This window comes from Archocentrus centrarchus, chromosome 8, assembly GCF_007364275.1.
Source record: "Archocentrus centrarchus isolate MPI-CPG fArcCen1 chromosome 8, fArcCen1, whole genome shotgun sequence".
NCBI classification, from domain to species: domain Eukaryota; kingdom Metazoa; phylum Chordata; class Actinopteri; order Cichliformes; family Cichlidae; genus Archocentrus; species Archocentrus centrarchus.
Window position 1 is genome coordinate 21,654,754 of NC_044353.1, and position 144,179 is coordinate 21,798,932.

The 144,179-nt window shown below is 40.6% G+C and overlaps 6 protein-coding genes, 1 pseudogene and 2 gene segments (V, D, J or C); 4 read left to right on the forward strand and 5 right to left on the reverse strand.

The window, feature by feature from the left end:
* Positions 1 to 5,771: 5,771 nt before the first annotated feature.
* On the reverse strand, positions 5,772 to 8,331 carry socs3a (suppressor of cytokine signaling 3a). Its single transcript, XM_030736146.1, has 2 exons — positions 8,156 to 8,331; positions 5,772 to 7,688 (listed from the first exon to the last, which is right to left on the reverse strand). Exon 2 carries the CDS (start codon positions 7,553 to 7,555, stop codon positions 7,013 to 7,015), a length of 543 nt encoding a protein of 180 aa, XP_030592006.1. The 5' UTR covers positions 7,556 to 7,688; positions 8,156 to 8,331; the 3' UTR covers positions 5,772 to 7,012.
* A 13,593-nt stretch (positions 8,332 to 21,924) lies between these two features.
* cyth1a (cytohesin 1a) lies at positions 21,925 to 56,716 on the reverse strand. 3 transcript variants are annotated; one of them, XM_030735056.1, is made up of 13 exons: positions 56,652 to 56,716; positions 33,742 to 33,824; positions 31,709 to 31,773; positions 30,037 to 30,103; positions 29,824 to 29,942; positions 28,599 to 28,679; positions 28,259 to 28,371; positions 27,371 to 27,519; positions 27,170 to 27,281; positions 23,587 to 23,663; positions 23,433 to 23,501; positions 23,137 to 23,291; positions 21,925 to 22,432 (listed from the first exon to the last, which is right to left on the reverse strand). In XM_030735056.1, exons 4-13 carry the CDS (start codon positions 30,094 to 30,096, stop codon positions 22,354 to 22,356), a joined length of 1,014 nt encoding a protein of 337 aa, XP_030590916.1. In that variant the 5' UTR covers positions 30,097 to 30,103; positions 31,709 to 31,773; positions 33,742 to 33,824; positions 56,652 to 56,716; the 3' UTR covers positions 21,925 to 22,353. The 3 variants fall into 3 exon arrangements, with proteins under 3 accessions (XP_030590916.1, XP_030590917.1, XP_030590918.1); XM_030735057.1 differs by lacking the exon at positions 56,652 to 56,716 and adding an exon at positions 46,181 to 46,455 and having other exon boundaries at positions 23,587 to 23,665; positions 27,169 to 27,281; XM_030735058.1 differs by lacking the exon at positions 56,652 to 56,716 and adding an exon at positions 40,191 to 40,428 and having other exon boundaries at positions 23,587 to 23,665; positions 27,169 to 27,281.
* An 8,956-nt stretch (positions 56,717 to 65,672) lies between these two features.
* usp36 (ubiquitin specific peptidase 36) lies at positions 65,673 to 82,913 on the reverse strand. Of its 3 annotated transcripts, none has more exons than XM_030736198.1 (20): positions 82,763 to 82,913; positions 78,584 to 78,849; positions 78,211 to 78,432; positions 77,362 to 77,472; positions 74,775 to 74,877; positions 74,605 to 74,672; positions 73,856 to 73,926; positions 73,058 to 73,140; positions 72,203 to 72,314; positions 71,953 to 72,093; positions 71,562 to 71,662; positions 71,338 to 71,467; positions 70,832 to 71,194; positions 70,378 to 70,602; positions 69,797 to 69,912; positions 68,937 to 69,617; positions 68,458 to 68,666; positions 68,016 to 68,201; positions 67,797 to 67,912; positions 65,673 to 66,330 (listed from the first exon to the last, which is right to left on the reverse strand). In XM_030736198.1, the coding sequence occupies exons 2-20, from the start codon at positions 78,834 to 78,836 to the stop codon at positions 66,199 to 66,201; spliced, it is 3,423 nt and encodes a 1,140-aa protein (XP_030592058.1). In that variant the 5' UTR covers positions 78,837 to 78,849; positions 82,763 to 82,913; the 3' UTR covers positions 65,673 to 66,198. The 3 variants fall into 3 exon arrangements, with proteins under 3 accessions (XP_030592058.1, XP_030592057.1, XP_030592056.1); XM_030736197.1 differs by having other exon boundaries at positions 68,458 to 68,663; positions 71,329 to 71,467; XM_030736196.1 differs by having other exon boundaries at positions 71,329 to 71,467.
* A 655-nt stretch (positions 82,914 to 83,568) lies between these two features.
* LOC115784464 (metalloproteinase inhibitor 2-like) lies at positions 83,569 to 91,178 on the reverse strand. The gene is made up of 5 exons (XM_030735686.1): positions 90,828 to 91,178; positions 85,709 to 85,809; positions 85,512 to 85,620; positions 85,282 to 85,406; positions 83,569 to 85,133 (listed from the first exon to the last, which is right to left on the reverse strand). Exons 1-5 carry the CDS (start codon positions 90,955 to 90,957, stop codon positions 84,936 to 84,938), a joined length of 663 nt encoding a protein of 220 aa, XP_030591546.1. The 5' UTR covers positions 90,958 to 91,178; the 3' UTR covers positions 83,569 to 84,935.
* A 9,053-nt stretch (positions 91,179 to 100,231) lies between these two features.
* On the reverse strand, positions 100,232 to 103,433 carry LOC115784543 (galectin-3-binding protein A-like). The gene is made up of 6 exons (XM_030735807.1): positions 103,186 to 103,433; positions 102,891 to 102,995; positions 102,454 to 102,657; positions 102,143 to 102,277; positions 101,731 to 102,022; positions 100,232 to 101,589 (listed from the first exon to the last, which is right to left on the reverse strand). The coding sequence occupies exons 2-6, from the start codon at positions 102,973 to 102,975 to the stop codon at positions 100,473 to 100,475; spliced, it is 1,833 nt and encodes a 610-aa protein (XP_030591667.1). The 5' UTR covers positions 102,976 to 102,995; positions 103,186 to 103,433; the 3' UTR covers positions 100,232 to 100,472.
* Positions 103,434 to 120,517: 17,084 nt separating this feature from the next.
* On the forward strand, positions 120,518 to 123,072 carry LOC115784914 (immunoglobulin lambda-1 light chain-like). The gene is made up of 4 exons (XM_030736321.1): positions 120,518 to 120,585; positions 120,676 to 120,995; positions 121,691 to 121,724; positions 122,596 to 123,072. Exons 1-4 carry the CDS (start codon positions 120,546 to 120,548, stop codon positions 122,916 to 122,918), a joined length of 717 nt encoding a protein of 238 aa, XP_030592181.1. The 5' UTR covers positions 120,518 to 120,545; the 3' UTR covers positions 122,919 to 123,072.
* A 2,998-nt stretch (positions 123,073 to 126,070) lies between these two features.
* Positions 126,071 to 134,041, forward strand: LOC115784915 (immunoglobulin lambda-1 light chain-like; annotated as a pseudogene).
* A 1,234-nt stretch (positions 134,042 to 135,275) lies between these two features.
* On the forward strand, positions 135,276 to 136,097 carry LOC115785171 (immunoglobulin lambda-1 light chain-like; the record flags this gene model as incomplete). The annotated part of the segment is given in 3 exon segments: positions 135,276 to 135,300; positions 135,382 to 135,690; positions 135,868 to 136,097. Coding segments are annotated over 3 exon segments (564 nt in total), but the record flags the coding sequence as incomplete, so codon positions are not given.
* Positions 136,098 to 139,000: 2,903 nt separating this feature from the next.
* Positions 139,001 to 139,574, forward strand: LOC115784918 (immunoglobulin lambda variable 3-21-like). The segment is given in 2 exon segments: positions 139,001 to 139,092; positions 139,176 to 139,574. Coding segments are annotated over 2 exon segments (375 nt in total).
* Positions 139,575 to 144,179: the final 4,605 nt, after the last annotated feature.

A 144,179-nucleotide genomic window follows, 5' to 3' on the forward strand; every position in this document is an offset into this window, starting at 1 on the left:
AGGTGAGGCCTCCGTGGACTGGACTTGTTTGTCCAGTACATCCCACAGATGCTCGATTGCATTGAGATCTGGGAAATTTGGAGCCCACTTCCACACCTCAAACTTCTTGTTGTGTTCTCCAAACCACTGCTGAACCATTTTTGCTTTTTGGCAGTGCACATTATCCTGCTGAAACAGGCCACAGTCATCAGGGAATACAATTTCCATGAAATCCAATTCAATTCAATTTTATTTCTATAGCACCAAGTCACACCAAGTCACAACAGTCGCCTCAAGGTGCTTTAAATTGTAAGGTAAAGTGTGCATGGTCTGCAGCATTGCTTAGGTAGGATGTAGATGTCAAAGTAACACAAGGACCCAAGGTTTCCTTTGCTGGCTTGCCTTCTTCCCATAATGCATCCTCCAGCTCTGATGCTCACGTGCCCATTGTTGGTGCTTCTGGCTGGTAACACTCTGACTGGTCTGCAGCTATGAAGCCCCATATGCAACAGACTGTGATGCACTTCATTTTTCTTACACCTTTCTACCAGTATCAGCATCAGCTTGCTCCTTCATATATCCCACCCACTAACAGGTGTCAGAACGATAATCAGTGCTGTTCACTTCACCTGTCAGTGGTGATAATGTTATGCCTGATCAGTGTGTGTCTGGATGTTATGTTCATTTGGTTGCACCTGTCAATAATAATTAAAAAAGACTTGGTGTTTATGAGGTTTGGTGACATGGATGGATTGTATTGCATTTCCAGCATTGAATTAAAAGTTAAATATCTGCCCCGATCAATATGTGCTGGGCCTGTGCTACACAGAGTATAACCCTAAACTAATTTTAGTGGACTCCATGGCCATCTAACCACTGACATTCACCATCTTTTTTGGGTCATTTTTTTAATGTACTTTCTCATTAATACATGGTCAAATTTCAAGGCAGCCACCCTATGAGTGCCATCATTTTGACCATTTATATCATACTGAAAAAGTGGATAAATCAGATTAAAACTATATCCAAGTAAGTGGGAAAATCTAACTTTTAAAATGTGACCATTTTTGGAATTTTATACAGTCATGCTTACTTTCCAGAAAATCCAGATACGGTGGCTTGCAAAAGTATTCATACACCTTGATCTTTTCCATATTTTGTCACATTACAACCACAAACAAATATATTTCATTGGAATTTAATGTGAAAGACCAACACAAAGTGATATACAATTGTGAAGTGGAAAGAAAATTGTACATGATTCAAAACATTTTTTACAAATAAAAAACTGAAAAGTGCAGTGTGCAAAAGTATTGAGCCCCCCTGAGTCAATACTTTGTGAAACCACCTTTTGCTGCAATTACAGCTGCAAGTCTTTTAGGGTATGTCTCCACCAGCTTTGCACATCTAGTGACTGAAATTTTTGCCCATTCTTCTTTGCAAAACAGCTCAAGCTCAGTCAGATTAGATGGAGAGCGTTTGTGAACAGCAGTTTTCAGATCTTGCCACAAATTCTCGATCGGGTTTAGGTCTGGACTTTGACTGGGCCGTTCTAACACATGAATATGTTTGGTTTTAAACTGTTCCATTGTAGCCCTGGCTTTATGTTTAGGGTCGTTGTCCTGCTGGAAGGTGAACCTCTGCCCCAGCCTCAAGTCTTTTGCAGACTCCAACAGGTTTTCTTCCAAGATTGGCCTGTATTTGGCTCCATCCATCTTCCCATCACCTCTGACCAACTTCCCTGTCCCTGCTGAAGAGAAGCAGCCCCAGAGCATGATGCTGCCACCACCATATTTGACAGTGGGGATGGTGTGTTCAGAGCATGTGCAGTGTTAATTCTCCGCCACACATAGCCTTTTGCATTTTGGCCAAAAAGTTCAATTTTGGTCTCATCTGACCAAAGCACCTTGTTCCACATGTTTGCTGTGTCCCCAACATGGCTTCTGGCAAACTGCAAATGGGACTTTTTATGGTTTTCTTTTAACAATGGCTTTATTCTTGGCACTCTTCCATAAAGACCACATTTGTGCAGTGCACGACTAATAGTTGGTCTGTGGACAGATTCCCCCACCTGAGCTGTGGATCTCTGCATTTGGTCCAGAGTCACCATGGGCCTCTTGGCTGCATCTCTGATCAGTGCTCTCCTTGTTCGGCCTGTGAGTTTAGGTGGACGGCCTTGTCTTGGTAGGTTTACAGTTGTGCCATACTCTTTCTGGATAATGGATTGAACAGTGCTCCGTGAGATGTTCAAAGCTTGGGAAATCTTTTTATAGCCTAAGCCTGCTTTAAACTTCTCCACAACCTTATTCCTGACCTCTCTGCTGTGTTCTTTGGACTTCATGATGCTGTTTCATCCCCAATATTCTCTTAACCAACCTCTGAGGCCGTCACAGAGCAGCTGTATTTGTACTGAGATTAGATTACACACAGGTGGACTCTTTTTAGTCATTAGCAGTCATCAGGCAACTTCTGAATGCAATTGGTTGCACTCACAGAAAAGGGGGCTGAATACTTTTGCACACCGCACTTTTTAGTTTTTTATTTGTAAAAAATGTTTTGAATCATGTATAATTTTCTTTCCACTTCACAATTGTATACCACTTTGTGTTGGTCTTTCACATTAAACTCCAGTGAAATATATTTATGTTTGTGGTTGTAATGTGACAAAATATGGAAAAGTTCAAGGGGTACGAATACTTTTGCAAGCCACTGTACTTCTAGAATCTGTTGGTATCCGGAAACATGAGATAAAAAAATGCTTTTACTATGGCCAGTGAACTTCAACAGACAAAGGAGTCCCTGTGTAGTAAGGAGTTAGCGTAGATCGTGTTTGGAGCATCACGTGTATACATTGTAAGTGGAAAGGAATTTCAGTGAATACATCACCTGTCGAATTGATTACATTTCTGTGGAACTGCAGCTGAACAATAACTCTAAGCTAAAGTATGCAGAATTCCTTCTCCAAATGATGTGGAGTGTGTTCCCAGACAACTGCTGATATTCATCATCCAGTACACATCACTGATCTGAGATAAGTCAGTCAGCATCAACTCTGGGACATTGAGTTCAGTGAAGTAATTTTCTCATTAACTAGTCATTTACCAAAGTAAAACACCATAATAGGGCAACATTCAAAAGACAGCAAAAAATAAAAACTATTTCCTGTTCAGCCAAACGTATTCAAACGACATGACACTTCTGCACATAGTGTCCTGACATTTTTATATTTTATATAGTTACCTAAGTGACATAAAACAGCCTCCATTTCAAGCAATACTGATGACCTTGTGTTATTATGTATTTGTTAGCCTTAAGCTGTTCTTTAATGCACAAGCCTTTTTTTTTAAAGAAATGCTATCCTCCCACTATCTGTTTTGTGTTTTGTGTCAACCGTATAACAGGTTTGAATACGTCTGCAGACAACATACGGGTACTTCCTGAGAAAGAAAAAAAAGCTCATGTGGGAGCGGTAATGGTTTCAGCTTGGTGCCTCAGACATACAGCAGTTGGTTGGGGGTGTTGCTACTATGACAAATTTATGACTGTGTAAGCAATGCCCTGACTCTTCAGAGCTGGTTCTCTAGAATCACATGACCAGACACTACCAGAGAATTTCTGCTGAGCAACACGCCAAGCCAGCATGCTTTTAATAGACCTCTGCAGAAGGTCAGGCTGGTTTCAGCTGTCACTAAGCCTTGAAATTTGTTATAGTCTTTTTACACAGAAATACATTTTAAAACATTAACCACTTCCCATTAATAGTGGATAATTACAACACTGCTGTGTTGTAATTATCAGATAATCACTGAGAGATATCAAACTGGAACTCAGGTTTATTTGGGAATTCTTTCATGGTCGTAACAAAGGTCATATTCCACACTCCCAGCAATGCATTAAAATGAATAAAACCAGATAATTCAATCATAGCATCTCCAATTCTTCCTTTTGGTCATTCCTGATTAGTTGAAGGATTAAAGCCAGCTTGGAATAGTTTATGTTTTACGATGAAAACAAAGCATTTCCAGTCCTGCACCTTTCTCTGAGATATTAAATTGCATTTATATAAAAAAAAAATGGATGAACAAAGACATACACATTTCTGCTTTGATATCACATTATTGTAAATAAAACATGCAGCTCTATACCTTTACAGAGCTCAAAGCATCTCAGTGGCCCTTCATCTCCCTGACATGTCTCCACTCAGCCCCAGAGGCAGCAAGAAAAGAGCAAAGTGCTGTTGAAGCAAGTAAAGTAGGAGCTGTAATTATGCTGCTGGTTATTGCACATTCCTGTTTATTTATCATTTAAGCGGCTGGCAGTAAATGTGTGTGTGTGTGTGTGTGTGTGTGTGTGTGTGTGTGTGTGTGTGTGTGTGTGTGTGTGTGTGTGTGTGTGTGTGTACACTGTAAAGATGGCCTGTCAATTTTCTTATATGTGTGGAAATATTGCCTGTTGGAATACGATCAATTTCTTTTTTTTTTTTCATAAGCATTTATGTAGTGGGGCTGGAGACTTTCCCAGCTGCCAGAGGCAATATTCCCCCCGATGCAGGGCGCCAGTCACAGACAGAGGGAAACAATAAGTGATAAATCAGAATCATCTGATGGGGATATATTTACATGTTACTTCCTCAATATTGTTGTTCCTACTGACTTTGTATTTTTTTTTCCTTCTGATCTGATTAAAATGCTACATTACAAAAAAATAGAGTTAATAAAATACAGAACTGATCATAAACCCCTGTTAATATGCCAAAATAGAAAACAGATGTGACTGTTGGTTATATACCATTAATGCTCATGTTTAGGGCCATTTAAATCCTTGGACAGCCAGAACAGCCTTACTTTACAAAGGAAGGATGTGCCTTGGAGCTCAGGATGTGTTGTCCCATAAATCAGAAACTTGATCCAATCTCTTGTGTAGAGTTTTGGAGCATATCTCACATCTTTCCTGTTTTGTTTTCAGTGTCCTTTAGTGTGTTTCGCTGACGTGAGACTGCCGTCTCAGAACAGAAAAAAAAAAATGTCAGATGTGTAACGATAAAACTGAAGAACTTAATGTTCCAGATGATTTGGCAGCTTTCCACATTAATTCATGATTTACTTCATTCGAAACAGCGAAGGCATGTTGACTTATTTTTACATTGGTGTATATTTGTACACAGGGTGTGGAGCATTTCTGAGAATCAGACGGAGAATATGAACACTCATCAGATACATTCACGCTATAAGCATCATTATGTCTGTGCATGTGCAAGCATGCTAAGTCACACTAACACCTACAAAGAATCCAGTGACTCACACAAGAAAAAAGGAGGCAGCGTGTAGTTCTCTAGAAGACTAGATTGTTATACACTTCTGGAGTATTTTGTGTGAGAAGGCTACTTAGTTAGAGGAAGAAATACTCTTGGGAAATAACACGCAGAAACATCTTTTCTGTTTGAAGCTAAAACAAAGCATGCAGTGTCTTCTGGAGAAGCTAATCTTTGAGGGTGTTTAAAGCCTTTTATGTCTTTGTGTTTAGTACATCAAAACAAAAAAAAAAAGGGCTGTCAGATATAGAACTGTGGTTTCCCATCTGGGTTAAAGGTGGTGCTTGGTAAACACTAAGGGGAAATCGTGAGCAGAAATCTTGTGACCTGACCTCTGTGGCAAGGCAACTAATTTACATGTAATTTAACCCTAACTTAAAGATGTGTGTAAATAAAGTCAACTTTGTGTCAGCCGCTAACCACCCCCACCCCCAAAACAGTTTAGAAGTCATTTCAAAGCGAATAAAACAATGAGATTTCATTTTGTAGAAAAAATATCACTCTTTATTATAAATTAATGAAAAGTTTGTACACGTATAAATAAGTGCAAAGTTGTATCAGTCCGCTTGCTTCGTCAAACTTCTCAATTATCTTCAAGCATCCCGAGCCAGTGTTTGGGCTGGCAAAAATACATCTTTATGAAAGACAGCACAAAAAAAAAGAAAAAAAAGAAAAGAAAAGGTTAACCATTTCATTTTAGCTCATATGAAAAACATGGTTTTAACGAAAATGATGTTGACATTCATTTGAATGCAGTAATGATCCTGCCTGCGCCACAAATACTAAGACACCACTTGTTACATATTTCCTCGCCACTTGGGCCAATGAAAGGGTGTCTTTTTATTTGCTTTACTCGGCAGTAGTATCCCTTTCTCAAGTAAAATCTCATTCAGCCTTGTTAGTCTTCCAACAAAAATTCGGTCTTGTTCTGGCAAATTTGACATGAAACATAATTTTTACATTTTCCATTCTGGATACATCTCACACTTAAATAAAAAAAAAAAACTTTTCCCAAACAAGCTGTTGCACAAATGCACCCAGAAGCCAATCAGTGTCCACTTATTTGTACTCTGACTTTCCATTGTCTGTGAATTTCCAGCGAACACTTGGCCGGAGGTCCCAGGATGCTAACACATCCAAGATTATCATCCAACAACAAAGCTAGCCTGATTGAAAAAAAAAAGTAAGTCAGTCCAGCTGTAATTGGTGGATAATTTTCTAAGGCTGATGTATGAGCTACACAGCCTCACAGTACACTGGTTAGCAGCAGCAGCAGAGGGAACCTATGTGTCATTGCACTGTAGACAGCTGACTCTGAGCCTCACTTCAGTTTTCACTAAGTTTTACGTCATCAGTGAGGCAGGGGAGATAGCGGTGTTATCTCTCTTTCATAACACCAGGTTAAAGCAGTGCTCTCATTCTCTTGGCCCTCTTTGTGGATTGGTCCTCAATCCAGTGTCTTTCTAGAAGTCTTTAGTAAGAACTACACGCATCATGTCAGTACAACTGTGGTCCTCTTCACAAGCTCAGTCCTGGGCTTGATTCTTGCATTATTACTCCTCAAATGCAGCTCACGACTTTGTATAGCTGCACTGAAACCAACCAGGTTTTTCATTACACTCTTTATATGAGGCTCAGTTAAACACCACTAGATAGGAGAGTCATACTCCTGAAGGAAGTCCTTCAAATTACGAGGAAGTTGTTCTCTTTTAGAAGAAATGCTCAAATGTCCATTAACTGTTTCCTGCACAGATGCTGCAAGGTGGACAAGCAGTAGGAGAGAGGTTTGATGAGCTCCAGAGGGATCTTCTGCCCACTGGAGTAAATGTAGTAGATATTCCCACTGTGGATGTTCCCTTTATTTTGACCCATGTAGAAATTAACCAGCTTGAGGACACAGTCAAAGTGGGGAACAGACTGAATGTTTTTAGGGTCAGTTTGCAGGTAAAAAGAGTTCATGTCACATTCGATACGAAGGTTCTTGGTGCCCGATGCTGTCTTGACACTGAGGGTGAACAGGTGTTGGTTGTCAGAGCTGTCACGGATCAGAAAAGTGCCAACCTTCTCATTCGCCAGCATGGTATTGGCATCCCTGCCAGTGATGGTGCTCCAGTAGAAGCCACTCTCCTGGAGCTTTTGAAGTGTGGACAGGACCATCTGATACTGGTTGTTGCAGGTGAACGTTTTGTAATGGTAAGACAGCCGCATGTTGGAGTCCAAGGGGCTGCAGCTCATCACGGAGTCAAACTTGCTGTGAGTTACCATGGCGCTGTGCCCGCTTTCTTGGCAGCCTGGGGAGCACCGGGTGCCGCGCAGACAAGAGACGTACAGGTGAGGTTCAGAGGGTTGTTTGAGTAGGCAAGAAGTGCTCAGCTCTCAGTCTGCCCGAGTGAAACACCTGAAGAAAAGAAAGAAGTAGTCTCCGTTAAAGCTCAGTGTGATTACACAAACATTAAAATTCTGATTTCAAGTTTAACTACAAATTAAACTGGAATCCGCTTAGACTCCCGAAGCACTACTGGAAACGATTTTTTTCCAGAACTGTGTGACATGTTTAAACCTTTGGGGCTCCCCAGCCTGACTCTGCTCTCCCTGTTTGACTAATGTGCCTTCAGCTAACTTCCAGCCGTTTCGGGGAAACTTTGCGTGTGTGCGTAATCTGCCCTCTGGATTGAGGCACTATGGTCAGTTCCAGTAAAGACAGCGTAATATTCGTTGCGCAATTTACATGCCACCACCGGCTTCTCTAAACAGTTTTTCTCAGTTAGTTAAACATACTTGACATGAATTATACACTCACACAGTCTGGTTATAAATGGCTAATAAGCATTTTGTCAGGGGGAAAAAAAAAAGACCGGTCCTTACCAGTGATGTTTCTCCAAAGTCGCTCTTTTAAGTTAAATCCAAATGCTTGACAGGATAGAGCGATGTTCACAGTTGTCCTGCCTCCTTTAAGTTTTTTTAAAAAAAGAGAAAACTTCAAAGTTCTTTTTTCTTTTTTTCTTTTGGCAGCTTAACAAAGAGTCTTCTCGGTGCGTAACAGGCTGAGTGCGCCTCTCTGGGAGAGCAGTCAGCTTTATACGCTGGGTGGCGATCAGCGCTCTTAGGGTGAGGAGACTCCGCCTCCTCTTTCCAGTAAAGCGGCTCTCCTGGCAGATTGTCAGGAAACGTGTGTTTATTTTTTTAAAGGATTCCTGCTATGAGAGACGCTCCACCCCCCCCCCCCCCCCCCCCCCCCCCTTCACTCGCTGTTCCTCCAAATGAAGTTAAGGAGTTCCAAGCAATACTTATGCCCCTTTGTGCCTCTTTTTTTTATTTATTACAAGACTTTATCTTAAATTCTAGATTTCGATTCTTGATGCTGATTGATGACGACCATGAAGCTATATTTGGGTATATGTTCTTTTCTTTTTTTTCTTTTTTTTGTAGTTCCTCTTTCAGTGATTAGTGTGAGGTAATGATTCAGCTGTGACAGTTTGTGTAATCGATTTCTGAGAAATTCAGAGCAACAGCAAGTTAAATGCTCATCATCAACCCTCCCCATAGAGGGCGATTTTTGGAAAGTTGATTTTATTTCCCAACCGGCAACAGCTGGTTTCAAACCGCGGCGGGTTATCGTTTACTCCTCGTCGTCAGGCTTTGAATCTGCTTTTATCTACATTTTATGACTCTAAGATATGTAAGCGCTCTCTCACAAACCTTAATATGAGACTGTGATCATTTGTGGGGTATTTATTGTCTCCTGAAGCTAAAACTGCCTAGTCGATATGGTTTAATTTGACGCCAAACATAACGTATTGCACATAAATGTCATTGCAAATAAGCAATTTAGCTCCTATGTTAGGCTTAATACACAAATTAATACCAATTAATCCACCCTTCCGTTTTCTTGACTACATATGCAGTTAGGGTCTGAGGCGGATACACTAATTAATCTAATCCATCACAAAATGCTTCTTTACAGAGATAGTACTGTTGTTTTTCAGCCCCCCCCCCCCCCCCCCCCCCCCCCCCCAAAGTAAATGGTAGCAAAAGTACCATTGCAAGTGTTTATTTGCCCTTTTTCTTTTCCTTTTTTGAGGGAATACAAGTAAAACAGATGTTAGCAGATAATAAAATACACAATTAAAATATATTGTAAGTGACATTATAAATATGTGTTATAAACCTTTTTTTTTTTAATTTAACTCATTAGAAATCAGTTTTTCAATTGTGGAAATGACTTTCTTTGGCAACATGTGACTGATAGAGTGCTCACACTATCCAACTCATTTTCCTCCCTGTTGACTCAGCTATGACCACCAGCTTCAGCTGGCTCTTCTGCTGCAGATTAACTCCAGGCTATGGTGTCATGTCAGGTTATGCCTTTCTGTAACCAGCTTACTCATTAATGCTGAGATCTGACAGGGAAAGCCATAAAATCCCAGAAGAATCTGAAATTTCTCAGCTCAAACTGGAATCCCCAGAAAGAAAGAACATTATATGTATAATTTTTTTTAACCAAACTTCAGGACAGAAGGAGGAGCTTGAGGGTAATAGACTGACGCCATGGTGCCTCATGGGCTTTGCCAAAGACCAGCTGTATCCACAGAGGTGAGTCAGGTGTTGTCTAATAAAGAAGAGCAGGATGGTGGGGAAGGAAATCACTAGGATAGCCCTGTAACAGTATGCTTGTTTCCAGAAAAACTGTGTTGTCATCAACGTGAGGCATTAATTTAGTATTCAAAGGCTCCCTGGGGTCTATATCAGGAGTCAGTGGAAGAAAATGAACCAGTAAGCTGACTGGAGCTGGAAATAAGAACCTCTCCCTCATGCTATGTTTTAGCTCCATGGGAACATCAATGCACACTATAACAGGATGCTGACTTGTCTATTTAATGTGTGTACTGTAATTTTATGGCTCAATTAAGCTTTAGATAGAGTTGAATAGAAGGAGTGGATATCCTAACATCTCAAGGCTTCAAAAACAACAAATAAAAAAATAAAATAAACTGAGGCAGTGCACACTTCGATTGGTCAAGGTGGCAGGTGAACCAAGTGACCTGTAGCTGACACAGCTTTCTTCTCTGTTGCTGTAGCACGCTGTGGGACTCTGGCCAAACATCTGTGGCTGTAAGGCTTGGCAATGGCACATTTGGCTTGTGTGTGCAAGTGCCATGCCCTATAGTAGTTTTAGTGAATGAAAGTAGTGCACCAAAAACAACCATTTGATCATATTTGTTCAAATGTATGAGTGTTGTCCACTGATACTCAGAGAAATACACTAACCACAGAGTTTTCAGTGTAGTCATTCTTATGATTTGTCAGTGGATGCTAGCTTGTAGTTCTAAACCACTGATTTTTTTTTTTTGGGGGGGGGGCACAGCTGTTTAGGTTTTCCCATACTGACTCAGACATTTGCCCTACCTCATGGTTCCCGTAAACCCGCTGGAGATGAGGACAAAATAGCAGACCTCTCAACTGGAAAGGGCGTTGGAAAGCAAAGAATTATTATTCAACAAAATATTTTGGAGCTGCTTGGTTTACCAGAGTTTCATTTAGAGAGATCTTTAAAGGCATTGCAATTCTTTTTGCCAATTTCGGGAATTATGTGTAGCATCAGCAGTTACAGAGGTGCCGCTGTTGTTTGCACAGCTGAATGCACAAGATCCTGAATTCCAATTGAGTCAACAATACTGGTAAATGTCCTTTTTGTTTTAACACCCTATTGTGCACAGATGAGCCAGAATAAAATCTTTATTTCCCAAAACTTTAACTTACAGAGACTTTTAAATGATATTTGATGAAAGGAAAGACTGTGGAAGTTCCTGTAGACCAGATACTGATGAGCTAAGATAATCTGGAAGATTAAAATGCATGCATGTCATTCTGAAATCCACTTGGTCTGTATGATGAGTACAATAGTATGTACAATAGCGCTTCTTGTCTCTACCTGTTTATTTCCCTGTTTCTATTTGTCCTCTTACTGCCATTTGAAGCTAGATTACTGTAAAACTTCCTTTTTGATTGGGCAAGGCAACTTCTGTGTTGTTACCGATCATTCAGTGAGAATTTCCTGGTATCTTTCTCAGTTTCTTTCTCACAGAGTCGCTGTCAATGTCAGCCTTTGTGTTTCTGTGAAAGTGTTCTGTGTGACCAGCACAGCTACAAAACCCAGTGGCAACACAAGCAGTTCTTCTTCAAATTCATGATATATTATGGTGTCAGTAAAAACAGATTCCTGTAATTTGTTTTGACTGGAACCATTGTGGAGTCGTCCTTCACGGCCTGTCGGGGAAATTCTGAGGGATACATTCTGTTCATTAATACAACAAATGCCATGCATCATTCTGATTGCGCAACTCTTCTATTGCAGAAGTGTTCCTGTATTTTGACGGGGAAGAGTCGCTTCTTATTAATGGTTACTTTTTCTGCTTAGTAGGAACTGATACATTATATGAGAAGTAGAAATTATTTTGTAAAAAATAAATAAATAAAAATGAGAAAAACGGGGCTGGCCCAGAAGGTCTGGGTTTGAATCCAACTTGGCCCGGGCCTTCCTGTGTGGAGTTTGCCTGTTCTCCCTGTGTTTGCGTGGGTTTCCTCTGGGTACTCCGGTTTCCTCCCACACCCCAAAGACATGCAGTTACTGGAGTCAGGTTAACTGTTGATTCTAACTTGCCGATAGCTGTGAATGTGAGCGTGAATAGTTGTCCGTCTCTCTGTGTTAGCCCTGTGACAGGCTGGCGACCAGTACAGGGTGCACCCTGCCTCTCACTCTGTGACAGCTGGGATAGGTTCCAGCCGCCCTGCGACCCTGAACAGGATAAATGGAAGAGAATGGATGGATGGATGACAAAAACATCTTCCCATAAGATGCATTCTGCACAGTCTGATTCTAAAAAAGTCAAAGCTCACAGAGAATCAGGCTGTACATAATACAATTTTTCTTATGTTATATTTAGTTTTTTTTTTAATATGCACAATGTGCCAGTACACAACCTAGCTCTGTCTGCACACCTGATTAAACTTGAAGGTTCCTTACAAATGGTAATTTCCCACTTGATGATCTGTAAAGTTGTGAAAGTTGCCACTGAAATCAGGTGTCACATTCTGGCACATGCAGCATTCCTACGTCAGTATCACATGATGTCTATTTATGAACATCACAGCTGTCTTCTGGGAAGAGCTAAAAGCAGAACAGAGAGCTATTAATTTACTCTTCAGACCATTAAAACCATCATTGCGATGTCTGAGAGTCACTACTATATTAGGTAAGCGTAAGCCTGTTACCTAAGACAGCCCCTCTTTGATATTTATTCACACATCCAGTGCATGGATTATTGTCCCTGGACAAAGTGTTAATTGTAACCTATTAAATTCCCAGGAATGCTTTGTGGATATATATATATATATATATATATATATACATTTTTTGTTTGTTTGTTTGTTTGTTTGTTTAATGACTGCAAGCAAATGAACAGCAAAGTTGTTTATTTCAAGCAGTGTTGTAATATTTACATTACCACACCGGTCCATTTATGGATTGATGCCAATTCTCCTTTTCCTCTTACTTGAGATGAGGAAGTGGAATGGGGAAAGAAAAGTGCTTAATTTGGCAGCAGGGTAGCTGTGATAAACTTGCACATTTTTGCTGTTGGCCTTATGACCCTTTTTCCAGAACCTGTTTTCTTAGCTGTTATCCCAACACAAAGGGAGGAATATCCAGTGCTGTGCTGATTAGTTGCGTCTGAAAGATGTGAAAGAGTATGTGCCATTTGCCCTTTTAGCCATGTTACAGTAAGCCTGGAGCTTCAGCTGGGGATGCAAGATTTCCGAGAGCCCTGCACTGAAAATTCAGAGCTTTTTCTTTCCAAATCATATAAATCTTAGACCCTGTGGCATTTCCTACTGGTACAAATTAATCTAGATCACGTCTGATCCACAGTGAATTACATTTCATTTTTCACTTCAAATACATACAGGGATGACAAAGCTACTTAAAAAAATTAAAAGTGGAGATTCTAATACATCCAAAGTGTATTTATTTTTAAAGAATAACTTTTACATTTGAGGAAACATCCTTATTTACTTTCTTGCCATGTGTTAGTTTGAATAGCAGGCCCTAAAATATGCCGCTACATAATGAAATTCCTGGTTCTGTCCAAAAGCAGCAAACTCTGTGTACCAGTGCCTCTAAAGTTTACTAATGAACCCATTATATTCTGTTTGCTTAATCCATCTATAAACCAAAGTATAACAAGACCAATTGCAGTTTTAGCGGCCTAATAATCCAGCACACAACCACACCATAAAAAAATGAATAATTTGTGTTTTTAGATATCAGTTTTTGTTAAAGGCTTTATGCATCATTGTGTTAGTGGTATTGAGTGGTATTAATCATCCAGCTCTCAGCTAAAAAGCATGTTTTCCACTGATTTCATTTAGATAATTTAATGTCTGAGTGATGCACAAACTGAAGTTGCAGGTAATATGCAACCTGAAAAAACATTACATCAAGGATTCAGTCTGCACCTTGTATATGAGGGCATACAACCATGCACATGAGCTGGTGTCAGAAGAATGCACACAGTGTCCAGATCATGATGGGTTGACTCAAACATTCAGATTGTATCAGTGCAGATAACATGACTGATGAGATGCTGTCCGCCTATCTAGGCTCATCTGCCTCTGCCGCCACCATTCTTTTATCAGTATCAAATGCTTGGGGACAGAGGGAGCTAATGACATAATCGGGATCTTCAAAATGGACTTTGATTCCCACAAATCCCAGAAATAGCTGGCTGATGTCATTCGGGCAGCTGGTAATAAATCTGTCTGCGCTATAATAGCAGGTTGGCTGAGGGATGCTGTTAACCGAGAACACCTTGTTTAAATGCACTCAACTGAGGGGACATGCTGCCAAAACATGTATGATCACTGAGTCTGTACCATGAACACACACACATACACATGCATGCAGACATTAGTCACATGCAGATGCTAGAATGATATAATGGTTATTCAAATGCATCAACAAATGCAAACACAGTAACACAAACTTCCTCTATAACACACTAGTAGTAATTTGATCCCATGCTTTGCCAGTAAGCCCGATATTTCCAGATAGATTTAGTGTGTATATGCAGAACAGTCACACACAGGTTTTGCGGTTACAGTTCAGATAAAAGTGCTGATGGTGGCTTGCGATACGAATCAGGGACGGGACAGGGAAATTTCTGTGGATCAGAGGGGATTAACCCGGAAGATATTCTGAAAGTGTACATCAACCTCATCTCAAATTAGGATTTTACACTCACTTGTACCATACCCTACAGTCTAAAAGGTCCAACTCAGTCACAGATGTCTGAGGAAACTTCCCAGGATATACAGAGGAAAGCTTTGATCCAAACTATTCTCTGAGTCTGTAAACATTTCCATATGTGTGTGACGGGAGCCTTCAGTGACCTTGGACTAGGTCTTTTCATTGCTGACACAATGAAGTCATATCAGGGGACTATAAACTGACTACAAGCCATTTGCTGCATTGAATTGAGCCTATTGTTCCTGGTGCAGGTGTGTTCCTGTTTGACTTTCTTCTAGAGTGAGGTAGAGGAGAGCTCTTTCATCTTCCTGCATCATCATCTGCTAGTGTTTGTTTCCTTGCTACTAATAAATCAGCAGCTGCATTATTAGCCAGCACCGACACGCTTCTACTTTTGCAGCTCTGTTTTCTCAATAATCCTGTTTTTTTCCCCCTCTCTGCCCTGCATCACAGAAATGCAACTCCTACACTTTGAGGTTTGTGGCCTCCGAAAACAGCAACTCCGTGTCTCCAAGAGGCCTAACAGAGGGATACCCAGTCCGCACGGCCTTTCCTAAATATTTCAGATGTTTTGTGATTACACATTTCACACCGAAGAACCAAAGAGAACTTTTTTTTCACCATCTCCAACCCTAAAATGCAGCAGAAGTTGACTCATTAACAAAAACATTAATTACAAAAAGAACAAGACTTAACTGGGCCTGGATTCGAGTTCAGAAAAGAGCTTTGCAACCCCTCTCTCATACTCTTTTTGCAAGGCATTTCCTTTTGTCCTCTTCTAGCCGGGCACTCCCTGTAGACAGGAAATTCTTCTGGACTTGTTCCAAACCACGGCCTCCTTTCCCCTCATTTTCCTATTCTTAACTAAAAAACTTGGAAGGAAGGTACAGACTGTGCCAAACACCAGCTTGCTTGTAAACAAACAATCTGCCAGTTCCAGAAATTATTCCAGCTTATCCTGCTTTCAGAAATTCTAATCTAGATTTCTTCGAAGTTGTGCGCCTGTAAACTGTACAATAAGCTTCAATCAACATGAGATAATCAACACGACGTTTCATTAGGACATAAGATAAAAACACAAGTCTCACAGGGGAAAAAATGTGTTTCTTTTCTGAACACATGCACAGACATACACACATAAATACTCAGTTTCCCAGAATGAGATCCACCCACAGTTGAGCAAATGTGCAGAAAAATCAAAAATTCCTGTTTTCCCACTGAAACAAACAACCGTCTGTCCTTTTTTTTTTCTTCTCGGTTACGCCGTTGCCGTGTGTTCGCAAGTTTACTACCAAGAAAAAAATGTAAACAAGAAAAAAAAAAAAAAAAAAAAGTTGATTCATCTTTCCTGTAAGTCTCAACAATGTGGTACTTAAAATGTGTCTACTATTAAATATGTTGAATTCAGTTTCTTGAACTGTTGAAATTTAGGAACAAATACTTGCATTATGGAACCAGCGTCTCACACTAACAGGTGTGTTACACAAGAGCCACAATAATAATGAGCAGCACAGTGCTGAGCACTGTCGCCTCACAGCAAGTCTGGATCCACTGGTCGGCTCGGGGCCTCTGCGTGTAGAGTGTACATGTTGGACTGGTACTTACACAGCACCTTTTTAGTCAGCTGAGCACTCAAAGCGCTTTCTACTGCAAGTCGCATTCACCCAATCTCCCAGCACTTTCTAACATTTGCACTCCTGTGGATGCACCAGGGGCAACTCTGGGTTCGCTATTTCACCCAAGGGTGCTTCAGGGATCGATCCGCTGGTCTTCCAATTGGTAGGCGACATACTCCGGATTCCTTGCACAACATTACAGTCCAAGCACATGCGTGTTAGGATAATTGGTGATTCTAAACTGGTTGTAGGTGTGAATGTGTCCAGGTGTGAAAACACACTCACAACCCTAAATTGGAGAAGCAGGTAAGAAAATGGATGGATGGCTGAATAGTAATAATCCAGCCATTAGCCCACGTTAACTCATACTGAGCCAAACTTTATGTTGAGAGCCTCTCATTCTGCTTTGCTGCTCTCCTCTGCTCTCTGTTTCACCTTGGTAGCATATGTGAAAGCTTTTGTTTTTTCTACTGGTTTTGCATTCACTTCAACTCTCTGTATGAATATACCTAGAGCCTCCAGCTACAGAGGGAAGAATTCACGAAACACAAGTCAGAGGCTTCTATTATAACGTGAACAGAAGGAGTGTAACGTCAATCACCATTTCTCCACAATATCACAATCTAGTATAAAGAAATGTCAAAGTGGCCGTGCCATTTGTCAGTTGTAATGTGACAATGCCGGTAACTGCAGTCAGCATACTATATTTCCTTACAGCTACAATCATCCTTTAATGACCTTTATAGCCAGCTCATAAATCTACCCATGTGTCACAATGTCAATTTGTTGACAGGAACTTGTTTGTGATACCTGCTTATTTCCTTGAATCTCTCATTACTAGGTCACTATGTCAGCAATAAAGAGGACATCCTTAAAATGAACAGGGAAAACCGGGGGAAACTGTCTGGGGAAACAGCTGTTAGGGAAGGAGAGGGGATCTCAGTCCAAACAAAAGCCGTTAAAGATTTTAGGCACAAATGCTTGCAGCTCCAAAAACAAGGTTTCTTCAGCTAGTGTTGATTAGTCAGTTTCCACAATTTTTTCCATGCAGGCAACTTTTCTATCTTGCACAGTTGCGTGCTTGTGATAAAAAATACTTTGAAATGAGATGAAGCAAATTGTTTTTTTGCTCCTTGCAAGCTAAGTTTTACTGCCATTGACTGTCACTCTTTTAAACGTTGCTCCCAGCAGCTACCCCGTGTACAACTCACTATACAGTAAATATGGTGTTTGCATGGTTATAGGAGTGCATGTCAGGCAGAGAGTGAGATATAAGAGGAGAGACAGTTGAAGGGGGGGAGGGGAGCCTTTGTTGTGGCTTCTTTTTTAACTCCCTTTCTCAGAAATCCTGCCCTGAGGTTGAATTCATTGTCCCTTACCAGAGAGGGAGATTGCTGAAGTGATCTGAGCAGGATCTGCTCTTCCAGTAAACCACCAACGCATGTGTCAGCACAGCACCTAAAGTGTATATGCACCTTGAACGCTGCATGATCCAGTATTTGAAAACATGCTTAATTACCACCTGCAAAAGGCTCCAGCCTGTCTCTGTGTAATTTATGTGTGTCTGTGTGTGTTTGCAGAGGCATGATTTTTGTGTTATTTAAGATCACCTTCTTCCTATTGTACAAAAGCAATGGCGGCTCACATGACTGACAGCTTTTAGCCTTAATACATCAGCTATAAAACAACAGCTTTCTTCAGTTTACTTGGTAATGTTATGCAAACCTGAGACCCAAAGCAAATGCAGTGCAGCTGTGAGAGAGTTTGGGTGAAAACATCCATAAGGCTATGTTGCCTTGCTCTTTGCCGTGACAGCGTTTTGCATGTGCATGCCTTTCTATGTGTAACATTCTTTGTCTGCATGAACCACGAGGAGAAAAGGCCCTTTTCATGCCAGCTGAGGTCAGGTCCGGACACCGTGGGGTGCACCCTTCTCCCACCGAGGTGGGCCGAGAGGCAGGGGGAGGATTCCAGCGCTTCTGGGAAACAGTCTGGGCCTAATTGGAGCCTTACTGGTCTCACATGTCTCCACTTACTTGTGGAGATGGAGGATCCTTCTGCCTGGCCTATAAGAGCTGCTGTAGGCCCAGACCTTCCCCCCTTCATCGGCGTAACCGCAGAGAAGTGAATCCACCAAGCAAGCCTGAAGTGACAGCACATGTTCATGGGTCATGTTGTTCCAAGGACCTTCTTTCAGTACAGTGTGTGCACTTTGCTCCTATTGTGCATTAGTAAAACCTCCACTCCTAATGAAGATAATATCACCTTTCCCTTGTCATGTACACTAACCACAAACTTAAAAAAAAAAAAAGACGCCCAAGTTCACTGTTTTTTCATGTTTCTGCTCAGCCAAGCTGCAGTGAGGAATACGAGAAACTGAGAACAGCGCAGATAATAAAAACAAAGACTTCCCTTTTTCTGCTGCCGCTTCACAACGACCACACGTTCACAGTTTTTCAGGTTGCTTTCTTTCTTTTTTTTCTTTTTTTTTCAGTGGCAGTGTGCCTCTCATTTCCCATCCGTCACAATCACCTCGTCACCCCAGCTCTGCAATTCTCAAAAATCAGTTTGCATCTGTGTTGTTTTACAGCACAGATGCAAAATATTAGTTGAATGCAGTTATGCAAAGATGATCAGGGTGCATTTACCATCCACTTTGAATTTTCAGTAACACTTAATGCAAAGATGCAATGCAGGAATCTTGGTCTATAAACTGTCATGTCTTTCAGTGCACATCTGGAACAAATTGTTGCATAATTTGTATCCGTGTTTTCACAAAACACTGCAGGCAATGGCCCAGAGGAAAATATCACAAAAATAAGCACAGTTTTATTTAGCCTTGATTTCAGGCATTGTTTGTTTAAAACTAAAAGAAACAGAGTTTTAATCTTTCACTGATCACAGGGCTTTTGGTTTTGAGGAATCTTCCTGCTCAGATAAACACGTCTCAACTTTAATTAATGTAGGTTCTCAAAATGTTTTAAAGCCCAAGAAGAAACAATTTAGATTCAACTTTATCAGATCATGTACTCTATGGCTGCAGTGCATTAAATTGTACTCTATGCATTAGGACAATTTAGCATTTGCTGCAAATATTTAGATGGGATTGATTTGTTTAACTTGTTTTTGCTGCTGAAATGTTTACCTAAACTACTTTGAAGCGTCTTGTTTGGAAATTAAACACAGACTGCTCAAGATGATGGAAAGAAAACTCATGTGAGAACAAAAAAAAAAAAACAACTAAAAAATATGCACTGTTTATGACAAAGGGATTTTCTGGAAACAGAAGCAACAGTTTTGTGATTTATTTTGCTTCCCGTTATTTACAGTTTTACAAAGTGATTGATAATAAGAATCACAGTCATTTTTCTCCATGTGTGAGACTGAAGTCATTTCTTTTCTGATTTTTTTTTTTTTTTAAGTGAAAAGCAGCATCAACACAAATCCACAGATGTATTTCCAGCTGTTTGTTAGCCTTCGCGACCACATATGTTCTCCCCCTGCACTGCATCCCAACAGTTACACCCTGCTGGATCCTGCATGCCTGCTCCAGTGAGAAAGCCATTTCTATTGATTGCCTTTCCAGGCATCATTTAATATGATGCATATTCACTTGTGAATATCGACCTTTCCCTGCTGCCCTGACATTTCTGCCATAAATACTTTGAAAACAAGCCAGTGAAATGATATGAAATGTTATAAGGGTAAATAAGGCCTGGGATCAAACAGTAACAGAAGGAGGAGGGAGTTTATAGAGGGCAAATGAGTGGGGCAGACTTTGGAAGTTCTGCACTCATTCAGAAGACACGGCATGATTCAAATTCAAGGCTGCCCTCAAGTGGAAATAATATCGACAGCGATATTTACAGCCGATTGGCCACTTTTAACACATAATTTAATTAGGGATCGATCTGGGGAAAATGAATTCATTAGCAACATAAAACTGCACACTAAATTTTTTGTGGTGCAAAAATAGTGTGGATTCTCTTTGCAGCACAATGCCAGGCGAGCCTTATTACATACTGCCACCTGCTGGAGACATTTTAAAACTGTGGGCTGAGCACCACCACTGTATTTAAAAAAAAAAAGAAACTAGAACAGTCAGCGTTGTGACAATTTTGTCTTTATTTCAGCTCGGTTAAATGGCATTGATAGAAACCTTAACTCAATCATTATAACAGAGTGCCAAAGGAAAATGGCAAAATGAAAAAGAAACAAAATTAGAAACACAATATCCACTATACATTTAAATATGTACAACTTTGATAAATAAACCAATACTGTCTAGAATTAGGATTGTTTTGCACTTTTGCTTATTCCTCTAGGAGTAGTGCGCTGAGAAGAGCGAAGAGGAGGGGGACCAGGAAACAGAACAGGCGTGGGGGGGGGGATTAGGGACAGCAGGCACAGATGAGAGGAGAGACAACTGTGGAGCAGACAACACAACAGCCTGATGTACAATTCAGACCATATTTGTAAAATTGTACCTCAAAAACATTTTTTGCTTTTTTTGGTGTATCGCTGATCAGCCGCTCTGCCCTCAGTACGTCCCTCGTTCTTGTTTCAGCTCAAACGCTGGATCCTGAGACCGGGATTGGGACTGGACCGTTTCTATGATCCAAACATTTATTTGTGCTTCTTTAAAGCGTCCAAACCAAGATGTCATAAACTACAGTGTGTCTTAAATATAACCTGCAGCATGCAGTGTTGTGCAGTGATAAATGAGGTTGGGGCTGAAGACTGAAAATGTGTGTTATAACAGTAAAAACAATAAACCTCTAGAAGAATGACAGGCAAGGATACACAAACCTCCAAGCTTGAATGGGAAAATGAAAAAAACAACAAAAACAAATATCTGAATTACTTTTGCTAACCAGCAGCATTTCTCATCACATTTCATCTAGAGCACCAGGCACTGTGCAGCAGTAAAGTAGGTTCTCTAACATTTCAATGACTTCTGTATGATACAGGAATATGAAGTGGTTTTAGAGTCAAAATAAGAGAAGGAGAGGAATGAAAAAAAGAATTAGAGGGAGCAAACAAAAAAGGGGCTGATTTTGCTTCTTTTTTTTTTCCCCGACCCTCAGACCACAGAAGCCTAAGGTGATAGACACGCTCTAATCCCCAGGATGCATCTCCTGGACCTTCAGGAAATGAACACAGAAAGTCAGATCCAATACAGATGCCCTGTCCAGACAAGCAGACGCCCTGTGTGCAGTTTCACATTTACAAAAACAGTTCAGCCTGGGACTGAGTCGAGCCTTTCATTCCTTTTGCATGGCTGTCATGTTGCTAATAGGATCCAAGTCAACCCGACGTGTAAAAGTCTGAACATTGTAACAATCTCCTGAGTGGCAACTTTTTTATAAAAAAAGTTTGTTTTCTTTTTTCTATAAAAAGGAAAAAAAAAAAAAGGAAAAAAAAAAAATCAATCACTAACAGTTGGCAAATTATAACCCACCCTCCCGCCAACAGCAGCCCCTTTGAAATTTCTGTCGCAACATTTTATTTTACACACACAAAAAAAAAAAAAAAGACTCGAGAGGACTTGACAGTAAAAGCTGTAAAAATACACACGTATTACCAAAACATATTAAAGCACATCAGAAAAGATCTCAGCTTTTCTTTCAGACAGTGAGGAATATTCTGGTTGGGGTGCCACACTCGGTCAGACCTGCTGAGTTAAAACAATGTGTGCGACTGGAGAAGGGGGGGGGGGGGGGGGGGGGGGGGGGGGGGGACTGCATGAGTGTATGCTTGTTGTGATGTTGCGTATGTATGCAATGCATATGAGAACTGTGTTGTTTGAAAGCGTCCTCAAAAGGGACTCTGCTAATTTGCACAGTAAGACTCCCTTCCGGTCTCATAGACAGAGAGCACATACAAAGCTGAGAAAGAGCAAGACATTCAAACAGGAGGTTAGAGGAGGCGTTAAGCCCTGACTCTTATCTAAAAACCCAGCATGCTTCCTGTTTTTCTGGCCTGCAGAGTCCAAAAGTCAGACCTGTTGTGTATCCTAAAGAAAACCCTTGGAGAGTTCAGAGGCAGACCTCAGTCGTGACCTCTGCAATGGCCCAGGAAGGGCAAGCACACACCCGACCCTCCTGTTCTGTCAAGTGCAATGTCTGGAGAGTCGAGCACCTCTAATGCCTCTTCATGGACGACACCTTCTTCTTCCTCGCAGCCAACATCTCGTAAAAGGGGTCCCTGCTGATAGCAGCTCTGTGGGCACAGAAGCAAAAGAAAATGTCAGCGTAACTGCATAAAATGTGCAAACTGATGCACTCATAAAATACTGTAGTCAAGGCTCAGCTGCATAAGTAGGTCAAATTTTCTATTTTTATTTGACAAAAAGTCTTTCAATGAGCGAGATAACAGCTTTCAAACGAACATGAAGAAAATAACATTTGGAAGGCAAAAACTTTCTTCTGTTTAATTTAGAGTTCATTAAATTAATTTAGAGGAACTACTCAGCATAACTGACTCAATGCACTGATCTGTACTTGTGGCAGAGTGAGGACATGAAAGCCCAAAACAGTGAAAACCGAAAAAGAAGACTTAACAAGTTAAAGTAGATATCAGAAGCAAACAGTGCATCAATAGTTTTTTGTACATTTTTGGGTACCTTAAAACTGACAAAGTGAAAACAAAATGAATGGGTGTGCATCAGCAGCTGGGTAATCTCTGCTTACACAGCTTATTAGGGCCACCCTAAAACCGGAACCTACTCTAATGGTTGTCAAACCACATCTTAACTGATATATAGAGGTGTCAAAACTCATCATTAGGAAGCAGGGGAGGTCTTTGTGGGGAAAAGACTTAAACACCCATGCACTACTACAGTGACATGCAAATATCATGCACTGTACCATACTGTGTAGAAAAGAAGTAGCGTAATAAAAATAAAAATAAAATAAACATTTTACTTGATGCTTTTTATCCATTCATCTTTCTCCTCAGCTGTCGGGGCAGAAATCCGGTAGAAGGTGTGGTTTCCCTCCACAACACGTCCGTCAGCCTCAGTCTTGCACGCTTTTATTACCTGGTCTTTGCTGTCAGGTATGTAAAGCTCAAAGCAGTTCTACAGAAGTGAAGTCGATTAGAAATGACAAATGCTTTTAAAATAACATTTTAAAAATAATCGCTGATCAAAAATGCTATTTCCAGTCTTTATCTGATTGTGGTAATTCAACAACAAACCACTAGAGGGAGCTGTACTTACAGGCTTCTTATCCTCCACCTCCTTGATACTCAGGTTCTCCAGTGGGATGATTCCTCTTGGCTCTTTGTCCTGCACAAATATAAAATTAGAGCACTGTGCAAAGGAGAGGCAACAGCAAGGGAGGGAGCTCTAACAACGAAACAGCTGTACTCACTGTGGTGTACTCAAAGTAGTACAGACAGTTGTCTGTGAGGATGAACCACCTCCTCTTCCAAGTTTTAACTCGTCCCCCTGCAGAGCAAACAGCAAGCATCAGAGAGGCTCAGCAAGAGAAAGATATGGAAAGAGAAACAAGCACCAAAGCACCGCGTCGAGCAGCAGACAGGCAGACAGATGTATGAGCAGACAGACAGATGATGGCTCCAGAGGACTCCCTTTATTTAGAGCACCCCACTATTCACCCTAATCCACCTTCACACTGTGTGCTCCCCATCACCACACCATTTGTTGACTCTGCAACTATTTTCTTCCTTTTATTTGTTGATTTAAGGGCCTTATTGCTATTTTCCCATTTTGACAGACTGTCCACAAGAAAATGAAACCTTTTATAAGTGATAAATACATATAAAGGCTACCTGGAGTTGATGTCTGAGGACTGAGTCGAAAGCCATTTGTCCCTTTAGATCATGTTTTGATGTGCCTGAAAACTGCAACTATTCTCACTTGGCTCTCTATCAGGGTTAGAAAGCCAGGATCCATAGGGAGCATCCAAATCTATGTACTACATCAACATCTACATTACTAGATAATGGTTACAAATGTGGAGAGAGGTAAAATCCACATACTGTCTGAGGGCTGAATGTAGAAAGTGAGGAGAGACTGTGGATTAAGTTCTCTTCTTTTCTTTTCTTTTTTTTTTTTTTTTTTTTAAGATCGGGGGGGGGGGGGGGTGCTCATTCTCTGCGCTTGCTGAACTCTTACCCCCTTTGTCATCCTGCTTCCTGTGAGGGGAAACATGATCACAGCACCAGATGGCAGCCACGCTCTGGGAGGATAGGATGCCAACAAAGAGAGGGGGCAGGAAACTCAGTGCCTGAAGTTATGTTTAGCCTCTCCTCAGGCATTGCAGACTTAACTAAGCCCAAATGGGATATTCAAGTATTTTTGCATAATATAAGTAGTATCCAGTCATTGGGGAGTGGTCTTTCTAATCATGACAGACATATGCCTACTAAGCCTTGTCTAGACTAGGTTTTCCCACCACCAATGTTAGTAAAAAGCTGCATTTTGAACCCATTTACCATAAGCAAAGGTTTAAAGATGTTTCTACAGACATGTAGAACACACTTGTATTATCATATAGCAGTATACATACTGTATATGATATCCCATCATATTATAGACATCATGACAGGCACAACACTTTAGTCTACATTTAGTATCTACAGAAACTGTCGACGAGCCTCAACTGACAGACAGAGATGGAGATCTGGGGCTCCTTGCCACACCTTGACTCATCAGCATGTTGCAACAGAAAAAAAAAGCAGACCGACAACACAGACGCGATGGCAGAATCACACAGCTGACGGCCTAGATGTTGATTGGGTTGGCTGAAAGTTGCGATTGGTCTGATGGTCATGTCAGTTCCTGTCACTCTGAGAAAAAGAGAGCTCACCAGCTCCTGTGCAAGAATTTCTGGGACGAGGCGGGACATCCCAGCGGATTGTTGCAGAGGGGCGTGTGGGCAGTGCTAGGCCGGAGTGGGACTGAGTAGAGGGAGTCACCCATGCAAGACGGGACTGTGGGAGGCTGGACGAGAGGAGGTTAAGAGGGGACTGATTTGTTTGGAAATGATTTTGCTCACTCTGATCAATTAGCAATTAATGATGCTCAACAAACCGAGAAGTTACATTTAGTTACCACTTGTTTTTTAAATATACAGTAACTATATTAAAAAGTGCATGAGTCATTCAAACAATGTCTGGCACTCTTTGAGCACACTCCTGTGCCCATCCTTTCCTCCCACAGTTTGGTCCAGTCCAGTCCAGCACCACACCAACCTGAGCCACAGTGTTAACCTTCAGATCCATGTATAGGAATTATATAGGGAGATAAGGAAAGCTGCATTGATGAAAAGGTGCAGTATTCCCTTTCCATTCAATCAGAGAGCAAACAGCAATGAGCTAATGGGTACACTGGTTCATGACCAATTTTCAAAACCAAGTCCTTTGTTGCGCTCACTGTATGGAAAAAAGGTATAATGCAGCTTCCAAAAAAAGTGAGATCAAAGATAGTGACCACCAGAGTGCGTAGAAGGAAACAAACAAACAAACAAACAAACAAAAAAAAAAACGGGGTCAAATTGCTCAGTAGCGTGGTCACTAAGCAACAGCTCCTGGAGTCGAGTCTACGGAGTGACAAATGCACCCAGCGACTGCCCAACAAAGATATAAGAGCGTGGACAAAACCACCAGCTCCATGAGAGACTGAACAGACAAACAAACATCTGAAGTTCACATGAGTCAATGAGGAGACCAAAAATAAAAATCTACAGACAAAATAACTCTGTATGAATGTAATAAAATAAACGAGGAAGAGAACGAAAGCATGGCAGGCCACCGAAAGCACCTGAGAGCTGAGAGATGGACTAGCGTTGGGGAAGAGCAGGTGTACATACCTCCTGAGGAAAGACAACAGCCAAAATCATGGAAACAAACAAACAAACGAAGAGGAAAAGAAAACAAAAATAATCAAATTAAATGATAAAGAAATATAGCACCACAGTCCTTTTAATCTGGTTCCAGTGAGGCTTTGATGCACTGCTTCACAGCTTTCATCATCAGCAAACTTTTCCATCTGCTGATATCATGTCAGTCCACAAGAGGGCGTCCTACTATACGTGGACTCATGAAAGCTACTGTGAAGCACTACATGAAACAGATCCTTCACTGTGGTCCCATTATGTTATATCAGGTAAGTAATTGACCTTCCACCCTGATTGTTTTCCTCAAATCTGTCAGTAAGGAGTAACAAGAAAAAAATGATTTCTGACTCCCTTGCTACGGCTGGTTGTAAAGATTCACAGTGACTAAAGAGCTTCATTCTACACATTTATGTATATTTTTGTGAATCTGTACAACAGAGAGAGAGGCGTCAGAGGAAAGAGATGTCGAAGAATTGTGGGAGCCAGGGTTGATACGAATGTGCCCACTGAAAGTTTAGTTATCCTGTGAAGCAGTCCTAATGATAGTTATGCCTTTGTTTATGTCAAAATACATGGGCGATTTACACATGAACAAAGGCTCAGGGTAAAGAGCCCCTAGAAATACTTTCACAGTGGGATAATCTGTGCATCTCAACTATCAAAGTCAGGTTTCTGAGAACAAAATGCTACACAGAAAAGGAAAACAGCCCTCTGAATATGTCTGAACTTCACATTGTTGCTTATGTATATGTGTCCACATGATTTACAAGTTTTGAAACTCAGTATTTATGTGCATGAGTGCGTGTCAGTGTATGAATAATTCAAAGGTCTCCACATGTGCTGGTCTGATCTCAAGACCACATTTATAATACATTAAAGCGAGCTGGGAGTGTACACACCTATTCACGTGTGCTCACAGGAACCTTTAACACCACCCACACGCATACACACTCAGAGGCTACTGACCTCAGGGGAGACACTGCTTATCAGCAATATATGCAGCTTCAATGACACAACAAAGTCACGTAACGGAGCAGTAGTGAGGGTGAAATTCCCCTCCGCTATGTTCCCACATAACTGTGTACACACTCACCCAGTTTTAGCAGCCAGCCCTCTCTGTCTGGGTTGAAGAAAGTGTGTGTGAGGTCGTTGCCGTCGTCTTCTGGTATTTTGAAAGGCTCATTCTTGATGCTCTCATACAAATTCTAAAAAAGAGTGAATACAAAAAAAAAATGTGTGAGATGAAGCAGAAAAGAGTGACTACAGGAAACAACGTTTGAGAAGGACTACCCACCCTGAGCAGATCTTCAGGCAAGTCCCCTCCATCATTTATGCCTCTGTTCATGGAGATAAACCGTTCCACAGTCGGCTTGTCCTTCACATTTGGATTGTGGAGGCTGGTGTTTAGCATGATGATGGCAAATGACAGAATGTAACAAGTGTCTGCAAAAAAACCCCCCAAAAAACAGGCGTTGCACTTTGAGAAAGGGGTGAGGTTTGAAACGCAGTGAAAGGTTGCCGTTTACCATAAAAATGGTGTGGGCGTTTAATGTTGTGTTTAAATATGAATGGAAATTAGCTGGGCTGAAAGGCCTGCACTTAGACTACTGCCGTCAAACTGGGAGGAAAAGGCAGATGCAGCTTCGTTAGGGAGGAGAGTGGGCAGCTAAGTATGCAAGTGTCTTTCTGCATGCGCTCTCTAATGTATGTGTGTGTGTGTGTGTAGGCGCACATAAGCTTAAAGACACTGAGACCAAGCACGTGGCTGACATGGCAGCACTTTATAAAACCTGTTAGGCAGTCCTGTGCATTATTTACATCCATCAGCATCCATATTGGAGACAGTCGGCTGTCTTTTAGTGTCATTATTTCCCAAAAGCCAGACACTCTTCCTGACATGGTTCACCACAACAGACTTTGCGTCTGCTAAATAAACCAGCTTAGACATTATTTCCACTGACATGTCATTGGATTGCAATCCAACATAAACAGCAACATGAAAATTTCTATTATATTATTTATATTTACCAACACTGCTGGCAGACAACTTTAAGCTCTAAATCTTCACAGCTGTATTAGATATTTTATTAGGAGAAGAGATGAACTGAACTAATTTTGCTCTGTTTCGCTGCTCTAACATTTACAGCACTGAAAGCTGGGCTGGATGACATGACAGCCATACCTGTAGACTGGAAAACACCAGGATTGCAATGGCAGTAGCGCTGAGCAAAGGTTTCCATCATGCGGTCGATTTTCTGGGCTTCTCCTGGCAGCCGAAAGCTCCACAGGAACTGTCTGTCAAGGGACACAACTCTGCAGTCAGCAACAGCCTCACTTTTTTTTTTTTTTTTTTCCCCCCAGTTCAGGCAAGAGACTGAAACTGACAGCTGCATCCTTACAAACTGCAAATGAGGCTGTTCTTGAAAGCTGACTTAATTACAGGTGATTTACATAAAATTAGAGGGAAGCTACAGGATGAGGAGTCAGCCATGTGTGTAACAGATGTTAGGAGGATATCTTACCTTAATGCCTGAACCAGGTTGAGGTCTGTGAACTCATGAAGCTCCACAAAGGCTTGGAGGACTTTGATATTGAAATCATCTCTAAAGGAGATAAAGGTAAATTATCCTGTCAGTGTCCTGGTATATTCTGCATAACCAAGAAATAACATATGCAAAATATCATATGATCGATTAACGGTTTCATCTTTTCAACAAGACCAAAGCACAAAAAAATTAAAATATTCAGTTTTCTGGAACAAATGACAAAGCAAGTTTTTTAAAAATAAATAAATAAAATAACATGCTGGAAATAATATAATGGTAGTATGGTAGTATCAAATTTGGCATATGTTGGGGGGGGGGATAAAATTGTTAACCTTCTGGGCAAATCTCTGAAAATATATTTTTTTGGTTTGTGTTTGGCCTCACTGGAAGTGCACATTTCAGAAGATCACCTGATTGTGTCCGAGGACACCTCAGGGTTGTGATTTGGATTACATGGGTGTGACGATACAATGGATACTCCCAACAAACCCCAGATGACAGAACACACACTTCCCACCCCTCCTTACTTATCTAAACTAAAGCATGACATCATCCCTGACCTACTATGCCCTTCAGAGTAAATGATCTGCCCTCTGGGATTACGAGAGGTCTTTAAGGAGCTCAGAGTCATATCCACTCAACACCACCTCAAGTGGACAAATGACCAACCGTGTCTCAAGTCTAGCATGCTGCTACAGCCCCTCCTTACAGAATCAGAGCGCTTGATGACATTCAAACAGAGATCATGCACTCCAGTCCACGGTCTGACCTTACAGACCACACCCTGACTGTAACACTGTGATCCCTACAGTCCCTGAACAGTGCATACCACACATTAAGCCCATCGATATTTCCTGTATTATGTGTTCACTCCAGCATGGATGATCTTTTCTCTCAAGTGAAATCTTTAATTGCTTTTAAACACATAAATTCCTGAGTTGTGAGTCTCTTGACCAAGTTACTAGTGAGTAAGATAATCAAACACAGATGGAGGCTTTAGAGTAACGATCATAGTCTTGAGAGGAAGGTCTAAATGTGGAACCAATAATCTATGTTTGGGAAAGGATGGGCGTGAGCCTGACCAAGAGGAAATACAGCAATAAGGAAACTATGTGTTCCGGATTTGATGCTTTTATCAACCACGTGGTCCACAAATGAGTGGAAGCTTGTTAGAGAGAGTGAACAAAATCTTCACTCTGACCTCTCTCCTAGGTAATCTCCGATGGCTGTTTTGTTGAGGCCCTCTCCTTTGTAGAGGAACTGAGCAATGTCATCACTGGTATTCTTCAGTAAGTCGTTCTCAATCAGGAACTGGATCCCCTGAGAAAGAGAATGAGCCCAAGGTTACATCCTGATTATGGGATCAAAAAGAACAAATGATATTTCTAATTGAGCCACAGTATTTTATACCTACCTTTTTGGGGTCCATGTTAAATTTCTTACGGCCCATGGCCACCTGTTTATTCCTCTGCATATTTTTCCTGTTAAGAGAGCGTGTACACTGTTAATAACACTGACACGGACATGGACCTTTTGCCACACATCATAATATGATGGCATAATGATAATGATGTATATAAATATGAATTACTTCATTATCAGTTATTTGTTACTATTTTTTTTTTTAAATCAGTCAATTAATGGTCTTGCCTGACCAATAGCAGTAATTAGATATTTGCTGATGTAGCGGTATCAGCATTTATAACAGCTTTATAACAGAAAAATTTAAAAAATATAGAAGAGACGAGAGAAACACCCTTCAACCATGTTATGAAAGTTGATGTTGCATAGCTTGTCCACCTAAGAGCACTCTGCAACTTCCCTGCTGGCAAAACACCACAAACAACACTCAGCTGATCCAATTAGAGTCAGGCAGAGCAGCAACAAGTAATCCATGACAATAAGGTTTAAAGATTAGTTTTAAACTGCATTGTAATATCTCAATGAAGACTCATAAATACACATAACAAATATCAGGGAAAATCTGTCTGTTTAATGTGTCTGAAAGAACAAAAAAAAAAAAAAGACTGATATATTGGATTTTTAAATCCCCAAATGTCGGTATAGGTCTTAAAAATCTGATATCTGCTGGGCTCTATCACCTATGTTAGAAAATGATGACAGATTCTTGTTTGAGGCTGGACCAATGAATAACAATCAACCAAGTATTTTGCAGCTATACTATATATGAAGTAGTAACGGTAATTTCAACTATGAAAAGTCAAATTAGTAATTACCTATTTAAAGATATAACATTTAAATGAATAAATATAAATTTACTGCCACGATATTGTAAAAACAAGTAAACATATCAATTTGAGAAGAATCAATCTGAGAGATTTGGCTTTTTTTTTTTGTTTTTTTTTTCCTTCAAACTATAAGTCACAATTAAAAAAAAAAAAAAAAAAAAAACTGTCTGTCTTCCACCTCAACAGTGATGACAAGTGCTGATTAGGCAGAGTCATTAAAGGTTAGTGTGGATGTGGGAATGTGTCATTTCTCTGCCTTTGAGTAATTCAGGGGTCAGAGTGCATTCCCTGAGTCCACTGTCACCATGGTTACATTTCCATCACCACGTCTTCCCACTGATTTACTCACACTAGCATTCCTTTGGCTTTTGTCAGCCAAAGTCCAGCACTCATCTGAACAGCAATAACACACACACACACTAACATGTGCCATGTTCGGTCAATGGATAACAGAAAAATCTGATCATAAGCACCACTAATGGGGTTTTAGGTACCAGTGAAAGAGTGTTTCAGAAATTTTCAGCAGCTGATGGAATCCCTATCCACTAGAGTAGACCAAACCCAAGCACTCCCTCCCCTGAGACCATCTATTGTCTGCTTCTGCCCATACACCCACTGCATTATTCAATGAAGCCTCCCATCATGAGGGTGTGCCTGTTGAAACATTTAAACGGCCTTAAAAGCATAGCCAATTTGGTGAGACGGGAGGCCTGACTTGGCCATCAAACATGAATAATTGACAGCTTCATTTGCTAAGTTAATAGAAGGCAAGCAATTTAGACACAACATAGAGGAAACATGTGTGCAGGGGAAGGGAGTCAGCTCCAGTTCTCTTACCTCTCCTCAGTGGAACCCAGGTTCTCAATTTCACTAGTAACTTCTGCTATCTCATCCTTCAGCCGCTGCAAAGTAAAAAAAAAAAAAAATATATATATATATATATATTAATCTTAAAATGCTGAGAGCAGGGAACAAGGTAACCATCAGTCCAACAATTTCCCATGGAAAGGGATGTCCAATGCAAACAACATGCAAAGCCTTCGTATTAAAAAAAACAAAACAAAAAAAAAACACGAGGGCTCTATTAAACAGTGCAGAGGGAGAGGCTGAATCATCTGTGTTTGTCTATAAGCCAGGTGGCCTTTTGTTCCATAAATACTCACATCAGAGCAAACAGTTTAACAAAGAGAGCAAAGTCACTTATCTGGCTCTACAGACAATGCTGCACATCCAACTCAGCGAATATTCCTTAAATTAAAAAGTGATAACAGCTCCCATATCAGAGAAAGTCTGCTTGCATGTGTCTGCTTTGCCAAACAATCCTCTCAATCTGAATTTCACTGGGTGGAGAACATTAGAGGATAACCTCAATACAAATGAAGTAAGCAAGCACTGAAGGGGATTAAAATTTGTGTGGTATTTTACTGATTAATGGCCTCAGAGGCAGATTTAGTTGATCAAGCCAGACCTGCTGGTGCCAGACTGGCACAGTAAAGGCAGAGGATGGAGAGGATGACATCAGCTGGATCAAAGTGTGGGAGAACAGACTGTAGCATAAGAGAAGTCAAATATAGAGAAAGTTGCTAACAGTAATCATTAAGCCTCTTCCTTTACCACACATGACAATGCATTATTTCTTATACACAATTCCAAGATACCAAGTGTGAAACCACAAAGAGAACATCTGTGTTTCCAAGGCCCTATGCAATCACAACACATTCCTCAGATGCTTGTCTGCACAAACAAAAGCTGTGCTCATACAGAAAGAGTGGGTGTGGTGTGGAGGCCTTGACATGCAGGGCCAGCCGAGGAGGGTGTGGGAGACAGTGAGGAGGAGAGCGGTCAGTGCGCAGACCACCGAGAAGGTGATGAGGACAGCACACGGCCAGCAGTTGGTGGCCATGGGGGGGGGGGGGGGGGGGGGGGGGGGGCAGTGACAGTGGCCTGGGCTCATAAAAGACAGGGTGACGGATCACGCCTCAAGTGTCCGTCAGGAGCCAACGGAAGCTGATTCACCCACTGGGACTTCTCTGGAAGGCATCATAATTCATGCCATTGCATGACAGTCTTTCACCCTTGTGAGCAATTTGCTTATTATTGTTGCTTATTGAGTGACAGGACTGACCTGAGCAGCAAACTAGAATCATCAGCTGTGCTCTAGGCTCAAGTTAGAAGCCAAAAAACATCATCATGGGCCATGGACAGGAATCAAATAAACCACTTTATGGAAATTCAGCAAAGCTGATTTGAATCCTGGCTCTGCTTGTAAATCAGGAGGGATATTCTACTGGCTTCCTGCACACATGCAGTCACAAGACCAAAATCACGTTTTATCCCAATGTAAAGTCATTTGCTTGTCTTATTGTTACATGTTATTCTCCAAACCACTCTAAATAAAACCACTAAAATAGATAAACACAAATACTGTAGATGTGTCTGTGGTCTCAGTAAACCTACAAAGAACAACTAGTGCAACCATAAACAGAAATGGTTTTTGCAGAAAGTTACTTAAGAGGAAATGCCTCATTTTCCCATTGTGTGTGTGTGTGTGTGTGTGTGTGTTTCTTTTGAAACAGGGAGTTTGTAGCAAGGCAGAAAAAACTGGATTTAAGGTGGATGTTTATTCAAAAAGTATTGAAGCTGCAGCCACAAAATATGAAGCCTTGTCAATTTAATGAAACTGCCACTTAAATATTTTAATACATAAAGATTTACTCCAATATCATTGGGGCGTAGTTTGTCTTGTTTAAGTGTACCACTTTTTAATATTGCACACGGATGAATGTCATAGTGCTACATGCTTGTTCTTTTTTTTGATATTTTAAAATCTGTACATGCAATTTTATGCCTATAACCTCCTCCAGGATTACCTGAATATCCTCCAGCAGTTCTTGCTTGCGCCGGCGGATATTCTCCAGCTCCTGCTGTTCCTCTGGGGTGAGGTCGTCCGGCACTAGGGAAAAATGGGAGAGAAGATGAAGGGTTGTTTACACCAATGTAATACTATCACTGTGCGTGAGGATTAGTGAGTGTCCACAAGGGTCAAAGTAACATAAAAGTCATGATCAAAGGGTGTATGTAAGGCTCTATGCAGACTGTGGCATACCACAGAAGTGTCTCCACAGATATTACAATACAAGGACCACAATAAGAACAACAAGTTGTCAGCGGTGTTCATAGCTGACAGTGTGCATAGGGAGCATAATACCTGCCCTCCTCTATACATAAATGTCTTTAAAGCACATCTCCAAATCAAAAGCCAGTGGTGTGAAGACATTTTTCAGCTGTAGGCGTTACACAAAAATAAGCATAAGAAAATAGAGGAGGTTTTTCTTTGTTCAAGTATTAGTGATGACTCAAAGATGCCTTTACATTACAAGCACTAGCTATTGTGTGGCTAAATAAAAAATGTCAGGTCAGCCAATCAGCACTGAGCATCAGTGCATAAGTAGCACAAATGTGACAGGTCTCAAAGTGCTGCCAGTCCTGCTGTCACTCACACTGCAGATAGTTATAATTAGTGCTGAGGAGCGAGGGATGGGGAGTGTGTCCTGGTTGATGGACAATGTGCTTGTGCATCCACGTGAGCGAAGACTTGATGTGCTTAGAACATGAAACTATGATGCTTAAATGCTGTCGTTTCAAAACAGTAAATGTTTCTTTATAAAACAATCAGGGAAGTCTTTCATCAGAACTACTTTATTAGCAGGTGTCTTAAGACCAAGCATAACCTTAAAATGTGGTAATAATGGCTTGGCTACATCTTATGTATGTATGTATGTATTTGTATATATATATATATATATATATATATATATAATTTAACACTGTTTATTTCTAAAAACAAGTTTCAATGCTTATAATTCTTCACTTGCTGAAGAAATGTATGTTATACCATGTAAAATAATGAAAACTAATGATGTCACCAACAATGCATGAATTTGCATTGTTAGTAAGGTGGGTTCAATGTGGGAAACAACACACCTGATGATATTTCAACATAAAACAAATAATATACTGATGCTGACATTGCTATTCAAATTGTTTCAATGTTTTTTTTTTTATTACTAAAACTTCCTAAGAAAAAGGCGTGTGCCCTCTGAGGTGTAAGCCACCAAAACTTTGTCTGCTCTACTGCAAAGCGTTGCTCAGTAAACAGCTGCATTTAAAGATTTGCATTATCACAAGATAAAAAAATACAATATTTGGCACGTGAGCCTCTTTCTCTGATTCCCCCAGTGGCCCCGCACCAGACCTGCTCTTTAACCTCCTCGCTTCATTTCCTCAGCAGAGTTTAAAGGTTACAGGGGTCAAAGGTTGGGTGACTCTCTGGATCTCAGTCAGCCCCCAGCAGTTAACAGGGTAATGGTTATAAAGTTGTTTGTTTTTTTTTAACCTCCCAAATAAAAACAGGAATTTAATATTGGTCTCATACATTATGACACTAATATGACTGCAGAGGTAAAATTCATGTCTAAATGAGACTGGCTAATACACAGTGTACCTGCTATAACAGTAACTGTGGAATGAAGGTTTCAAAAGGGAAGCAAGCAATCAAAGTGGCAGCCATCCAGAATTTATCTTAAGTGCATCATTTATGCATGGAGAGAGACACACAGACACAAACACAAATTCTCGATTAGCAAAATAAGACCTAACTTAAAACACATATCCAGCAGAAAAAAATCTGCATGATGGAGGACCCTTATTTTAATAACAGAAGTGTGTAAATAAAAACACATTGAAGCAAATAACCATGGCATTCCCTGGAATGTCTGCTAATATTTAACACAGGGATAATAGACAATGGAGGTTAAAAACAGGAGCTGGCCTATAGCAGTTTGTGGAGGAGCACCAAAACAATGCCATGTTGTCTTCCTGTCTTGTTTTCAGACAGCTGGGGGAAAATGGGAGTCCACGTGAGGCTGACCTTTCACGCATCAAACCTCGACGCCTAAAGTATCCCAGACAAACCGGCCACATCCATGCCGAGTGTTGATATATATAAAGTCACAGTGGGATCTGCATAAATTTTTCTTTTACAAGCATGAGCTATGACAAGATTATACTGAGGAAAGACAGAAAGCAAAATATGTGCATTTTCTTAAATTTGCTCACAGTTCCTTCAAAAGCATCTCAAGTGAGATGCACAAGAAGGCACCACCTAATACACAGACAAAGTGGTGATAGGTCTGAGAATATATGGCCCTCCATGCATTTAATCACCCTATCTCCTGATCGACTGGATGAGTTAGTGTCAGACTGATGAAAGCCAGAGTAGGGACTTGTGTTCAACGGTCTTTTTAAAAAAAAAAAAAAAAAAAAAAAAAAGAACTGGGTGGATTAAGTCAACGCAGGAAATCCAATTCTCTTTCTAGAAAATGACATCAGGTTGGGCGCCTGTCAGACCCTGAAGGAGGCCATGCTGCACAGCGCAGGACAGCAGGTCCCAATACGAAGCAACCACAGTGTTCCTGGCTTAGAAGAACTGACAGGCTGACAGAAGCGATGAGCTGCATAAAGGACTATAATTTGACTCTAAGGAGGAAATAGAAAAAAATAGCAAGTAATAATTTTACGATGGAAATTGTTTGTATACTTGTCTTTTTCAAGAGCACATAAAAATAGTTTGCACAAAATCCATAAGACAGATGCATGATGGCACCCCAGATCCTGCAATTGAAATGCACCCTGCATCAAGGGATGTCATCTGAACTCACTATGATCACTTACTTAAGAAGCTAAGTGGGTGAAACCATCAATGCCTTCCTTACTCCACCCAAAATAATCACAACCACAGCAAGACAGCGAAAGGTCCTAACCACGCTTATGCCAGAGGTGGGCACAGAGCAGGCGTGATTTCCCATAAACCAGCAGATGAAGCAGGAGTTCAACTTAAGAAAATGCTTGGAGCACTGCTTGGCTATGATTCAGCAAATCTCTGAACTGGCACAGCCAACAAAATGTGGCTATCATCAGAAATGGGATGTTAGAAAGAGAGATGGCAGAGAGGGCAGTGAGAGAAAGAATGAGTGAAAATAAATCTTATAAAAAGAAATTCTGTGATAACCGACTAGCATCTATATTTTGATGATGACATTACAACAGTATTGATGAAAAGTTATGGATAAATTAGGCATTTCCTTCTATATATTTACAGCACGAACATAAATGTCTAATTCTGATCCTCTCACACGCAAAAAGGCCCATACAGCAATTGGACTGAGTCAAGCCTGTATGAAGTGATTACCACAGACACGAAGTGAAACACACACCACCCACATCTTCACTCCTTTAAGGATTTGCAGTGCCCGAAAAATAAGTCATCCAGGGGAATTACAAGCAAACGCACACGGAGGCGTTTGCAGGGTGTTGTCACACACAGAGCCCAGAGAAAAGTCACATGTAATCGCATATGCACGCCCATGCTTAATACTCACGCACTAACTTATGGTCAGCACACCGGAACTTAATTTTTGTTTCATTTTTTCAGCACTGACATCATCTGACTGGAAATGGTCGGACTGGATTATTCAGATAGCATCATTTCTAGTATGTCATTATGAAACGGTCACTCTTAAGTCTGTTCATCTGTACTCAGAGGTCATTGAACCATTAGTAGAAGACAAAGCACTGAACTTAATTCAACAAAAACAGGCACTATTTTAAACATAAGAAAATACTTTACATACCTTAATGAAAAAGAAGACGGCATCAAATGATTTATTATGGTACTGGCACAAGTGCCCTTCTGCTAAATCTGGCATATTATAATCTGAGTTCTGTCCTGCAGTGGCCTGGCCCTCATTACTCCTGGGTGCAGTTCAACCCAAATTTATGACTTGAAACACTCAATATGCTCATCGAGAAAAATCATGGCACTTACTCCTGAACTGTTACATCCTGCTTTTTTTGTCAAATAAATTTTGTACTTTACATAAACTACTTAAGAAGTTTTTAAGTTTGCCCAAAGCTTCATCTGAACCCTAAACCCATCAGGTCTAAGAATAATACCTTGTCTGTGTATGTCCTTATCTTTTGATTCTAAGAGTGCAGACTTACTAGATGGGTGAAGCAGTTTTTAGTGAAGGCTGGGTCAGCAGAGCGCACCGGGGAGGTGGCATCAGGAGAGATACCAATTATAGATCGCTCTCCCAGAGCGGTGGAACCCACTAATACTCATCCTGATTGCCATCCTGGCAAAAGAAGCAGACGTCTCATTTCCACCCAGATCACTAAAGAACTCTCCTTGGAAAATACGGAAATTAGAATTCCAAGTGCTTGTAGGATCTTTCACCTCCCCCTCCCTGCTGATGTGACCCAATTTAGGGAGCTCCTCCAAGCACACAAGCACCAAAAGAAAAAAATATTAACTAGGTAATTTCCTTACCTAGGCTCCTCCTAGCAACAAAGGTACTAGACATACATACATACATACATACATACATACATACATAGGTGCACCTAAAAACAGACAAACAAAAAGCAAACAAACAACTAATGCTGAGTGATCTTTACGGTGAAATGACACAGTTTAGTACTGCTGTACATCTGATAAGTGTATGGTCTTGGTATTTTGCAGGAGCAGATGGAGACACCAATGAATACATTCACACCAGAAGACTCACCACAATTGGCTGAGTGAGGGAATATACAAAGGCACGCGCGCGCGCACACACACACACACACACACACACACACACACACACACACACACACACACACACACACACACACACACACACACACACACACACACCTGTTCACTGATTTCATCTTGATGAAATGCACACAGTGATGGAGGCAAATAAATGACACTGGTAGCAGCAATCATTCTTTGCACAAGGTTCCTCATCTGTTGTGTGTCTGCAGGTTTTCTCCTTCTGGCCTGACCAACTCCTATCTAGACTTTGCACTCCCTTCCCATTCCAGCCAATCTTATCTTAAATGAGAACATCAGTTTTCTCAAGCCCACATCTACCTGCTCCTCTCCCCCATTCCATCAGGCTTCTGCTGCTGCTGTTCAGCTTTTGACCTTAGATTTACATGAACAACCCCCCCCCCTCCCCTTAAAATCTGGCTACTGGCCTCAAGATCCACGTAGGCTCCAATCAATCAACCCCTAGCCAATACCAATAAGTGCACAAATAGTAACAAGAAGCAGTCTACTTCATGATAAGGTTTAATGAATTCAGCACATGACACACACAATCAATTATGGTGCTGGTTTTCAGTCTAATAAATAACTAAGCTTTCTGATTCTTGCTGCTGGCCGCTTAAACAGAAAGTGATTTAAAATGTGACCGTCTCATCCACATATCTCAGACTGAAAATCATTACTGTAGCAGATCTCAGGGGTACTCTCATATATATGAAACCACACACAAAGCAGAGCAAAGGCAGCAAAGCTATTCCTGTCTTTAATGTGGTCACCCAAAAAAAAAAAAAAAAATTAACCCCTGACCTCCTGATCTATGGCACACAACACACAAAGAAACAAACCCCACAAACTAGACTGAACAAGACCACCAGTTATAGATATAAAAAAAAGTCCAAAATCCATCCAACCTGAGCTGGCCTGTGGGTAGGAAGATGTGAGGGGGGACTGGCAATGGAGAGACAACAGGAGAAGGAGCCCTGTGTTTAGCCAGGGAAGCGTGGGACAGCAAATGGCAGGAGAACACAGAAACAGTGGGAAGAGTGGTGGGACGATCACAGCTCTCCCTTTGTGTCTGCAATGAGCTTCATTCCTTACCAAGGCCCAAACACATGGAATGATGATGATGAGGAGGCATCCCTTGCTTTTACTTTTCCCAGCTTGATATTTATTTGTATCCTGAAGATGTAATGGCCCCATCCAACTTCTACATCCATCATCACAAGTGCTTTATCTCTAGATATTAACGTCCTCCCCACTTAATACAGACAAACTCACCACTGCTGGCAGCACTCTGTCACACAGTTATTGGGCTGCTGCTCTAGTACACAATCATCTCAAGTGTCAGTCAGTACAGCTCCATTCACTACCTTTAATATCAACACAATAAGCCAGATAGGATATTTACAGCATAGACAAAAAAAAACCCAAATACCTTGTATGAATTGTCTCAGCTGTTTTTGATTTATAAAGCATGCATTATTTTCAGCTTCACTGATTTAATTCTCAACACTGTCAAAGTGCAGCTGCGTTAAGCACAGAGTTGATGAAATCTGACCAAATTCCTACATGACAGCAAGTTCCAAATACTATATACACAAAACAGCCTTGAGATTAATTAACCAACAAAACACAGAAGCATTATCAACATTTGGTGCTAACCTGAACAAGAAAATCCCCAAACAGTTACTTCGGTGCCTTTCTGGAAAGCTCCACTTTTTCACTCCACCTCGATGAATAAACACAGCAGTCCTGCTTTCTTTAAGATCCTACTGCTTACTGCTGGCAAATCAAAACATCCACACGTCAAGTGGCAGAAGGAAGAGTCCTGCTCCTCCGGGCAGGGAGAGAGATACTGCCGGGTTTTCTCAGCACAGATATCAGCTGCCAGCCAGCTCACAGCACACAGACACTGACACAGTCCATTTGGGAAGGAGCCCTACTCACTGCCTCCTCTCCCTCCCTTTCTCTCCACATGTGCTTTCCTATTTCCACGATGAACACGGAGGCTCCACCCAGTGGTCATTCCTTTAGCTGCTGCCTCTTCTCCCAAAAAATATGTTGCACACACACCTGTAGACATGTATTCTACCCTTGCTTTTTTTTTTTTTGTGATTTTTAGGATGGAAATCAGCCTTATTTATTTGTATTAAGATTGATTATACATCCCAGAACCACAAGGATTAAACAGGGGAAAAAAAAAAAGACAAATAACAGTTAAAATGAACAAATAACTACATGGTGACTTATTCCTCCTGTGCAGTCATCTTCCACAGAGACAGCGAGGACGTTATAAGTCCTACTATGAGCTGGTGTTATGAGTCAGCAATTCAGGCCAGTTCTTCACGCTCCTGATCAGTCACACGGCCAACATCACCAACTCCAAACTCCACTTTAACAACGGACTCTGTGCTGGAGACGACTGTGTGTTTATTATTAAGGCTACGGCATGAGCCTTATTTTGACTCTAATGATGTTTTAAGAGAATGGTTCTCAGCCCTCCTCTTCATTCTGTGTGTTTTAACAGCATGAGTGTACACTTGTCCTGGGTGCGTCTGCAGCACAGAGCAGACATCAGCGCTTGTCTGCTGTCTGTATAAAGATGAATGAGTCATCCTGGAGCCCTCTGCTGTGCTAACTGCACTCTGCAGCCCTCTACTTCTTCTGATAGTTGTCAGGATGGGATCCACATGTTAGTCAAGTTATACCCAGTTCTCACATAATCCCACCTTAGGCGGGATATTTATGTGAAATACAGCCATCTACTGAAGATCTCACAATGGAATGGCAACAGTAAATATACTTCCAGCAGGCCTCAGGATTACAATAATGTATGTTGGAGAGACGAAGGGTCTGGTTTCCTAAAATATGCTCCAATAGGCCATACTGTAATAAAGATGTAAAGTATTTTGATAAAGTAATGTGAGTAACAAAAAAAAAATTCCTTTCTTCTGCTTGTGCCGTCAGTGACAGGATAATTATAATTATTATTTTGGGAAAAACTACAAACAAAATAAAAACAGCCCTTTCATAAAAATCAGACACACTGTCTACATGCCACTGATTATTTTATGGGAAATCTAGAAAAGTGCAGGTTTATATGTCAGGGTATTATATATATATAATGCTTCTATTTATTATGTCAGGGGGCTTGCTAACTTTATAGCTTATAACCACAGGTTGTACACAAAAAAATGAATGCCTCTAGAACCTGACACATTTATTGGCACGCAGATATTAGTGCCCAATAGTAGCTATTTGCCGATCGATCAGTCTCTGACAATCAATGAAAATTTTAGACGTAGACACGGGAGAAACACCCTTTAACCACATGTTATAAGTGTATGTCCACCAGAGGGGACTCTGCAACTTCCCCGTCAGCAACACACATTTCTGGAATGCCATAAATAACAACCAGCTGACGTGAGCAGAGTCAGGCACAGCGTAAACGAGTAACTAAGTAATTACACACAGCAATATTTAGAGAAATTTGTCTGAAAGGAAAATTATACAGGCCAGATACAGAATATCAGACTTTTTAAACCCAATATTACTCTTAAAAATCCTATATTAGATTGGCTCTAGATGCCACTTATTGGTCACTGAAGTCCTGTCCAGACACACACTAATACAGCAGTGACTTAAAAAAAACAAAACAAAAATAAAAACAAAAGGTAGGTCACCCTAACACAAATCCTGTTTTATTGTCCTTAACACTAATGGGGACAAAAATTTATTAAAAACTGCCCTAACACTTAAAACTAGTGACTCCGACTATAAAAACATCAGGAAAGTGTTTAATGAGGTCACAGACAAGTGATCTGAGGAACCATCTTCCTTTGGACTTCTACCCATCTGGACATTATTTGGCTACTAGTGGATTTTCCCCCTGTAATTAACTGGAAGGAATGCCACTTTAAGAGGCAGCACTGGCTTCACTTTTCAGAGCCGGAAGCATGGCCACCTTTTATATACAGTTTATGCTTGAAACCCTTTCAAATACAGCTGCCTAATTATTTCAATTAAGTTACTGTTAATGTTAGTTAGTAGATTTTTCTTTCTCAGGTTGTCTAACTTAGTTATTTTACAGGGGTCTGAAGAGGTGAAAGTACACAGCATATTCATTAAAAAAAAAAAAAAAGCCAAATTAAAATTTATAGAGTTTCTGTGTTTACAATAGATGTTTTATAGCATTTCAAAAGGCACATTATAAAGTCAGTGGAGTCACAAAGGAAGGCTGGTCAAACAGAAATGACCCTGTCACTCCCCTGACAGCCCAGACACAGTTCACTGTGGGTCTGCTGCCTTTGTCAGTGCTGCTGTGCAGGAATGTAGAGACCCGAGGATGTGAGTGGGTGGGAACTGAGCCTGAAGAATGTATAGCAAGGCCTACACACACACACACACACACACACACACAGCTTCAGTGTAAGGCAAACATACAGACTGCCCAACAGCAGCACAGCAGCTGCAGACACACACATAATCTATCATTGTGAACACAAAAGATGAGCTTTTCACATAATCCCTGTTCTGTTTTATTGACATTAATTTGTTTTCAGAGGCCACCGAGGAGGCTACTCTGGGGTTTGCCTCAAAAACGGAAGTGCTATTTCTTCCCACAATACATGCCTTTGTCCTCTGACGCTGTTAGCCTTGATTCTTATCAGGGTTTTCCTACTGTCAACATCCTCCCTTTCCAGTAAAATACACACGTTCAGAAAAAACATATGGTGGGAAAGCTGGAAGAGCCACAAATCTTTATCTTTTAGCACCTTTATTTTTGTCTCAGCCTTGCTATATCTGCCGTACAGCACTGGAAAAAAATGTAACCATCACACAACTTGATGCCACTTCCTGCTGAGCATATTATCAAACCCTCAGTTTCCTGTTTGTGAGCTGTTCTCACAGATCAGTGGAGGAGCGCAAGCTGCGGCGAAACCCTCCCATCCTGTTGGGAAAGGCAATAAAACAGGCATTCTTTTCTCCTTCCTAACTTTCAGCTCAAAACGATGGTTAAACTGTACTCAGGACAGCGAAGAAAAACCAGGAGTAGACTAAGTAAGCACAGCTTGATCACAGCCAAACCCTGAGCTGCTACACAGTTGCTTGATTGGCAAATCAGCACACTCCTTTTTAAAAGGCTTCTGTTGCGGCGTTCCTCCCAGAAGCCATTTTACATTTTTTTCACCCTGCAAGTAAGAGTGATCAGAATTTCTTCCCGTATGAAGAGAGAAACTCCAGGCGTGTCTCTACCTGTTGCGGACAAACCTGAAAGTCACTAAGAATCAGTACTTTGAGCAAGGCGAGGGATAAAAAAACTGCTAAGCTGTGCGAGGAAGACGCAAAAAAGGCAGACGTAAGAGACGGGAGATTGTGGTGCAATTTCTATTCCTAGAGAAAGAATAAAGAAAAAAAGATGACACATTTCTTGCTGAGAAACTGAGAAAGAAGTGCTGTCAAACTCTTGCTACACTCTTATCGACACTCTGCCCTCACTTCACTGTACTTACAACCTCTGTTATTCTGATAGGCAGCATCCACAGAGACGCCACTAAATGTAGACTAGGACTACACTAACAACCATCTTTATTAACCTTTTGAGTAATCAATGAATATTTTAAAATGTGCCAAACTTATAATCAACAAATGCAAATTGTCATAACTGAAAAGCTTGGCCAGTTCTGCTACCAAAAGTTTAGACTTTAGATTTAGCTGTGATTATGTAGATGTAGATGTATTATATCTAGATTTATTTACACTTATTTGTGGCTTTGAACTTGACATACAGATGTAATCAATATTTAAATGTTTAAAACAATAAAATAACCTTCCTAAATGCTAGTAGCTGCTTCCCTCTTTTTCATGTTGTTATGTGAAATGAATACCATAACTTGGTGACTATGGTTTGCTTATCAGACTGGGTAAGATTTGCCAACAACTTGGCCGTGAGACATGACAGACCTCGCCAACCAGTCACAGCTTGCCATTTCATGACGTGTGTGGTGTCATCTTTAGACCCACCCCAACCCCACTGGAGAACCCGCTGTAGTTGCCTATAATAACAATGTAGGTAAACAACAATAGTGCTGAGGACCATTTTTGGTCCCAACTTCTCTACATCTTTCCTCAGGCTTTTCTGAGGCAAACACTTCCAATTTTCTCACTTTACTTGACAAATTAGGAAGAAAAAAAATGGAAAAGAGAAATTGAGCACAGTCTTAGGTCAGGCTATTGCAATATCCATGTGAGAAGTCATAGTTAAAAACCACCCTTAATTTTCTTCCTCTTTCGTTTCTCAGAACACCCTAACATCATCAGCAACACAGCTACCCAAGTGCTGCTGAGCTACCAAACACGAGACTTTCAACAACACCCCACTGTGCTCTGGTCTAAACTGATTTTCCGTTTTAACACCAACTACACAGAATGAACGATGGCCTGAATGGAAAGGAGGGCTGCAACTGATGCACAAAGAAAGCCGAAATATGATTATGGAGAGATGATTAGGATTATCAAACCACGAGGGCATTAGTGCCAGGGAGGGAACAATGTACCAGAGGGCCCATTAGAGCTCTCAGTGCCACTCATTAGGGAACCATTAGTGACAACTACTTTAACTTTCCAGACCACCCACCGCTAAGTGGCAGAGACAAATGGACTGAAGAGGAATCGAATGGATCGCTCTCTCTCATCTCTCTGCCTGTTAAAAACAATGCAGCTGTGTGCCAAGGCTATTTGGGGGGGGGGGGGGGGGGGGGGGGGGGGGGGGCTGCTGCTCCTTTATTGTTCCCAAGAACAATAAAGGAGCAGCAGCATATAACAGGATCAGTCACTGCTCTCTTAACAGGATTAATAGTGATGCAAGGCAGGGGTCCTGATTAATGCTGCCAGGCTACCCAAGTGAAAGAGAAAAGATGAAAGAATCACGCTCAGCAACAAAGGCTTTCTGTCTCCCTCCTGCTCATTATAACTGCACATTATTACACTTATGTAAAGGAATTACAGCCACATATGTAATGTGTAACAGAAGGGCTTCTATTCCATAATTTCAACTAATGTGGCCCATTCAGAGGCTGGTATGATTAAGAGTGACTCATGTAAAGCTTATTGCAGGAGTGGACTGTCTGCTCTCACACCTGTTGCTGAGTATTCACTGAAAAATGACACCGACGATGTGCAGTGTTAGGCATCTGCATCAAGCCAACAAAGTGTTACAACTTAAGTGCTTAAACATGTAGACAGCCAGCTCTTTCATTTAATATACAAATATGTGGCAATGTGTTGAGAGCAATAGAAAACGAATAGTCAACACAATATCCATACACCAAAGCAGACTAAAAATGACAGTTTACATTCAATTCTTGATATTTCCTTTCTTTTTGCTATATAAGAATGCGTAAAAAGAAACTAATGGGGTGTTTTTGGGGATGATATAATACCGCTAACACAAGCAGTAATGCTACAAATAGCAGAAAAAAACATTGTCAACAAGGCCGAAGAGTCCACTGAATTGTTACCTGAGACTTCCTAGTTTCATACCGTCGACTTATTATCTTAGATACACATATATTAACTAAAAGCGGTCCTATAGTGCCATTTAAATTACTTCTAGACGAAATAAAATGTCGCTCCTTCAGCATTTCACTCACCTACGCCGTCCTCTGATTTTAACACCATGCTGTTTTTTGTGCCTCTAGGGTCCGAGTCCAAAAAGTTTCTGGAGGTTTCCGAGAGTCCTAATTTTCACCGAATACAATTAACGATACCTTTATTGACCTTTTAACCCTCGACTGACGAGTTAAGAATTACTCCAAGGAATGATTTCTAAAGTAAACCAAGAGCGTTTCGGTTCACAACTCTAGGGAGTGGTTTGAAGAGACGGACTTTGACCGACCAGACGAGCCTTTCCTCCTGCGCGCGAGTCGCCGTCAAGTCACGCAGAGTGAAAATAAAAAGCTTCCGGTTATGCCTTTCAAAATACGACGTGTCTTTACTCGTCATAATTTATTTGGATAGCATAGTGACTTATTTGTCTTATTTTTAAGGCACCATTAGGCAAACAACATATCTGCACTACAGTAGAAAACTAAATATAAATTTAAGAAAATGCTCTACTTAAATTATATGGACTTTAGTTGGAATATAGAGCTGGATAATGAGGCTGACTCAAGATGTTTTGTCACCCAAAGAAACCTTAAATGGGATAAATCCACACAAGAAATAATACAGCAAGTGGCTTAAAAAACTTTCAGATTTCAGAGAAAACTGTCAGATATTCGATGGAATTGCCCTGCAGCATTTCCACATAAAGTTGGAGAAACTACCAATTTACAGAATTGCTGATCGCTGCTGGCTTAATCAGACCATAACTTTCAGCACTGCAGCAGTGAAGCTGACAGCCAGCACCTTCAAGTCTGGTTTTCTAGTGGAAAATGTGAGAGAGCTCCCACAGGGTTGCCGAATGAGGTTAAAATAGCAGGAAGGTGGGAGGTAGACAGAAAAAAAAAGTAGCACTGTGGTCAGTATACATGTGAAGAGGTACCAGAGCAAAAAGGCAAAGTTTTGACAAGCTGATCAATTTGCAAACTATGTGCATGGGCTTTGCAAAGTCACCACAAAATTTAGATCATAAACAAGTGTAGGTGGCAGTTGAGGCAATTTGGGCAATTATTATTATTATTATTATTATTATTATTATAAATGAGGCATATCAAACAGTTTATGTTTTAAATCTGGATTTGGGATTCCACTGAATACATTTATTTAAAGTTTATCTTTTGGCAGCTCACTTGGGGTTGCCACAGTGGATCAACTACCTACAGCTCACCCTATCCCTAACAATCTCCTATGGCACACCAACCCCTCTGTATGTCCTCCTTCACTACACCCATGAATCCTCTCTGTGGTCTTCCAATTTTTCTTCTACCTGGCAGCTCCATTTTCATGATCCTTTGTTCAGCATATCCACTATCCCTTCTCTGCACATGTCCAAACCATCTCAGCCTTGCCTCTCAACTTTGTCTCCTTAGCTGTTCCTCTGATACACTCATTTCTAAACTTGTCCATTCTGGTCACTCCCAATCTTCAGCATCTTCAGCTCTGCCACCTCCGGCTCAGCCTTCTGTCTTTTTGTCAGTGCCAGCGTTTCCAAACCATACATCATAGCAGGTCTCACTACCATCTTGTAAACCTTCCCTTTCACTTTTCCTGCAATCCTTCTGTCACAAATCACCCCTGGCACTCATCTGCATCCACTCCACCCTTCCTGCATTCTGTTCTCCATGTCTTCTCTTGCACACTGTCTGTTGCTTTGGATGGTTGACCCCATGTTATTTAAAGTCTTCTGCTTGTCCAAATCAGGCAGCTTATGTTTTATATGTGGCTTTGGGATGCCACTGAATCACCGGGGAGCAGATGGAAAAATTATATATTTAATAATAAAGTTGATACAAATAAATTTTTCACATGATTAACTTCTTCAACAATAAAGATTCAGACCCATGTTTTGTTATTATAAGCTAGACTCTTATTTTGAAAGGAATTCGTGGTCTATCTCCGCCCTGATTGCGCAAACTGATCAGATCTCACAGAAAGCGTAGTGAACGTGCGCGATGACGCGTCTGCCCCCTTGTGCCCCCCCCCCCCCCCCCCCCCCCCCCCCCCCCCCCACACACACACACACACACACACACACACACACATACATATATACATGTGTTGTTGGGACAGGGTTGAGTGGGGGCAGGGATGGAGTAATTGACTCACAGAGGCAGAGCAGTTCACCGCTACTGATCTTGCTCTTTTCAGGGCGTTTGCTTCACCACATCCGCCGAGAGCAGACGAGCGTGCAGTCAGCCTCTTACCTCAGAAACAAATGTTAAACCGTTCTTTAGAAAATAGCAACACCTGCAGAAACCAATACTTGCGAACACCTGTTGAATATTCAAACAAATATTCCCTTATGATATCAATGCGACAACTGTTTCACCCTATTGCTTTAATGGCTCTGAATTTCTTTTCCCTCATTATCCCATATGGTAATTTTTTAAATTATTATTATTATATGGGATGTTTCAGGCTGCTCTGAAATACAGCTGATTTTCATTCCACTTGATTCCACATACGAACAACAACACCACAACAATGCAAGAACCCAGCAGTAGCGGTGAAACAGGTTTTGCCACAACCTGGTGAAACTGACCGCCGTGTTTTATGCCTACTACAGCTTCACAGTTTTGATTTCATGTTTCATCAGGGCCTATCATCACACCGTGTATTCACTTTTTTTTCCCTTTTTTTGCTGCCTATGATCAAAGGTTGATCAAAGGTCTGTTGGAGGCTCTTTTTTTCTTGTACAGAGACATTTCTTGGCAGCATATTTTAGGGAAAACTTTGAGGGATTTCCAACCTCAAGTTGAAAGTGAATAAATCAGTCTGCTGTTTTTGTAGCACCTGCCCAGCCGTGCTGCTGTCAGACAGGAGAGGACTGAGCCTGTCCTTGCCTGTTGATGAGTACAGGAGGGCCCAGAAGAATGCTACACTCACAGCCAATGAAAGAGGCCAGGTGCAGGGGGGAAAAACAGCTCATCTGTTTTGCTTTCCTTATGTGATGCATGGTAGAGAAATGTTCATGACCCGTCCAGAGATATTCTAAAGATACTGAGCACCGACCCACGAAACTAAGAAGTAGACCCTTCTGAAGACCTAAAGTGTTACAGTCTGCACTGCATCTTCATTTAGGGAGCCTCATCTTCATCCTGTGATCTATGAATGCCTCAGTTGTGGCAGATACTCAACTGACAATGTAGCCTGTGTGAAGTGAGCCCTGCGCACACAAAGTTTCAATTCATTGTCACAAGTGCATCCATTCGCCCAAGCACTGCTGTAAATCTGTGCTCGAGAACCCAGAACAAGCGTGCTCAGGCCGCCGTCTGACCTTTAAATGAAAAGATTATGAGATGATATCGACACATGAAGATTACAGTCATCCGCAACTTCCCGAAAGAGCTTAAGAAGAACGGATCCTTGTATAAATGGAGGGTTTGTGCAAACTTCAAATCAATGCCAAACTGCATTAAAAAGTATAAATGGGTTCATTCGTGTTAAAAGGATGATTTTACATGGCAGGGAGAAATTCCTCAAAAGGACAAGTTTTAAAAGGAAAACACAGGAACGCAAAACCTTTAACTATGACTTATGAAGTTATTTATGAAGTATGAAGATCACTTGATTATAATCATTCTTCTTCATGTCAGTATGGTTTGTATGAAGCTGCCGACTTTATCTGAAAAATTGTAGAGTGTCTGCAACAGTGTGTAACTTGTGTGAGGCAACAACAAATATAAACATCACTTTAATAACATACTTCATTATTTATAACTTCTGTATACCCCATGCATATGATATTGCTGCAGGCATGAAGATAAACTATGTTACAGGCTTGTGGGATGAGTTTTGTGCACGTTGCAGGCCGTAGTGTCTGTAACAGTAAATTACATACATCAGAGGGCTCATATGCAATGCATTAATATGTATTAATGAGAAACATTTTAATGTGTGTCACTCAGTTATATGTCTGATTCAGAAATGCATGATTTTAAAAGTAGAAATATACTGATTTTAAAGTAAACATTCACTTATTTGAATGTACTTACTGTCAATGAAATTGAAAACTACATCTTTTTTTATTAATCACAGAAACTTCACAAAATTTCATATCCTATTTCACAAGGTGATAAAAATCAGAGCATATGAAAGACCTAATTTTTCTGCCAATAATGCACAGCTTCCAGCTGTTTGACTGTGGCTGACCTGCATGCGCGCCACTCCGCAGCCTAAACAATATTAAAAGTCTCGACTTCTTAAAGTATTCTTGGCCAGGATATGAGACTCAGTTGGATTTGCAGCCTTGGTGTTATTATTATTTTGCCTTTATAGTTGGAAAGCCGCCTATGAGACAAAGCTTTTTTTTCCCTGACAGCGGTGTGGTAGCATGGCAACCCGCTTTAAGCAGCTCAGTCTGCATAAGCTGAATGTAGCTGTCTAACCTCGAAGAATGTTTTGACTTCACACAAGCCCGGCTCATATTAGGAAATGACTGTTGTTGGGTTTTACTGTGCAATGTTAAGCCTGGAGATTAAAGTGGGATTGCAAGTGCGAGGCTCAGGAGGGACTGTGGTTTTACCTTCAGCTGAGTGCAATGATGTACGATGGCTGAGCACATGATCTAATGTAATGACTTCAGTCATTAGTACTCATTGCTGATGTGCAGAGATGTGACACATATTTAGCTATATGTTTGCAAAACTAGTGATGTAGAAAACTAGACTTCAAAATATGAGGGATGTAGAAGAAAATGATTTTCAAGATAATTGCACCAGAGGGTGAGTTTTATTTTTTGACTTTTGACCAAGCTCCAAAACACTGCATTTCACAAAAGTGCAATTTCTGACTCCCTGTTAGATCCCTCCCAGTTTATAAGGCAGGCTTGCCTTTAAAATATAGTCTTCAAATCCAAACAACACTGATGCAATACAATGGTTTTATAGTTTGTGTGTGTGTGTGTGTGTGTGTGTGTGTGTGTGTGTGTGTGTGTGTGTGTGTGTGTGTGTGTGTGTGTGTGTGTGTGTGTGTGTGTGTAAATCAGTTGTGGGTGTGCCTGGGCTATTAAGTGAAACCACATAAAACCCACAGAGTCAAAATAGTACCCTGGCAGCTTCTGAACTAAAAATATGTCTTCATATTTAAGGTTTAATTAGCCTGAAGAAGATTGAAAATTGCTCTGTGCGAGGAAAATAGTCTCTTTCCTTCCTATGAGAAAAGATACCAAGAGTGACTCCTGCTGATTATTTGCATTATTTACAGTTCAAGCTACAGGAAAAAAAAAAAACACAAAGGACTTGTAGAGAAATTTATCTTTACTCTAAAAGAAAAACGAGCCAAAAGTGTTACACAATTAATTACACTGCATCATATTGCCTAATCTTTAATGGTTAAGTAGTCGCAGGGTGTTGTGTCAGTGCACAGAACAGTGTTCTTGTTTTTTTTCTTTTTTTAAACTGACATGTGGACAGGAAGGTTATTGAGAAACAGGATTTTAATATCCGCACACCGACTTAAAACAAGGCATGAAAAATGGTCCTGCTACCATGACGATTACTACCCGCGTGGCAAACATTCTTTGGCATCAGAAACGGGTGAAGTGATTGGCTGGTTCACACATGAGTCACGGCACGAGCTGATTGTGAAACGACTGCTTTCCTTTTACAGGTGCAATCACAGGTAATGAGACCTTTGGTTCTATGCACCCTCTAATTTTCTGTGTCCGAAGGAGCGCAGACCTGAGCGATTAATTACTGACATGAGTCATATACAAAAAAAAAAATAGAAGAATACGTCTAACTCTAGTGTTATTTTTCTGATGTTTGCCTGTCAGAGAGAACTCTGTGGGCGGCCAATCAATTTGCAATTAAAGACAAAACTCTATATGACTTACAGCAGAACCCGCCTACACAGCTATACATGCAAAAATACTGCTGTCAGAAGCTGTTTTAGGAGGAACGTGCCAAATTTGGCGAGCTCCTGACAAAACCTGGCAGTTCAGAACCTGTTTGCATGAGAAAACACACTCATCTCACACTAGTCTTTCAGCATTCGGAACAGCGCACATTTCTGACATTTACATGATCACCTGAACAAGTGCTAGCACATGGCGCCAAAGAAAGTGCTTATCTTTGATGAAAAATTCACGAGTTTGACTAATAAGCCCTCCTGAGAAATGAGTAAATATACATTTTGCTCTTCATAGACGGATTCTGTTTGAGTCATAAAAACTAAAGGTCTGAGGTGTTAAAGCAGCTAAGCCTTTTTTTTCCATGAAACAACAGAAATGATGGTCATGTCAGAATGTCAGAGTCAGCCAAAATAACACAATTATATACATAAGTTCCTCATTGTCCCGTACTTAAGTTGTTCTTCTCCAGACCATTAATCAGGACAGAAAAAAATATCTAGATATACAAATCCTCCTATGACACCAAAAGGAATCTATTTAGTTCCAGGAGCTTAGGTTTCCTTGTGCTTCTCTATAAGTTTTCATACACTGCTCCCTGAAGCAGCATTCTCCCAGAGTTAGTCTCATTCAGCAAATACACTCACTGGACACTTTATTAGGAACTCCTTCCTAGTACTGAGCTGTGAGTACTAGAACTGTCTTCATTCTTTGTGGCATAGATTCAACAAGGTGCTGCAAAGATTCCTCAGAGATTAGGGTCCACATTGACATGACAGCATCGCGCACTTGCTGCAGATTTGTCAGCTTCATCGTCCATGATGTGAATATCCTGTTCCACCGCATCCCAAAGGAGCTCTATTGGATTATGATCCAGTAACTGTGGAGGTTATCTGGGTACAGTGAACTCATTGTCATGTTCAAGAAACCAGTTTGAGAGAGTTTTGCGACACGGTGCGTTATCCTGCTGGAAGCAGCCATCAGAAGATGGGTACACTGTGGTCATAAAGGGATAGACGTGGTCAGCAACAATACTCACAAAGGCTGTTGTGTTTGCTCAACTGTTACTAAGCAGCCCAAAGTGTGCCAAGAAAATATTGATCTATGCTTTCATGCTGTTTATGCCAAATCATAGCCTTGCGGATCATAGCCTCAGGTAAGTGCCTTCCTATCAACCTGAAGCAGTCAGGACATTCTCCTCTGACTTCTGGCATCAGCAGCACATTTTCACCCAGAGAACTGGATACGTTCTCTTTTTCAGACCATTTTGTGTAAACTCTGGAGATGATTATGAGGGTAAATTCCAGCAGAATTTCAAAAAAGTTTTATTTGTGTCTGGCTTCCTAAATTATTTTATTGTTTTAATAATCATTAATAAGATTACTAGTGTATAAAGTCATACAATAATATTATGGGCTGTTAAAGTGGATAACAGAGTTCCCGAACAGAGTACTCCAGTATCACAATCCAAAAAAAGGTTAGTAACCACTGCCATCACTACAATCTCCTATATAACAAGCTGATACAGCAAATATTCTCAAACGCGCGCTGCTGCCGATGGCCTCATTGTGCTTCAGTGTGTCCTCAGCTGCCCCTTGGAGCCCACAAGAGTAATTTCTGCATCAGAAAGTCTCTGCAAATCCAGGGCACACCTGGCTCACTGCACAGATGGCTGTGCCGTTATTACGCCGACAAATTTCTATCATGTCTGCTGTAAACAATACAGTATTTGGGATCACTGTCATCCTGTGTGCTGTGATGATTATTTAGGCATGTTGAGTCACAGTCACTGCCACTGTGAATTTCTGGCTAACAATAACGTTTACCATTTACACAAAGTGCTGTTATAGTAAAGTCAGTGTGCCAGGTTTGATGGGTCTAGCTTGAACAGTAATGCATCTGTGGTCTTAATTTGAAGAGCCTAGGTCACATCGTCCTCAAGTTATGGCCACTGGTAAAGTTGCAGATGATACCGCCGAGGTTATGACAAAAGCTCGACTTTTTCTTCGAAACAGCTGAGCTAAAAACACAAGTTTGTACCAACTTTGGGAAATATGACATCACTACATGAGGTCAGACTGAGAAGGAATTGAGTAAACTTTTTAACTTCTCCAAAAGCCAAGACCAGTATCATTTAGAAACACACATGTTTTAGGTAGAGGTGGAGGACATACATTCTCCTCTTAAGTAAAAGCAATATTACTAATTGAAAATATGTGTAATTATGAAAATGTGATGTAAATGTAATAAAGTATTAAAAGTAAAAATACTCAATGCAGAAAAATCACCACTGTTATTGTTATACTATTATTAAGTATCTCATTATATTATTATGATATATATATAATTATAATTCTTACATTGATGTTCATTACAGTTGCAGCTGGATGAATTGGAGCTCATCTTTGAATTAAAGCTGTCAAAATATCCAGTTTTCAGTACACAATCATTGTGGATGACATACACTCATCAGCCACTTTATTAGGTACACTGATGCCTGTTATCACAAATATCTCATCAGCCAATCACATGAGAGCAACTCAATGCATTTAGGCCTGTAGGCACGGTCAAGATGACTTGCTGAAGTTCAAAGTGAGCATCAGAATAGGGAAGAAAGTGGCCTGGTTGTTTGAATATTTCAGAAACTGTTGATCTATGCTGGGATTTTCCCACACAACCATCTCTAAGGTTTACACAGAAAGAGAAAAATATCCAGTGAGCGGCAGTTCTCTGGGCAAGAGTAGCTCAAATAACTACTTTTTACAACCAAAATATGGAGAAGTGCATCTCTGAATGCACACCACATCAAAAGACTATAGTAGACACTACAGTATCAGGGGACCACACCAGGCTACAATTCACATAGGCTCACCAAAAGTGGACAACAGAAGGCTGGAAAAACATTGCTTAGTCTGATGAGTTTCGATTTCTGCTGCGATGTTCGGATAACAGGCTCAGAACTTAGAGTAAACAACACGACAGCATGTATCCATCGTGCTTTGTATCAGCCGATGCCTTTATGATCACAGTGTGCCCATCGTCTGATGGCAGTCTCCAGTAAGATAATGCATCATGTCACAAAGCTCACATCATCTCAGACTGGTTTCTTGAAGTAAAGCTACCAGATAAAAGTTCACTTTTTCCTTCTGAGACGTAGCAGCACAGAAAGTAAAAGTGGCATGAAATTAAATTATTCCACTGCTGATTTCAGGAGTGGTTTACAGTAAGAGCTCCTGTTGACACAATGTAAACTTGTGGAGGAGCCACGCATGAGTCATTCATGATTCATAATTAAAAGCAGAAGCACTAACTCTTACAGTATAAGCCAATCTCATTACACCACAGGAGGCCCAAACTCTGCCGGTTGCCATCACAACACGAATGTCATTTTATTTCAGTCTGAGCAAAAACGTGACACAACGCAGGCAGTTCGCAGCTTTGGCAACATACTGCTCCGCAATCAGCCCACAAATTGCAGCAAAGGCTGAACGTACAAATGACAAACCAGTTTTTCATCTAAGCGACTCGACGTGTCGTTCAGTTTTGTTGGCTTGACAAAACAAAAAATCTGCAAAAAAGTCTGCTGTCATCACATTTGATACCAGAACAATCCAGATTACTTCCCCCCTTGAATATCCAAATCAACACACACAGCCCTGGTGCTGATGCAGGTGTTTTGAAATGACTGAGGCAGCAACGCTTCCCCATGCGTCGCTCTCAGTCAGCTGATTCACCATAACCCAACAAAGTCATGTCAACACGCACAGTTCAAACATGCCCAATGGGAACCTGTATACCACCCTGCAGTGCAATGTAATCACAACACTTAGCAACCAGTCCCAAACAGCACACACACACACACACACACACACACACACACACACACACACACACACACACACACACACACACACACACACATCAGCTCCATCACCATTCAGACCTTGTTAAGAATACCTTGGGCTGGAAATATGGGGACAGATGGTGAGTAGCAAACTTCTAAAGAAACCAAGATCTTAATCTGTGTCATGTAGAATTAAACTGAGAAGCGCAGAGAATTTATTTTATCCAGCTTTAGGAGGCGATTACCAGTAACCACAACACTGCCAGTCCTCTTTGTTAAAGGACAGAAACACAAGCCTTTGGCAGAGCTGAGAGAGTGTGACTGGCAAGCTGTGATTTCACATGTTGTTGGCCAACATAAGGATTTTATGCACATGTGTGAAAAGGAAAGTGAAGTCATCGTGAACGAGGAGTCAGCCCTGCTTAAAATTAGATCGGCTCAGTAAGTAATAACATTAGCTCACGCTCTATTAGTGTGTGTGTGTGTGTGTGTGTGCGCGCGCAGGGCAGAGGTATAAGCTGTGTGTTAAATGAGAAGCTCCCTGAGCCTCGAGAAGCTCCTTCTATTCCTGTCCAACTGTTTTTCATCGCCGGTGGAGCGATGTGTTTGTTGCTGTGGTCACAGAAGCACCTATGAGCGTACTTACAGGTTGAAAACGCATTCAAAACTAATGCCCACGATAGGCTCGACGCTGTAGGATTATAGTAATAATGCCAAAAGCCAGCAAAAATGAAAAATAATGTTCCTGCAACTAACTTTACTTTACCTGGAGCTTCCTGGAGAGGCTTCACAGCAGGACACAAGAAGGTCTGAAGACTGGACACACATAGTTCACTCACTGTCCCCATAGCTCCGGCTTGTAATCTCTCTATCTGAGGGTATGTCTGTGGCTGTAGCTGTGTAATGTCCTAAGTTCCTCCCACTTTATGACTGAGACTGAGATGAAAGATGATCTCTAAGTGTCTCCCTGCCTCTCGGCAGGCGACACAAAAAGAAAAGTTGTGGAATCCCAGTCTCCCCAGTGCGACTGTCACTCTTTGCTCCCAGCTGTTTCATCCATGGAAAGATTCCAACTGCAAGGTCCTGCTCTGTGTCACTTTGCCTCACCTAATCCCCCCTGAGTCGGATGACGCTCCTCAGCCAATCTCTCACACTCACCTACTTTCTCTTCCCCTTTGTTTAGAATGTGCAACTTGCCATCGGATGCTAAAATCACTTCTGTTTTCTCCCTGTTCCCCTTTTCCACCGCTATCTAAGCCTCCCTCTTATCCTCCTCTGCTCTCTCTCGTTCTCTTTCTCTCCCACTTGCTACCTCACATACTAATTCTTAACGGACTGCACACACAAAGATGTATCTAAAAACATATTAATGTGTCTGTGACTACTGTGGCAACAGTGAATACCTGGTTAAATCTGAAAATAAAACTATAATCATTTGAAAAAGCCCTTAAAGAAGAGAGAGAGCGCCACTGTTTTCATGGAAATTATATTTTAAAAAGTCATCAGTATGTTGCTGTTTGTCCACCTCAGATTTTGATTTCCATCTCCGCCCTCTTCTGCTTTTAGCTTTTAGCCACTCGTGATTTTTGGCTTGAAAGGCATAAAAAGCAAGATTTCATTGTTGCTTGGCAACAGGATAGAAGAAATAACTAGCTCCTGGGCCAAACACTGTGAGCCATTTGTTTTGATTAGATTATTTTCACACTCGGTGAGGGTTATTCACAATGACACGATCACATTTTTGGGCCACATAATGCACATGGGTCTCACAACAACAACAACAACAACAACAAACGTGTGCTCTTAAATCACTGAGACAGACTCTGTTTTGGAGTCTCACTTCCTCTGGCTGAACAAAATGCTAATGATTACCTTCCCTCTTGAATTGGTGTCACCTGCCACTCTGAATCAGCCTGCTTGTCAGTCACTCCTTAATTACTCCTACTCTACAAGTCATTAATTAATCCTTCAACTCCGCCCTCCCTGCCAATCACGCTGCTATCAAGAACATTACTGACTCAAGTAGGTGGTATTTAAGGAATGCAGTAAAGTAAAATGTGCTGCATGGCTATGGCAATCACTTTAATCTAACAAGCACTGCCCAGCTACTTGTCAGAGAGCAGAGTGCTTCAGCCTGACCCCTGCATGAACTGCAAAGTCAGTCCTGGCTACTTTAAATGCTGCAGCTGCACATCACCTACAGAGAACAGGTCTGTCACCAGAGAAACAGAGCACAGTGAAGTCAGCACTTCTTTTTTTTTTTCATATTCCTCCACCTCTGCTCCACATCACATTACAAATACTTCACTGCTGCAAATGGAAAAATGTCAGCATATTACACTGAACTGTTAGGGAGTCCACAGAGCAAACTTTAAGTGCTCTAATGAAACTTACAAAAGCCAATTTAGCCACACTGATGACAGTTAATTTAAATGAATTATTTTGTATGGCAGTTTGATAATGACTAATGAGGATGGGAAGAGCATCACGCAATTAAGTTGCAGAGCCCACAGGTGCCCAAACTGTTAGAATTTAAATGAGAATATTGATTTGTTATATAATAGATTTTAGATTGTTTTAGTTAAAAAGTCACAGGATAGGTCATTGATTGATTCATCATGAATATTAAACTGTGTACAAAGAAAATGGGAGGAAAGATACTGGTAATTATGTGTTAATTATTTGCTCAAATATAATAGCATGACTGTTATAAAACACTAATATCTACAGTAATAAATTAATTATAAAGTAAACTGTACTTTATTCTGAAATCTGTTTCCAGAATACGGCGGTGTCCCAAACTAAGAGTTTAAAATTACACGAATAATTTAATGCTGCCACCCCAAAGTGATTAAATCAGCATGAGGCAAATAACTTTAACTGTGTTACGCCCCACTGCAACCTCTGCTTGCCTTGCAGCGGCAGTGCATCAGTCTCTGGGTGTCGCCAAGGCTTAAATGCCAATTGTTTACACCTGGAAAGGTGTGGCCAAAGGCACGCCTGGGGGAGTGGGGCTTGGGGGAGTTGCTACTTCTTGCCTTCATTCTCTCTGGGATGTCATTTTTAGCTGAGGTTATGAAGTCATTTAAAATACAACCAAATCTGGTGTCAATCTCCACTTTATGTTGTGGCTTTTGAGCTGGGTGGTAACAAATGGAGCAGTAAATCTGCTGTGATATGGTCTCTTTTAAGTGTTGCCACCCACAGCATGCAGGAAGATGAGCCTCTTCCTTGAGCGTCACATGCCACCATGTGGACAGAACATGCAACAACGCCCTTATTCTCTCCTGCCCAGGCAGGCTAGAAGTCTCCTGGAGTTCAGCAGGCTTAGCTTTAATCTAACTATGACATTTAAGCGGGTCAAATAATTGAGTGCAACATTCATGAGAAAAAGGTACAACAGGAAACCCCCTCAGCTTCCTCAACAGAATGTGACTGAAATCAGTCATCGGTATGTGTGCAGATAGTCACCTATAGGTGAAAGAGTTTTCATTTTGATAAAAGATTTTCCCAGGTGGAAGATAAAATCTACAGGAAGCTTCCGGATCTGTGTTGGTGGAACTCCTACATGGCAGCCTAATGATAGCATCACCTCTGGTGACTAACAACCCGGCTGAGTGGGGGCAGAGCCAGCGTCTGTGCTGGTACAACCAAAGTGAGTGAATGTGGGGGATAGAGCTTCTACACCTGAAGAGACAGAATGTGCTCAACAGTATCTCCCTAATAGTAACTTGCGGCACTCGCTACTCAGCTTTCCTTTCAGCTGTCTTAAAGCTTTATCCTGCTTCGTGAGCATCTCTTCATGACTGGTGCAGATTTAATCATGGAAAACAAATTGATAGTGTTTATATTCAGCTTAACTTATCAAAAACAGTTTTTTTGTTTTGTTTTGTTTTTTTGCTTTATATTTCTGGAGTTATATCCTGCATGATCAAGAAACTAGAACAACCGTAGCAACTTTGATGTGATTAACTTGTCCTTCTTCTCTTTCATCTTCTGATTTTTATATAACTATTTATTTGTATATTTATTCATATTAGGAACAGGATGTGTCTTCATAAGCCTGCTGTGACTTTGCTGCTGCTGTGACAGTGTGAGCATGCTTTGAACATGAGGGGAGCTCAGAACTGGAGTAAACCTGTCTCACTGTCACATGGATAAAGAGTGACAGTTTAAAAAAATACATTTAAAATGTTAAAAAAAATAAATAAATAAACCCACAATATTTAGACCAGTAGAAGCATCTATACAGACACAGTCACTCAGATGAAGAGGAGAGGTCAAACTGACAGAGAGAGAGATGACACTCATAACCACAGCAACCACATGTACCTGCCACTCTTGTGCACCACACCTATGAGCAGATGCACTGTTTCCTTTGTGTGTGCACGTTTTGTAATGCAGAGAGAAACCAAGCTGCACTGACAGGTGCAGGTAGATGGAGAAGAAAAAAAAAAAAAGTGCACACAAAAGACAAAGACACTTTGACACCCTGCAGCTTAAAGTCTTTTAAGTAAGTCTTGAAACGGAACCACGCCCCATGAATCCCCAGGTAGTTGATACAGGGCACCAGCACCTAGCAACATAAGTGGAACAGAGTTCAAAAGCATGGCACGAGAATCGTGTCGTAAATGTTAGAAGGCGGCTGCACATAAAACACCACAACGCAATAAAGTATACAAATTACATCAGAAATATTGCCAGCCTCCAGACAAATGGAGCATTTTGTTATATAAGTCTGGACTAATAATAAACTGCAGTGGAAAAAAAAATAATTGTACCAAAATAAAATGCTGTCTGCACTTCACTGGTGACAGCGGGCGCATTACTTCTATCTTCTTTGAGTCTTCAAGCAGCCGACACAGAGGGGATGATGTGCCTTACACTTACTCATTCAGATTCACAAGCTGTCCGTTTCACTAAGAAGGTGTCAGCGGCAGCGAGAGTGTTATTTGAATGCGCTGGGTGCTTCAGCATGTCTCTTCTCTTATGCCTCACACTCTAGCAGATAATTACATAATCACCAACTGATCGTTTCAGCTTCATTGCAAATAGGAAGGCACTGACGGCATATCATTATCCTGTTCTGAGGTTGAGAGAAAAACATCCTGTAAAGGCTGCACGAGCCGTCCGGGCTGCCCCACAGTCATCACATATGGACTCTTTAATAAAGAAACTGCTCCTTTGTGACACTTTCGTTTCTAAACTTTCCCTCATTGGTGAAAAGAGATGAGAAGCATCCTCCCTCCTCCTCCTCCTCCTTTTTAGCAGAGCATCAGTTGAATTTTTGCAATGGGGCCATTGCTGGAGCTTCTATTTTGAGATGCATTAAGCTCAGAAAAAAAAAAAAACTGCTAAATAATTGAGATGAAGCCTCTATCATAGCCTAAGCTGAACCATCAGCTAGCTCATCCCAGCCTGACATCATCAGGGATGTCACCCTATATATGATGACAGGACGCTGAATTTCCAGTAAAGATGATTCACCCCCCCATGGAAGTAGCTGTATAAGAAGGCATTGTTTAAGAAAAAAAAACAAAACTGTGTCAGCCTCAAAATAGATGCCAGCCTGGTAGCCTATAAATAAATCAGTTTGGATCATGTAAAGTCCCATAAGAGCAGGAACTTTTCAGTTTCTCACTGCGTTTGCTTTTCAGTGTAAATATGTGCCCCCCCCCCCCCCCCCCCCCCCCCCCCCCCCCCCCCCCCACACACACACACACACACACACAGCTGTCACCCTGCTGTCATAGGGTGGGATTTTAAATAATTAATTGCGTCGACCTTTTTTTTTTTTTTTTTTTTTTTTACATCTGTGCAAGTCAGAGACCACCTGTTTTAAAGCTGGCTTTAAATTAAGCTTCTTCCTGTGTTAGATAAACATGGACAAGTATACGATGAAAACAACATGCACAGGCCTGCTGCAGACTAGGACTTACTTTGAAGTAGGTCTCACTGTCATTTTTTACAGTTTCACCAAACAGACAGGCAGTCGTGTGAACATAGCTCAGTGGGCTGCATTTTTTTCTTTTTTTTGGGGGGGTCTGGCATTTTTGATCTCTTGGCACAGCAGTAACACGGACGCGCTACGGCAGTGCCGAAAAGCATGCGCTCATGCAGTGTCAGGGTTTGGATCAAAGCCTCTGCTACGCGTCAGTCTGTGTGAAAGAGTGCGATGAAGACAAACCGTAATTCTCCCCCTCCATCCTGGTGGTCCTGATGCTGCGGCTGCTGAAGGCGTCCCTGTCCGGGGATGTCTCTCTCTCTCTCCAAGCGCCCGCAGCAACTCCGCTACCTGCCGCCCTCCTTCCCTCCCTTTCTCGTCTCTTCCCTGGCTTCGCTTCACCTCGCAGTTCTCAATTTGAAAGCAGACTCTAAAAGATGGATTCAAGCTGACTTATATGCGCTACTTTTCCTTCGTTCTCTCCAGCTTGTTGCTTTCCTGTTTGTCCCTTTCTTGTTGCCGTTTCAGCTGCGTGTGCTGCCGATGGCTGGCTGGTTGGCCGATCTGCAGCTACCCAGAAAAGCCGGTGCACATGCTGGCCCCTCCTATCCCAGATGTGATGTCACGCTCTAACTCACCTTTAAGTTTACTGAATATCCTGCTGGTAGGTTTTATAGTTTACTGTTTATTTGAAAGGCCCTGTAAATTACTCAGAAAACGTGAAAGCATGCATGCAACAGAAAAAAACAAATCAAAACTATTCATAAAGTTCAAGAAACACAAAATCCTGTAAAAAATATATAAATATGAAAGGCTTTGCAGCTTCAACTTAGGTCTGCCTGCCATATTGTGTTCACAGAAGCATAGGTGCAGAACTTTTTTTTTACTTGTAAAACAGGGATGTAGTAGAACAGATTCCCCGGCCACTTCATTAGGTACACCTTACTAATACTGGGTTGGATCCCCCTTGTGATATGGCACATTATCCTGCTGGAAGGAGCCATCAGAAGATGGGTATGCTGGGGTCATAAAGGGATGGACAATACTCAGGTAGGCTGGGGCATTAAAACACTGCTTGCTTGATTCTAAGGAGCCCAGTGTGGCAAGAAAATACCCACCATCACCAGCAGCCTGAACAATTGATACAAGGCAGGATGGATCCATGCTTTCATGTTGTTTATGCCAAATTCTGACCCTTCCATCTCCCAGCAGAAATTGAGATTCATCATATCAGGCAGTTTTTCCAGCCTTCTGCTGTCCAGTTTTGGTGAGCCTGCATGAATTGTAGCCTGTTTCCTGTTCTTTGCTGACAGGAGTGACACCTGGCATGGCCTTCTGCTGCTGTAGCCCATCTGCTTCAAGGTTCTACATGCTGTGTGATCAGAGATGCTCTTCTGCATATCTTGATTGTAACGAGCGGTTATTTGAGTTCCTGTTGCCTTCATATCAGCTCACATTAATCTGGTCATTCTCCTCTGACTTCTGGCATCAACAAGAGAACTGCAGCTCACTGGATATTTTCTCTTTTTCAGACCTTTCACTGCTGTAAACCTTAGAGATGGCTGTGTGGGAAAATCCCAGTAGATCAGCTGAAATACTCAGACCAGCCTGTATGGCACCATCAATCATGATGCCACTTTCAAAGTCATTTAAGTCACCTTTTTTCCCCATTTGGATGCTCAGTTTGAACTTCAGCAGGTCATCTTGACCGTCGCCACATGCCTAAATGCACTGCCTTGCTGCCCCGTGATTGGCTGATTAGATATTTGCTATAACAAGCAGTTGAACAGGTTAGCACCCTACAGCAACATTCCAACTACTCAGAAAGCTCCAGAAACCAGATCAGTATGAAACAGCAAGGAGGCATCCCTAGCTGTAAATTAGGTTCCTTTTAGAGTACAAAAACACAAGAGCTTGGCTTGTGAGTGGCACGCCTGATTTCTCAGTCAGAGCCTACCATCACTCAAGACTAGATGGAAACAAATCTGAACATCGTGCATAATTTCTTGCAGTTTTTGGGCTGAATGGCATGTTCCCTTAAAACCGTATGTATGAGGGTTTGATATATATTTTGTAAGCATGTCGAAGATGTAACAACTGGCAGCGAGCTGTTTGAACAAAGTGCACCAAGTGGCTCAACCTCCATAGATAAGCAACATCTATCCCTTTAGATAAATCAGGTTTAAAATGTAACAAGAGTTCACAAATCCCCTTTTAAAAACAACACACATGCAGTAGAAATATTTTTTAAGAACGCAGTGTGTTTCATTTCTAGACTGAAATAAAAAGCAGAGGAAGACACACACACAAAAAAAATGCACAATCAGCTCACAAAAGTCACAACTTTATTGCACCTTTTCAGTTAATTATTATGAGGCAAGAGCAACTTTCATTATGAAAACTCTCTTCCCTGGTCAGAAAAGGTGCTGCAAAATATAGAACCGTCAATGCAAACATGTGGACTGCCCATTCACTCCAGTAAATGTTCTTCTGTGTCAGTTTGACAGTCACACCCCATGTCGAATGCACAGCCAACAAACGTCCCCTGGAAATGACACTGTCTCTCTTGTACTGTACACGTTACAGTGACATAAGGAAGGACTTGCATGAAAACAGACATCTCTCTTACACACAAATGAACAAACACACTTGTAGATAAATTCTCAACACCCACCGACTATTCTGAGTATTTGATAGCACAGTAAAGATCTTCTTTAAATTACATATTTATAACATTAAATCCTATACTTTTTATAGCCAATTCAAGGCAACATCTCTAGAATGAAAAGAAATGCATGGATCTTTACAAGGAGAACACTGGTAGCACAAGATGGACTGTACAGTCTACACTGGCAAAGCATTTGTTTATATAACTTTAGTTTCTCTATGCAATCTGTGCCCAAACTGGCGCAAGATGATTTCATGGATTCCACACCTGAAATATTTTGTATAAAAACAGTTTCTATTAGATGTACAGGATGCAACAAGGTGGTCTAGGTCAAGGGACAAGTCCTACTTGAAATGGGGGTTTGATAAGAGGTGGCGGTGGGATGCAGGAGGTCTGGGTTCCTGAGTCTCAGCCCAGTTTCTAGGTGACGAGCATGACTGTCAGAAAATTGCATAGAGGTATAAGATACAAGGGGAAAAGAACTCATGTGGTCATCACATCCTAACACAGTGCCTGAAGTATCAAATGTAACCCTTTAACTTCAGTTTAGTGGTAAAGGACCCATTGTGGAGAGGTTTGTTACTGAGAATGGAAATGCAAAGATTCCAAACTGAGCGTTCTCTGAATGAAGAACCGATGAGATGAGCTACATAGTTGGATAGCTGCACGGTAGAAAAATAACTGCTCTGATGAGAGTTCCTCCAGAAATCCCAACCTCTACAACACACACAATGATTGCACTATGAACTGTTAGAAAACAATATCTCATAAATAAAAAAAATAAAATAGCATCCGATGTGTTTCCTCCATAAATTGATGACATCCAGAGAAATCTCCCAAGCATTTTTTTTTTTGTGGTCTCAGCTGTATCAACGTGAAAGCTGAATCTGTCGAGGGAAAAAACGCGTGCATAATAAAGACTGCAGAGCTAGAATCAAACCTCAATTTAAAACAGGTTTCGAGCCAGTTTAGACATGCATACTTAGAGAAAGGGTGGCTATTTTAAACCTCAATTTTACCAACAATATGCAGGCAAAATTTGGTCCTTGAAAATAAGCAGTACAGACACTAGAGTACAAAATAAAATCAACTTTAAAAAAAAAAGGAAAAAAAAAAAGATACAAAATAAAGATGTGTAAATCTAAAAGATTAACAAATAAGTAAGCTGATCTGTGTAATTTGGCATAGAACAATTACATTTTTTAAAAGGTCACTTTTTTGTGTGTTTTCATATCTAACTTACTAAGCCCTTACGTCTGTCTGTAAAAGTATGCTCACAGACAGTGCACAGTTTTCAGCACAGCAAGGCTAGCTTTCACAATTACCGTAAATCTTTTTTTTTTTCCCTCCACAGTAGCACATTTTCGGGGCAAACGCAGAGGCTCAAAGGATGCAAACATAGCATGATACTGATGTGACAACAGCATGTAAGGACTTAAATACTGAATGCACAGAAAACCTTAAGCCTAGCACTGTAGCATCTACAAGGGAGATGATGAAATTCAGCTGGTTTGTTTAAGTGTAGGGTTGTCAGACTGTCAGTGCAGTCGTGTGTGCTTCTTTTGGCACATATCTTATTCTTGAATAGGGGGAATTTAAAACAAGACAGATTAAAACAAGAGAAAGAAAGTACATGAGTCTGGTATGCAGTATTTTTGTCTCAATTTCAAGCCAGCAAGACTTCAGCAGCAATCTGGACTCTCAGCGTCGGACTCCAAAAACTCTCTTCCCTCCGGGTGTTACAGACCACTTATTCCGCCTGTCCTGGATCTTCTGGAAGATGCTGCTGCCGCCTCTCCACTTCTCTCTTTTATAGTGCTTTACTTTCTTCACCTGTTAATGAGTGGAAAAGGGGGCAACTGAAATTAAATTAGCATTAGGGCTGGTCAATATATCAAGTTTTTAAGAAATAGATATATTTTCATACAGGATATAAGATGAGACAATATCGTTTATATCTAGTCTATGTCACGTTACACTCATATTTGTAGCTCCATCAGTTCACCTCTCTTCTCCCAATCTGTCTGTGCAAACTTCACACTGCCCCACCTCTCTCCCTCACTGCTTCACCCGCAAATCATGCCGAAAGCGACAGCATGGCAGTGTTGCCAACTTAGCGACTTTGTCGCTAGATTTAGTGGCTTTTCAAACCCTGCTGGCAACTTTTTTTTTTTCTTCTTCCCCCACAATAAGCGACTAGTGACAAATTTAGCGACTTTTTCCGGTGACGTCGGCGACTTTTGGAAACCTGAAATCCTCCGCTGTCGCTGTGTTTTGTGTACATACAGCCTTCGTACTGCATCCGTTCGTATGCTCTGGCATCGCCAAGAGTACCTGGCTGCAGGCAAGAGGGCGCCGCCACACCTCAGAAGTTGGTTTTTACTGTAAGTCACATGACCTTAAGTGGGGTTTTTTGTATGCTTGTGATGTAGCCGGCAGATACGCAGACGTATCTGTTGGCGAGAACCCTGCTGACTGAAGGACGGAATTTTGTTCAGTCTGTTTACAGGTTTTGTTATTTGCACAGAGTACTAGATGTACAGGAGTACACACAAGAGGAAGCACTTTGGTGAAGTCTACTTCACTGGAGATTCCCTTTAAAAAAAATAAGTCAGCCTTTTGCTATTTTTGCTCTGTATCTTTTCTGTTTACATTTTAATAGCACAGCTCTAAGTCTTTTGTTATGGAGGAAAAAAGCATTAATTTATTTGAGGAGCATTATTATTTAAATATGCCAGTGGTTTATCCTTGAGCAATTTCTCATGTACATCTACAGCTGAATGCTAATAAAAGTGCCCTTGTGACATTTGGGACATGTAGCTTTTGGGAAGAAAAAATATCGAGATTTATATCTCGTATATTGCCATTCAGCTAAAAAAATATAGAGCTATTATTTTTGGTCCATATCGCCCAGCCCTACTCTCTGAGAAGTACTTCTTCAGCCATTTAAAAACAAACTGACACACAGGAAAGCAGGATGAAAAACTGGCCATCATAAAGAGAAGGGGGTGTGGTGTTGTTTAATAACAGCAACACGTTTTTAGAGAAGCTTTCCAGGGATAGCGTTGGATTGGACAATAAACACACCAAATGTAACAAGTAGCTATGAAAGTTGTAAGAACAAAAAGGTATCTGGTTAGCGACACTACATTTGCCCATAAAAATGAGAAACGTGACCTCGAGCACAAAGGTGATCACTGTATGCAAGTTTCCCTAAACTCTAACCTACAGTCTGAACAGACAGATGCCTCACTGTGACTTATGACATTCTATGTGCAATATTGTATTCTAGCCCTCACCTTTCCCCTGTCGAAGTCTTCATCCCATTCGTCAATCACAGTATCATATTTGGCATTGCGGGCATCTTCAGTGGCATCTCTACTTACAGTAGAGACCTCACCATCCCAGCTGAGGACTAACGAAGACCAAGAAAAACCTTTATTGCTTTTAAAAAAACATTTTGCTGATGTTAACAGTCTTGTGAACCATTCAGATTTACAAATGACTCAGCATCTCACCGCTGGCTCCATAGGCTTTATCCGAAGCGTTCCTGAGCAGCTCTTCCACCACATTACTTGTCTTTTTCCCATCCCAAGTTATGGGTGCAGAACGGGTCGGGCCATTTGATGTACTTCCATCAGCTGCTGGTGCCACGCTGCGTTTGTAGCCATCCTTCACTTGGCTGTCCCACACTACCACTGTGGCTGGGGAAAAATAAACAAACAAACAAAAAACACTGACATAATAATCAGAAATAAATAAACAAAAGAGGCACAGAACTGTGATTGAATCTGACATTCTCAAAATCTAATGAGTCACGCTCAGTACAAAAGTGAAATAACTGGTCGTTCCACATTAAGGCTGAAAGGCTGCAGAGGTGCGGACTGCTTTTGGCAATGCCTCCAATCAAAGGTGGTCACTGTACATTCACACTGCATATTTGAGTTCACGCTCACACACCTGTGCTCTCTTTATTTATTCTCTCTCGATCGCTCGTCTTCTTTTTGGACGGGGGCTCCACTGCTTCAGTCTCAGCATCAGGACGCTTGCTCTCCTCCCACTGTCGCATCTCCTCTTTTAGCCTCTTCTTCTTCATTTGTAATTTCTTTTTTAACATTATCAAATCCCCTGTATCATTCTGACTGCCTGTGGGCTTCATCTCAGAACTGCTGTCGGGGAAAAAGTAGACAGGAAACAGGAAATGAAAGGCATATAACAGAAGCAACTACTTTGCCTCACTCTTCCCCTGAAGGTTGAGAAAATTAAATATTTAAAGAAAAAGAATATCTTATTTCAAGTACTTTATGAAGAGGTGAATAATGATAACATTTGCAAAAGATCTTCATTCATACAGTCAAGTCAGTCTATAGACTTTCTGAGAGGACACAGACTGAAACAAAATCAGACTGAACAAAGAGAGAAAATGTACTCTAATCTACCTTTCTGGTGTAGAGCGTGCAGATGTTGTATCCTGCAATGCCTCTCCTGATTGAACTACATTCTCTTTCTTTTTCTTCTTTTTCTTCTTCTTCAACACAGAATCCGTTTGCTGCTCGTTCTGGTTTGACTCACGCTCTGTTGGATTTGTGGCAAACAGCTGAGGCTTTTGCTTAGACTCTTCTGCACTGGCCTGGGGGGTCAAACTCCACATGCCACCCTGACACCAATCCTCCTCCTGGTTTGACGTGTCCAAATGAGACGGGACACACGCCCGATCCTTCACTTCCTCTCCATCTTCGTTCGGCCTCTTTCGCTTCTTCTTTTTCTTCTTGTGCTTCTTCTCACTATCAGCCTCTGCAGTGCTGCACTGTGTCTTTGGAGCTGGAGATGTTACTGGCTCTGGAACAACCGCTATCTCAGAATGTCGTCGCTTCTTTTTCTTCTTCTTCTGTTTGACGTTTTGAGCTGGAGGGTCGTCGAGGTCTGGCTCTTGAACCACAGAGTTAAGGTTGTTGGAAGACTTGGGACTCTTTGGGCCTGGACAATGAAGGCCGTTTGTTTTAAGGTGAAAGCTGATGCTTGGCTTTTGCAGTGTGGAGAGGGGGGACTGTTTCTGAGGGCTCTGCGATTTGAAGGATCCACTGGAATGGGCTAAAGGTGATGACTGGATGATTGCAGCTCTGGAAAGGAATTAAGGATCATCTGTGTTTTTAGGTATTGGTATTTGAATGGAGACATTTACATTAAGGGTATACTACCCTCTAAGTACAGTTAATGTGATTGATGGAGAGGCAGAGTCACAAGTCAGCCGTGCCTAGTGTAAGTATTCACAGTATGAAATAAGTTCCCACATACATACCTGTGAGTGTGAGTGGGTGAGACAAAGGTGAGGGAGTTAAGTTGATTTTGATGCATGGGGTCACTGGACGGCAAACGGGGCAGAACATCAATGCTGCTCGGACTCCGGCTGCGAGCCTGCAGTTATCGACATAAATAAAAACTTGGTGGTCTAAAGAAAATAGCCATGAGTGTGACAAAAATAAGGAAGAGAATAAAAAAAAAAAAAAAAAAAACGAAACGGGGTGATTAAAAGGATGGTAGGGGAGAAAAAATGGAGAGGAAAACAAAGTGGAAAGGGTATGGCAGAGAAGAATTAGAAATGATTAGAAAAAAAGAACAAACTAAAGGAAAAGAAGACAAACTTTAAACAAGAGCTAACATGTGGTTGATTAGACGGTACGCTGGAGAAATAAGACATTACATAAAGGCATAAAAACTAGCAGAATATGGCTCATTACTTGCCTTAATAAAAAAGGACTAATTGAAATAAATGGCACAATTTGTGACAGCGGTGTGGAGTGACAACAGGAAACAGAATTATTATGAGCTTGTACTAAGACAGGAAGTGAGGCAACTGCTGCAGATAGGGATGACCTTCACCTTCTTGGCTGACAGGGCAAGTTTCTTGGCAGGTGGAGGTGACATGGTGCTGGTGGCTTCAGATGTGATGTTGCCGAGGGCTGGGGGTTTAATTTTTGCCGTCTTCTGCTCCTCTGTGCTCTGAGAGCGCTCCACGCTCCTTGCTGGAGACGCCAGGCCGCTGGAGCTTTTCCGAGGAGTAGAGGGAGTCTCTCCTACTGGTGCACTTTTGGGGCCAATGGAGTCCTGGTCAAAAGAAAGGCAATAAAAGGTGGCAGTTACACTTCTGTGCAGCCACACGAAGCAGGTATAAAGCAGATCTAATCTTTTACATTCAATATGGTTTCTGAAATGCGAGGATGTCCCTCTTGTATTTTTTTTTTTTTTTTATGTTACTGTAGACAAAAAAGAAGCCTGTCATGATCCCACCCTTAATGAAACATTTGTATTTGCTCTTATTCACTGGATATCGTACCTTTGAGTCAGTGGTGTCGGCAGAGGAAGAATCAGACAAAGACTTAAATGAGGTAGACGCTGCCATGCCTCTGCCTTCTCCACCTTGTTTTTTCTCCCCCTCCGTTCTGCTGACCCCATTGTTGGAAGGGGTTGGAGTGCTACTGCGGGATGGTGCCTGGCTCTGTGGGGAGGGCTTTTTCACCTTCTTGAAAGGTTCCTCGATAACTGTGGGTCCACCCGGCAGCTTTGGTGGACCATTGGAGGAAGACGTCCAGTTGGACAGTTTGGCCTGCGGCTGAGTGCTCACACCATTCCTGGAAATGGGCAAACCCAAACCACCATCCATCGATTGGATCTTGCGCAGCTGGGCTGGCTCAAGTTTCTGTTAAGAAAACAGGTTTCATTTAAAAAAAACAAACAAAAAAAAACCAAACACTTTTTCCAAATGGTTGAAGCAAGAGAACTTAAACACATTTGCAATTTTACAAAAAGCCTAAAGTCAAATATTTCTTATACCTTTTTCACCTGTGGGGAAGAGAGAGGTCCATTCAGGTTGGCCCTCTTTATCTGTTCCGATGGTGCAGTATTCTTCCCGGAATGCAACATCCCCTGCTTGGTGGTCTGCCCATCTGCATTTTTCTTGGTTTCAGGTATCCTTTAACACACAAACAAAGAGTCCGGTTTGTTGTACACATCCAGGAGGTAAAGACATCCTTTTTGAGCCCTTGCAGCACTCACTATTGTCTCACCTCAAGTAGAAAAGCACATAAGCCTGCTGGTTCAAGACCACTTTGATGTTACTTGAGTGCACCATTGAATCATTCATTTGGTACCATTGTCCGTTGCTTGCCTAAGAGGATAAACGAGAGGAGACATACAAAATAAAACAAGTTGCCACATAATGCCAACAGACAGAGCTTTCAAATCTTAATCACTAATTAGCTGTGGAAAAGATTCATTTCAATATCAAACTCAGACAGCTAACAGCTAATTTTTAACCTTTCCTGTCCACCTAGCGTTAATCCACAAGGTGTAGTGGGAGGAATTTTAAAGCCATTTTTCCGTCATGTTTCTTGTTTTATTGTCAAAAAGACCTTGAAGAAGAAAAAAAAAATAGGTGGTTTATCAAGATTGTCTTGCCTTCACATAGCAGTAGTAGTGTCCAGCATGACAACTGTAGCCAGAATGCACCAGAACAGCATAGAGGCCGTACATAACAGGATCGCCTGAGCTCTGAGACATGTAAGGGCGGATGTTCAGGAATTCTGGGTAACCGACATCCTGAAAACGATGAAGAAAATGACAGAAAGAAATGAGACACACTGAGGAATGAGACAGTTTCTTAAACACAACAAAAAAAGCAAAGTCAATGACGTGAGAATAAATCAACCTTTGTTATCTTTCCACCGCTGAAGTTGGCAAACCTCTTCAGTGAAAGGGTGAGTACATTAGATGTTCGATGGACTGTGAAGCGTTTGGTGGCTGGCACTTTCTTTTTGCACCTGATGGAATAAGAAAAAAAATTATAATGTAGCGCTTTAAATGATTGTATTTTCATGACCCCCCAGAGATGTATATTCACCGGTGACTTTGTTCTGTACATCTGCTGATTAACGCAAATATCTAATCAACCAATCATATATCATCAACTACATGCTGTCACATTACTGCTGAAGTTCAAACAGAGCATCAGAATGGTGGAAAAAGGTGATTAAAGTGACTTTGAATGTGGCTATTGGTGCCAGACAGGCTGGTCTGAGTATTCAGAAACTGCTGGCACAGTTTGGGCTCCTTATTACCAACTGAGCATTGTTCAAACAAGTATTACTGATGACCGTGTCCTTCTGTTTATGACCATCTTCTGATGGCTGCTTCCAGCAGGACAGCGCACCATGTCACAAAGCTCAGATCATATCAAACTGGTTTCTTGACATGATAATTAGTTTCCTGTACTCAAATGAACTCGACAGTCACCAGATCGTAATCCAATAAAGCACCTTTGGGTGTGGTGGAATGAGAGACTTACATAATGAATACGCAGGCAACAAATCTACAGCAGCTGTGTGATGCCATCATGTCAATATAAACCAAAATCTCTGAGGAATGTTTCCAGCATGTAGATGAATCTATGCCGTGAAGAATTAAGTAGTTCTGAACGCAAAAGGGGGTCCAATCCGGTCCTAACAAGGTGTACCTAATTAAAGTGTTTGGTGAGTAGTAGTTTGACTACATAAGAAGAACTTACTTGGCACACATGTAGGCATTCTCTCCACTTAAAACGTCTGGCTTAACAAACAGCTCCAAAGCTCGCACTATGTTTGCTGCTTGCTAAAACAACAGAAAAATGAGGTTATCAAACTTTCCAAAAAAGCACAAAAATATATTTCCATCATTATAAATCAATCAATCATTCATACATACATTCATACATTCATACATACATAGCAAATTTTTATGTAAAACTTTAACTTTAAATGTTTTGTGGGTGTTAAATCGTTCCTCTATGAGAGAGATATATACATATTTAAAATATAAATGAATCACTATGAAGGCAGCAGTTTGAGGTTAAATGATCAGACAGCGGGTAAATTTAGATCGACAGCCACAATGTGAATTCAGTAGAGAACAATGTGTATTACAATTGGGATCTTAAATGACTGACCTAAGAAATCAACACATGTACTATGGCTTTTAAATGCCTCTCTTAAAATGACAGGTTTAAAATGAATAAATACAAAATTACAGGTTAAAGGTATTTTTTTTTTTTTTTTTTTTTTTTTAAACACAGTTTTGTTCGTCTTTAAAACTGAACAAGTTTCTACGTAGCTTCACTATGTAGTTTGCAAATAAGGTATACGTATGTATGTATGTCATGTGACATTCTGTTATTACATGTTTATAAATAACCAAGGTCCTGTCATCTGACTATATACAAAGGAATACCAGGACAGATAAACCACAAATATCTGTCATACATGACTGATGTGAAACAGGGGCTAGTGTTGTGTAATAATATGTAATAATAAATCTTTGTGTAACATACCCGTATCTCAACAGCGATGTCCAAGTAAGGGTCATATGTGTCTGACACACTTTTACAAATAGAGCATTTTACTGAAAGAAAACAAAAACAAGTCTTACTCTTCTGACAATACCTGAAAGTAAAATCTGTTCAAGCTGCAGGAACGTCAGTTCGAGTTCCTGTAAACATGAAACTGTCAAGGACCTCAAACTACCAGACCAAACTTTAAGGGGAAATTCCTTTTACATTTTCACTGGTCTCTAGATTTCCATTCCAGAACAAGCAAAACACATGAAACCACATAAAAACGCAGCCCTAAAATTACCCAAGCTGCTGCTTAATCTGAAACCTTTGTATTTTGACACTTTCAATATGAAAGTTAATCATCATGAATGTCTCTTTTTAAAAGATTACATTTAATTTAAATAAGATCATCTGGGTTCAAGTAAAATAGGATCTAAATGAATTTTAAGGATCAGAGTATCTACTATCCTACATATTCAATTTTCCTTAAAAAAATTAAACAGATGACTTTATGGACATCTGCAACTCAAACCAAGGTAAGACACATATATTCCACCTCTCAGTTTTCCATGCATGACTAAAAAGATTATATTAGGCTTATTTAGTATTTTAGATATAAACATGTATGAAGCCATCTGGTCTGCACGTTAATTGATCAATAAAGGAATGCCAGAAGCAACAAATGTGGAAAACTGCAGTAAAAGACAAAGACAATTTTCCCCATATTACTGTGAAAAAGTAAATACCTCTTGACCTGAGGTAACCTCCAAAGATCTGGTGAACCAATGTTGTGGCCTGGGTTTGCCTGTCGAGCCTAAAAACAAAAAGAAAAACAAAACAAACAAAAAAAAAGGTTATTCATGCAACTCATGTGACTAGTAAATAAACAAATGTTGTAATAAGCACAAACCCTTACTTAGGATATCCATTGAGACAGGCTTTCTGCATGGCATCAATGGTGTACCGCAAAAATTCATGGGCATCCTCTTGACTGCCAAAGCGAAAATGTCTGGCAATTTCTATGGAAGACAAAAGTGCATGTTAGATGGGAGGAAATTTAATGCTTCCGACAAGGATGTGCTACCAAAATGATGCCTTTGTTCATCCTTTAGCCACAAACCTACTGATACAAGGAGGTTCAACACAGAGAGGTCCAGATTAAAGCAGAGGAGATCGGGCCTTTTGCAGTCGTTGCTCCGAAACTGTGGAACAAACTGCCCCTTCACATCCGGACCGCTCCAACAGTAGACACTTTTAAAACCCATTTTATTCTCTGGCTTTTAAATCAGACTGAGTTCTGAGTACGTTATTTGTGTTCTTTTTACTCAGGTTTTTATTATGTTTCCTGTCTTAAATGTCATTTTATCTTTATTTTATGTTGTTTGATTATTTTAGATGTCCAGCACTTTGGTCAACTGCTGTGGTTTTAAATGTGCTGACTTGACCTTTCTAACTCCTCAGTGATGTTTTTTGTAATTTGATAAAATGTAAATTATTTGAGTGACATCACAGACTCTAAATTGACCATTACTGTGGATGTGATCACGTGTGGTTGTGTAGTTGTTCACCTCTGTGTTAGCCATGTGGTGAACAGGGAACCCTGTTCAGGGTGTGCCTGGCTTTTTGCCAAATGACAGCTAGTATACGGCTGCATGGGAGCTGGTGCCTAAGTTGGATAAGCAATTTAAGAAAATAAACAGATGGATGGATTTGAACTTGTTATCAAATTTGATGAAGATATAGACATACAGCATCACTGCTTTTTAAGAGGAGTGTCTTCACAGCTGAGGGCTGGCCATAAGGGGCACTGGCTGCAAGACACCAAGATGTCTGTGTTTCTTGCCTTTTCCACAGTATGCCTTGGGTTGTGTTACAACCACAGAGCCTCTTCGGTTTGGCCACATGAAGTCAAAAATACTCGGATAAGTAGACTTTACTAACCAGCCTGTTTATTGGCATTTCTAATGTGTTCAAATTTAAACTCAGTATCTGTACCTCTCTTCCTGTAACCTTTAAGTAAATGCTTAAACACCACACTGCTGGCACTGAATCTGCTATCAGTCACAGAACTGAACTGAGTTAAATGGTGGTGAAAACCAGTCCTCAGACTCCTTAGACTAGCACTACACTCTCTTCCCGCACTGGTGCACTGGACAGTACAAAACTCCTGCAGGGTCTCATTCAGAGCACCACCAGGGCAGTTTTCAAAGTTGGAATCTTCTTGTTTTTTGTACAAGGAAATATCTCAGTCACATCATTTGATTCAGGTGTTAGTTCCTTCTGCCACGTTTGTCCCTTTTCTTTTCAGTCTCTTTATCTTCATCCAGTTATCAAAGTTGTAATTTTCTCCAAACAGGTTAAGAGTCACTCTTTTTTGTAACTACTGTAGATAGATGTGAGGTCAGCACGTCAATTAGTAACAGTGGACACACTGTTTCACTCTAACTACTTAAGTGTCCTTCATCAGGAAATCTTGTACACCCTGCAACCACCCAGCCCATGGCATAATGACCTAATAAACATGTTATGGTTACAGAGTGGCAACTGCTCTACAGTAAGAGTCTCACATTAGAGCTAATGTACCCTAATGTTATTTCCTAATGGAAAAGTGGATGAGCTGGTAGAATAATAATGTGGTCATCACCATATTCCGAGCACTGCACCCCTGCACATTCACAACAATGAGTCATCCCAGAGTGGGATAAAGGAATACAATACCCCAAGTTACAATGAACTATTCCAGGCATTTCTAGGAGAGCTGGGACACAACATCTTGAAGACATAAAATCTGTGGGTATTAAACTGGTGTGTCATGTTTTTTTATTTTGTTTGTGAAACCTCAGCTGCGAGATCTGGAGGCAATTCAGGAATCAGCAGCAGTAAGCTCTTTTGTTTTTCTGTAAAGATATGGCACTGTATTAATGGTCGTTAGTGTTGGACCAGAAGTACCGAGGTTGATATTTCATTGTGTGCATTTAAATCGCTCCAGCAGTAGTGACAAATTTTAGGCTGCAGAGGAGGCCACTAGCTTAATCAATGTATAGAGAACCTGAACACACATGCTGTACATCTGAGCTCTGATTTGGGGGGGAGGCAGGTGGCCTGTACATTTTTGTGCTAAAGCCCGCAGTCACAAGGAGACAGAGAGGGCATTGGGAAAGGAGGGAGGCAGAGAAAATGAGGCACAGGAGGTGGAGACATGATTGCAGCAGCACAAAGAGAAAGCAGACAGGCAGGGAGGGGACTAGGGTGCAATGAAACTACAGCACAGTAACTCACCTTGCCAAGGTACTACTCACACCTCATTCCTACTGTCTACACGGGATTCATTCACTAACTGCAGTCTCACTGCTCCACTTATGTACTGCAGTTACTGGCCATTGTCACCACACAGGACACTGCCCAGTGTCGCATCAACCAATAATTACGACTTCTTGTGATACAAGTACAAGGCAAAAATTGCTCAGACACAAACGTCTACTGTTGAAGGTGGGTGATCTTACTTTTTAGGTCTCTGATGAAGGAGACCGGCTTAATGGCGTTGCCTGTGTTGGCGAAGGCTTGGATGATATGGTTCTGCATTACACAGATCATACAAAAGCCTGACTGGTGACCTGAAGAACGAGCAAGAACATAAAAGCCACACATAAGACAGAAGTACAGACGTGTGTTATTGTGACAATCAGGAATATCAAGTCAGTTCAGTTCTGAAATCTGTTCGTTCTTAAATTCAAGAAAATGCTGGATTTTTTCCCATTTTTCTAGTATGTACACTTTGCTTGAAGCGGTTTCAACAACCTAAATGAAAAAAATAAATAAATAAAAAAAATCACAGTGAATTATCAATGCACTTTACTAACCTAGCTAGCCAGTACTGGTATTAGCTGGCAACACCCTAACTGTACCCTTGCATCCAAATATGGCCATTTCCAGTTTGAATACAAACCCAACACAGTGATCATCAATATGCCAAATTTAATAGTTCAAAAACATCTTCCACAAACAATATGCTGACATCACACTGTGTTTGTCATTTATATACAGTCTATTTTTCAAGCTCTGGCAATGGGGTTTACAGGATCACATAACTGCACAGTTTTAAAGCAGTCTTAAACCTGAAACCACACAAGTTACAAGCACCAAATAAACTAATTGGCCAAATCAAGTGAAGCTACAGTTCTTGTTTTTCCTTCTTCAGCCACATGCCGGCACACAGGCCAAGTAAAAAAAAAAAAAAAAAAAAAAAAAAAAAATTCCCCAAACTCTGTGAGAAGTTGTTAGTGTTAAAAAAAAAAAAAAAAAAAAAAAAAAAAAAAAAAAAAAACAGTAAATGGGACAGTAAATCTACTCACAGACACGGCTGTGCTCCTTTGAGAGTAAGTAGTTGGCAAGTGGTGGCGTGTAGGTGAGACACTGCACTGTGGAATTGAGGAAGCAGGTGTTTCCAAGGTTGTGGAGGCCGGCTCCCACCCTGTACACACGCTCCCACTTAAGGGCAATCTTGTTCCCTGGAAACAGCATCTTCTGCGGAGCAGGGATCCCATCACTCTGGCCCCCGACCACATTCTCTGAGACTGAAGGAGGAATACAATTAATTTTGTGACATTAATCAAGGACAGAATGGCAGAACTTTCAGCTTTCAGCGTAAGCATCAAAGGACAAAAGGTCAAACATGGAAAATGTCAGGCCATCAAACTCAATTTTCAGTTCATTTTGAGTGCTTACCTTGCCTCTTAATTTGAGAAGGCTCTGTGGCTTTCTGCGCTGTAGCACCCTCAGTCCTAGGATTGAGGATCACATACTTGTTCTTTAGGCTGTCGAGCTGATAGGAGAACCCCTTGGTGGCAGGCTCAAACTCTATTTTCTGCAAAAGGACCTTCTTAGCAGAAGAGGCCAATAGCTTGTTGAGGTCACCATCGTCGCCTGCATCCTTTCGACCAGGTTTTAAAGCCTCCTTGAGTTTATCCACTATCGGCATTGTTGGAACATCACTGCAGGGACAAACAGACTGGGTGTCAGTGTCACTTCACGAGGCTGCAAAGCAGCTTAGAATGCTTGCTTAACCATTTTGCCAAAGAAATCAACAATATGCCATGTTTTTTTAAAATATTTGCAATCAAATGCTCCCTGAATTCCTTTGACTGCTTTTGAGCTAAACATGAGCAAAATTAAATCTTATGCAAATAAAAGTTACATTTCTCTCCTAACTATTAAATTAAGCCCCTGTTTGTTTGTCCTCCAGTGGGTACCTCCCGAGGCCCATTTCCTGAATTACCTCACAAGAGATACAAGGACTGTGTGCATCCAGCTGGTTCTTGGCAGCTGTCCCTACAGTTATGCAAGGCATCAGATGTTAGTAACATAGGGTGGGGGAGCGTATGGGATAGGAGAAGCTGAGCATTTATGCTTACACATAAGGTGTGAGCAGCTGCTGTTAACTGCCAGATCACATTTATACAACCTATACAAGTTTTGGCTCAATTAAAATGTGCTTTATCTCAACTCCTTAATCAGTAAAACTTTGAACCTTCTGTCACAACAGTGAGATATCTAATTGAATGTCTAATTAAACAAATAAGCCTAAATATATTTTCCATGTGTTTCTACATATAGAGAGAAGCTGAATGCAATCAAAGCACCATTTCAATGTTGATAACTGTGTCTTGATATTTCTGCAACAACTCCACACCAGAGTCAGCTAAGTGAAGGAGCTCTGATTACGGGTGCCCAGTCATCATTGACCAGACATTAGATTGATGAAGAGTTTTAGTCGATCAAGCTGACTGGCCAGTTGATTGCCGGAGGAAGAAATGAATAAATCAAAGTCCAAAGGAAAGAGTGGCACATTGTTTACACAGCTGATCATTGCAGTTAACAGAATTACTGCAAACTATTGGAGCATTAGAGGGTAAAGGACATCCCTGAGTAGGTGACCTGCAATCGCTCAAGGAAAACATTCAACTATCAATCACTGACCTCATCACTTACTATTTTAAACACAAGTAACCTATTATTACACATCATGGCCACTCAGTTTAAACTAAGTTGGCCTTATAAGCATTTGCTGCGACAAATTCAATCACTACCACTTCTTAAGGTATCGCTGACAGGTAGCTTGCATTAAACACATGCTTTTAAAGTTTATATTTTAAATGCTCTTTATAACAGTTCTGTTTTTCTGTAACGTTACAGTGACTTACAACATTGTATAAAACATTCAATCTTCTCTCAGTTTACTCACGCAAATGTGGACGAGCAGCCACATTGTTTTAAAGGGACAACAAACCCTCTTAAAAAAAAAACAAAAAAAGTGAAAGCATTACATCATACAGACAATACAGCACTACGACAAAAGCACCAAAGGCAAAGAGTTCAATGAGCGTCTTGCTCATCAGAGTGGACAGTGACGTCATGAAGAGGGAAGGAGGGTTGAACATGCATTGCATGCACAAGGGCACGCTGACCTTCACATGCTGCTGATACTGATACAACTAAGAAGCACAGAGCCCACAGGGAGAGAGCAAACTGCAGTGATGCAACCGTCCAAACAGGCAGCTATGCCGATGCACTGACCAAAGCACAGATGTTTATTCTGACTGTGTCACTGAGTAGTCTTATGTGTACATAGCACAGAAACTTTCGAACATTTGTACTGGTGTTTGGGGTATGCCGCCACCCAGTTATCGGAAATGATGCCATTTAAGAGAGAGATCTATTTAAGGCGAGAAGGTTTTCACAAGCAGTGACACCTGAAAACAAAAGAAAGAAACAAACAAAAAGACCCAAAAAACTGGGGATAGCTACTTACATCTGTGCTTAATTTTAAAAATAAAAAAATCTTGTCTTGTAGTGTGAGAATTGGTAGAGTTGTGAACTCCAGTTCACATCAAGTATAAAATGTCACTGATAAAGCTTTCTGGTGTTAAGAGGGCTAGAAGTTATCCTGTGTAAAATGCTGGGTAATTTGAAAAAGAAAGCCGAGTTAAGCCACATCTAATTGTTTTCCACTTTGTGTTATAATCTTTAAGTTAGCATAGTTTTAGTTTCTGTACCACTGTCCATCAATGCTGCTTCCAATGAAAAAAGTGAAGGAAGCACAGAAGGACACTCATCTAGCATGCTATCTTGTCATTCTGCCTATGTTATTAATATGTAGCGAACTGTCAATATGCCCAATTTAAAGTCTTATCATTTACAGAGGTTAAGAAAATTATAGCCTGGCTGTCTCCTATTTTAAAAGCAGATCCTCAGACTGATATTTTATTCATACTATAGGAATACAAATTGAATTGAACTCTCATTAAATGCTTACAAAAATTACTTGTGTTGGATAGACTGTGGCTCCATAGTGTCGGGATTTACACATTACACAAGTAAAAGATCTCTTGCTCCCAACAGGAGAGACTGATTCCTCTGGGGTCGCATCAGGAAGGACATCATGTGTTAAAATCTGCCAAATCAAACATGCGGAGCTACTTGCTGTGGTGACCCCTTGTGAATAATGGAGCAGCCAAAAATTGCTTTTACTTGTGAAGGATAAATTACACCAGAATTGATTTATTGCTTTTTTTTCCTTTTTTTTTTTCAACAATTGACAGACAAAAGTTTGAAACGTTTGCTTATTACGACTTTTAAAATGAGTTTTCTTTTGATTTTGGACTTATCTGTGACATAAAAAATATGCAAATCAAAGCAAGTTATGTTAACATCTTCTTTCCTTTTCTTTTTTGGATACACAGACGCAATAGATCATAAAAGAAAGAAACCACTTCACAAGGGGTCACCACGGCTGTTTGATTTGGCACGTTTTTATTAATTGCAAGATGCCCTTCCTGACACAGCTCCACCAGGATTTGTCACTCCTCCCAGGACCAAACCAGGGATCTTTTGCTTGTTGAGCCACAAAGGCAATATACCACATTTAAACTTAAAAACTTTCTTTTGTCCCTGAAACAGTTCACATGACTATTTAAAATAGGAGATTGCAGTGGGAAATTAAAAAAAATAATAAATAAAATCCTATTAAGTATTAAACAATCACCAGAATCTGAAAATACAACCAGCCCCTCTCCCATAGCCGCTTTAAGTCACCCAATAGCACAGGAGCAAACCCACTGCAACACCACATGGTGCTTCCCCACAGGCAAGACCTGCCACCACAGAGCAGATCCTATATGACTATAAAACAGACCACTCTCAAATAACTTTAAGTACAAAATTGCTGCAAAGTTTTGCCTAATCTAATGACACGTAAAAACAACATGACTACCCCAGTTTTAATCTAAAAAGGGCGAAAATATCAGCAAAAAAAACCTGCTCTGTCTTAAAGAGATTCCCACAAGCACACACTCTCAGGCTAAAGCTATCACTTCTAAAATCCCCCACTGCATTGTTTCAGCGTATTTACAAAAGTAGCTGGCTCCATAATTTGACCAAGTTTGAGCTCTTGCCTTTCCTAAATGTCGTTATGAGCTCCGAGGAGTTGGGGTAGCCTCTGCTCACCTACTGGACTCACCACCACGGGCCAGTCACCCAAGCTTACATGCTAGTTTGCTCATTTTCAGCCGCAGCTAATTTCGACCTGAACGGTTTCAAAACTTGAGCAGGAAACGTCGCTAAATATCGCAACTGCTCGATGTTTAATCGTTTATCTCACCCTGATATCGACTGCTTCGTGTTCTGCCTTTTAACCGTTTCACATGACGAGAAGCACCATTAGCAAGCGAGCTAACTTAACGTGGCGAGAGCCAGCCTCCCTCACTGCTGCAATGTGGGTTAGCATCCCAGCGTCCAGGCAGCTAACAACCTTCCTAACCGCCACATCCCGCCTTTTAGCCTAACGACACCACCACGTAAACACGCAGGGAACAATTATTGCACGAATACGCGCTTCCATTCACTCACCTTTCGCTTAACGGGACAAAATAATTTAGAGTAGAAGGGTCTGCTTCCTCAGATAAAGCTCTTCAGTCTGGTATTTTCGCCCATGCTGCATTATGAGAGGGCGATAGAAAAAAAATGACCGACAGGCATCACGGACCAATCGGAGCACATGTCACGCAGTAGCCGAAAGTTTCAGCCAATCGGCGCTTAACTTGACGTCGATCTGTCGTGGGAGAACTACACGTGACTTCCAGCCAGCGCTGTTTACCATCGATGCGCTCTGCACGATACCTGCTAAGGTTTTTTTTTATATAACAACAAAACGCGCGGAGACATGGCAGGGCCTGCATCACACGGCTACTCGTGCTCACGAAAATTCCCAGAGGATTAAAAACAAAACACTTTCCCTTATGACAATTCCCATTTATCTAAAGATTTTTTTATTAATGTAAAATCTTTTTTTTTTTTTTCCGGTTTATGCATGTATTTAATTCAGTTCTCATTGCAAGGGTCAGCTGTGTTATCATAAAAACCGCACCTTTAGATATGAGAATGGTAACATTTAAATTCTATAGTAAGTGAGACGGTTTGCATGCTGTGAAATGCTGAATGGGTTCATGTTTGCTGATCTGTGCACATTGATGGACTCGTGAATGTTACGTTGCTGTTGTCTCCACTAGGCGGCGGCATTTTGCCTCGAATGAAGAAGCTAAGATAATTCCCAATGAGCTGCATTATATGTACATATCTAAAACACACACACACACACACACACACACACACAATCTTTGCTGAAAAAAATCGTTCAGATTTAGTACGACAGTATGCATGTTTTGATGCCGAAACAAGGTTTGGCATTTAATATAATGGTCAAATTTACAATGTTTCAGATGGATATGCATGCAAAAGTCATCTTTAAAAAAGTCCCACGTGAAACCAGCACAAAAACATCATACTTGAATACAGTTTCAAATGAAGAATCTTTTTACACTCTCATATTAATTATTCAAGTCACATTTGCACCACACTGACGGTCATCTTATTACCTCTGCAAGAAAAATCATTGGTTACAATATGTTATTTAACTCAGAATCTAAAATAGCTGTCAAATTGATTTTATTCTAGACAGTTTTATTTATACTATGAAAATATCTGGCCTTATATTGCCCCCAAAAATTAAGGGAACACTTGAACAGTCTTAACTTTGAGGTGGGGTGATGACTGTTTTTCCCCCACTGACCAAACTGATGTGTCATTAATGTGCTCCCTTAACTTTAAGCAGTATACACACATTTATGTATTTTATTTATCAGAAAATGAGAGTGCTTTCTGAATGCTTTCTCTATTACCTTAAATAAAATGTGTTCACACATAGTAAAGTATTCCAAAGCTAAGAGCTGTAATATATATGTAAAAACCAAACAATAAAAAATACAAAAAAAAAAAAATGGAGGATTCAATCCTCTTTTAATTCCAACACGTTTTTCATTACAGACAACATGACAACTGCGATAATTACGTTCAAAGTGCATTCTTGTCTATTCAGGATTATAGCATAGCAAAAGCAGCAATTGTGATCGCAAAGCTGTGTCTTGTGATCAACAACGTGCTTTAAAACACAAATCAGAATCGACACACATTTAAAAAAGCATGGAGGTGACGAGTTTTGCACGCTCAGCACAAGAGAGAATCTGAGGCACAACAGGCAAGCTGTTCCTTGTGATAGCTCTGCTAGGATGATGATCGCCAGCTGGTGTTACTTATCAAAGTAGAGTCGCAGAACTTTGATCAATAAGTGTGTATATGTTGCTTTAATAATTACAGTTGAAAGAATTCTAGAGACTAACAGCACAGGAAGACAAAGATTCTTGACAGTATTATTGAATTATGATGCTTTTCCCTTTGTTCCAGCTAAAGGAGAAGTGGTTTATGAGGACGTGCTTTAGATTCAGGGGCAAAAAAGTGCTGAGCTCATAAGAATGCTAACTGAAAACATGAGACCTGCAATTAAAAACTTTTTTTTTTTATTTTGGAGAATTCACCCTTCTGCTTTCTTAATAATAATAATAATAATAATAATAATAATAATAATAATAATAAAATCAAAATGGGAATTTGATGAGGGTTTTATTTTTGTTTTTGATATTTATATGCTGGCATATTTCAATTGCAGACATTTGCACAGTGGTGGAGTTTAAGGGTCTGCGATGTCCATGAAATCCTTTTTGGGCGGTGTAGAGCCTCTGTACCAGGCACATGAGTCATCACTCCTCTTGATGCACGCATAGTGTTTAGCTTGTCCTCCGTTATAACTCTTCTCTATCAGCCAGTCTGTCCAGAGGCACTCGGCTGGGCTGGTGGTCATGCAGGGGACGGAGGTGCAGGAAGTGATCTGAGGGTTAGAAAAGACACAAAGATCGTCACAATGAGCAGTGTGTCTTGCAGTGATTCATTTTGTGCAATTGGGAAGTGATCGTTTTTGGTTTGCTAAATGTAAACTTTAACTACTCCTTGGACTTTTAATGATAATTTTTTTATACCCTGCATTCGCAGCCCATTTGATAGCGCTCAGTCAAGCCCATCTTCTGAGTGACAGTCATAGCCTCCCAGGGTTCAATTAAGTCACACAGAGTGACGTGCATTGTCCCATCAGCCTCCAGTTTCCCTAAAGTGGAAAGAGAGTGCAATGTAAGCAATGCGGAGATTGATATGAAGCCACATTAAAGGACATTATTGAAATATTAGTCTTGTGATGTGTTAAAAGTCATACCTGTGATTAGATACTCTTTCTTGCCGTTAGTTTCCAGAGACACTCCACACATTGCAGAAGAGGGGGCTGTGTAGATGGCATCTATAACTTGGCTGGGACCTTTGAACATCTGAGAATTCAAACCAGAACATTTAGATTCCACTGAAGTTTTTATCCAGACATGAAAATGATAAATAAAATAGTTTTATCCTATTTACCTTGATCTGTTTAATGTCGTACTTGACCCGCTTGATGGTATTCCCATAGACATCATTGCCAGCATCCACCTCTTGCTCTCCAACTACTTTTGCCCTGATAACTAGAAAAAGAACAAAAAAACCCCAGTTCACATTAGCATTCGTTCTATGTGAATGCCAAGCTTTCTAAGTGGAACACTGCTTTGTTATGTTAAAACAGAACTGAATCCGGATCTATCTGTATCTGATCTAAGCCCGGCCCAGGTTTGGCATGCCGGAGTTGGCCGCAGCACGTTGCTGTGGCTTGGATCTGAGGAGTTTGCATGTGCGAGGTCCTGGGAAGACAGAGGCACATGAGTGTTTCATCAGCTGCAATCAGAGGAAGGAATGTATGCTCCCTGTTCCCAGGTTCCTGGGCCGACACAGGAGGAAGCCAGTCAGCAGTCTTTGAAAAAGCTGAACTAGATTTCTCCCTCCTCACCCCCAGGCCTCTCAGCCAGCCTGCCTCTCTGTCTGGAGAGAGGTGCTGACATGCAAATCAACCTCCTCCTTTCACATGAAGCCTCCTCCTTTTCTCTCTTGCACTCTGAAGCGGGAAGAGAAGAGCTTATGTGGAAAAAAAAAAAAAAAAAAAAAAGGAAAGAAGACGCTTGTGTGGAAAATTACTATTAGAGCCATACAGATGAACCTTTGAGCTAAAACCCTGAGTAGACAACAAAAAATATGACTCGTGTTTTTTACAGTTCCTGTTCCTTTTTATCTATATTCAAATGTAGAAGTACAGTACAGTGTGATCTCATCACTCGCAATTAGACGCCCGATGATTACTGAAAATTCACAAGAGTGCAACGATTAAAAAAAGGTTCACAAAATGACTTAAATCTGGCTTTTAAACGGAGGAAACAAGCGACAAAGCTAACACTAACCAGATGTTTTCTCTCAAGTTCCAGTCCAGTCCTTTCCCAAGGTAGCAACTGCTGACTGTCTCTGATCATTCCTTGCCAAATAAGATCAAGCTTTTTCATTTGCTTTTTTATATGAAGGTATGAAGCTGCGAGCCATATGTGCCCTCATTCGACGAGGCTTAGAGAACATCTCCTTTTAAGGGTCTAAAGCATCGATCCTTAACAAAGGGAATCAAGAGGAAAAAAGGAGAACGTGTGCACATATGGAGTGATGGAGTGATGGGGATGGTTCGTGCAGCCAGCACGGGAACAGACACAAATGGCAGTCACATTGCAGAGGCATTCTTAGCCTAACAATCTCCTGTGTATACAAGGAAAAGACAGCCCTTTAAAGTCAACAGGGATTACAAAAGAAAAGCTGTTTTAAGGGATAAGCTACACCAGTCACCAGATTTTTCTTTTTTGCTGTTTACATATCACAAACTCCCTCCCTCGCTTTGATGCACAGTGAGGCACCGGTGCCGAGAAACTCTCCAGCTTCTCTGCAGAGTGGATTAGTGGTAATCCCCTTCGCTCAAATGTGTCCAATCAAACACAGACCTCTTCTCCTGCTCCTAAAAGCATACAGTAGAGCAGGTGGAAATAAGCACAGAATGTTAAAAAAAAATGAACACTGAAAATAGGGCCTTATGTGAATGATGATATATAATTTGAGCAGTTTTAGAATTAGGCTTAGCTCATTTAAGCCACTTTTAACATGAGAAAATTTGACTATTTATTTATGTCATATCCCATAACACCTACACCACCTATTTGAGCTGATGTATTTTTTTTTACTCCTCAGATTAAAGCAGTTTAGAAATACAACTTAATTTTCTGTGCTGGTCCACAGTGTGTACACAGTTCTCCCAGGGCCTTGATGTTTACTGGAACAGGCTGACAAAGCCCTTTAAAAATCATAAGTTTTACAAAACTGGAAACTGAAGGAACCATCTAATTTTCTAGTTACTCAAACAATAAACACAATATTTTGCATGCACTATTGTGGTCATGGGAGGGTTTTTAAAAACAAAGAGAAAAAAAAAGCAAATGCATGTCATGTAATTGAAGAGCACGTGCCCTCATTTTCCTCTCTGAGGAGCCACAAAGTGGTCAGAGTTTGAATGAGAAAAAGTAAAGTACAAATTCAAACTGACTGCTGATCCTGTCCGAAGAGACACGGATTAATCCACCATAATCTTTTTTGTTTTCTCTTAAAAGTGGAAATTTATAGGGTGTGTGTGTATATGTGCGTGTGTGTGTGTGGCATTTGCTTGGCAAGCAAAAAGATTGCTGGTTGCTGGAGACACAAATCCCCTTTGGGGTTGCATCAGGAAGGGCATCCGGTGTAAAACTCTGCCAAATCAAACACGTGAGAGCTACCTGCTGCGGCAATTCCTTGTGATAAGGGAGCAGCTGAAAGTAGCTTTTAAAACCACATCTGTGTTTATATATGCCATTAGTTTTATTGTGCATCGCACCAAAATGTACAGTTTGCTTAACAGTTTTAGTGTTTTCTCCTGTGCCCCCCCCGCCCCCCCCCCCCCCGCCCCAGTCTGCACGTGACTGAGGTTATGAACATAATGTTCACATGCAGCTTTCTTAAGGGGAGCCGCAAGCGAACTCCAGCATCCACTGCATGGATCAGTTCAACGCTATTGCAAGTGATGCTGGAGTTTAAAGCAGCTGTTGTGGGAATTTGCACATATTTAGTCAGGCTCAAAGGATGGAAATCTGGTTTTAATATCAGCTCTGTTTGCACAGCTTGCAGGGCTGCTTTCATCCCAGAAGTCACATTAAAGTTAACTTTCTGTTCATTTAACTCTTCTTCTTCACAAAACAGACCAATAACATACTTCAGTAAATAGGATCATGTCGTGGAGAGTTTGAAAAAATGTTAAAGTTCCCAAGAAACAGTAGAGCGCTAAACAGAGGTCGTCCCCTCCTGAAATGGCCATGTCTGATTTAACCAATCATCTTCACAAGTTTGTGATTTAGCCATGAGTGGAAGAACTGAAACTTCAAATCGCTGTTGTTCCAGATATATATAACTGCAAAGTGTAGTACAAGCCCTGTCATATAAAGACACCGTAGATTTTAAATTCCTGGGGCATTTAAAAGTACAATTTGTAGAATTTCATACTTTAAAAAGGAGTCACTGTTTTTTGTTTCTTTCCTATAGCACCCAAGAGTTGCTTAGGATACTAAAAGGTGCTACTTATTCTTAGCTCTTATTCTCAAACCAACCCATCTTCAAGTCTATCCAGATCTCTGCAAAATAAGCTGGTTATAGCCGCAGCATAAGTTGCCATGGTGACAAACCCAGATTAAAAGAGAATCACCATCATGACATTAAAAACTCTGACTTAAGGCTCAACAGACCTCACTCACCCATTAATCTTAGTATTCTGCAGTGACCTTCTTACACTTTAGTAATTTTCTGTATACTCCAGACATCCTAACCAGCACTACATATGTGCAACTTTAGCAATACTTCAATGTTGTTATATTTTGACTCATTTTATTCTACATATGAATCCTACATTTGATACAAATGCATAAATTATTGTAACATGAATGACAATTGTGTCACGGCTCAAGGAAAAACATGATTCACCTCAATTTTTAAAAAGCTGAAGAAGAAAACCACCCAAGGTGGGTCATGACCTTTATTTTGAATACGCTTACTTAATGTAGCATTTCATCACACCACAGAGGTAGCAGTATATCCATTTTCTGTGTGGCAGACAGTGATTTGAAATGCAAACTTAACAAACTGTCTCTCTGACGCATGAATAAGTTGTGCAACTATGCAACCGTTGACTGTCCTCTCTGTGACCGAGCAACTTTGGTGAACTATTGTCAAGGGTGGAATTCTTCTCTAATTAACTTGAGCACACGGCTGCAGCCCTTAAGAAACAAACTCAAGAACCTTTGGCAAAGAAAGACCGATCTTTTGACTCTGTAGTGCAGGGCTCTTCAACTCCAGGCCTCGAGAGCCCCTGTCCTGCAGGTTCTAGATGTGTTTCTCCTTCAACACACCTGAGTCAAATATAGAAGTCATTAGCAGGACTCTGGAGAACTTGACTGCATACTGAGGAGGTAATTCAGCTATTTGATTCAGGTATGTTGGATCAGGGACACATCTAAAACCTGCAGGACAGGGGCTCTCAAGGCCTGGAGTTGAGGAGCCCTGCTGTAGTGGTTTATGTTTGTATGAGGGTCTATCCATGGTGCTGAAGCAGGAGTGAAGGGTCAAGGTCATGCACCTACCTTAGTTTACCTATGGTCCTGCATAATCTACCTCATTAAAAAGCTGAATTAATTTTAAAATGTTCTCTTTGTAATGCCTAAAGTGCAAAAATAGAAGAAGAAAGATAACTTTTAGTGCCCAGTATCCGACTTTCCAGTGCTGTAAATTCTCAGGTAGCATAATAAAGTTTATTCATCCTCTTGACCAATGGAATCCAATGAGTAGAAATCTTTGAATAAGTCGCCTTCTGTATACATGCCACACACTCAGCCATCTCACAAGCAAGAAAAAAGGCCCTGAGCTAAACAGGCTGGTCACTGTTAAGATTCCTGTTAACTCACGGCCTGTGTTGAAGGCAGCAACAAGCAGTGTTTTGTAATAGCCAAAATTAAAGGGGAATTATCCTCTGCAGCCTTTGAGTGGGATTAAAGTAAATTGCCACTGTAATCTAAGTGTTCCTAAACTGGATGATAACTGAGGTGGTGAGGAAGACTCCAGTTATGTTTCTTCTTTGTCAAACTCCACAAATGATTTTTTAAAAAAAAACATTTCTCAACAACAAGGAATGATGGGGCAAAAAAAAAAAAAAAATGGGGAAACTGTTTTACGTTTGGTGCCTTTACTGCAGATGAAAAGGCCTAAAATGATACAGAAAGGGCTAAATTTCCAAGCAGTACATTGATGCGTCTGTGGAGCCTTGAGACTATCAACAGATGATTAGAGAGAAAAAGGAGGAGGGCGGTGGAAAGAAAGACTGGGGGACGGAAAAATCAATCCTCCTCCCACTGTAACTGTAAACACGGGAGCGGGGCAGTTTTCCTCTCAGAATAGTTTGTTTCCTTGCGGAAAAAAATAAACCAATTCATCCTAGATATTACTGACTAATGCATTAATGACAAAACACAACTTTATACATTGATTGTTAGTCTACAATCCAACTTACCGACGTCTGAGTTGCAAAACGCCTGCTGAGGATGCGCCGGGGAGCAGCTGCAGGCTTCTGCCATTTCTTCCACTCGCCAAAGAAACAGGATGGCCAAAGTGACAAAACATCTGTTCATCGTCCAGGTCATCTTCGAAAACTACGCTTTCTAACTAAAACGGGAGGAGGAAACTACAGATGAATGAACTTATGCGTTGAGCAGTCTGTCTGGCAGGCGTAAAGGAAAAGAGCCGCAATCCTCAGCTTCAAATCAACACACAACGGTCCTCTCGTCAAACTATAAGATGCACAAGGGATGAGAGAGCATTGATTCCTTCTGAAGACTGCACTCTGACACCTCCTCCAAATCTGTTTTTCACTACCCTCAGCAGCTGCCGCGTTTTATTATGCCAGCAAACTCCTCCTCCTCCCCACACCCTCCCGTGGACAGGAGCGCAGCAAAGGTCAGGAGCTCCCGACTTTACACACGCACCTCGTAAACTACGCAACGCTCCGTCTGTCATAATTTTACTGCACGAGGAGGCGGATAATTGTTTTTAGGAAATCACGGAGATAAACAACAGCATCACCCTCTGACACACGATCCCCGGGGCTTACGCTTTTTAAAAATATGAAGTCTTACCTAATAACCACGTTTGTGAGCACGCCATGATTCAAATGTAAAGTAAAAGCCTCGCAGTGAAAGTGTTACGCATTTAGGTATTATCATAGAAAATAGGCAAATAAAAGTATTAAAGTGGTTTACTCCATCCAGAATAACGCTCCATTTTACTACTAATTAAACAAGACTAATTTCTTGTTTTGTTTCACCTGTATAAACTCTTATTTTGTTTTGTTTTTTCCCCCATATTTTATTATTTCTTCATATGATTTTAGGCAACAATAGTAGAAAGTAGACTATTTCCCTTTGAGATATGGTAGAGAAGTAAAATGTGGAATAAAAATAGTCAAGTAAAGCAGCAAATACCTCAGTTGTGTACTCAAGCACATATTTGAGCTAATGTATTTAGCTGCATTACACTACTGCATTTTGAATGTGACATTAACATCTATCTATCTATCTATCTATCTATCTATCTATCTATCTATCTATCTATCTATCTATCTATCTATCTATCTATCTATCTATCTATCTATCTATCTATCTATCTATGCTGGTATGTTGCTCCTGCCATATAACATGTGCTTCTCTAATCATAATAAGCAATTTCTCAAAGGATTATATTAAAATACTCACCAAAGTCATCAAAAAGCTTAGCTCACAGAGACCTGAAGTGAAATCTGAACATCTGGATTCTGCTCCAGAGGTAAGAAGACATCAGTCTAAATCTTACTGACATTTACAGCTATGCTACAAACTTAAAATACAACTTTGGACCAAAAAAACCTTTCTGGACATTTTTTTTTGTTTGCTTTTTTTGTGTGTCCCTCACTTAAAGTACTAGATAAGGACAGTAGCTTTGTTTGTTTTAATAGTAATGTAATATTATTTACATATGATATTTATGATTTTTGCCTTTGCTGGACACCATTTCTCATTAGGGAATGGCTCAGCAGAATAGGATCAGCTCGTGACCATCTGAAGCATTTCTGCAGTAACAGCGGGACAAACTGAAGGGATACTGTGGAAGTTATAAAACTTCTTTAACTTGTGTGTCTTATCAAATGAAGTGGTTTAAGTTCCACATACTGAGAGAAATCATCATCTAGTATCTGTTTTTTGGTGTCGACAAACTCTGCAGTGAAATTTCTGTCTTTTCATCAGTCAGGTTTCTATTGTGCTGAGCAATTATGCTATAAAAATCAATGAGACTGTAAGGAAACTGTAGGGAAACCATGCGGCAAAGCTGCAGCCTGGGCCGATAAACAGTTTACTAAAATTTGTTATAAATCTCACTCAAGCTGCAGGAAATTCAGGCCACAAATCTCTGCAGGTTCATCACTCAACTCCTTTCATGTTGCCAGTTCTTGTCACGCCATCATTTGATTCACTGTCACAAAAATATTGATTCTATCTGCTTTAAACATTTGCACAAATGACAATTCACATATGAGTCAATTCTGACGTGGGTCAAGGTGAGTAATGCGTAGCCCACGCTGTGTAGTTATCTGTGGCTGGAATTTAGTGAGAGTGTTTATGCATCTATAGCCACTTTCAGGAACTCCTGAAACCCTGTCTGTAAAGGAGGAGGTGTGGCACAGTGCAGAGAAGTGACATCATGCCCCTAAAGTTAATGAACTCAATCTGGCAGCAATTCAGCATAAGCCCACACCCCCAGCCCCAGGCGTCTGTGAAAGAAACATTATGCTATAGTCAAATTCTTGAGTTGTTTCTCATCCCATATTTATGTACAGAAATAGATGGAAAATTCACTGCTGCCTCGGGAAACTGAGGATCTTAAGAGTTTTAGGTTTGCGGCCTCTCGTGTTGATTCTGGCATAGAAGGGAGAGATCACAGTGAGGGCATGATGTACAGTATTCAGCGATTAGCCCTAATGATGAATGAAGAGAATGAGCAAGAGAGAGGGGGAGATGTAGAGAGATAGAGAGAGGACTGTATCTGCTGTGGCTGCCTTGCACCCTGACATCATATTTGGCCACTGACTGTGAGTCCTCTGGCCACTCCGGCAAATATTTCCACTGTTTTCCATGGCTGAGCATTTTTGCCTGGTTTCTTTTCCACAGGTCTTTTGCCTGATGTCTGTATAAAAACAGGCCATAAAGGAACAAAGCAAAATGGTACAACCAATTCAGTGGCATCTCTGTGATGCATTTTCTTTGCCGATGGCTAAATTTGGACATTTGTTTACCTTCACCTTCACGTGTAGCTTCGCTGTAAGATTACCACCAGTTAGATAGGGAAAATTCCCAAATTGTTAGAAATCTGGTAAGTCAGAATGACTCGCAAGCGGAGTGCAATTTACCAGAAACAAAAGACTTCAGAGGAACAATACCACAGAGGATGGGTGTGAGAAAAACAAAGACAAATATAAAAAGGAAGTGACACGTCCAAGATGAAATTGCCGGAAATATGCTTCCATTTAACTTAACAGTTTACCAGAGGCGTTGGGGGGGAACAGCAGATGCCTTCTCAAGGGCAAAGCCTGCCGCCCCCTGTCCAAACAGTCTGCTTCCTTTACACTGAGATGGTGACTGATGTGGTGGGCTCTGCTCAGATCGCAGCCTCGGCTACTGGGCATATTTCATATTACCTCAGAGCATGACCATTCTCTGAGGTAATATGTGAGCGTGTGAGCGATTTCCCACACTGTGACTCTCTCTTTTGAACAGATTTTTTACTCACCAGTCGAGATCTGGATGATTGTATCAACATTTGGTTTTAATTTGTTGAAAGAGGGTGGATTTGTTAAAGAAGTGCAATGTAAGCAGCCCCTTCTGTGTACATTACCAGCTACAAATGCCAGAAGGGGCTTAAAAATGGCCTGAACCTCCATTCCCTAAATTACAGACTTGCAAGGCCAGGAATACTCTCAAAAGGAAGTGCCCAGTAAGGCATAAAAAGAGGTTCTCATTGTGGGTACTGGTGGGTGCTGTGGCAGTGACCCACATCCTCTCAGTCCCAAACACCCCCCTGCCCTGTTATCTGCACACACTGCACATGACCTGACCACCATGCAGATTTCTAACTGTCCATCCTCTGTTGTACCCCAGCCACAACCCACGGGGTATTTCCAATAACTTTCCATTCATCATTGCAGCTATTCACATTTCATTTGTGACAATGGAAGACTGTGAATCAGCATTAGCAAATTGTTTCAGGAACAGCAATATGGAAGAAAACATCTGTTTGAAGTACCACGCACTCTGAGGTCAAATGGTCTCAACTGTCCACAGGGTGGTGCCGAAATGCTAGTCACCATGAGTCTGCTGATAATGCCCAGAAAGCTCCCTTATTTTCGTCAGAAAGCTTTAATAACTGGTGCCTCTCTGAGAAAGTAAGGCATGTGTTTACAGGAACTTTCACTTTTATTTAACTGGCACATACTTGAGAAACTGTTTGGGAGTAAATGTACAGTCATTTCCTCTACAGACAACCAGTCCATGACTTTGATACTGTGGGAAGCACTTAAAACAATGAGCAATTTAAAGAAGGAATTAGGTGTTGTGCGATTTTTTTAACCTGTTCATCCCCAGAGAAATGCAAATGTGGTAGCAAACTATTGCCTTTTTACACATCCAACAGATGTGGAGTAAATCAGCAATCTGTTTGATGTATTTCCAGCATTCCAGCTACTGGTTAATATACTGTAGTCCTTTTAGAAAAACTCTAAAAGTCACTCTGCAGCCCAACTCATACCAAACCATCTCAACTGGGTTTAGATCAGGTGATTGTGGAGGCCAGGTCATCTGATGCAACACTCCATCATCCTCTTTCTTAAATATCCCTTACATAGCCTGGAGGTGTGTTTGGGGTCATTGTCCTGTTGAAAAACAAATGATGGTTCCACTAAGCACAAACCAGATGGGATGGTATGTTGCTGCAGAATGCTGTGGTAGCCTTGCTGGTTTAGTGTGGTTCGATTTTGAATAATTTGCCAACAGTGTGACCAGCAAAGCAACCCCACACCATCACACTTCCTCCTCCATACTTCTCAGTGGAAAGTACAAAGACAAAGACTTACAAAGACATGGCATTTGGAGCCATAAATCTCAAATTTAGACTAATCAGACCAAAGGACAGATTTACACTGGTCTAATGTCCATTCCTTGTGTTCCTTGGCCGAAGCCATTCTCTTCCTCTTGTTGTTGTTCCTTAGAAGTGGCTTCTTTGCAGCAATTCGACCATAAAGTCCAGATTCACACAGTCTTCTCTGAACAGTTGATGTTGAGATGTGTGAGCTGCTTGAACTCTATGAAGCATTTAGGTGGGCTCTTATCTGGGGTGCTGTTAACTTGCGGTTTCTGAGGCTGGTAACTCTGATAAACTTATCCTGTGCAACAGAGGAAACTCTTGGTCCTCCTTTCCTGTGGCGGTCCTGATGAGAGCCAGTTTCATCATAACATCTGATGGTCTTTGTGACTGCACTTTCAAATACTTTCAAAGTTCTTGAAATTTTTTGGATTGACTGACCTTCATTTCTTAAAGTAATGATGGACTGTTGTTTTTCTTTACTTATTTGAGTAGTTCTTGTCATAATATGGATTAGAACATTACTCAGATATGGCTATTCACTGTATACCAACTCTGCCTCTTCACAACACAACTGATGGTCTCAAACACATAAAGAAGCCAAGAAATTCAAGAAATTAACTCTTGACAGGCACAGCTGTTAATTGAGAGCCATTCCAGGTGACTAACTCATAAAGCTGACTGAGAAAATGCCAAGATGTTCAACGCTGTCACTCTAACGACAGGTGTGTGGGAAAATCTCAATAGGTCAGCAGTTTCTCGACCAACAACCATGCCACTTTCACTCACCTTTCTTCCTGAAAGGTGAGAGAAAGTTTGAACATCAGCAGTTTGAACTTCAGCAGACTGTCTTGACCATGTCTACATGCCCAACTGCTTTGAACTGCTCACTCGTAATCGACTTAGATTAGATTAGATATTTACATTAATGAGCAGCTTAACAGGTATTCCTAATAAAGTGGCTGCTGAATGTATGTAACATGCCTTTACTGGACTATACTGTAGTTGGTGTTCTCAGATTCTATATATTTGCTTTGCCTGTTTTCTGATGCATACAGTTTCACAAGTATCATCTTGCTGAATTTCAAGTAAATCCTTCACATTCCATTTTTGTGTCAAAACACTTTATACTCTGCATTAGGCCCGCATTTTTGCTGCACTTTTTCCAAAGTCAGTCAGGTTTTAATAAAAGTAAAAAACAATTTGATGTCTAGGTCTTAAAATGGTGGTGAAATCACCAGAGAGATCGAGAAAAACTGTTAGTACGTAGCCGCCAGGTGCTGCTAATCCAATGCATTTGATTAACTGATCATCAGCTAGTGTGACCACCTCTATAAAAGCAGAAGATCTAAACATTCAGGGTTGTGCTAACACAATGTCACAATCTTCCAGGAAAGTCACCCCAAGGTCAGACTGTGCAATGCTCAGATGAATTGCAAAAAAACCCCAAGTATTACATCTAAGACCCTATGGCAACGGCATGTTAAAGTTCACGAGAGCACAATTAGAGTAAGAGTGGAAAAGTTTGTTTGGAAGGGTTGCCAGGGGGAAGCCTCTTTTCTCACACAGCTTGAGTTTGCAAAGTTGCATCTGAACAAACCACAAAGTTTCTGGAACAGTGACCTTTAGACAGGAAAGTGACCCCAAGGGCACAAGCAAATCTACCATAGAATGGCTGAAAAAAAGAAAAGAATCAAAGTGCTTTAATGGCCCAGTCAAAGTTCACACTTCAACCAGATTGAAATGCTGTGGTGGGACTTCAGTACATAAACAAATGTCCACAAACTTCAATGAACCGAACCAATGTTGTAAAGGATAGTTGAATAAAATTGCACCACAATTTTTTTTAAGGGATTTTAAGGGAAATGCAGATTGAAGTTATATTTTTCATCACTGTGACATTTGTTTTATATTCCACTTTAGTCATTAGATTGTTGGTATGACAATATCAATATAAAGACATCAGTGCAACTTTATACCATAATTTTTCAAACGTATCATGTTGAAGCTACGATTGAAAAATCATAAAAAATGCCTGTCTGAAAACTTAAATGTCAGACAAATAGATTATACCTTCTGTGTTATTTGTATGTAACATAACATGTAACATAAAATGTAACATAAAATATAATCCATCAATATAAATTTATTTCATTCTTGTCATACTTGCAACATAGATTGTTATGTTGTTGTGCACTTTTACTATAACAACACACTTAGTTGCATCTGTCATCAGGGGAAATTGGGAAATTCTGGAGGATGTTCAAACAATGAAGATTACATAGTAAGGAGACCATTGTTCATAAAAACCATGCAGTGGAATTTCAAAATTCAGGGGCTAACCAAGCAAACAGAATATGTCACAACATGTGGGGTTGATTATTTCGTGGGTCAAGTGACACAAGAATGAAAATACTGCCAGATATTACTCACAAAATAAGTCTGCCCTTATGATGAAATATCCAAACCTTTCCCTCTGGTGGATGCATTATTGTACATTAAATAAACATCTTGGGATGAGATTGCTTGTGAACTCATCTCTTTGCTAGTCTAAAGAATTAGTATTAGGTCTTTTTAAACTCTACAGTACACACCGATCACATAATCTGATGGTCCAATAAAGCTGTTGTTGTGGTTTAACCCACCTGCCCAGACATGCAGGAATACTTTGTCATGTGTGACTCTCAGTTGCGTGAAGACAAAATGTGGGAAGACTTGAAGACAGTCTGGCTTCTGGTAAAAACTTGGGAAGATTACATGATTCATGATGAGGAGACGGCCACAATCTTTGATCAAAACCCTTCAAACGGTTTTGTATTCGACACCTGGTGATGTTGATGTGATTGATAGTTGTTGTTTTCATTCCTTTTAACTTCTAAGACTTTTATGTGCGTCCTTTGACCTTTTCACATGGAAGGTAAAGGTGTTTGTACGATTCCACTTGCCATTATTGTCATTATCCCTGTAGGTGTATTGGTTCAAGGGCACCACCTGTTGTAGCTAAACGTCAATTCAAAATATTGTCAGTTTATGATAAATGTATGGTGGCTGGAGAAGTCAAAGGCAAAGCAATTTAAGAAAAATGGAAAAATGCTGCAAAAGCACACAAAAGACAACAGAAGTGTATTTGGGGGAGACAATAACGAGAAGCAACAGCTGCAAAAGTGCCAGAAGCCAAAACCTGCAAACAATCACACAGAAACGCACGTAGAAGAAGCGGAGGATTCATCGTTGTTGTGAGGGAGAAAAAGATGGTAAGATAGTAGGTAATGTGTGTTTTAATCACATGATTCCTGTGATACTGTAGATACATGTATGCTAATAGCCGTTTACTGTTAGCTTGTCACTTTTGTCTCCCTAAAAACACTTGTGTTGGTTTTTGTGAGATTTAGTTTGTTTCGACTTCTATTGTATTTTATTCAACTTCTGTTGTGTTTTTTCCTATTTCCATTGTGTTTTATTCAACTTAAATTGTGTTTTGTGTGCTTTTACAATCTTTTTTCTGTTTGCTGGTGTTTTCCTAAGCTGTAGTGCATTTGTCCCGCCAGGGACACTGTAGAAATGTGTGAAATGAACACGTGTGTCTTCTGAAAAATGGAAAAGTTAATGAGAAGAGTCATTTTTAAGTTCATATAACTGCAACCTTAGCCTCTCGGATAAAATAACTACTTAAATAGCCCATTAGCTAAGCTTTCCAGAAGTTTCCAGGTCTTACTTAAGTAAAAGTGCAAATGCAGCACTGTCAAGAAAAAAAAAAAAAACAGAAGTGAAAGACTCATGATATGTCAGAGGATTTGGTAAACACACGATAGAGAGTAACGCTTTTCTGAGCTTTTTCATGGCAGCTTGTTAGTATTCTGGATATCTCTGAGGCTCCCAGTATCCATCACTGGTGCTGACTTCTTGACATGTCCTTTGAAAGTTTGATTTAGTTTCTTATTTACACCACTGCAGTGGACTGTGTTAATGGCACAATGAGTAATTGTAACAGACTTTGTCGACTATTCAGCACAAGCTAATTATGTTGTGGAAGGAATGATTTGTTGATAATGGAATTAAAAGCCTCATTGGAATGAGACAAAAGGATTACTGTGTAGGATAGACTGAATTCAGCAACACGTCTGTATGGAAAACTGTCCTATATTACTGTGTATAACATATTCTAACACTTTGATGCTTTTTTCTGAAAGGATTTACTTTTTTTTTACAACCAGCCTGTGGGGAGGAGAGGCGTCAGTGAGACCAATGTTACAAAGTTGCTGGTTGGAGTATAACTTTTAGTAAGAACAAGGTTGTTTCTGTCAAGATAGCAAGATAAATACCAGTGCAACTGCATGCAGTATCTTCTAGATAGACCTTCATTTCACTACTCATAAAAGAGTCATACTTCTTTCTCCTTCTGGACAGTAATAAAATGGCTGAGGTCATGACAGCAGACATATTTTAAGCAGGGTTCATGTCCGTGTTAGTAATATATTTGTTAGAACCTGGCTAAAACCTGTGGAAAAAGCAATTTATGTATTTTTATAGCATTAATAAATCAGCATGTTTTATCTCTCATGGAGGGAACCTATAAATCAATTTCGCTATTAATCTTACTTGGCTACATTAATGTTTGTTTTATGTTTCATATCAGGCTAAACCGCATATTACAGTTTATATTAAGATTTATATACTCTTTTCAGGAACAGATTTTTCAAAAGAAGATCAATACACAAAAAAATTATCTAGAAGTCACTGTTTATTCATCAGTAAAATATGCTAGAAAGGATATATGGCAAATGACACATTCCATATATTTGGCAGACATTTGTCAGTAATAAAAAAAAAAAGAAGATAATTCACATGGATAATAATAAAAGAAATTGATTGCAATCCACTAACTAATGAGGAAAGAATATGATTTGGTGAATTATTAAGAATTAAAATGATGCAGGAATGATTAAGGAATTAAAATGATGTAGAAATTATTGATCCTTGACCTGCTGCTATATCAGACATATGCTGGTCTCACTACAAACTGGGAGGTGAACTGGTCATCAGGACAGGGATAAGGAAGGACCTGAGTATCATTTGTAGAGATGGAAGCCATGTTGTCTTTGAAGTCTTGGACCTGACAGACATACTTGCCTTGGCAGATCAGCACAACCCGGTTATGAAAGAGGATGTTCCTTTGGGTGATGTAGCTTTGGGGAGCCAGCTTTGCCACAGGAAAAGACTCACAACTCAGACCACTGTTTGAACATTCATGCTTGTTCCTGAAGATATTTGCTTGCCACCTGATTGTGGTGTCCTTAAAGATCAGGCTGTTGTGGATAGGTGTGCTAAATGACTTGGTTCTGGTTTGGTATGGAGAAGGAGTGGGAACCATATAGCCATAGCTGCCACCATAGCCTGAGTAGCGATAATTATAGGCCTGCCTGTTGTTGTAAGGTCTGACCTGGGTTTGAACCGGTGAAGATGATTTTCTGCTTGAAGGCCCAAAAGTGATGCTCCAGGGTTCAGCAGTGTAAATTCTGGGCTGGTAATCATCATTTTCTTTGTTGAACTTTGGGTTTGTCAGATTACTGAACAGGAGCACATTAAACTGAAATGCTTTCAACATTTTATCAAGATACATGTTTTTGTGAGCAGTGTAGAGAGAGGAGCTGGACTCAATCCCATAGAGTTTCTCAGCAGGGATCATAGGGAAACGAATGTGTCTCAGCAGGTCAGACTGGGTTTCCAAACTGATGGAGTCACCCTTCTCAGTGATCCATCTCTCTGCAGACTCCAGCACAAAATACTCATCTGGCACCACCAAATCTGAGCGAGTAAGAAGAGCCCTAAGAAGCCCCACTGAGAGACTGGACCAAGCTGGAGACCCGGTCAGGTTTTGGTAGTTCCAGGCCATGTACTGAACACAGTTTTCCTGAAGGATTAAGTCCTTGGTCTCCGCTGCGTATTTGTAAAGGGACACCTGGTTGTGAAAGGAGGAGTCTTCTGGGAGGATTTTAGTAAATAGCCGGCCAATGTCTTCCATTAGCTGCTTTAACCCAAAATTAGAAGCCATTTGGTGGAGGCACAGCGCTGAGGAGAGGGTCACATCGATCTTACGGGTGTAAATGTACCTAATGAGAATCAGAGTGTTGAAGATTAGAATGTTTCATGTTTTAATTTATACATTTTTATATCATAATATATATCAAAATACCAACAGCAAAGCGCAAATCATGTATTGCAAATATAGCAAAATATTAGTTTCGTTATACCTAATGAATGAGGTGAAATGTGGCTGGCAGGACAGGCTGAGGTTGACTGTGATGGTAGCATCCCCCACTGAAGCATTAAAGAATGGGATTTGTGACAGGATCATTTTGTGTGCACAGATTGTTTTCTTAACCATCTCTGGGCTCCCATCCTCCTGTTTGTCTCCAGTAGGACTCTGCACTAAGATCAGGAAGTCACAGCCATCTCCACCGTCAAAGATTTGGCCAAGAAAGTCAGACAGACCGATGCTGTGGTCCAGTGAGTGTGTAGAATCACTGATGTCCACATTAGTGCCTGGAATAACATCATTAATGGAATGAACAAAGGAAGAATAATAGAATAATGATCACAGCACATAATGATTTAATGCTGTTATCTGCACAAAATTTGTCTTGTAGGAGTTTTGAAACTTACTTCCTGTTTCACAAACAACTCCAACATCCTCTTTATGGGTGCAGTCAGTTTCTCCCCAGCCTTTGAATTCACAAGTGACAAGATGGGTTTCTGTGCCGTTACAATTGATGTCATCCAGCCAAATAGGCCCCGGCGCTATGATGGAAATTTTTAAGGGAAGATATTTGTTTAAATTTCTAGCTATGACACTTAAAAATTGATCTTACAGAGTTGTGATTTATACATTTTTATGTATGTTAAACTTAATCTCAAACATTTTAGTACAATCATTTCACTGCCCTCTGCTGGAGGAATAATTGAATTTAAGGCACCTTGTCCGTAGTCCTTCCCAGTGACAATAGATTTGGCTCCAGGGAAATTGAGTTGACGACACAACACCTGGGCGTCAGCCATGCCCCAGTTGTCGTCACACACTGTTCCCCATTTCCCATCATGGTAGATTTCCACACGGCCCTCTGAAATGTTCTTGGAGCCAAATAGCCTCACATCACCTTCCCTTGGTTCATGGTGTGTTTCTGTATGAAATATACAAAAACAGGTGATGTGGACGACGGCCATGGTGACAGAAACCACATATTCTGCTCTTCATTCCAGGCTAATTGGTCATTGTCAAAATCTAATATTTAAAAGCCTCTAACATAGTCATAGCATACATGACAGCAACAACATTTTGTGAAATGCTTTCTCTCCAAAAATGGCGAACATTTTTAGGTTTTCACAAGAATGAGAAGTGCTTCGGATTACTCACTCAACACGCCAAATTTGAAGGCCCTTCCAGAAGCATGCAGAAGCAGAAGAAGCCAAAGAGCCCGTAGATTCTGATGTGTGAGCATTTTTAGCTTTTGGTGTAGGACTTAACAGACAGTTATAAAAAAGAAACAACATGAGAAGTCTGCTGTTAGCTGCCGTTGTTTCCATTATGGCACGTTGCAAAATCTGCTCAAATTACAAATTTCTAACCTAAATTTGTGCATGCAAAACAAATTAATGCTGTAAATTGAAACTTAAATCTAAACTCCTTGCACACAATAAATCCAGATTACCTTCTTTCTTGTTATGAAGCTGTGTTGTCCCCAGATGTGTTCCTGATTGTGTCCTGCACAACTCACTCCCTTTAAAGGACTATCAAAAAGGGAAGAGGGGTGGATGGGGCTAAATGTACAGCTATGCTCGTCTACTCCAGTTTCTGGGAGTTTCATTTCACATTGAAGCAGACTCCTCTTCTCCAAGTGCTTTTCCTAAGTTTCATTTCACGTTAAAAGCAGAAAAGCACACTGGCTGCTCAGACATGTTGAAACTTGTCTGAAGAACAATGTCTACCCTTTGTTTGAACACGTATTTGTATAAAGATGTATGCGTCAGCGTAATCACGAAAAACAGAAACGAGGATTTTCACTTCCCAGAATTAAAAAAAAATGCAAAACGTAAATAATTTTTCATCAAAACATCCTTTAAGAAGACCCTAATTTTAAGTTTTATGAAGACTTAAAAAAGACCTGTACAGAATAGTGAACAAATTAATGCCACTTAGAATGGAGAGAAAGAGAGAAAAAAACACAACCACCTTGACCTTGAGATTGTAAAATCCATAAAAATGTTAGTTTTTTTTTTGTTTGTTTGTTTATTTTTTTAGGGGAAAATACTTAGAGTCTGCTAAATCATTAATTTGTATAAGAAAAGGCAACGGTAATGTTTAATAACCGATGAAGAAGATGACACAAAAAGACATAAAATAGGATTCTGAAACTGCTGGAGTCATGTGTTCTCCAGGCTATAGTAACAATCCACTCTTTTCCAGACCAGCGACATTTCTGTGGAAGTTCTGGAACGGCCCAGCCGGAGTTCAGAGCTGAACCAGTGTGAGACTTTCTTGGGAGAAACTTGAAAATGGATGTGCAACAATACGTGCTATCCAGTTTGGCTGAACTTGGAATTATTTTAAGAAGACTGGGAGAAATGTCAAAAACAAAGCAGCCTGTGGGATCATTCCAAAAAACAGGTTTTTATATGAGGCCTTAAAGACAACTAAAGGTCAAACCTTGAGAGCAACACCAAATTGATAGACTGCTGAATAACTGAATATTGGAGGACAGGCCTCTGACTGATGCATTTGTCAGACAGGACGACAAAGTCAACCAAGAGTTTGATGTGATCTTTGTTTACATGTAGGGTTGGTACACAGTTCACACAGGTTCAGACACCTTCTACATTTTGCATCAGGGAAATTATTTTCTGACATTTTGGACAAATCACTTTATATTCCTGTGCATCACAGTGATTTTTACATGAGTTATTAACAGTTTAATTTTCCTCTGCATATTGTGTACCAAATAGTCCTGCACCGTTTACTTTATGTTTGTCCATCAGCTTATTTATTTATTTGCCATTTGTATAAGATGGCGCCGGTGAGGTCAGCAGCCGTCGTACCTGCTCCTACGCTTTGTTTGTATATATTAGGTTTAGCTCTAATTCTGGACTTTATAACTCCGCCTGCTCTGTGTCATATCACGTATGACAGACAGACTCTTTTTAATATCAGAATACAGCACTCTGGCTGTATTCTGACACCTTTTTCTCCCGACCCGACTTGGCCTCGGGAGATCCAGCGTTTCCAGTGGGCCAGCTCAAACAAAGGACGCGGAGCACCCAGGTCACGGACAAGGCCCCGAGGGAAAAGAGCCGGCGTAAGAGAGAGGCTGAGGCGCAGAGCGCACCAAACGCCACTGCCGAGCATCCTGTTGGCTAATGTCCAGTCACTGGATAACAAGCTGGACGAACTCAGGGCCAGGATACAGTTTCAGAGGGACATAAGGGACTGCAACATCATCTGTCTCACGGAGACATGGCTGACTCCCCTCATACCGGACCACGCCGTACAGCCGTCGGAGTTCTTCAGTGTTCATCGCACGGACAGAACGAGTGAGTCTGGAAAATCAAGAGGAGGAGGTGTGTGCCTAATGATTAATAACAACTGGTGTGACAGTAGGAATGTTGTCCTTCTGAAACAATCATGTTCACCTAACCTGGAGCTCCTAACCCTGAAATGCCGTCCCCACTACCTGCCCCGCGAGTTTACTTCGGTCATCTTCAGCGCCGTCTATATTCCACCTCAGGCGGACACCGACACTGCACTATCCGAGCTACATGAGGCGATTTCCACCTATCAGGCTAACCAGCGTGATGCGGCTCTCATCGTAGCCGGGGACTTTAACAGTGCAAACTTGAAAAAGGTGATACCGGAATTGATTCAACACATCGACTGCCCCACCAGAGGAGAGAGGACCCTAGACCACTGCTATTCTCCATTCAAAGATGGCTACAAAGCAAAGCCTCTTCCGCCTTTTGGGAAGTCTGACCACACCTCTGTGCTTCTCATGCCGAAATACAAACAACGGCTCAGGCAGGAACCCCCTGCTGTGAGAGAAGTGACACGGTGGTCTGATCAAACAGAGGCCGCTCTGCAGGGTGCGTTGGATTCAACCGACTGGGACATGTTTCGCAGCAGCGCGGGCGGAGACATCGAGGAGTTTACGGAAACTGTTGTGGGATTTATTGGGAAAGTTGTTGAAGACACTTCACTTAGGAGGACCATCAGGACTTTTCCCAACCAGAAGCCGTGGGTGGATAAATCTGTCCGCGACGCCCTGAGGTCCCGCACCGTTGCCTACAACTCCGGCCTCGCCTCTGGGAACATGGAGGACTACAAGGTTGCATCATACAACGTCCGCAGAGCGGTGAAAGAGGCTAAACATCGCTACGGCCGCAGACTGGAACAGCAACTACAACAGTCAGACCCCAGGGGACTGTGGCAGGGACTACGCACCATCACGGACTACAAAGCACCACACACACACCCGGTGAGTGCCGACGCTTCTCTGGCTGATGAACTCAACATCTTCTTTGCGCGCTTTGAGTCGGGAAGCCGACAGCCCGCGGCGCTCCCGGCCGGAGGGGCGGAGACACTCACTGTGACGGAGCGCGACGTGAGGAGGGCGTTTAGACGTGTAAACACCAGGAAAGCGGCTGGACCAGACGATATTAGTGGACGTGTCCTTAAGACCTGCGCTGACCAGCTGGCACCTGTGTTTACACTGATATTCAACCTCTCACTGAAACTGTGTGTGATTCCCACCTGCTTTAAAAAGTCCATCATAGTCCCTGTCCCAAAGAAACCACACCCCAGCAGCCCAAATGAGTTTAGGCCAATAGCACTCACCTCTGTGGTGATGAAGTGTTTTGAGAGACTCATCAAGACATTCATCACCTCCTCACTGCCCACCACCCTCGACCCACTACAGTTTGCATACCGGCCAGACAGATCCACAGATGACGCCATATCCTTCCTCCTCCACAAGACCCTTTCACACATAGACACTGGTAAGGCGAACTATGTGAGAGTGCTGTTTGTAGATTACAGCTCAGCATTCAACACCATAGTTCCCTCCAGGCTGGTCTCTAAGCTGCTGGACCTGGGCCTGGGCCCATCCCTGTGCAGGTGGGTTCACAGCTTCCTGACCAGCAGACCACAGGTGGTACGAGTGGGTCACCTCACCTCATCCTCCCTCACCCTCAACACTGGATCCCCCCAAGGCTGTGTGCTCAGCCCTCTGCTGTACTCACTGTACACCCATGACTGCGAGGCCACGTCAGAGTCCAACGTCATCATCAAGTTTGCTGACGACACTGCTGTTGTGGGACTAATCTCTCACAATGAGGAGACAGCCTACAGGAGAGAGGTCTCCCGCCTGGAGAACTGGTGCCAGGAGAACCACCTCCTGCTCAACGTCAGCAAAACAAAGGAACTGATCGTGGACTTCAGCAGGAAGCAGCAGAGGGACTACCATCCACTTGTCATCAGTGGTGCTGAGGTGGAAAGAGTGGACACCTTCAAATACCTGGGAGTGACCATCTCACACGACCTGTCCTGGACTCATCACATAAACATCACTGTGAAGAAGGCCAGACTCAAGGTGCTCAGGAACTTTTACACCTGCACCATCGAGAGCATCATGCGTGGGAGCATCACCACCTGGATGGGAAACTGCACCAAGCAGGACTTCATGGCCCTAAAAAGGGTGGTTCGTTCAGCTGAACGGACCATCAGAACCACCCTCCCCAACCTGCAGGACATTTACACCAAGCAGTGCAGGCTGAGGGCCATGAAGATCCTAAAACAGCCCAGCCACCCCGGACACTCTCTCTTCTCCCTGCTCCCATCAGGCCGGCGTTACCGCTGCCTGAGGACTAAGACTGAAAGGTTGAAGAAGAGTTTTTACCCACAAGCCATCCGTCTGCTCAACTCTGAGCCCTAACTGGACCATTATTGCACAATGTAAATATTATAATTTAAAAAGTGTGTATAGTGTATAGTATATAGAGTATAGTGTATAGTGTGAATTACTTTTTTTTATTTTTATTCTTCTTATTTATATGTGTGTGTATATATGGTTGCAGGTACAAAATACATTTCACTGTGCATTGTACTGTGTATAACTGTGCATGTGACAAATAAACACTATCTTATCTTATCTTATCTTATAAAGGCTTTCATATCACATTACATATTTGCATCTGTATGTAGCAGTATGTGACAAATACATTTGAAATTGATCTCTATTATAGTTAATTATTTGTATGGCTGAATAGTTTTTATGCACTCTGAGTATTTAACTTGGTTATATAGACACTTCTTATTTCATGGGTTTCATGTCTAGGTAATTCCACATTAAAATCTATATTATAATATTTTCTTATGAGGCACACACTGGAAAAAAGTTCCATAATACACAGAAAAGGATTCTAACACTGTATATGTCCTATTACAAAAGAAAAAAAGTGCAGGAAAGGACAGTGATATTTATTCAGAGGTCGATCTGTTACCAGTCATAAGACTAGTCAGATAAGTTGGTCATCAAACAAACTGGACATACTGAATTACTGTGTCTGGCTCTGGTGTTGCATCAGAGATACTCTGATCTTACTATATACAAGCAGGAGTACTGGCCATGAGCGCGAGGATCGAACCTGCACTGATAGGAGCCAGATTGTCTTTGAAGCTCTCAAACGGTGAGATATAGCTGCCTTGGCTCATCACTAGGCGTTGATTATGAAAGAGGATGCTGCTTTGCTGGGTAACACGACCTTTGGGGAAACAGCCATGCTACAGCAAACAACTGCAGGTCACACTGCCGACCTTGTTTGAACATTCATACTGGTTTTTGAAGATGTTTTCATACCAGTGGACCATTCTTGTTCTTCTTCCGGCTGCATCCTTTAGGATTTGCCACAGTGGATCATCTTCCTCCATCTCACCCTATCCCCAGCATCCTCCTCTGTCACACCAATCCTGCTATCCTTTTGTCACAAATCACCTCTGACACTCGTCTCTGCCCACTCCACCCTGCCTGCACCCTCCTCTTCAGTTTTTTTTTTGTGCACTGTCCATTGCTTTGGATGGCTGACCCCAGGTATTTGAATCCATCTACCTGAACTCTCTACTCATTGCACTTTCATGTTTCCCCTGGTCTTCTCATTCACAGTGTAAATTCAACAGTGTTCTTTGTTGAACTTTGGGTTTGTCAGATTACTGAACAGGAGCACATTAAACTGAAATGCTTTCAACATTTGATCACGATACGTATTTTTGTGAGCGGTGTAGAGAGAGGAGCTGGACTCAATCCCATAGAGTTTCTCAGCAGGGATCATAGAGAAACGAATGTGTCTCAGCAGGTCAGCATGGGTTTCCAAACTGATGGAGTCACCCTTCTCAGTGATCCATCTTTCTGCAGATGAGCAGTGATTACATGGTGACTAACGTCTGCACAAAAGGGCATTTTTGATACTTACTTCCTGTTTCACAAACAACTCCAACATCCTCTTTATGAGTGCAGTCAGTTTCTCCCCAGTCTTTGAATTCACAAGTGACAAGATGGGTTTCTGTGCCTTTACAATTGATGTCATCCAGCCAAAAAGGCCCCGGCAGTATAACACAAAAAAAGTTAATTATCTCACAATAACATACTATTGCACTCTCCTGCCACTTTATCAGGTACACCTTGCTGGCACCGCATTGGATCTACTTTTGATTTAGAACTGCCTTGTTCACGCTATAAATTGGACAAGGTGCTGACATGATAGCATCACACAGTAGCTGCAGATTTCTTGACTGAAAACCGATCATGCAACTTTTCCTTGCCACCAGCTTTGTGACATGGCATATTATCTTGCTGGAAACAGCCATCAAAAGACGGGTACACTGTGGTGATAAAGGGATGGGCATGGTCAGCAATAATATTCAGGTAGGCTGTGGTGTTTAAACAAGGTTCAGTTGTTACTAAGAGACCCAAAGTGTGTCAAGAAGATATGGCCCATACTATTACACCACCAGCAGCAGACTGAACCATTGATACAAGGCAGGACTCTGCACTTAATGATTATTAATCTCTTCCTCTCTTCCACAGCATGTCTTTTGTATTTTCTCCCTCCCCTCATCCCCAACTGGTCGCAGCAGATGACTGCCCCTCTCTGAGACTGGTTGTACCGGAGGTTTCTTACTGTTAAAGGGTTTTTTTCGTTCACACTGTCACCGAGTGCTTGCTCATAGGGGGTCGTTCTGACTGTTGGGATTTTCTCTGTATTATTGTAGGGTCACACTCACTCACACACTCACACAAAGGTTGGTGAAAGGTTGTTCGTCTCTCTGTGTTGGCCCTGTGACAGGCTGGCGACCTGTTCAGGGTGTACCCTGCCTCTCGCCCTATGACAGCTGGGATAGGCTCCAGCCCCCCCGCGACCCTGACCAGGATAAGCGGAAGTGAATGGATGGATGGATGGATATTGTAGGGTCTTTACCTACCTTGATTTGGCACTATATAAATTTAATTTAATTTAATTATTGATAAATGGCCATTTTGAGTTTTGTAGTCTAGCTTGTTTCATGATTTTATTCTCAATCATTTTTCAGTCTCTATTTGAATCCAAACCCTGCCTGTCACACAGCCACATATGACAGACCCTACCACTAAATTTTGCAGCAGAAATAGAGACTCATTAGACAGGGCAACATTTTTGTACTTTTATTGTCCAATTTTTGTCAAGCCCATACAAACTGCAGACTGGGTGACATAGAGTAACACAGCATGAACAGAGTGACTCAGTCTTGACAGTTTGAGTCTGCAAATTGCAAACAGGGTGACACATGGTGACACAAAGAGTGTCATCTTGTGTCACCCTGTGACAGAGTGAGTGGTCATGTGTGGTTTTTTTGTTATTGTAGCTGTAGAGAGTTGAAATCATCTCACTTCTGAGGTGGAGTATCAAAGCGGATAAAGAGAAAAGCAGTCACTCCTAAAGTTTTTGTTTGTTTGTTTGTTTTGTTGTATTTGTGAATTTGACTGTCATTTAAGCATGTTTGTGAGTTATGTGCAGTTTCATGTGTTATGGTACCATTCCACAGCAGGATTTAAGAAGGCAGCCCATTCTTAATTTATAGGGTTTAATGTGATGTTGGCCCACCTTTTGCAGCTATAACAGCTTCAATCTGTTCTGGGAAGGCTTTCCACAAGGCTTAGGAGTGTGTTTGTAGAACTTTTTTGACCATTCTTCCAGAAGCACATTTATGAGGCTAGACACTGAAGCTGGACGAGAAGGCCTGGCTTACAGTCTCCACTCTAATTCATCCCAAAGGTGTTCTATAGACCCTTTTACTGTTTGTAAACAATGATGACGTAGGTAGCGATGCGTGCGCATTTTGGAAACGGAAATACGATGGAGTTCAGTAGCGTTTCAATCTACGAAAGGCTATTTCAATCTACAAGAAGGGATTAGCAACGAAATTACCTCTGCCTGCAGAGGTGGGCCTTGAGTAATTGGAGCCACCTGGGCTCAGTAATTTAAGCAGGGCTCCACTAACTATTCTCCCCTCTCTGCTTCTCCAGGTAACCATGGTTTGTCTTTTGTTTTAGTTTGTCTTTGGGTTGTCCGGTCTTTAAGTCTGACGTCATTTCCGGGTCCACGTGCTCTTAAATAAACAGCAATGGCATAACCAATTACTGTTCACTGTTAAAGATCATTGTAACATACCTTTATCAACTGCAGTCATTTCCGCTTCTCATTCTCATCAGTCAACTGACAGCTGAGTGTGTTTTTTTTTTTTTTGAGTCGGATTGGTTAAAACAACCATTGCCACGTGACAGTTTGGACCCGGAAATGGAATTCTACGTCATCACTTAACAACCAGATATTCATCCAGATTTCTACATACATGTCCACTCACATATACACTGCATACACTGGACATACTGACATATTCACATCCCATATTTATCTTTCTTTTTGGTTTGTAAATTTTTCAATAAAACTGATTGGCCTCTATACCTTTGCCTCCCCTCATTCTTTGTTACGGGCCGTGAGCCAGCCTGTGACAGTGATTAGAGAAAAAAAAATTCATAACCATCTCAAAGACTTATCTTCATGTTCAGCTGCTTTCAGCACTGCTGGGGATTGTTTAGACTTTCTTGCTCCAGTTGATCTTAACTTCAGTTAACTTCAATGGTTACTTCCTCCAACAATGTGTTTATTAGAGCCCATTCCCACTAGACTGCTCAAAGAACTCTTTCCATTTACTGATGCTTCAATCTTAAAAATGATCAGTCTCATTGTACATCCTGTATAATGACAATAAAGGCATTCTATTCTGTTCTATTATTAGTTGGCTATCTACCACAGGCCTTCAAGGTGGCTGTAATTAAACTGCTACTTTAAAAAGCCATCACTTCACCCAGCTGTCTTAGCTAATTATAGGCCAATCTCCAACCTTCTTTTTCTCCGAAAAATCCTTGAAAGAGTAGTTGTAAAACAGCTAACTGATCATCTGCAGAGGAACGGTTTATTTGAAAAGTTTCAGTCAGGTTTCAGAATTCATCGCAGTACAGAAACAGCATTAGTGAAGGTCACCAATGATCTTCTTACAGCCTCTGAGAGTGGACTCATCTCTGTTCTTGTCCTGTTGGACCTCAGTGCTGCTTTTTGATACTGTTGACCATAACATGTTATTACAGAGATTAGAGCATGCCATAGATATTAAAGGTACTGCACTGCAGTGGTTTGAATCATATTTATCTAATTATATGATTATCCAATTTGTTCATGTAAATGGGGAGTCTTCTTCACACACTAAGGTTAATTATGGATTTCCACAGGGTTCTGTGCTAGGAACAATTTTATTTAGATTACACATGCTTCCCTTAGGCAGTATTAGAAGGCGTTGCATACATTTTCATTGTTATGCAAATGATACTCAGCTTTATCTATCCATGAAGCCAGATGACACACATCAATTAGTTAGACTACAGGAATGTCTTAAAGACATTAAGGCCTTGATGACCTCTAATTTCCTGCTTCTAAATTCAGGTAAAACTGAAGTTTCTGTACTCGGCCCCACAAATCTTAGAAACATGGTGTCAAACCAGATACTTACTCTGGATGGCATTACTTTGGCCTCCAGTAACACTGTGAGAAAACTGGAGTCATTTTTGACCAGGATATGTAGGACCGCTTTTTTGCATTTGCTCAATAATTCTAAAATTAGAAAAATCCTTTCTCAGGCTGATGATGAAAACCTCATTCATGCATTTATTACTTCTAGGCTGGACTATTGTAATTCATTATTATCAGGCTGCCCTAAAAGCTCCCTGAAAAGCCTTCAGCTGATCCAAAATGCTGCAGCTAGAGTACTGCCCATATTGGCTTCTATTCATTGGCTCCCTTTTAAATCTAGAATAGAATTTAAAATCCTTCTCCTCACATACAAGGTGTTGAATAATCAGGACCCAGCTTATCTTAAAGACCTTATAGTCCCATATCACCCCAATAGAGCACTTCACTCTTAGACTGCTCACTTACTTGTGGTTCCTAGGATACTTAAGAGTAGAATTGGAGGCAGAGCCTTCAGCTTTCAGGCCCCTCTTCTGTGGGACCAGCTTCCAGCTTGGATTCAGGAGAGAGACACCATCTCTATTTTTAAGATTAGGTTAGGGTTAGGCAACACAGCTCAGCACCCTGAACACACCATCCCCACTGTCAAACATGGTGGTGGCAGCATCATGGTTTGGGCCTGGTTTTCGTCAGCAGGGACAGGGAAGATGGTCAAAATTGATGGGAAGATGGATGGGGCCAAATACAGGACCATTCTGGAAGAAAACCTGTTGGAGTCTGCAAGAGACCTGAGACTGGGACGGAGATTTATCTTCCAACAAGACAATGATCCAAAACATAAAGCCAAATCTACAATGGAATGGTTCACAAATAAACGTATCCAGGTGTTGGAATGGCCAAGTCAAAGTCCAGACCTGAATCCATCGAGAATCTGTGGAAAGAGCTGAAGACTGCTGTTCACAAACGCTCTCCATCCAACCTCACTGAGCTTGAGCTGTTTCGCAAGGAAGAATGGGCAAGAATTTCAGTCTCTTGATGTGCAAAACTGATAGAGACATACCCCAAGCAACTTGCAGCTGTAATTGCAGCAAAAGGTGGCGCTACAAAGTATTAACGCAAGGGGGCCGAATAATATTGCACACCCCACTTTTCAGTTTTTTATTTGTTAAAAAAGTTTGACACATCCAATAAATTTCATTCCACTTCACGATTGTGTCCCACTTGTTGTTGATTCTTCACAAAAATTAAAATTTTATATTTTATGTTTGAAGCCTGAAATGTGGCAAAAGGTTGAAAAGTTCAAGGGGGCCGAATACTTTCGCAAGGCACTGTAGTTCGGGCTGGATCAGGTAACCCTGAACCAACCCTTAGTTATGCTGCTATAGGCCTAGGCTGCTGGGGGTTCCCATAATGCACTGTTTGTTCTCATTCACCTTTTTTACTCAGTTTGTACTTCACTCTGTATTTAATTATTAGTTATAATTAATCTCTGTCTCTCTTCTCTCTGAGCCTGGTTCTGCTGGAGGTTTCTTCCTGTTAAAAGGGAGTTTTTCCTTTCCACTGTTGCCAAATATTTGCTCATATGTGGTCATTTTGACTGTTGGGTTTTCTCTGTATTACTGTAAAGTCCTTACAATATAAAGTACCTTGAGGTGACTGTTGGTTGTGAGTTTAGCGCTATACAAATAAAATTGTATCGAATCCTACAGCTAGCACGATTTACCTTTTTAATCCCACACTTAAAATGAATTTATTTGTCATCCATTTTTATGTGTAGGAATTTATTGATGAGGTCATTTAGCAGTTTGGATGCTGAAGAATTGTGACTGCTAATAAAATTATTTATGCTCTAAGCCTGAAATCTATTTTGTGTTAACCCTATATAAACATGCAAAAAGGATGTGATTAATTAAGAATAAAATATCTCTGCCAAATTTTTCTCTTTCAGAAACATGAAACAAACAGATTTCCCTGAGCTTTGTTAAGTGTAGTTAACATGAGTCCTAAGATAATCCACAGTTTAACAATAATCAATGGTGACAACAGTTTGTGTCCCAACAAGTCTCGACTCTGTTGGTTCACCGACAGGGAAGTTGCAGATTGCCCTCTAGTGGACAAATTATGCAACATCAGCACCCATAAAATGGTCTCAACTTTACATTTTCAGTAATCAGCAAATAGCCAGCATCAGTCAGGCTGAAAGATTAAGCTTTAATTAAAGAACAAATTAACTGTTACAAGTCAAGATGTAATTTAGAGTGGTATCTGTGTATCTTCTAGTTGTTTACAATTATTGTAGGAAAAGAAAGTAAGCAAGTAAATTGTCCACCAGTGAAAATAAGACATCATCATGGCATCAAAACTAACAAGTTTAGGTAAAGCGTAAAGCGTAAACAAGGCTTGCTAACATTCATGTAGCTTTAATTTCACTCGGTCATGTGGAGGGTAATGTGACATTTATGAACAAGCTGAGAACAGGACTGGAGTTTCAGTGACAGCTGTTCTTTGTTTTTTATGACTTTGCTTGCTTATAATGCAGCATGGAAGAAAAAAAATGCAATGCATTCCACTAAATAAGTGCTCTCAACATGCTGAACAATTATTTTATATCACTTATTGTGAAAAAATGTGATTGTTTCTTCAGAAAATGCTTTTGCTTACTTTTATTGTTTTTCCCTTCTCGTAGACCAATGATGTTATTGCCATGAGGACCGCTGTCCTGTGATGGCTCTCAGTAAAGAAGAGACAGAAATACTGAGGTCCGAAACCCATACTGCCAAATCTAATATCACAGATCAGGGTTATGAGGTGAGGCCAAAATACATCTAATACATGATTAGGACAATAAAAAAACAGAAAAACAAATAACACATTTATATAAAAAAAACAAAAAGCAAAGATGCCACAAATCTTTAAAAGTTTTTCAGTTAAGAGAATTTAAATTGTTTTCCAGGAATGACTTCAAATAGTAAACATGGACATAGCGTCATTGATGCGAAGCACCTGAAACCAGTGCTGAGAGTTTCAGGTCAGGACCATAAAACGGAGGTTTAGGCAGAGATCTAATCATGCTGCTTTGAGCCATCTACAGGTGAAGAAAACACCTGTACGTACACACTTGTGCCACTTGCAGGGAAGCTGATGTTCTGGGTCAATTTTATACCTACCCAGTTAAACACCAGGAGGAAACAAATAAAATCCCAGAGAGAGGTACATTAGGAGGGGCATCCTGTGTACAAATCGGTGCCAAATCAAATGGATCTACACACCTTGGCGAGCTCCTATTGAGCCCAACAAATCTTAATTCCTAAATCCCACAGAATGTACCATTACTGACAGTTACTTTGAGACCATCATGTCTGCATGCAGAGATTTGGGAAAAAAGACTCTGACCTCTAACAAAAAAGGTCAGTGAGTGAGTTATAAATCCAGTTTCATAAGGAGCTTCACATCAAAAAAAGAGAGAAACTGCTACATACAGTATGCATCACTATGGTTGCTTCAGTTGTTAGTCTGTGTCCTTTTCCACTTGTCTTTATTCAGACCAGTGGAACAGTCTGTATACAGACAGAGTCAAACAAACAGGGTTTAATGCTTTATGAGGTTCATTTTAGAGTACATAACTACTCTCTATAACCAGAGTCTACATTTCTGTAGATGTGCTTTTAACCCTTCCCAATGATTATCAGTGGTACTTATTTTCAGTATGGATGTAATACTTCCTCTGACCACAAAGTGGTCCTGCTGCACTTCAAATTTCACATACATCAGCATCATCATATTACACTGAAAAAAAAAATCGGGTGGTTCAGTGTAAAAAAGTTCAGTAACAAGTTGCACAGCTTTTTTGAGTTTACTCAAAAAACATAGGACCATTTAGTTGTCATTTAGCTGACACAACAAGTACACAGTTCAAAATCTTAAGTTGACAGAACTTTATCATTCAGACTTTTGAGTTGCCTCAACTTATTTATTTCTCTTGGGTCAAAGTTGGTCCAACTTTTCTCCAAGATGAAATATTGAGTTAGTGCAGCTTTTTATAGTTGTTGGGTCAACTTAATGTCACTCATTAGAGTCCAGTTGGTCCGGCTGTTATTTAAAATATGAAGTAGTTATTTGTCTCACTCATTGTATTCTCTCACAGTAAGTTGGCCCAACATAATAATATAATATATTTTACATAATATTACAGTGTGGTTACTCCAAAATTAAATACAAAAAAATTTAATGAAAGACTGAATCTCTGAATCAGATGGTTGAATTACCTCCTCAGTATGCAGTCAAGTTCTCCAGAGTCCTGCTAATGACTTCTATATTTGACTCAGGTGTGTTGTATCAGGAACACATCTAAAACCTGCGGGACACTGGCCTCGAGGCCTGGAGTTGCCCACCCCTGCTCTAAGGCATTTACTCCAGGAGGCCATTTGCTTTCTTGTACTCTGTATAACTCCCCGTATAAATCCCGCCACGAAACCTGCTTCATCTCCAGTGAGTTTTTGTAAAGTTGTGGGAGTACTACCGAAGTGCAGTTGTTTTCCGTTGGTCTCAAACCACCGCCCTGCCAAGACGGGGCAGCGAGAGAGTCGTACCACGAGCCGACACAACACTTGAGAGCAACTTGGGGGTCAGTATCTTGCCCCAGGATACTTTGGCACCGGCCCAGAGCAGCCAGAATCAACCTTCCAACCTTCCAGTTAACAGGTGACCTTCTCTACACCTCCTGACCTACAGCGACATGAGTTGTTTAAAAATCTGCTTTTTTACTGTTTGTGCTGTTTGCTAATTCCAAAGCTTAGATTTTAGAAATCAGAATAAAACAAAAGGTTTAAGCCACTCTATTTGACATTTACAGGAATTACTGTATTATACTGACACAATAAAAGCATTTGAATTAATAAATTGTGTTTCCTTGTTGGTAAATAAAATAATAACACACTGTTTGTGTTGCTGAAAACATAAATTCAAAGTGACTGAAGAGAACCTGTAAAATCTTTGCTGAGGAGCACACAGAGGAGGAGAATTGATTCAGTCTTTCTACCATAGTTAAATACATTAAAAATACTGATACAGTCCATGCTGTGCCATATTTGTACACTAGAGAGCAGAAATTCCTAATTATACCAAGCATAGAAACTGGTTTCAATGTTGGTTGTAAACATGCAAATAAACCTTCACACTCAGTTAGTGAAGCATCAGCTCTCTGCTGCTCCCTCTCTGCCTGTCCAGGATGCACCTGCAGGTCTCAGGATCTCGTTTCTAACTTCATGTAAATGAAGAAGAATGAGATGGAACTGTCCCTGACTGGAAATGTTTCATTTTACGATAATTTACTAAATCAGAGGCAGTAACTGAATGCTGGTTTGGTTTGGTTAAGAGTAGCATTGGTTATCAGAGAAACTTTAAATGGAGGTCCAGCTGTGCGACTCATGTTTCCTGCAGCTCTGCTGCTGTCACATGAAGGTTTGCTCTCAAGGTTATTCTTGTTGAACATTTGCCGTTATTCATCTTTTGTCTAATTTTCCTCTCATTTCCTCTTTTAAGTTTTTTTTCACAGGTTAAAGTTTCAAGTTGAAAGTTTGTTAAAATTGCCTCCAATTGTTTTGGGGCATCACATTTACAAACAGTCTGACATTATGAGCCCATTGTTGTGGAACGTCAGCACAAGTCTCTGACGACTCTTCTTTCACTTCAGATATCCACAATTTACCAAATCATGGAAATCAGAGCTCAGACAGACACTGTCTACTTAATGTCACTGAAAACTGTCAAGGATCCAATTGTGTGTAGAAAGTATAAAAGTAAAATATAATTAAAATTAAAAAACAGCAAAATTACAGTAAGATGATATTATAATGGGGTGACAGTTGTGACACATCAGCAACACCACTAGTTACAAATGCAGTGAGGATGAAAAGCTCCTCCTCCTCATAGTTGTATTAAATGGCTCCTCCAGCACCTCCTCTCTTCACCTTACAAAAGCAGTAACATCTCTTTCAGAGTTACAGGTTTATTCTGGGCTCACACTGACAACATGCTGGTGACTCTCTGTGCTCTCATCACTGCTCTAACATGTAAACACTTTGACTTATACTGCAGACTTACACACAGATGTCAGTGTGTTTCTCTTGACTCCATGTCTTCTTGTTGTCTGCAGGTGTGAGTGGTGTGACGGTGGTGACACAGAAACCTGTTGTATCAGTGAGGAGAGGAGAGACAGCCACCATGGACTGTAACCTGGGGACTGTTACTAACACTGTCTATTGGTATAAACAGATTCCAGGAGGAGTTCCTCAGTATGTGCTGAGGTTTCATCATAGCAATAGTTCTCCAAGCTATGGCTCTGGGTTCTCTGCTCCAAAATTCACATCCACTCATCAGTCAACAACAGATTATCGTTTGATCATCAACAATGTGGAGGAGGGAGACTCTGCAGTCTATCACTGTCACACATGGGATAACTCTGCTAATGAGTACGTATCACAGTGATTTACACTGTGACAAAAACCTCCTCACTGATACTTTTTTTTTCAGACTGTCACACATGCTGATAACAAAGACATCAAGAAAACTCAGTGTAAACACACTAACTACAGACAATGTGTTACTAAACACTGAATTACTCTGTTTGATGCATTTTAGCATCATCACCAAAACTATAAATCAACAAAGAATTTGCACATTCACCCACCAACACAAATTTTTACACATAAATCTAATGAACATACAAATGTGTATGATACTGAATGTGATTTTTAATGATTAACATTTTATTAAATTTTCCATAACATCACTGTCTGTTGTCTGTACAAGCAATATCAAACAGCAGTTACATTGACACACCAACAGGGCAGAGCGGATCAAACCCTAACAATAGTCTTAAAACTGTCTGATAACTGTTAGTGTTGGGGAGTTGAAGAAAATGTAGCTGTGTGAGCATCAGTCATAAACATTTGTTTCATTATTTATGATCCTTATTTTATGACAGGCATGAGTGTGAAGAATGAATATGAACTTGAACATATCTACTCATCACATTCACATCCACTCTTCAGTCCAAAGTGTGGAGGAGGGAGACTCTGCAGTCTATTACTGTCCAAGATGGGATGTCTCTGCTAAGGAGAATGCACAGTGATACTTCTGCTTTTTGAGTTAGTTACACATACTAATGACAAAAGTATCGCGAATCAGAACCCAAAATTAGAAAATAGCTGTGTGAGGATAAGGACATTAGAGCTAAAGATTTGTTTCCTCTCTAACTGCTTTAGTAAGAACACTGTTCATGTCAGTCATGAAAAATGAATCTAAACCAGAAACACTGATGATGTGAGTTATTCTATTTTATGAAGAGTCACGAGAATAAAACAGGAAGGTAAATGTTACTAGCATTATATTATTTGTGTAGACAGATGTTTACAATGCACGCTCTCATCTTGAGCACACTTCACAGTCACAATTTTATCAAAACTGCCAAATTTCACTAAAACATTGTAGCATATTCTTCTTCCCTCCTTGACAGTCTGTGCTTTTGTATAGAAACCTTTCTGCCACGTGTGTTTCTGTTTTTGCTGATGCTGCCGTTGTTGTGGGATGTCACCATAAGTTTTGACAAGTCTTTTTTTCACTTCAGATATCCAGACTGTAACAAAGGATGGCCCACAGAGAGCTAAAGCTGAAATTACTTGATGTCACTTGTTAAGAAACTTTAAAATCTAACTGTGATCATTAAACAAAGATAAAATGTCAAATACAGCCAATAAGAAATTCGGTCTCATGTAGGTCAGGAAGCAAAGACAAAATTTAATATTTTTAATAATTTTAATAATACAGTCAAGACAAGAAATATACATATGTATTTCCAAAAGCTCCTCCTCCTGTTAGTTGTATTAAAAGGTTCCTCCAGCACCCCCTCTCTTCATCCTACAAAAGCAGTACAGCCTCTTTCAGAGTCCATTCTTGGCACACTGACAACATGCTGGTGAATCTCTGCACTCTCATCACTGCTCTAACATGTAAAGATTCTGACTCATACTGCAGATCAGACCTAATGTCAGATTGATCAGTGTGTTTCTCTTGACTCCATGTCTTCTTGTTGTCTGCAGGTGTGAGTGGTGTGACGGTGCTGACACAGAAACCTGTTGTATCAGTGAGGAGAGGAGAGACAGCCACCATGGACTGTAACCTGGGGACTGTTGATAACACTGCCTTTTGGTATAAACAGATTCCTGGAGGAGTTCCTCAGCTTGTGCTGTATTGGTATTATAGCTGGAGTTCTCCAAGCTATGGCTCTGGGTTCTCCGCTCCAAAATTCACATCCACTCATCAGTCAACAACTGATTATCGTTTGATCATCAGCAATGTGGAGGAGGGAGACTCTGCAGTCTATTACTGTCAAACATGGGACAGCTCTGTTAATGAGTACGTATCACAGTGATTTATGCTGTGACAAAAACCTCTTCACTCACATTTCTGCTTTTTGACTCTCTTTCACTTGCTGATAAGCAAACTCAGTGTAAACCCAACCACCAACAGGTAACAGTCAAACATTTAAACATTGATCTGCTCTTTTTTTTTCTTTTTTATTCAGTTTGAGGTTCATCATTGAAAATATTTTAGCAAAGCACTAAAACATGCACACCTCCTTCACCCACATCTTTTCATGCTTAAACAAGGCTTAAATACATGCTTGTCTCAGTGCCTACATAGAGACATATTTTACATTTCCATCTGCACTAAAAGTGACAGTAATCAGATTGTTTTATCCAAAGGTTAACTTATACACGACTGAAAAAGAGTTATTATATAAATTGTATGTGTAAGGTAGCAAGAAAATGCAGACATGTGAGGATAAGGACATCAGAGATAAACATTTGCTTCTGTTATAACTGCTCACATCTCTCAATGAGTAAAAATCAAATCATTCAGTCTGGAACAGAACAAATTACACTTTATTAACGGTGTTTAAAACACATTGTTATGAAATATAAACAGACTGATGAGGGGAATGAGATGCTGACAGTGAAAGTTGGTCTCAGCAGGATGTTTCAGTTCCTCTGCCCTCATTAGTGAGAGTCAGGAGGTTTTTGTACAGCCATGAGTACAAACTGAATCACTGTGGTATTTGGACAAGGAACCAAGCTGACTGTGACAAGTAAGTACTTTTAATTTGATCCTGAAACAGGAGAGATTTTCTGATGACTTAGTGTTTATGCCTTGATGTCTTATTTTTCAGAGTTTATTTGTTGTTAAGTAAAAGTTGCTGTTTTATACAATGTACAAGCAACTGATGTGATCAGCAGTTTGAATGCAGTTGACCTTCTTTAATTAGAGTCCACAGAAACAGACACTGACCTTGATCATTGCTATGAAGTAATAACTCTGTTCACCTTTAAGAAGATATTTTTCAAGAACCTTTGTTTGGAAATGATTCCATTTTCTTTCAGTAGTAACAAAGTATTTTTTTCTAAAGGTAAAACATTGAGAAAATTTACATTCTGAGCTTAATTTGTCTCAGTTCCACAACTACTCTCATTGTGTCTGAAGTTTGTTATAGCTGCCTCTGCTTTATTTCACAAAGATTAAAAAATATTAACTGATGTAAAAGAAAAAATGTGTTCCCTATTTTTGTGTTTGAAGTTTTATCATTTCTACTCCTTTAGATGTTTATTTGTACTTGTTTTCTTTATAGTTGATTTAGTCTATGAGATTATTAGTAAATATTATATTCATCCATTACTGCCTCTGGACTGATCATGATGTCATTATAATATTTATTTATTTGTAGGACTTTAAATAATTTTCCAGCACATTTGTTTGTACAGTAAATTTCTGCTGCTGTGAATGATTATAGCTAGTTACATGTATTTTGGCACATGCTGTATTTTTCATTTTTATGAGATCTTAATATTTAATGGTAAATACTGTCATCATCCATTACTGTCGCTTGCTCAATTCTCAGACATTTTTAGTTTTTATTCCTTCATTTCCACTTCGTTCCTGATTGTCCTTCTCTGTATTTTCAGGCTCCAGCCTCCCTGCTCCTGTCCTCACAGTCTTCCCTCCGTCCAGTGCTGAGCTCCAGTCCAGCAAAGCCACTCTGGTCTGTCTGTCCAGTCAGTCTGGACCTTTTGCAGATGTGACCTGGTCGGCTGCTGGGAGTCCAGTGAGCAGTGGGATCTCTACCAGCACTGCTGTTCAGAGACCAGACCACACTTTCCAAATCAGCAGCTCTCTGACCATCCAGACATCAGACTGGAACATGGATAAGGTTTACACATGTAAAGTGTCTTTGGGCTCCCAGACTTCAGAGAAAACCATCCAGAAGTCAGGATGTCCCACTGAATAGTAGAGGACCAGAATGAGCATTTAAAATCTGCTTTTTTACTGCTTCTGCTGTTTGCAAAGTTCACATGTTAGAAATCAGAATAAAGCCAAAAGTTTAAGCATTGTGTTCATTTTTCTTGTCATTAACAGGCATTTACAGGAATTGCTGTGTTATACTGACTCAATAAAAGCATTTGAATTAATAAATTGTGTTTCATTGTTGGTAAATAAAATAATAACACACTGTTTGCGTTTATGAAAACATAAATTCAAAGTGACTGAAGAGAACCTGTAAAATCTTTGCTGAGGAGCACACAGAGGAGGAGAATATGATTCAGTCTTTCTAGCATATTTAAAATACATTAAAAATACTGACACAGTCCATGCTGTGCCATATTTGTACACTAGAGAGCAGAAACTCCTAATTATACCAAAGCATAGAAACTGGTTTCAAATGTTGTGTTGTAAACATGCAAATAAATCTTCACACTCAGTTAGTGAAGCATCAGCTCTCTGCTCCTCCCTCTCTGCCTGTCCAGGATGCACCTGCAGGTCTCAGGATCTTTTATAACTCCATGCAAATGAAGAAGTATCAGCTCTGTGTAAAATGACATGGAACTGACTCAGACTGAAAAAGTTCCACTTTACTATAATTTGGTGAATGAGAGGCAGTTAACTGAATACTGATTTGGTTTGGCCTCAGAAAGACTCAGTTTATTATCAGAGAAACACTAAATGGAGTCGTTCCTGCAGCTCTGTTTCTGTCATATGAAGTTTTGTTTTGAATGGTTTTGCTGTTTCAGCATGTAGTTGCTGATTTTTTATCTGCTTTTTTACTGCTTCTGCTGTTTGCTCGTTATAAAGTTTAGATTTCAGAAATCAGAATAAAGCCAAAGGTTTAAGCGTTGTGTTCATTTTATTGTCATTAACAAGCATTTATAGGAATTGCTGATTTATACTGACACAATAAAGCATTTGAATTCATAAATTGTGTTTCCTTGTTGGTAAATAAAATAATAACACGCTGTTTGTGTTGCTGAAAACATATTTCAAAGTGATTGAAGAGAACCTGTAAAATCTTCCTCGTCCCTCCTTCCGACCGAGGAAAGCCCGTGCTGAGTTAAGTACGAGTCCGAATAAAATCAAACTGTCAAAATAATCCATGGCGATGAGCAAGCTCTGCTGCAAAAGTTACTAGTACTCAGAAATAGGCAAACACAAAAGCAAAAGACAAAAGCAAAAAGCCCTCCCGGGAGGTTGTGCCTTAGTAGTTGCTGGAAAAATGGACAACACCAAAAAGACTATTGCTACATCTTCTCTTCTCTCTTCTACTCCTCTTCTAAGCGTGGTATACTCTTAGTCTTCCTTTGTCTAAGATTTTGTGTTGAGTCTGCACTTTTGGAGACACAATCATCCACCGTATTCAGTAGACTGTAGGATAGGGGCTCTCATCTACTATCTAGAAGGGCACAAACGTCCCAGAGCGTACACTAGCCAGACATTGGAGAGAGTTTAGGGCCAAATTTGCCTAACTGGATGTGAGGACAGATTTACGCTTTTATGGCAACAGTTGAGATAGGTGTCCTCAACATGAACCCGATGAGGGCATTCTAACAAAGTGCTGAGCTAGGCATGAATTTGAAATAGGCAAAACGTTCAACACTGGGCCACAGCAGACAGTGCAATACAGGTGGCAGAAACTCTGTGAGTGGCTAAGAGTGCCTGCTTGGCTACAGCAGCCAGCTAGCGAACGGCCGCAGAAGCTGCTGCGCCCCTGAACATGATAAGAGCAATTCCAGCAGGCCTCAAGTCCTCCCACCACTTTTAGACACACAGTATGCATTTTATTTCAGTGTAAAAAGCAGTTTAGTTGCAAATAAACAAAGTAGAAACAATAACAATAAATATCAGCATTGGGGTGATAAAAAATATTCCAACACTGTCACATGAAGGTTTGCTTTCAAAGGTTATTTCTTGTTGAACGTTTAGTTCCCGTTATTCATCTTTGTGTAATTTCCCTTCATTTCCTGTTTTTAACAGTGTTGAAGTTTCAAATTGAAATCTTAACATATTTTTTTAAGTACCACAAATTGTTTTGGGGGATCACATTTACAAACAGTCTGTCTAATTTATGACGTTCAGTCGGATTTTCTAGATGATCGAAATGTTGCGGAACGTCATCAAATGTTTGACGAATCAGAGAAATGTTTTCACTAAACACCCCCAATAACTCTTTTTTTATTATTCAAAAATTAAGCTGTTTTTTTTTCTTTTCCTCCTGGAGTTTTATTTGGTTTTTGTCATTCCAGGAAAGAAAACTTGAACAAAGGATGACCTACACAGATATGAAGCTAAATTGCTAACTTTATGATACTTACTGAGAACTGACTGTAGGAAAAAAGATCAGGCTTTGTGTTAAAATTCAGTCTCATTTAGGTCATGAAGAGTATTCACAAAAAAGGGAAAAAAAGAAAAACTTTTACAATGATAATGATCTTTTAACAGGGTAACAGATGATGCTGCAACAGGGCAACAACTAGTACACCACCAACAAGTAATGATGAATACAGAAAAAGGAAAGAGAGAAGAAAAAACTTATTTAATCCTCCTCCTGTTCATTGCTCCATCTTACTTGTTTCTCACAATGTGGGAACAGTTCATCATTTTCATAATATATTCATAATTTTCTGACATTCAGTCAGTTGATCAGATGATCCATTGTTGTGAGATGTCATCACAAGGTTTGACGAATCTTCTTTTCACTTCAAATTTCCAAAATTTACCAATCATGGTCTACACGCAGAGCTCAAGCTCAAACTATTTCCATGATGTCACTTGTTAAGAAACTCAAATATAACTGTAAATGTTGTAAACAGATCAAGTTAAATGGTCTGATAAGATGAAACATTTTGTGTAAAAAGTATACTTTAAAAGTAAAAGCAATAAAAAAATGCAGCAAAATGACAGTATATGATATTTAATGGATTGACACTGTGACACATCAGCAACACCACTATTACAAATGCAGTCAGGATGAAGACGCATATACATTTCCAAAGCTCCTCCTCCTCATAGTTGTATTAAATGGCTCCTCCAGCACCTCCTCTTTTCATCCTACAAAAGCAGTAACATCTCTTTCAGAGTACAGGTTTATTCTGAGCTCACACTGACAACATGCTGGTGACTCTCTGTGCTTTCATCACTGCTCTAACATGTAAACACTTTGACTTACTGCAGACTTACACACAGATGTCAGTGTGTTTCTCTTGACTCCATGTCTTCTTGTTGTCTGCAGGTGTGAGTGGTGTGACGGTGGTGACACAGAAACCTGTTGTATCAGTGAGGAGAGGAGAGACAGCCACCATGGACTGTAACCTGGGGACTGTTACTAACAGTGCTGCTCGTTGGTACAAACAGATTCCAGGAGGAGTTCCTCAGTATGTGCTGTATTTTCATCATAGCTCTAGTTCCCCATTCTATGGCTCTGGGTTCTCCTCTCCAAAATTCACATCCACTCATCAGTCAACAACTGATTATCGTTTGATCATCAACAATGTGGAGGAGGGAGACTCTGCAGTCTATTACTGTCAAACATGGGACAGCTCTGCTAAGCAGAACGTATCACAGTGATTTACACTGTGACAAAAACCTCCTCACTATTACTTCTGCTTTTCAGACTGTCACACATGCTGATAGCAAAGACGCTCAGTGTAAACACACCAACTACAGACAAGAACAGAAATTTGATAGACACTAGTGTTTCAAATCTGATAAGTGCAACATTACAGGTAATGTAATGTGACAATCATCCTTCATGGATACTGTTTATTGGTACATGATGAAAAATCCTCATTTATATGAAGTGAAAATGCAACTAAATAAAGTTTGGCTGTTACATAATCAGAAACATGTGTGGGTAGAAAGAAAATGTAGCTGTGTGATCATCAGTGATAAACATTTATTTCCTTTACAAAAACCTTTTCAAGAACATTTTTTATGACAGGCTGATGTGAGAGATGAATGAATGAGAACACATCTACTCATCACATTCACATCCACTCTTCAGTCCAAAGTGTGGAGGATGGAGACTCTGCAGTCTATTACTGTACAACATATGACTCTGCTAAGGAGAATGCACAGTGATCTACAGTGTGACAAAAACCTCCTCACTGATACGTCTGCTTTCTCAGACTCTAGGCTGTTCACAGAGCTGTCAAGCAGATTCAGTGTAATCTCACCAGCTACACACAGTTTATAAACACTGAATTAATCATTTTACTTAAAAGAAATGATTCCCACTTTCACTGCAATTAATGAAAGCATCAAATCATGGACACTTCATTTGCCCATAAAACATCACATTGTCAAACAGACCAGACTTTAAATTATATTGTATCTTAATCCTTAAGAACCCATATTCTGGAAATTTTCTGGAATAAGTTTTTAATCATGTAGATTTTTAAAATTTTTGAAAAAAAAATTCTTCAAGGACAAATGGGTGTGGTTTCTTATGGGCTAATAAATCTTTAATATAGTTTCGATAGAGGTTTGTGGCACTGTCCTGAACGCTCACAGTCTATTATGAATGAACCAGCTTTCTATAACTACATTATTAAGAGAACACATGTTCTTTAGTTACATAAGTCATATACAGTTTTAAAGTAGCTAACATTTATCTAAATTACAAAATTAGATTCACTCAGTTACCAAGATTGTGTATCAGTTGCGGACTGCAACCTGGGGACTGTTACTGACAGTGTCGCCCGTTGGTATAAACAGATTCCAGGAGGAGCTCTCAATATTATGCTGATGTTTCATCATGACTGGAATTCTCCAAGATATGATTCTGCGTTCTCCTCTCCAAAATTCACATCCACTCATTTGATCATGAACAATGTGGAGGAGGGAGACCCTGCAGTTTATTCCTGTCACCCATGGGATGGATCTGCTAAGGAGAGGGTATCACAGTGATGTATACTGTGTCAAAACGTCCTCACTAATACTTGTGCTTTTTGAGACTGTTACACATGCCTTCTGGACTCACCTTCCAAGCTCAGCCTGTTTGCACTGTAAGTAAGGTCACTAATATTTTTGAAACTTACTCTTTTTCACCTCTGCCTGTCTCTGTAGTAATTGTATTTTCTCTCTCAGCAGACGCCACCCCTGTTCCCAGCGCACATTCAGACGTACGTTTATGTCAGATGTGGCTGTGTAAAAATGAATATGAAGGAGAAACACTGGTTATGTGAGTTATTGTATTCTTTAAAGACTAATGAGAATAAACCAGGAAGGTAATATGACTGGCATTATCTTAATCATGTAGAGGACATCAGCAGACTTCCAAATATAACCTGATCACAAACACTACAGTTATGAAATTAGAGGTCAGAATTTATTTGATCCATGTATGAAAGCTGAATGTTCTGCTCATTGTCCTCATTAATTTCTCCTTCCCTTTGTGTCTTTATAACCGTCAAGATCTTTTCTCACTGCAGTCCTCTCCACCTCTCAGCTGGACAGTTATAGATGTCTATCTTGCACACTGAAATCTTGAGGACCCTCCACACTCTCACACTCTCACACTCACAAAATTATAACATATTCATTATTCATTCATTATTCAGTCCATGCTTTTGTATTGAAACCTTTATGTCATGTGTTTTTCTGTTTGTATTGACTGTCATTGCTTTGAAATGTAGTTTTTATTTAGCTTTTTATATTCTCTGTATGTTCCTTTTGCTGCTTCATTTACTGTTTTTTTGGATGTGTTGGAAACTGAAGGCTGGAACACTTTAATGTTTCTCTCCCTCTTAGAAATCCCCATCAATTAATTATTCATCATGTTTACAACCAACGTTTTATTCAGAATTTTCTGACATTTAGTCAGTTGTTCAGATGATCCCATTGTTGTGGTTGTCACTACAATGTTTGACGAGTTTGCTTTTCAAATATTCAAAATTTAACACCGATGGCCTGCACAGAGCTAAAGCTAAAATTCTCTATTTAAGTCACTATTTGAGATATTCAATAATCCAATCCAATAATAATTTCTGTCTCATGTGGGTGTGGAAAGGGTATAAAAACAAACAAAACAAAAAAGTAATTAAAAAAAGAAAGGAAAACAAACAAACAAAAACCACTCAGAAGTTAATGATGTTGTAAAAGGATGACATGAGGGAGACATCACCAACACAATCCTTTCAAATATAACGAGGATTAAAAAATATACATATATGCAGTACCAGTCAAAGTTTTGACTGGTACTGCATATTTCCAAGGCTCCACCTACTGTTAACTGTATTAAATGGCTCCTCCAGCACCTCCTCTCTGTTCTATCAAAGCAGTAAAATCTATTTTGAAGATACATCCAACTCTCAGCTCACACTGACAACATGCTGGTGACTCTCTGTGCACTCTCATCACTGCTCTAACATGTAAACACTTTGACTTATACTGCAGACTTACACACAGATGTCAGTGTGTTTCTCTTGACTCCATGTCTTCTTGTTGTCTGCAGGTGTGAGTGGTGTGACGGTGGTGACACAGAAACCTGTTGTATCAGTGAGGAGAGGAGAGACAGCCACCATGGACTGTAACCTGGGGACTGTTACTGATCTCTGCTCGTTGGTATAAACAGATTCCAGGAGGAGTTCCTCAGTATGTGGTGAGGATGTATCATGGCTGGAGTTCTCCAAATATGGCTCTGGGTTCTCCTCTCCCAAAATTCACATCCACTCATCAGTCAAAACAGATTATCGTTTGATCATGAACAATGTGGAGGAGGGAGACTCTGCAGTCTATTACTGTCAAACATGGGATAACTCTGCTAAGCAACTGGTATCAGTGATTTACACTGTGACAAAAACCTCCTCACTGATACTTCTGCTTTTTCAGACTGTCGCATGCTGATAGCAAAGACATCAAGGAAGCTCCGTGTACACACACCAACTACAGACAATGTGTTACTAAACACTGAATTTGTATGTACCGGTGTGCTGGGCAGGCAGTTGAGGACCTCAATGCAGGACACTTGAGTAACTCAAAAAAACCTCAGCTTTATTGCTAGAAACAACAAGGAAGGCTGAACTGGGTGAGGACAGCAGCACAAACTCGGACACGGGTTCACAAGGAGACACACACAGTGACAACCACTTACCTTGTCTATGACGAGGACACAACACAACAACAAGCAGGGGAAAGCACAGGACTTAAATACACAAGGGCTGATGAGGGAAGCAGACACATCTGGGAAACACAAGTGAACAGCATAACAGTAATAACACAAGGAACCACAGGTGAAAACTAAATGCAACTTAAAACGCTGGGTGAAAGGACCCAGGGCCATGACAGGATTACTCTGTTTGATGCATTTTAACATTCATCACCAAAACTATAAATCAACAAAGAATTTGCACATTCACCCACCAACACAAATTTTTACACATAAATCTAATGAACATACAAATGTGTATGATACTGAATGTGATTTTTAATGATTAACATTTTATTAAATTTTCCATAACATCACTGTCTGTTGTCTGTACAAGCAATATCAAACAGCAGTTACATTGACACACCAACAGGGCAGAGCGGATCAAACCCTAACAATAGTCTTAAAACTGTCTGATAACTGTTAGTGTTGGGGAGTTGAAGAAAATGTAGCTGTGTGAGCATCAGTCATAAACATTTGTTTCATTATTTATGATCATTATTTTATGACAGGCATGAGTGTGAAGAATGAATATGAACTTGAACATATCTACTCATCACATTCACATCCACTCTTCAGTCCAAAGTGTGGAGGAGGGAGACTCTGCAGTCTATTACTGTCCAACATGGGATGTCTCTGCTAAGGAGAATGCACAGTGATACTTCTGCTTTTGAGTTAGTTACACATACTAATGACAAAAGTATCGCGAATCAGAACCCAAAATTAGAAAATAGCTGTGTGAGGATAAGGACATTAGAGCTAAAGATTTGTTTCCTCTCTAACTGCTTTAGTAAGAACACTGTTCATGTCTCATGAAAAATGAATCTAAACCAGAAACACTGATGGTGTGAGTTATTCTATTTTATGAAGAGTCACGAGAATAAAACAGGAAGGTAAATGTTACTAGCATTATATTACTTGTGTAGACAGATGTTTACAATGCACGCTCTCATCTTGAGCACACTTCACAGTCACAATTTTATCAAAACTGCCAAATTTCACTAAAACATTGTAGCATATTCTTCTTCCCTCCTTGACAGTCTGTGCTTTTGTATAGAAACCTTTCTGCCACGTGTGTTTCTGTTTTTGCTGATGCTGCCGTTGTTGTGGGATGTCACCATAAGTTTTGACAAGTCTTTTTTTCACTTCAGATATCCAGACTGTAACAAAGGATGGCCCACAGAGCTAAAGCTGAAATTACTTGATGTCACTTGTTAAGAAACTTTAAAATCTAACTGTGATCATTAAACAAAGATAAAATGTCAAATACAGCCAATAAGAAATTCGGTCTCATGTAGGTCAGGAAGCAAAGACAAAATTTTAATATTTTTAAAATTTTAATAATACAGTCAAGACAAGAAATATACATATGTATTTCCAAAAGCTCCTCCTCCTGTTAGTTGTATTAAAAGGTTCCTCCAGCACCCCTCTCTTCATCCTACAAAAGCAGTACAGCCTCTTTCAGAGTCCATTCTTGGCACACTGACAACATGCTGGTGACTCTCTGCACTCTCATCACTGCTCTAACATGTAAAGATTCTGACTCATACTGCAGATCAGACCTAATGTCAGATTGATCAGTGTGTTTCTCTTGACTCCATGTCTTCTTGTTGTCTGCAGGTGTGAGTGGTGTGACGGTGCTGACACAGAAACCTGTTGTATCAGTGAGGAGAGGAGAGACAGCCACCATGGACTGTAACCTGGGGACTGTTGATAACACTGCTTTGGTATAAACAGATTCCTGGAGGAGTTCCTCAGCTTGTGCTGTATTTTATATCTGTTCTCCAAGCTATGGCTCTGGGTTCTCCTCTCCAAAATTCACATCCACTCATCAGTCAACAACAGATTATCGTTTGATCATCAGCAATGTGGAGGAGGGAGACTCTGCAGTCTATTACTGTCAAACATGGGAGAGCTCTGTTCTGTATCACAGTGATTTATGCTGTGACAAAAACCTCTTCACTCACATTTCTGCTTTTTGACTCTCTTTCACTTGCTGATAAGCAAACTCAGTGTAAACCCAACCACCAACAGGTAACAGTCAAACATTTAAACATTGATCTGCTCTTTTTTTTTCTTTTTTGATTCAGTTTGAGGTTCATCATTGAAAATATTTTAGCAAAGCACTAAAACATGCACACCTCCTTCACCCACATCTTTTCATCCTTAAACAAGGCTTAAATACATGCTTGTCTCAGTGCCTACATAGAGACATATTTTACATTTCCATCTGCACTAAAAGTGACAGTAATCAGATTGTTTTATCCAAAGGTTAACTTATACATGAATGAAAAAGAGTTATTAGTATAAATTGTATGTGTAAGGTAGCAAGAAAATGCAGACATGTGAGGATAAGGACATCAGAGATAAACATTTGCTTCTGTTATAACTGCTCACATCTCTCAATGAGTAAAAATCAAATCATTCAGTCTGGAACAGAACAAATTACACTTTATTAACGGTGTTTAAAGCACATTGTTATGAAATATAAACAGACTGATGAGGGGAATGAGATGCTGACAGTGAAAGTTGGTCTCAGCAGGATGTTTCAGTTCCTCTGCCCTCATTAGTGAGAGTCAGGAGGTTTTTGTACAGCCATGAGTACAAACTGAATCACTGTGGTATTTGGACAAGGAACCAAGCTGACTGTGACAAGTAAGTACTTTTAATTTGATCCTGAAACAGGAGAGATTTTCTGATGACTTAGTGTTTATGCCTTGATGTCTTATTTTTCAGAGTTTATTTGTTGTTAAGCGTAAAAGTTGCTGTTTTATACAATGTACAAGCAACAGATGTGACCAGCAGTTTGAATGCAGTTGACCTTCTTTAATTAGAGTCCACAGAAACAAACACTGACCTTGATCATTGCTATGAAGTAATAACTCTGTTCACCTTTAAGAAGATATTTTTCAAGAACCTTTGTTTGGAAATGATTCCATTTTATTTCAGTAGTAACAAAGTATTTTTTTCTAAAGGTAAAACATTGAGAAAATTTACATTCTGAGCTTAATTTGTCTCAGTTCCACAACTACTCTCATTGTGTCTGAAGTTTGTTATAGCTGCCTCTGCTTTATTTCACAAAGATTAAAAAATATTAACTGATGTAAAAGAAAAAAATGTGTTCATTTTTTGTGTTTGAAAGTTTTATCATTTCTACTCCTTTAGATGTTTATTTGTACTTGTTTTGTTTATAGTGATTTAGTCTATGAGATTATTAGTAAATATTATATTCCATTACTGCCTCTTGATTGACAATGATGTTATTTATAAGTTTTATTTATTTTGTAGGACTTTAAATAATTTTCCAGCACATTTGTTTGTACAGTAAATTTCTGCTGCTGTGAATGATTATTCTAGTTACATGTATTTTGGCACATGCTGTATTTTTCATTTTTATGAGATCTTAATATTTAATGGTAAACTGTCATCATCCATTACTGTCGCTTGCTCATTCTCAGACATTTTTAGTTTTTTCCTTCATTTCCACTTCGTTCCTGATTGTCCTTCTATGTATTTTCAGGCTCCAGCCTCCCTGCTCCTGTCCTCACAGTCTTCCCTCCGTCCAGTGCTGAGCTCCAGTCCAGCAAAGCCACTCTGGTCTGTCTGTCCAGTCAGTCTGGAATTTGCAGATGTGACCTGGTCGGCTGCTGGGAGTCCAGTGAGCAGTGGGATCTCTACCAGCACTGCTGTTCAGAGACCAGACCACACTTTCCAAATCAGCAGCTCTCTGACCATCCAGACATCAGACTGGAACATGGATAAGGTTTACACATGTAAAGTGTCTTTGGGCTCCCAGACTTCAGAGAAAACCATCCAGAAGTCAGGATGTCCCACTGAATAGTAGAGGACCAGAATGAGCATTTAAAATCTGCTTTTTTACTGCTTCTGCTGTTTGCAAAGTTCACATGTTAGAAATCAGAATAAAGCAAAAGTTTAAGCATTGTGTTCATTTTTCTTGTCATTAACAGGCATTTACAGGAATTGCTGTGTTATACTGACTCAATAAAAGCATTTGAATTAATAAATTGTGTTTCATTGTTTGTAAAAAATAATAACACACTGTTTGTGTTGCTGAAAACATAAATTCAAAGTGACTGAAGAGAACCTGTAAAATCTTTGCTGAGGAGCACACAGAGGAGGAGAATTGATTCAGTCTTTCTACCATAGTTAAAATACATTAAAAATACTGATACAGTCCATGCTGTACCATATTTGTACACTAGAGAGCAGAAATCCTAATTATACCAAAGCATAGAAACTGGTTTCAAATGTTGGTTGTAAACATGCAAATAAATCTTCACACTCAGTTAGTGAAGCATCAGCTCTCTGCTGCTCCCTCTCTGCCTGTCCAGGATGCACCTGCAGGTCTCAGGATCTCGTTTCTAACTTCATGTAAATGAAGAAGAATGAGATGGAACTGTCCCTGACTGGATATGTTTCATTTTACGATAATTTAATAAATCAGAGGCAGTTAACTGGATACTGGTTTGGTTTGGTTTAAGAATAGCATTGGTTATCAGAGAAACTTTAAATGGAGTCCAGCTGTGCGACTCATGTTTCCTGCAGCTCTGCTGCTGTCACATGAAGGTTTGCTCTCAAAGGTTATTTCTTGTTGAACATTTGCCGTTATTCATCTTTTGTCTAATTTTCCTCTCATTTCCTCTTTTAAGTTTTTTTCACAGTGTTGAAGTTTCAAGTTGAAAGCTTGTTAAAAATTGCCTCCAATTGTTTTGGGGCATCACATTTACAAACAGTCTGACATTATGAGCCCATTGTTGTGGAACGTCAGCACAAGTCTCTGACGACTCTTCTTTTCACTTCAGATATCCACAATTTACCAAATCATGGAAATCAGAGCTCAGACAGACACTGTCTACTTAATGTCACTGAAAACTGTCAAGGATCCATTGTGTAGAAAGTATAAAAGTAAATATAATTAAAATTAAAAAACAGCAAAATTACAGTAAGATGATATTATAATGGGGTGACAGTTGTGACACATCAGCAACACCATTAGTTACAAATGCAGTGAGGATGAAAAGCTCCTCCTCCTCATAGTTGTATTAAATGGCTCCTCCAGCACCCTCTCTTCACCTTACAAAAGCAGTAACATCTCTTTCAGAGTTACAGGTTTATTCTGGGCTCACACTGACAACATGCTGGTGACTCTCTGCACTCATCACTGCTCTAACATGTAAACACTTTGACTTATACTGCAGACTTACACACAGATGTCATGTGTTTCTCTTGACTCCATGTCTTTTGTTGTCTGCAGGTGTGAGTGGTGTGACGGTGGTGACACAGAAACCTGTTGTATCAGTGATGAGAGGAGAGACAGCCACCATGGACTGTAACCTGGGGACTGTTACTAACACTGTTTATTGGTACAAACAGATTCCAGGAGGAGTTCCTCAGTATGTGCTGTATTTTCATCATAGCTCTAGTTCCCCATTCTATGGCTCTGGGTTCTCCGCTCCAAAATTCACATCCACTCATCAGTCAACAACTGATTATCGTTTGATCATCAGCAATGTGGAGGAGGGAGACTCTGCAGTGTATTACTGTAAAACATTGGACAGCTCTGTTGCTGTATCACAGTGATTTATGCTGTGACAAAAACCTCTTCACTCACATTTCTGCTTTTTGACTCTCTTCTTTAAATTAAATAAATATGGTAAATACTGTCATCATCCATTACTGTCGCTTGCTCGATTTTCAGACATTTTAGTTTTTATTCTTTCATTTCCACCTTGTTCCTGATTGTCCTTCTATGTATTTTCAGGCTCCAGCCTCCCTGCTCCTGTCCTCACAGTCTTCCCTCCGTCCAGTGCTGAGCTCCAGTCCAACAAAGCCACTCTGGTCTGTCTGTCCAGTCAGTCTGTGCAATTTGCAGATGTGACCTGGTCGGCTGCTGGGAGTCCAGTGAGCAGTGGGGTCTCTACCAGCACTGCTGTTCAGAGACCAGACCACACTTTCCAAATCAGCAGCTAAAATAATAACACACTGTTTGTGTTGCTGAAAACATAAATTCAAAGTGACTGAAGAGAACCTGTAAAATCTTTGCTGAGGAGCACACAGAGGAGGAGAATATGATTCAGTCTTTCTAGCATATTTAAAATACATTAAAAATACTGATACAGTCCATGCTGTGCCATATTTGTACACTAGAGAGCAGAAATTCAATTATACCAAAGCATAGAAACTGGTTTCAAATGTTGGTTGTAAACATGCAAATAAATCTTCACACTCAGTTAGTGAAGCATCAGCTCTCTGCTCCTCCCTCTCTGTCCAGGATGCACCTGCAGGTCTCAGGATCTTTTATAACTCCATGCAAATGAAGAAGTATCAGCTCTGTGTAAAATGAGATGGAACTGACTCAGACTGAAAAAGTTCCACTTTACTATAATTTGGTGAATGAGAGGCAGTTAACTGAATACTGATTTGGTTTGGCCTCAGAAAGACTCAGTTTATTATCAGAGAAACACTAAATGGAGTCATTCCTGCAGCTCTGTTTCTGTCATATGAAGTTTTGTTTGAATGGTTTTGCTGTTTCAGCATGTAGTTGCTGATTTTTATCTGCTTTTTTACTGCTTCTGCTGTATGCTCGTTACAAAGTTTAGATTTTAGAAATCAGAATAAAGCCAAAGGTTTAAGCATTGTGTTCATTTTTATTGTCATTAACAGGCATTTATAGGAATTGCTGAATATACTGACACAATAAAAGCATTTGAATTCATAAATTGTGTTTCCTTGTTGGTAAATAAAATAATAACACGCTGTTTGTGTTGCTGAAAACATATTTCAAAGTGATTGAAGGGAACCTGTAAAATCTTCCTCGTCCCTCCTTCCGACCGAGGAAAGCCCGTGCTGAGTTAAGTATGAGTCCGAATAAAATCAAACTGTCAAAATAATCCATGGCGATGAGCAAGCTCTGCTGCAAAAGTTACTAGTACTCAGAAATAGGCAAACACAAAAGCAAAAGACAAAAAGCAAAAAGCCCTCCCGGGAGGTTGTGCCTTAGTAGTTGCTGGAAAAATGGACAACACCAAAAAAGACTATTGCTACATCTTCTCTCTCTCTTCTACTCCTCTTCTAAGCGTGGTATACTCTTAGTCTTCCTTTGTCTAAGATTTTGTGTTGAGTCTGCACTTTTGGAGACACAATCATCCACCATATTCAGTAGACTGTAGGATAGGGGCTCTCATCTACTATCTAGAAGGGCACAAATGTCCCAGAGCGTACACTAGCCAGACATTGGAGAGAGTTTAGGGCCAAATTTGCCTAAGGGCTGGATGTGAGGACAGATTTACGCTTTTATGGCAACAGTTGAGATAGGTGTCCTCAACATGAACCCAATGAGGGCATTCTAACAAAGTGCTGAGCTAGGCATGAATTTGAAATAGGCAAAACGTTCAACACTGGGCCACAGCGACAGTGCAATACAGGTGGCAGAACTCTGTGAGTGGGCTAAGAGTGCCTGCTTGGCTACAGCAGCCAGCTAGCGAACGGCCGCAGAAGCTGCTGCAGCCCCTGAACATGAATAAGAGCAATTCCAGCAGGCCTCAAGTCCTCCCACCACTTTTAGACACACAGTATGCATTTTATTTCAGTGTAAAAAGCAGTTTAGTTGCAAATAAACAGAAGTAGAAACAATAACAATAAATATCAGCATTGGGGTGATAAAAAATATTCCAACACTGTCACATGAAGGTTTGCTTTCAAAGGTTATTTCTTGTTGAACGTTTAGTTCCCGTTATTCATTTTTGTGTAATTTCCCTTCATTTCCTGTTTTTAACAGTGTTGAAGTTTCAAGTTGAAATCTTAACATATTTTTTAAGTACCACAAATTGTTTTGGGGGATCACATTTACAAAAAGTCTGTCTAATTTATGACGTTCAGTCGGATTTTCTAGATGATCGAAATGTTGCGGAACGTCATCAAATGTTTGACGAATTAGAGAAATGTTTTCACTAAACACCCCCAATAACTCTTTTTTTATTATTTAAAAATTAAGCTGTTTTTTATTTCTTTTCCTCCTGGAGTTTTATTTGGTTTTTGTCATTCCAGGAAAGAAAACTTGAACAAAGGATGACCTACACAGATATGAAGCTAAATTGCTAAACTTTATGATACTTACTGAGAATCTGACTGTAGGAAGTAAAAAGGTCAGGCTTTGTGTTAAAAATTCAGTCTCATTTAGGTCATGAAGAGTATTCACAAAAAAGGGAAAAAAAGAAAAACTTTTACAATGATAATGATCTTTTAACAGGGTAACAAGATGATGCTGCAACAGGGCAACAACTAGTACATCACCAACACAAGTAATGATGAATACAGAAAAAAGGAAAGAGAGAGAAAGAAAAAACTTATTTAATCCTCCTCCTGTTCACTGCTCCATCTTACTTGTTTCTCACAATGTGGGAACAGTTCATCATTTTCATAATAATATTCATAATTTTCTGACATTCAGTCAGTTGATCAGATGATCCCATTGTTGTGAGATGTCATCACAAGGTTTGACGAATCTTCTTTTCACTTCAAATTTCCAAAATTTACCAAATCATGGTCTACACGCAGAGCTCAAGCTCAAACTATTTCCATGATGTCACTTGTTAAGAAACTCAAATATAACTGTAAATGTTGTAAACAGATAAATGGTCTGATAAGATGAAACATTTTGTGTAAAAAGTATACTTTAAAGTAAAAGCAATAAAAAATGCAGCAAAATGACAGTATAATGATATATAATGGGGTGACACTGTGACACATCAGCAACACCACTAGTTACAAATGCAGTCAGGATGAAGAACATGCATATACATTTCCAAAGCTCCTCCTCCTCATAGTTGTATTAAATGGCTCCTCCAGCACCTCCTCTCTTCACCTTACAAAAGCAGTAACATCTCTTTCAGAGTTACAGGTTTATTCTGAGCTCACACTGACAACATGCTGGTGACTCTCTGCGCTCTCATCACTGCTCTAACATGTAAACACTTTGACTTATACTGCAGACTTACACACAGATGTCAGTGTGTTTCTCTTGACTCCATGTCTTCTTGTTGTCTGCAGGTGTGAGTGGTGTGACGGTGCTGACACAGAAACCTGTTGTATCAGTGAGGAGAGGAGAGACAGCCACCATGGACTGTAACCTGGGGACTGTTACTGGCTATTCTGCTCGTTGGTACAAACAGATTCCAGGAGGAGTTCCTCAGTATGTGCTGAGGTTTCATCATAGTTATAGTTCTCCAGAATATGGCTCTGGGTTCTCCTCTCCAAAATTCACATCCACTCACCAGTCAACAACAGATTATCGTTTGATCATCAGCAATGTGGAGGAGGGAGACTCTGCAGTCTATTACTGTCACACATGGGATGACTCTGCTAAGCAGGACGTATCACAGTGATTTACACTGTGACAAAAACCTCCTCACTATTACTTCTGCTTTTTCAGACTGTCACACATGCTGATAGCAAAGACGCTCATTGTAAACACACCAACTACAGACAAAACAGAAATTTGATAGACACTAGTGTTTCAAATCTGATAACTGCAACATTACAGGTAATGTAAATGTGACAATCATCCTTCATGGATACTGTTTATTGGTACATGATGAAAAATCCTCATTGATATGAAGTGAAAATGCAACTAAATAAAGTTTGGCTGTTACATAATCAGAAACATGTGGGTAGAAAGAAAATGTAGCTGTGTGATCATCAGTGATAAACATTTATTTCCTTTACAAAAACCTTTTCAAGAACATTTTTTATGACAGGTATGAGTGTGAGAGTAGAATATGAACCAGAACATATCTGCACATCACATTCACATCTGTTTTATTCTTGTTCGTTTCTTTCTTGTAATTCCTCAAAGCACAAACTCGGTCCACTTTAACTCATAGGGTCTTTAACTTTATTAATTCAGGCGTGTAAACAACAATACAGCTCGGTCTGGATGCCCTGCTGCATACGCTTCCGGCCCCTAAACTGTCCGAGCGCTTCACCTATACAAACAGTAGTTCCTATTGTAACATCCCTTTTCTTTTCAGAATTACAGCTTCCCCTTAATTTCAACATCTGACTAGTACCTCTGAAAACAACTATTCATCTTTAGTGACCTCTGAAAAAATTCAAAACAAAACATTGACTGTCACCTGACTCGCATCATTCCGAGCCTGAACATAGCTCATCCCCATTTCAACATATACAGTACAGTGTTTTTTTTTTTTTTTCAGTTCAGAGTGCATTTCTTTATAACAGGTAATTATTAACATAAACATATTCCATTGTCCTTTTTCTGTTTTGAACACTTATTGTCATTTTCCCCATTTTGATGTAAACCCCCCAAAGGCCATGAGCAACACTGAGTAATTTATCTGTGTGACAGGACATAGTCCTTATAGTGTTGTGGCATCTTGACTGTGCGACCTGCTCTGGTTGTGACAGTGGTCTCTCCGCTACCAGTGTCCTTTGGTGTGTGGTCTAAAACCCTGTGCGGAGGATGGACAGACCCTGCCTGACCCTGTCCTGTAACCTCTGCCTGAATTGGGAAGTTGATGTCCACATCAACGGGGTCCCTGACTGCCCTTTCCGGAACCAGTCTGAGGTGTCTGCGGTTTCTCCTGATGACACTCCCAGATTGCAGTTGTATCTCATAGGACCTTTCATCGATCCGCGACAGCACCTTGCCGCATCTCCAGACGGTCTGTGGTGGGAACGGCTGTATCCTCACTGAGTCCCCACTTTTAAGCACAGGCAGATCCTTGGCTGAGCGGTTGTAGTAGGTGCTTGGATGTGTTTGCCTGTTCATCAGTTCCTGTTGAACTTGAACAACCCTTGGTTTCAGCAAGCTACTTTTCATTGGTAGCAATGTTTTGGTGCGCCGACTGAGCAGTCTTTGTGCTGGACTGGTGTTCAGGCCCAGCGACGGTGTGTTACGGTGGTCCAGCAAGGAAAGATAGGGGTCCTGTCCTGCGGCTTTGGCTTTGTGCAGAAGTCGTTTTGCTGTCTTAACAGCTGATTCTGCTTTGCCGTTGCTCTGGGGATAACCTGGAGATGAGGTCTTATGTTGAAATCCCCACAGTTGGCTAAACTTTTTGAATTCTTGTGACACATATTGTGGGCCATTGTCTGAAATCACTATATCTGGTATACCTTGACGGGCGAAATGAGCCTTAAGTTTCTTTATCACCGTGGTTGATTTTGTGTCGGCCAAGTAATCTATTTCCCAGAAATTTGAGAAATAATCCACTGTGATGAGGTAATCCCTGTTGTCAAACATAAACAGGTCTGTGCCCACCTTAGCCCATGGCCTGTTTGGCACTTCGTGTGGTATTAGTGTTTCCTTTTGCTGTTTGTCATCCATGGACCGGCAAATGTCACACTTCGCTATGTACTGTTTAATCTGCTCATTCATGCCTAGCCAGTAAACGCACTCTCTTGCCCTTCTAAGACATCCTTCGACACCCAGGTGCGATGCATGTATACGGCTGGTGATTTCGGTTCTCATGGCATCTGGTATAACTGCACGCTCCCCTCTGAAGACTATCCCATGCTGGTGACTGAGTTCCTCTTGGAATGAAAAATAAGGCCTGATTTCACTTGGCACATGCAGCTTGTTCTTTGGCCATCCCCATGTCATTGTGTTGATGAGAAGCTGCAGTGTTTTATCCTGTTCTGTGGCTGTCTTTATCTCCTGTAGTCTGTCTGCTGAGATCGGTAGATGTTGTACCATGTTAACTGTTTCTAGCTCAGCCTCCACAGGTACGTCCTCCAGAGGATAGGCTCTGCTAAGGGTGTCTGCTAGCACTAAATCCCTTCCTGGCACATACAAGACTTCTGTATCATATTTCTGTATGCGCAGCATCATACCCTGCAGCCTTTTGGGAGCACTCAGCAATGGTTTTCGCACTATGGTTTCTAATGGCTTGTGATCGCTCTGAACAGTCACTTTGTGGCCATATGTGTACTGATGAAATTTCTCCAGGCCAAAGACCATTGCCAGAAACTCCTTTTCTATCTGTGCATATCCTTGTTCTGTTTTTGTTAGTGCTCTACTAGCAAAAGCAACTGGCTTGCCCATTTGCATCAGTGCTGCACCTAATCCTGTGTCTGATGCGTCACTCTGCAATGTCAGCTCTTCTTCTGGGTTATAGTACTTTAACACAGGGGCATTTGTTATTGTCTTTTTTAGATTAAGGAACGCCTCCTCTTGTTCTGCATTCCACGTCCACTCACTATCCTTGTGTGTCAAGTCTCTTAACACTTTACAGTGATCTGACAGGTGAGGGCAAAACTTGGTTAAGTAATTAGCCATACCTATCAGTCTTTGCACTGCTTTCACATCTGTCGGCGCTGGCATCTGCTCAACAGCACGCACCTTTTCTGGGTCTGGTTTGAGGCCCTCAGCAGTCAGGCGGTGTCCGATGTATGTAGTCTCCTTCTGCTTCAATCTGAACTTGTCTGCATTCAGTTTTATATTCTTTTCTCTGCATCTGTCCAAAAACTGCTTCAATTTTCTGTCGTGATCTTGCTCTGCCTCCTCTTCCGTCTCTCCCTGCCCTGTGATCAGAATGTCATCCGCTATGATGTACAGTCCAGGCATATTGTCTAGTGCTTGCATCAGTTTTCTCTGAAAGATTTCTGGGGCTGTACTTATCCCCATTGGCATCCTCAGCCATCTATACCGACCAAATGGAGTGGCAAACGTCGTCACATAGCTGGACTCCTCCTCCAGCTGTACATGCCAAAATCCACTCTTGACGTCGCACACTGTGAACACTTTAGCTTTCGACAGGTCTGGTAGAATGTCCTCAATAGTTGGCAGTGGAAAGTGACTACGCCTTAGCGCTTTGTTCAAAGGTTTGGGATCGATACACACTCTAGGCTTGCCATTTTGTTTTTGGACAACCACCATGGCACTGATCCATTCTGTACTGCATTCCACAGGTGTGATTATCCCTCTCTGTTGTAGGTTTTGTAATTCTTCTTTAAGCGGTTTCATTAAAGCCACTGGTACACGTCTCTTTGGTAGCTGTACTGGCTTTACTGTACTGTCTATCTCCATTTTATATTTTCCCTCTAAACACCCATCTCCAGTGAATACATCAGCGTATCTCACTTTAATCTGCTCCACCGTCCAGGGTTCTATTGCAGGCTTTTTTGCCGTTGACTATGCTATCAATTGCCATGATGTTTTCATAGTGCACTTTAATCAGCTTCATTGCCTCACTGGCTTTCCTACCAATCAAAGGCATTACACCATCTGTATCCACCACTTGGAACTCCAGTCGGTACAGTTTATTGTTTCTTGGGTTTCTTATCTTAACTTTACACTTCCCTATAGGTCTCAGTTTGCTTTTGTTGTACATGACTAGCACACTTTTGGTATGTTCCAACTCAACGTCTGGATTTAGCAGGTTGATTGGGATAATGTTGCAGCTAGCTCCACAGTCTATTTGAAATTGTACTGTGTTTTTCCCTAGCAGCATGCCTGCGTACAGAAGCTGGGAGTCTTTTTTAACTGTACCTGTCTCTTTTCTTTCTTTTATTCCCTTGTCCTCACCACATCTTGTCTCCTCAGTGTCCACCTTCTCCATCTCTGTTGAGGTGACACTGGCGATATCCTCGTATTCATCGCTCACACTTTCTGTCTTTATGTTACTCACATGTTTGTGTCTTGTCCGGTCCATTTTTGCTTTGCATTTAGCTGCAAAATGGTTCTTTGTGCCACACTTAGCACACTTTTTCCCAAATGCAGGACATTTTTCTTTCCTCTTCTCGTGCGTTTTCCCACAGAATTTACACTGCACTGTGTTGCTGTCTGTACTCTGGTACTGTGCTCCTTGTACAGCATGCACCTCTTCTGCAATTGCGCTGGTGATTGCTTTCACATTCTCCTTGGACAGTTCGGCCGCTCTGCACAGTTGAAGACATGTGTCCAGTGTGAGGTTCTTTTCACGAAGCAGGCGTTCTCTCATGCTTGTATTGTTACCTCCCACACAATCCTGTCCCGAATCAGCGAATCCCTTAATGTCCCAAAGTTGCACGTTTTTGCTAGCAGTCTTAGTTCAG

What these genes read in the sequence shown, in the direction of transcription:
- LOC115784543 (XM_030735807.1), bottom strand. Translation starts at nt 102,975, where the DNA reads ATGCTCACACATCAGAATCTACGGGCTCTTTGGCTTCTTCTGCTTCTG. An exon ending in CTTCAAATTTGGCGTGTTGA is followed by an intron (nt 102,658 to 102,890) that starts GTGAGTAATCCG and finishes TATTTCATACAG; the next exon opens with AAACACACCATGAACCAAGG. An exon ending in TGGGAAGGACTACGGACAAG is followed by an intron (nt 102,278 to 102,453) that starts GTGCCTTAAATT and finishes TTTCCATCATAG; the next exon opens with CGCCGGGGCCTATTTGGCTG.
- cyth1a (XM_030735057.1), bottom strand. Translation starts at nt 46,208, where the DNA reads ATGGTGTTAAAATCAGAGGACGGCGTAG. An exon ending in ACTACTTTGAGTACACCACA is followed by an intron (nt 23,502 to 23,586) that starts GTGAGTACAGCT and finishes ATATTTGTGCAG; the next exon opens with GACAAAGAGCCAAGAGGAAT. An exon ending in AGGTGGAGGATAAGAAGCCT is followed by an intron (nt 23,292 to 23,432) that starts GTAAGTACAGCT and finishes TCACTTCTGTAG; the next exon opens with AACTGCTTTGAGCTTTACAT.
- LOC115784464 (XM_030735686.1), bottom strand. Translation starts at nt 90,957, where the DNA reads ATGACCTGGACGATGAACAGATGTTTTGTCACTTTGGCCATCCTGTTT. An exon ending in ACGACATTAAACAGATCAAG is followed by an intron (nt 85,621 to 85,708) that starts GTAAATAGGATA and finishes TTGAATTCTCAG; the next exon opens with ATGTTCAAAGGTCCCAGCCA. An exon ending in GAAAGAGTATCTAATCACAG is followed by an intron (nt 85,407 to 85,511) that starts GTATGACTTTTA and finishes TTTCCACTTTAG; the next exon opens with GGAAACTGGAGGCTGATGGG.
- socs3a (XM_030736146.1), bottom strand. Translation starts at nt 7,555, where the DNA reads ATGGTAACTCACAGCAAGTTTGACTCCGTGATGAGCTGCAGCCCCTTG.
- usp36 (XM_030736196.1), bottom strand. Translation starts at nt 78,836, where the DNA reads ATGCCGATAGTGGATAAACTCAAGGAGGCTTTAAAACCTGGTCGAAAG. An exon ending in AAAGGAGCACAGCCGTGTCT is followed by an intron (nt 77,473 to 78,210) that starts GTGAGTAGATTT and finishes CTCGTTCTTCAG; the next exon opens with GTCACCAGTCAGGCTTTTGT. An exon ending in CCGACACCACTGACTCAAAG is followed by an intron (nt 70,603 to 70,831) that starts GTACGATATCCA and finishes TCTTTTGACCAG; the next exon opens with GACTCCATTGGCCCCAAAAG.
- LOC115784914 (XM_030736321.1), top strand. Translation starts at nt 120,546, where the DNA reads ATGCTGGTGAATCTCTGCACTCTCATCACTGCTCTAACAT. An exon ending in ACAGCTCTGTTAATGAGTAC is followed by an intron (nt 120,996 to 121,690) that starts GTATCACAGTGA and finishes TGAATCACTGTG; the next exon opens with GTATTTGGACAAGGAACCAA. An exon ending in AACCAAGCTGACTGTGACAA is followed by an intron (nt 121,725 to 122,595) that starts GTAAGTACTTTT and finishes CTGTATTTTCAG; the next exon opens with GCTCCAGCCTCCCTGCTCCT.